General features: G+C 51.4%; 1 protein-coding gene, 22 non-coding genes and 1 pseudogene across 28 annotated transcripts in view; 2 read left to right on the top strand and 22 right to left on the bottom strand.

Moving 5' to 3' along the window:
- Nucleotides 1-2,662: 2,662 nt before the first annotated feature.
- Nucleotides 2,663-2,734, bottom strand: TRNAC-GCA (transfer RNA cysteine (anticodon GCA)). The gene has a single exon. It is a non-coding gene; the product is annotated as a tRNA-Cys (tRNA).
- A 3,643-nt stretch (nucleotides 2,735-6,377) lies between these two features.
- Nucleotides 6,378-6,449, bottom strand: TRNAC-GCA (transfer RNA cysteine (anticodon GCA)). Its single transcript has one exon. It is a non-coding gene; the product is annotated as a tRNA-Cys (tRNA).
- A 3,642-nt stretch (nucleotides 6,450-10,091) lies between these two features.
- TRNAC-GCA (transfer RNA cysteine (anticodon GCA)) lies at nucleotides 10,092-10,163 on the bottom strand. The gene has a single exon. It is a non-coding gene; the product is annotated as a tRNA-Cys (tRNA).
- A 3,643-nt stretch (nucleotides 10,164-13,806) lies between these two features.
- TRNAC-GCA (transfer RNA cysteine (anticodon GCA)) lies at nucleotides 13,807-13,878 on the bottom strand. Its single transcript has one exon. It is a non-coding gene; the product is annotated as a tRNA-Cys (tRNA).
- Nucleotides 13,879-17,520: 3,642 nt separating this feature from the next.
- On the bottom strand, nucleotides 17,521-17,592 carry TRNAC-GCA (transfer RNA cysteine (anticodon GCA)). Its single transcript has one exon. It is a non-coding gene; the product is annotated as a tRNA-Cys (tRNA).
- Nucleotides 17,593-21,234: 3,642 nt separating this feature from the next.
- TRNAC-GCA (transfer RNA cysteine (anticodon GCA)) lies at nucleotides 21,235-21,306 on the bottom strand. Its single transcript has one exon. It is a non-coding gene; the product is annotated as a tRNA-Cys (tRNA).
- A 3,643-nt stretch (nucleotides 21,307-24,949) lies between these two features.
- On the bottom strand, nucleotides 24,950-25,021 carry TRNAC-GCA (transfer RNA cysteine (anticodon GCA)). The gene has a single exon. It is a non-coding gene; the product is annotated as a tRNA-Cys (tRNA).
- Nucleotides 25,022-28,663: 3,642 nt separating this feature from the next.
- TRNAC-GCA (transfer RNA cysteine (anticodon GCA)) lies at nucleotides 28,664-28,735 on the bottom strand. Its single transcript has one exon. It is a non-coding gene; the product is annotated as a tRNA-Cys (tRNA).
- Nucleotides 28,736-32,377: 3,642 nt separating this feature from the next.
- Nucleotides 32,378-32,449, bottom strand: TRNAC-GCA (transfer RNA cysteine (anticodon GCA)). Its single transcript has one exon. It is a non-coding gene; the product is annotated as a tRNA-Cys (tRNA).
- Nucleotides 32,450-36,093: 3,644 nt separating this feature from the next.
- Nucleotides 36,094-36,165, bottom strand: TRNAC-GCA (transfer RNA cysteine (anticodon GCA)). The gene has a single exon. It is a non-coding gene; the product is annotated as a tRNA-Cys (tRNA).
- Nucleotides 36,166-39,807: 3,642 nt separating this feature from the next.
- On the bottom strand, nucleotides 39,808-39,879 carry TRNAC-GCA (transfer RNA cysteine (anticodon GCA)). The gene has a single exon. It is a non-coding gene; the product is annotated as a tRNA-Cys (tRNA).
- A 3,642-nt stretch (nucleotides 39,880-43,521) lies between these two features.
- Nucleotides 43,522-43,593, bottom strand: TRNAC-GCA (transfer RNA cysteine (anticodon GCA)). Its single transcript has one exon. It is a non-coding gene; the product is annotated as a tRNA-Cys (tRNA).
- Nucleotides 43,594-47,236: 3,643 nt separating this feature from the next.
- TRNAC-GCA (transfer RNA cysteine (anticodon GCA)) lies at nucleotides 47,237-47,308 on the bottom strand. Its single transcript has one exon. It is a non-coding gene; the product is annotated as a tRNA-Cys (tRNA).
- A 3,642-nt stretch (nucleotides 47,309-50,950) lies between these two features.
- TRNAC-GCA (transfer RNA cysteine (anticodon GCA)) lies at nucleotides 50,951-51,022 on the bottom strand. Its single transcript has one exon. It is a non-coding gene; the product is annotated as a tRNA-Cys (tRNA).
- A 3,644-nt stretch (nucleotides 51,023-54,666) lies between these two features.
- TRNAC-GCA (transfer RNA cysteine (anticodon GCA)) lies at nucleotides 54,667-54,738 on the bottom strand. The gene has a single exon. It is a non-coding gene; the product is annotated as a tRNA-Cys (tRNA).
- A 3,644-nt stretch (nucleotides 54,739-58,382) lies between these two features.
- On the bottom strand, nucleotides 58,383-58,454 carry TRNAC-GCA (transfer RNA cysteine (anticodon GCA)). The gene has a single exon. It is a non-coding gene; the product is annotated as a tRNA-Cys (tRNA).
- A 3,643-nt stretch (nucleotides 58,455-62,097) lies between these two features.
- Nucleotides 62,098-62,169, bottom strand: TRNAC-GCA (transfer RNA cysteine (anticodon GCA)). The gene has a single exon. It is a non-coding gene; the product is annotated as a tRNA-Cys (tRNA).
- A 3,643-nt stretch (nucleotides 62,170-65,812) lies between these two features.
- TRNAC-GCA (transfer RNA cysteine (anticodon GCA)) lies at nucleotides 65,813-65,884 on the bottom strand. The gene has a single exon. It is a non-coding gene; the product is annotated as a tRNA-Cys (tRNA).
- A 3,643-nt stretch (nucleotides 65,885-69,527) lies between these two features.
- Nucleotides 69,528-69,599, bottom strand: TRNAC-GCA (transfer RNA cysteine (anticodon GCA)). Its single transcript has one exon. It is a non-coding gene; the product is annotated as a tRNA-Cys (tRNA).
- Nucleotides 69,600-73,243: 3,644 nt separating this feature from the next.
- On the bottom strand, nucleotides 73,244-73,315 carry TRNAC-GCA (transfer RNA cysteine (anticodon GCA)). Its single transcript has one exon. It is a non-coding gene; the product is annotated as a tRNA-Cys (tRNA).
- Nucleotides 73,316-97,878: 24,563 nt separating this feature from the next.
- LOC134379881 (poly(rC)-binding protein 2-like) lies at nucleotides 97,879-99,279 on the bottom strand (annotated as a pseudogene).
- A 2,250-nt stretch (nucleotides 99,280-101,529) lies between these two features.
- TRNAC-GCA (transfer RNA cysteine (anticodon GCA)) lies at nucleotides 101,530-101,601 on the bottom strand. The gene has a single exon. It is a non-coding gene; the product is annotated as a tRNA-Cys (tRNA).
- A 16,057-nt stretch (nucleotides 101,602-117,658) lies between these two features.
- TRNAC-GCA (transfer RNA cysteine (anticodon GCA)) lies at nucleotides 117,659-117,730 on the top strand. The gene has a single exon. It is a non-coding gene; the product is annotated as a tRNA-Cys (tRNA).
- Nucleotides 117,731-123,882: 6,152 nt separating this feature from the next.
- Nucleotides 123,883-128,265, top strand: part of KRBA1 (KRAB-A domain containing 1) — a 22,366-nt gene continuing 17,983 nt past the window's right edge. For 5 of the 6 annotated variants that reach the window (XM_063099155.1, XM_063099154.1, XM_063099157.1 and 2 more), the window contains exon 1: nucleotides 124,126-124,253. In XM_063099155.1, the coding sequence (XP_062955225.1) occupies nucleotides 124,227-124,253 (27 nt within the window). In that variant the 5' untranslated portion in view covers nucleotides 124,126-124,226. Of the gene's footprint in view, nucleotides 123,902-124,125; nucleotides 124,254-128,265 lie in introns of those variants that run through there. The other variant, XM_063099153.1, reaches the window with a different exon arrangement.

Below are 128,265 nucleotides of genomic sequence, written 5' to 3'. Positions count from 1 at the left end.
ATTCTCCTTATCCAGAGACCTAGGAGCTCCAAAGACAAGATTCCTGCTCGTCCCACCACCCGGATCCGATCGTGCAGCAGAGGCTGGCTCGTTGCAATAGACATTTACATTCAAAGACTGGGCAAGGTGGGAAGCATGCGCAGTCACAGACACTGGCTGACAGAAATCCAAATGCTAAGTACAAGTGGCCATGTCCTTTGTTCCCTGTGGTGACAGCCGCAGGAGGCCCCTTCTAGATGGCCATTTCGGTGTCTGCCAGCCTGGGCTCAATAATGTTGTGCCATTAACAAACCACCACCAAGCTCCGAGTTCCCCAATAACAAGCATCCCCCAGGAGTAGAAATGATCCTTGATCAAGCCCTGGTTCTGCTCCTGACTGTGGCTCCCGGTCCCTGGTTCGACGGGACCCTTGGCTCCACCCTCCTTGATGTCTTCCTGTTCCATCGTCCCACTTCGCACTCTCTGCAGAGCCCATTGCAAAAGCCGAGCGTGTCCTTTCAGGTGGCTGAGCGGTCCCCTCGGCTTGCTTCCCTCCCCTAGCGTGTTAGAGGCCCAGAGGTCTCTTTACTGGAACAGTCCGTCGCAGTCTCTTTGCTCCAGGATGTTAATGCTGTCGCCAATACAGTGCTGCAGAGAAATCTGGGGGATTCCTATGTATTGTATTTTCCAAAGCCCGAGCCTGCCACATTCTTTTGACACAGGCTCTCCTGTCAGCACAGCTGCAAGTACCTGGGCACATCCCATTTCTCTGGGACCACGTCTCTCATCGGCCTAAGAACACTTTGATCCAACCGAGAGGACCTACGTGCCAGCACCTTCCATCTTCAGGTGCTCTTCATAAAGCACATTCCTGCCACACAGGTGACTTGTTCTGTCCCCCCATGCCACATCTATCCGGAACCTTCTGCCTTTTGCCTCCCTCCTAAACCGATGCAGTCGTGGCGTCGCCTTTGTCCTGGAGGGAACGGTCTCATTGCCCCAGCTATGCAATCTCTCGGCTACCTGTAACGCCCCTCTATTCTGTTTACGAACCAGCCCGTTCTTTTCTGGAGTCCTGTCGTTCTCGTAGTACCTTTCCAAAAGCAGCCTGTAAAGAACGGCTCATGTGCTCGACGTCTGACCTAGAAATGTCCTCCCCCAGGTCGACCACTTGAAGCGGACTTTCCGCCTTCAGCTTCTCTTCGGCCACCCTCGTGCATCCCCGTCACAATAGTTTCTTCAGCCTTTTCCCGGATGGCTTTCCCGGCTCGCCCGACCACGGCTGCTTCCTCGTGCCGCCACGCCGTGTGGTTGAGGCATTTGTTTCGTCAGGGCTCCCCATGGAGATATCGGTTTCGGTAAGTGGCAATATTACTCCTAGTAACAAGCCACCCCCCCAAACCAGTGACACAACCCTGAGCATTTGTTCTCGTGCCCGTGGCACTGTGTGTTGAACGTGAATCAGCTGAGATCGGCGGGGCCCGGCTGGATGGGTCGGCTTCAAGCTGCGGGCCCCGCTGGCCTTGGCACCTGGGACGAATTGGGCTCAGGGTCGGGCCACGCGTGTTCACTCTGGGGCCCGGGGTGAAAGGGCAGAGCTCTCAGGGTGCTCATCTCATAGCAGTGGCGGAAGTGCCTGAAGGCCCACCCGACCTCGCCAGCCGATCCGAAGCTCCCGCTTGCATCACATCCGCTGACGTCGCGTTGGTCAGGGCAAGTCACAACGTTTGCCGGTTATCCACCTGTTGGCTGTCACCTCCAGTTCCCCCTTCCTTCCGCACCTGCCGTGCGATGACGGAGCACGTTCTCCTGCTGTGGCTCCTTTCAGGGAGCACAGGGCTCCCGTTTCCAGTAGAGGGCGCTGGAGAGCTCACCCGGGGGAAAGGGGGCTCCTCGCCCTCCTCCACACCCCTGCTGTTTCTGCTCTTCCTCCCCACCCCTGGCTACGGTGTTGGTCAGTGGTGCCCTCACGTGGTGGTGCTCTGCCCCTGGCACACACCCACGGAATGAAGACCCTCGGCGACCTGGCAGACCCAACCAGGCCCGTGACCGCCCCCTGCCGACCAGCCTCAGCCCGCCTCCCTCCCGCAGCTCCAGACCTGCCGTTGCTGAGTGACTCGTCCGGGCAGCTTGCTTTCTGCTCACCTGACGGCTGTGACCAGGGGCGGTGGGGGAGACCAGTGGGTGGGCCGCACCCACGCCTTCCCTCTGAGGCTGGCACCGTTGCTCCGGGGAGGGTCTCTCCTTGGAAACTGGTGTTTGCTTGGGTCCCTCACTCCTAGGGCATCCTTCTGACCTCCCTTGGAAGCCTTGTGTGTACTCTCCTTCCATGGCATACTGATCCTTTCTACTAAACCTCCTGTGTTCAAAGTACTGTGTGGTTTCTGTCTCCCGACTGGTCCCGACTGATTGATCCGTGAGGCCGAGCCCAGAGCAAAGTGGGTTCGGGGCCCTCTCGCCTCTGGGGGGAGACCGAGAAGTCAGCGCAGAACAAGCAAGCATGGACACAGAGAGAGGTGAAGGATTGGGGCTGCAGAGTCAACCTACCCTTCCCTCCACACGCCTCAGGAGATGCCTGAAAAGTACCACGGTCCGGACACCACTGATGAGGAAGATATTTCCAGTCACAGCATGCGACGTCAAGAAATCCACTGTGCGTTTGGCAATAAAGGAATGTGCCAGCAGGGGGCACCCGGATTTGAACCGGGGACCTCTTGATCTGCAGTCAAATGCTCTACCCCTGAGCTATACCCCCTGGCCTGGTTGGGGATTGTCCTGACCATATGTCTCCTGGGTTGGCACGCCCTAGCATTTATAGACTTCCAGACGTGCTATTCATTCCCAGTCAGCCTATAAACACTGGCGACAACACCACAAACTGACTAGAGGCCACTCTTCGGGCTGTGACGACCCCCTTCCATTCCCCGGAGGCCCCTCGCTTGCTTGCCCAAGGCACTTTTCCACTCTCTGGACACAACCTAAGCTCCGCAATAAACTCGAGTCTCCCCCCCTCCCCTCACTCGGTACCTGATGCCGTGCTGTGAGCGTGGGTGGGTGGGTGGGGGACAGAAGAATCACGGCTGTATGAGTCGGGGAGTTCCACAATAATGCTTCACAACAAATCACCCCCAAGTTCAACGGCGTGCCCCGATAAGCGTTCCTTCTCATGCTCACGGGTCAGCAGCGTGGGTGCCAGTCAGCTGATCTCAGCAGGGCTTGAGCGGGTGGCTCTGCTTCAAGCCGTGGGTCCACCTGTGCTGGCTTTCTCTATGTATGGGGGGGGGCCGGGTCTGCCCCACAGATGTGAACGCCGGGGTCCAGGCCGGAGGAGGAGCAGCTGGCAGGGCACACTTTTCTCACGGCGATGGCAGAAATGCCAAAGGGAAGCCCCACTCTGCAAGCAGCTTTCAAGTCTGTGCTCCTGGCCCATGGGCTGGTACCTCACAGGTGAAAGCAAGTCACAGGTCTTAGCCCTATGTCAAGGGCAGGGATGCCCGCCCCACCGCTAACGGGACGACCTGAAAAGTCTCGTGGGAAAGGGCTCAGGTACAGGGATAAATGAAGTATGGTGGGGGGGGGGGCAAACCTGCCATCTCCCAGGGTCTGTGATCCTGCTCAGAGTTATTTCCATCTCTCCCACAGGCAAAATACATTCACCGCTGCCCCCAAGCCGCCCAAAGCCTCATTCAATCAGACAAAGTGCAGGGTCTTGGGATCCACATTAATCCAGGGGAGGATTCTCCTTATCCAGAGACCTAGGAGCTCCAAAGACAAGATTCCTGCTCGTCCCACCACCCGGATCCGATCGTGCAGCAGAGGCTGGCTCGTTGCAATAGACATTTACATTCAAAGACTGGGCAAGGTGGGAAGCATGCGCAGTCACAGACACTGGCTGACAGAAATCCAAATGCTAAGTACAAGTGGCCATGTCCTTTGTTCCCTGTGGTGACAGCCGCAGGAGGCCCCTTCTAGATGGCCATTTCGGTGTCTGCCAGCCTGGGCTCAATAATGTTGTGCCATTAACAAACCACCACCAAGCTCCGAGTTCCCCAATAACAAGCATCCCCCAGGAGTAGAAATGATCCTTGATCAAGCCCTGGTTCTGCTCCTGACTGTGGCTCCCGGTCCCTGGTTCGACGGGACCCTTGGCTCCACCCTCCTTGATGTCTTCCTGCTCCATCGTCCCACTTCGCACTCTCTGCAGAGCCCATTGCAAAAGCCGAGCGTGTCCTTTCAGGTGGCTGAGCGGTCCCCTCGGCTTGCTTCCCTCCCCTAGCGTGTTAGAGGCCCGGAGGTCTCTTTACTGGAACAGTCCGTCGCAGTCTCTTTGCTCCAGGATGTTAATGCTGTCGCCAATACAGTGCTGCAGAGAAATCTGGGGGATTCCTATGTATTGTATTTTCCAAAGCCCGAGCCTGCCACATTCTTTTGACACAGGCTCTCCTGTCAGCACAGCTGCAAGTACCTGGGCACATCCCATTTCTCTGGGACCACGTCTCTCATCGGCCTAAGAACACTTTGATCCAACCGAGAGGACCTACGTGCCAGCACCTTCCATCTTCAGGTGCTCTTCATAAAGCACATTCCTGCCACACAGGTGACTTGTTCTGTCCCCCCATGCCACATCTATCCGGAACCTTCTGCCTTTTGCCTCCCTCCTAAACCGATGCAGTCGTGGCGTCGCCTTTGTCCTGGAGGGAACGGTCTCATTGCCCCAGCTATGCAATCTCTCGGCTACCTGTAACGCCCCTCTATTCTGTTTACGAACCAGCCCGTTCTTTTCTGGAGTCCTGTCGTTCTCGTAGTACCTTTCCAAAAGCAGCCTGTAAAGAACGGCTCATGTGCTCGACGTCTGACCTAGAAATGTCCTCCCCCAGGTCGACCACTTGAAGCGGACTTTCCGCCTTCAGCTTCTCTTCGGCCACCCTCGTGCATCCCCGTCACAATAGTTTCTTCAGCCTTTTCCCGGATGGCTTTCCCGGCTCGCCCGACCACGGCTGCTTCCTCGTGCCGCCACGCCGTGTGGTTGAGGCATTTGTTTCGTCAGGGCTCCCCATGGAGATATCGGTTTCAGTAAGTGGCAATATTACTCCTAGTAACAAGCCACCCCCCCAAACCAGTGACACAACCCTGAGCATTTGTTCTCGTGCCCGTGGCACTGTGTGTTGAACGTGAATCAGCTGAGATCGGCGGGGCCCGGCTGGATGGGTCGGCTTCAAGCTGCGGGCCCCGCTGGCCTTGGCACCTGGGACGAATTGGGCTCAGGGTCGGGCCACGCGTGTTCACTCTGGGGCCCGGGGTGAAAGGGCAGAGCTCTCAGGGTGCTCATCTCATAGCAATGGCGGAAGTGCCTGAAGGCCCACCCGACCTCGCCAGCCGATCCGAAGCTCCCGCTTGCATCACATCCGCTGACGTCGCGTTGGTCAGGGCAAGTCACAACGTTTGCCGGTTATCCACCTGTTGGCTGTCACCTCCAGTTCCCCCTTCCTTCCGCACCTGCCGTGCCATGACGGAGCACGTTCTCCTGCTGTGGCTCCTTTCAGGGAGCACAGGGCTCCCGTTTCCAGTAGAGGGCGCTGGAGAGCTCACCCGGGGGAAAGGGGGCTCCTCGCCCTCCTCCACACCCCTGCTGTTTCTGCTCTTCCTCCCCACCCCTGGCTACGGTGTTGGTCAGTGGTGCCCTCACGTGGTGGTGCTCTGCCCCTGGCACACACCCACGGAATGAAGACCCTCGGCGACCTGGCAGACCCAACCAGGCCCGTGACCGCCCCCTGCCGACCAGCCTCAGCCCGCCTCCCTCCCGCAGCTCCAGACCTGCCGTTGCTGAGTGACTCGTCCGGGCAGCTTGCTTTCTGCTCACCTGACGGCTGTGACCAGGGGCGGTGGGGGAGACCAGTGGGTGGGCCGCACCCACGCCTTCCCTCTGAGGCTGGCACCGTTGCTCCGGGGAGGGTCTCTCCTTGGAAACTGGTGTTTGCTTGGGTCCCTCACTCCTAGGGCATCCTTCTGACCTCCCTTGGAAGCCTTGTGTGTACTCTCCTTCCATAGCATACTGATCCTTTCTACTAAACCTCCTGTGTTCAAAGTACTGTGTGGTTTCTGTCTCCCGACTGGTCCCGACTGATTGATCCGTGAGGCCGAGCCCAGAGCAAAGTGGGTTCGGGGCCCTCTCGCCTCTGGGGGGAGACCGAGAAGTCAGCGCAGAACAAGCAAGCATGGACACAGAGAGAGGTGAAGGATTGGGGCTGCAGAGTCAACCTACCCTTCCCTCCACACGCCTCAGGAGATGCCTGAAAAGTACCACGGTCCGGACACCACTGATGAGGAAGATATTTCCAGTCACAGCATGCGACGTCAAGAAATCCACTGTGCGTTTGGCAATAAAGGAATGTGCCAGCAGGGGGCACCCGGATTTGAACCGGGGACCTCTTGATCTGCAGTCAAATGCTCTACCCCTGAGCTATACCCCCTGGCCTGGTTGGGGATTGTCCTGACCATATGTCTCCTGGGTTGGCACGCCCTAGCATTTATAGACTTCCAGACGTGCTATTCATTCCCAGTCAGCCTATAAACACTGGCGACAACACCACAAACTGACTAGAGGCCACTCTTCGGGCTGTGACGACCCCCTTCCATTCCCCGGAGGCCCCTCGCTTGCTTGCCCAAGGCACTTTTCCACTCTCTGGACACAACCTAAGCTCCGCAATAAACTCGAGTCTCCCCCCCTCCCCTCACTCGGTACCTGATGCCGTGCTGTGAGCGTGGGTGGGTGGGTGGGGGATAGAAGAATCACGGCTGTATGAGTCGGGGAGTTCCACAATAATGCTTCACAACAAATCACCCCCAAGTTCAACGGCGTGCCCCGATAAGCGTTCCTTCTCATGCTCACGGGTCAGCAGCGTGGGTGCCAGTCAGCTGATCTCAGCAGGGCTTGAGCGGGTGGCTCTGCTTCAAGCCGTGGGTCCACCTGTGCTGGCTTTCTCTATGTATGGGGGGGGGGCCGGGTCTGCCCCACAGATGTGAACGCCGGGGTCCAGGCCGGAGGAGGAGCAGCTGGCAGGGCACACTTTTCTCACGGCGATGGCAGAAATGCCAAAGGGAAGCCCCACTCTGCAAGCAGCTTTCAAGTCTGTGCTCCTGGCCCATGGGCTGGTACCTCACAGGTGAAAGCAAGTCACAGGTCTTAGCCCTATGTCAAGGGCAGGGATGCCCGCCCCACCGCTAACGGGACGACCTGAAAAGTCTCGTGGGAAAGGGCTCAGGTACAGGGATAAATGAAGTATGGTGGGGGGGGGCAAACCTGCCATCTCCCAGGGTCTCTGATCCTGCTCAGAGTTATTTCCATCTCTCCCACAGGCAAAATACATTCACCGCTGCCCCCAAGCCGCCCAAAGCCTCATTCAATCAGACAAAGTGCAGGGTCTTGGGATCCACATTAATCCAGGGGAGGATTCTCCTTATCCAGAGACCTAGGAGCTCCAAAGACAAGATTCCTGCTCGTCCCACCACCCGGATCCGATCGTGCAGCAGAGGCTGGCTCGTTGCAATAGACATTTACATTCAAAGACTGGGCAAGGTGGGAAGCATGCGCAGTCACAGACACTGGCTGACAGAAATCCAAATGCTAAGTACAAGTGGCCATGTCCTTTGTTCCCTGTGGTGACAGCCGCAGGAGGCCCCTTCTAGATGGCCATTTCGGTGTCTGCCAGCCTGGGCTCAATAATGTTGTGCCATTAACAAACCACCACCAAGCTCCGAGTTCCCCAATAACAAGCATCCCCCAGGAGTAGAAATGATCCTTGATCAAGCCCTGGTTCTGCTCCTGACTGTGGCTCCCGGTCCCTGGTTCGACGGGACCCTTGGCTCCACCCTCCTTGATGTCTTCCTGCTCCATCGTCCCACTTCGCACTCTCTGCAGAGCCCATTGCAAAAGCCGAGCGTGTCCTTTCAGGTGGCTGAGCGGTCCCCTCGGCTTGCTTCCCTCCCCTAGCGTGTTAGAGGCCCAGAGGTCTCTTTACTGGAACAGTCCGTCGCAGTCTCTTTGCTCCAGGATGTTAATGCTGTCGCCAATACAGTGCTGCAGAGAAATCTGGGGGATTCCTATGTATTGTATTTTCCAAAGCCCGAGCCTGCCACATTCTTTTGACACAGGCTCTCCTGTCAGCACAGCTGCAAGTACCTGGGCACATCCCATTTCTCTGGGACCACGTCTCTCATCGGCCTAAGAACACTTTGATCCAACCGAGAGGACCTACGTGCCAGCACCTTCCATCTTCAGGTGCTCTTCATAAAGCACATTCCTGCCACACAGGTGACTTGTTCTGTCCCCCCATGCCACATCTATCCGGAACCTTCTGCCTTTTGCCTCCCTCCTAAACCGATGCAGTCGTGGCGTCGCCTTTGTCCTGGAGGGAACGGTCTCATTGCCCCAGCTATGCAATCTCTCGGCTACCTGTAACGCCCCTCTATTCTGTTTACGAACCAGCCCGTTCTTTTCTGGAGTCCTGTCGTTCTCGTAGTACCTTTCCAAAAGCAGCCTGTAAAGAACGGCTCATGTGCTCGACGTCTGACCTAGAAATGTCCTCCCCCAGGTCGACCACTTGAAGCGGACTTTCCGCCTTCAGCTTCTCTTCGGCCACCCTCGTGCATCCCCGTCACAATAGTTTCTTCAGCCTTTTCCCGGATGGCTTTCCCGGCTCGCCCGACCACGGCTGCTTCCTCGTGCCGCCACGCCGTGTGGTTGAGGCATTTGTTTCGTCAGGGCTCCCCATGGAGATATCGGTTTCGGTAAGTGGCAATATTACTCCTAGTAACAAGCCACCCCCCCAAACCAGTGACACAACCCTGAGCATTTGTTCTCGTGCCCGTGGCACTGTGTGTTGAACGTGAATCAGCTGAGATCGGCGGGGCCCGGCTGGATGGGTCGGCTTCAAGCTGCGGGCCCCGCTGGCCTTGGCACCTGGGACGAATTGGGCTCAGGGTCGGGCCACGCGTGTTCACTCTGGGGCCCGGGGTGAAAGGGCAGAGCTCTCAGGGTGCTCATCTCATAGCAGTGGCGGAAGTGCCTGAAGGCCCACCCGACCTCGCCAGCCGATCCGAAGCTCCCGCTTGCATCACATCCGCTGACGTCGCGTTGGTCAGGGCAAGTCACAACGTTTGCCGGTTATCCACCTGTTGGCTGTCACCTCCAGTTCCCCCTTCCTTCCGCACCTGCCGTGCGATGACGGAGCACGTTCTCCTGCTGTGGCTCCTTTCAGGGAGCACAGGGCTCCCGTTTCCAGTAGAGGGCGCTGGAGAGCTCACCCGGGGGAAAGGGGGCTCCTCGCCCTCCTCCACACCCCTGCTGTTTCTGCTCTTCCTCCCCACCCCTGGCTACGGTGTTGGTCAGTGGTGCCCTCACGTGGTGGTGCTCTGCCCCTGGCACACACCCACGGAATGAAGACCCTCGGCGACCTGGCAGACCCAACCAGGCCCGTGACCGCCCCCTGCCGACCAGCCTCAGCCCGCCTCCCTCCCGCAGCTCCAGACCTGCCGTTGCTGAGTGACTCGTCCGGGCAGCTTGCTTTCTGCTCACCTGACGGCTGTGACCAGGGGCGGTGGGGGAGACCAGTGGGTGGGCCGCACCCACGCCTTCCCTCTGAGGCTGGCACCGTTGCTCCGGGGAGGGTCTCTCCTTGGAAACTGGTGTTTGCTTGGGTCCCTCACTCCTAGGGCATCCTTCTGACCTCCCTTGGAAGCCTTGTGTGTACTCTCCTTCCATGGCATACTGATCCTTTCTACTAAACCTCCTGTGTTCAGACTACTGTGTGGTTTCTGTCTCCCGACTGGTCCCGACTGATTGATCCGTGAGGCCGAGCCCAGAGCAAAGTGGGTTCGGGGCCCTCTCGCCTCTGGGGGGAGACCGAGAAGTCAGCGCAGAACAAGCAAGCATGGACACAGAGAGAGGTGAAGGATTGGGGCTGCAGAGTCAACCTACCCTTCCCTCCACACGCCTCAGGAGATGCCTGAAAAGTACCACGGTCCGGACACCACTGATGAGGAAGATATTTCCAGTCACAGCATGCGACGTCAAGAAATCCACTGTGCGTTTGGCAATAAAGGAATGTGCCAGCAGGGGGCACCCGGATTTGAACCGGGGACCTCTTGATCTGCAGTCAAATGCTCTACCCCTGAGCTATACCCCCTGGCCTGGTTGGGGATTGTCCTGACCATATGTCTCCTGGGTTGGCACGCCCTAGCATTTATAGACTTCCAGACGTGCTATTCATTCCCAGTCAGCCTATAAACACTGGCGACAACACCACAAACTGACTAGAGGCCACTCTTCGGGCTGTGACGACCCCCTTCCATTCCCCGGAGGCCCCTCGCTTGCTTGCCCAAGGCACTTTTCCACTCTCTGGACACAACCTAAGCTCCGCAATAAACTCGAGTCTCCCCCCCTCCCCTCACTCGGTACCTGATGCCGTGCTGTGAGCGTGGGTGGGTGGGTGGGGGACAGAAGAATCACGGCTGTATGAGTCGGGGAGTTCCACAATAATGCTTCACAACAAATCACCCCCAAGTTCAACGGCGTGCCCCGATAAGCGTTCCTTCTCATGCTCACGGGTCAGCAGCGTGGGTGCCAGTCAGCTGATCTCAGCAGGGCTTGAGCGGGTGGCTCTGCTTCAAGCCGTGGGTCCACCTGTGCTGGCTTTCTCTATGTATGGGGGGGGGGCCGGGTCTGCCCCACAGATGTGAACGCCGGGGTCCAGGCCGGAGGAGGAGCAGCTGGCAGGGCACACTTTTCTCACGGCGATGGCAGAAATGCCAAAGGGAAGCCCCACTCTGCAAGCAGCTTTCAAGTCTGTGCTCCTGGCCCATGGGCTGGTACCTCACAGGTGAAAGCAAGTCACAGGTCTTAGCCCTATGTCAAGGGCAGGGATGCCCGCCCCACCGCTAACGGGACGACCTGAAAAGTCTCGTGGGAAAGGGCTCAGGTACAGGGATAAATGAAGTATGGTGGGGGGGGGGCAAACCTGCCATCTCCCAGGGTCTGTGATCCTGCTCAGAGTTATTTCCATCTCTCCCACAGGCAAAATACATTCACCGCTGCCCCCAAGCCGCCCAAAGCCTCATTCAATCAGACAAAGTGCAGGGTCTTGGGATCCACATTAATCCAGGGGAGGATTCTCCTTATCCAGAGACCTAGGAGCTCCAAAGACAAGATTCCTGCTCGTCCCACCACCCGGATCCGATCGTGCAGCAGAGGCTGGCTCGTTGCAATAGACATTTACATTCAAAGACTGGGCAAGGTGGGAAGCATGCGCAGTCACAGACACTGGCTGACAGAAATCCAAATGCTAAGTACAAGTGGCCATGTCCTTTGTTCCCTGTGGTGACAGCCGCAGGAGGCCCCTTCTAGATGGCCATTTCGGTGTCTGCCAGCCTGGGCTCAATAATGTTGTGCCATTAACAAACCACCACCAAGCTCCGAGTTCCCCAATAACAAGCATCCCCCAGGAGTAGAAATGATCCTTGATCAAGCCCTGGTTCTGCTCCTGACTGTGGCTCCCGGTCCCTGGTTCGACGGGACCCTTGGCTCCACCCTCCTTGATGTCTTCCTGTTCCATCGTCCCACTTCGCACTCTCTGCAGAGCCCATTGCAAAAGCCGAGCGTGTCCTTTCAGGTGGCTGAGCGGTCCCCTCGGCTTGCTTCCCTCCCCTAGCGTGTTAGAGGCCCGGAGGTCTCTTTACTGGAACAGTCCGTCGCAGTCTCTTTGCTCCAGGATGTTAATGCTGTCGCCAATACAGTGCTGCAGAGAAATCTGGGGGATTCCTATGTATTGTATTTTCCAAAGCCCGAGCCTGCCACATTCTTTTGACACAGGCTCTCCTGTCAGCACAGCTGCAAGTACCTGGGCACATCCCATTTCTCTGGGACCACGTCTCTCATCGGCCTAAGAACACTTTGATCCAACCGAGAGGACCTACGTGCCAGCACCTTCCATCTTCAGGTGCTCTTCATAAAGCACATTCCTGCCACACAGGTGACTTGTTCTGTCCCCCCATGCCACATCTATCCGGAACCTTCTGCCTTTTGCCTCCCTCCTAAACCGATGCAGTCGTGGCGTCGCCTTTGTCCTGGAGGGAACGGTCTCATTGCCCCAGCTATGCAATCTCTCGGCTACCTGTAACGCCCCTCTATTCTGTTTACGAACCAGCCCGTTCTTTTCTGGAGTCCTGTCGTTCTCGTAGTACCTTTCCAAAAGCAGCCTGTAAAGAACGGCTCATGTGCTCGACGTCTGACCTAGAAATGTCCTCCCCCAGGTCGACCACTTGAAGCGGACTTTCCGCCTTCAGCTTCTCTTCGGCCACCCTCGTGCATCCCCGTCACAATAGTTTCTTCAGCCTTTTCCCGGATGGCTTTCCCGGCTCGCCCGACCACGGCTGCTTCCTCGTGCCGCCACGCCGTGTGGTTGAGGCATTTGTTTCGTCAGGGCTCCCCATGGAGATATCGGTTTCAGTAAGTGGCAATATTACTCCTAGTAACAAGCCACCCCCCCAAACCAGTGACACAACCCTGAGCATTTGTTCTCGTGCCCGTGGCACTGTGTGTTGAACGTGAATCAGCTGAGATCGGCGGGGCCCGGCTGGATGGGTCGGCTTCAAGCTGCGGGCCCCGCTGGCCTTGGCACCTGGGACGAATTGGGCTCAGGGTCGGGCCACGCGTGTTCACTCTGGGGCCCGGGGTGAAAGGGCAGAGCTCTCAGGGTGCTCATCTCATAGCAATGGCGGAAGTGCCTGAAGGCCCACCCGACCTCGCCAGCCGATCCGAAGCTCCCGCTTGCATCACATCCGCTGACGTCGCGTTGGTCAGGGCAAGTCACAACGTTTGCCGGTTATCCACCTGTTGGCTGTCACCTCCAGTTCCCCCTTCCTTCCGCACCTGCCGTGCCATGACGGAGCACGTTCTCCTGCTGTGGCTCCTTTCAGGGAGCACAGGGCTCCCGTTTCCAGTAGAGGGCGCTGGAGAGCTCACCCGGGGGAAAGGGGGCTCCTCGCCCTCCTCCACACCCCTGCTGTTTCTGCTCTTCCTCCCCACCCCTGGCTACGGTGTTGGTCAGTGGTGCCCTCACGTGGTGGTGCTCTGCCCCTGGCACACACCCACGGAATGAAGACCCTCGGCGACCTGGCAGACCCAACCAGGCCCGTGACCGCCCCCTGCCGACCAGCCTCAGCCCGCCTCCCTCCCGCAGCTCCAGACCTGCCGTTGCTGAGTGACTCGTCCGGGCAGCTTGCTTTCTGCTCACCTGACGGCTGTGACCAGGGGCGGTGGGGGAGACCAGTGGGTGGGCCGCACCCACGCCTTCCCTCTGAGGCTGGCACCGTTGCTCCGGGGAGGGTCTCTCCTTGGAAACTGGTGTTTGCTTGGGTCCCTCACTCCTAGGGCATCCTTCTGACCTCCCTTGGAAGCCTTGTGTGTACTCTCCTTCCATGGCATACTGATCCTTTCTACTAAACCTCCTGTGTTCAAAGTACTGTGTGGTTTCTGTCTCCCGACTGGTCCCGACTGATTGATCCGTGAGGCCGAGCCCAGAGCAAAGTGGGTTCGGGGCCCTCTCGCCTCTGGGGGGAGACCGAGAAGTCAGCGCAGAACAAGCAAGCATGGACACAGAGAGAGGTGAAGGATTGGGGCTGCAGAGTCAACCTACCCTTCCCTCCACACGCCTCAGGAGATGCCTGAAAAGTACCACGGTCCGGACACCACTGATGAGGAAGATATTTCCAGTCACAGCATGCGACGTCAAGAAATCCACTGTGCGTTTGGCAATAAAGGAATGTGCCAGCAGGGGGCACCCGGATTTGAACCGGGGACCTCTTGATCTGCAGTCAAATGCTCTACCCCTGAGCTATACCCCCTGGCCTGGTTGGGGATTGTCCTGACCATATGTCTCCTGGGTTGGCACGCCCTAGCATTTATAGACTTCCAGACGTGCTATTCATTCCCAGTCAGCCTATAAACACTGGCGACAACACCACAAACTGACTAGAGGCCACTCTTCGGGCTGTGACGACCCCCTTCCATTCCCCGGAGGCCCCTCGCTTGCTTGCCCAAGGCACTTTTCCACTCTCTGGACACAACCTAAGCTCCGCAATAAACTCGAGTCTCCCCCCCTCCCCTCACTCGGTACCTGATGCCGTGCTGTGAGCGTGGGTGGGTGGGTGGGGGATAGAAGAATCACGGCTGTATGAGTCGGGGAGTTCCACAATAATGCTTCACAACAAATCACCCCCAAGTTCAACGGCGTGCCCCGATAAGCGTTCCTTCTCATGCTCACGGGTCAGCAGCGTGGGTGCCAGTCAGCTGATCTCAGCAGGGCTTGAGCGGGTGGCTCTGCTTCAAGCCGTGGGTCCACCTGTGCTGGCTTTCTCTATGTATGGGGGGGGGGCCGGGTCTGCCCCACAGATGTGAACGCCGGGGTCCAGGCCGGAGGAGGAGCAGCTGGCAGGGCACACTTTTCTCACGGCGATGGCAGAAATGCCAAAGGGAAGCCCCACTCTGCAAGCAGCTTTCAAGTCTGTGCTCCTGGCCCATGGGCTGGTACCTCACAGGTGAAAGCAAGTCACAGGTCTTAGCCCTATGTCAAGGGCAGGGATGCCCGCCCCACCGCTAACGGGACGACCTGAAAAGTCTCGTGGGAAAGGGCTCAGGTACAGGGATAAATGAAGTATGGTGGGGGGGGGCAAACCTGCCATCTCCCAGGGTCTCTGATCCTGCTCAGAGTTATTTCCATCTCTCCCACAGGCAAAATACATTCACCGCTGCCCCCAAGCCGCCCAAAGCCTCATTCAATCAGACAAAGTGCAGGGTCTTGGGATCCACATTAATCCAGGGGAGGATTCTCCTTATCCAGAGACCTAGGAGCTCCAAAGACAAGATTCCTGCTCGTCCCACCACCCGGATCCGATCGTGCAGCAGAGGCTGGCTCGTTGCAATAGACATTTACATTCAAAGACTGGGCAAGGTGGGAAGCATGCGCAGTCACAGACACTGGCTGACAGAAATCCAAATGCTAAGTACAAGTGGCCATGTCCTTTGTTCCCTGTGGTGACAGCCGCAGGAGGCCCCTTCTAGATGGCCATTTCGGTGTCTGCCAGCCTGGGCTCAATAATGTTGTGCCATTAACAAACCACCACCAAGCTCCGAGTTCCCCAATAACAAGCATCCCCCAGGAGTAGAAATGATCCTTGATCAAGCCCTGGTTCTGCTCCTGACTGTGGCTCCCGGTCCCTGGTTCGACGGGACCCTTGGCTCCACCCTCCTTGATGTCTTCCTGTTCCATCGTCCCACTTCGCACTCTCTGCAGAGCCCATTGCAAAAGCCGAGCGTGTCCTTTCAGGTGGCTGAGCGGTCCCCTCGGCTTGCTTCCCTCCCCTAGCGTGTTAGAGGCCCAGAGGTCTCTTTACTGGAACAGTCCGTCGCAGTCTCTTTGCTCCAGGATGTTAATGCTGTCGCCAATACAGTGCTGCAGAGAAATCTGGGGGATTCCTATGTATTGTATTTTCCAAAGCCCGAGCCTGCCACATTCTTTTGACACAGGCTCTCCTGTCAGCACAGCTGCAAGTACCTGGGCACATCCCATTTCTCTGGGACCACGTCTCTCATCGGCCTAAGAACACTTTGATCCAACCGAGAGGACCTACGTGCCAGCACCTTCCATCTTCAGGTGCTCTTCATAAAGCACATTCCTGCCACACAGGTGACTTGTTCTGTCCCCCCATGCCACATCTATCCGGAACCTTCTGCCTTTTGCCTCCCTCCTAAACCGATGCAGTCGTGGCGTCGCCTTTGTCCTGGAGGGAACGGTCTCATTGCCCCAGCTATGCAATCTCTCGGCTACCTGTAACGCCCCTCTATTCTGTTTACGAACCAGCCCGTTCTTTTCTGGAGTCCTGTCGTTCTCGTAGTACCTTTCCAAAAGCAGCCTGTAAAGAACGGCTCATGTGCTCGACGTCTGACCTAGAAATGTCCTCCCCCAGGTCGACCACTTGAAGCGGACTTTCCGCCTTCAGCTTCTCTTCGGCCACCCTCGTGCATCCCCGTCACAATAGTTTCTTCAGCCTTTTCCCGGATGGCTTTCCCGGCTCGCCCGACCACGGCTGCTTCCTCGTGCCGCCACGCCGTGTGGTTGAGGCATTTGTTTCGTCAGGGCTCCCCATGGAGATATCGGTTTCAGTAAGTGGCAATATTACTCCTAGTAACAAGCCACCCCCCCAAACCAGTGACACAACCCTGAGCATTTGTTCTCGTGCCCGTGGCACTGTGTGTTGAACGTGAATCAGCTGAGATCGGCGGGGCCCGGCTGGATGGGTCGGCTTCAAGCTGCGGGCCCCGCTGGCCTTGGCACCTGGGACGAATTGGGCTCAGGGTCGGGCCACGCGTGTTCACTCTGGGGCCCGGGGTGAAAGGGCAGAGCTCTCAGGGTGCTCATCTCATAGCAATGGCGGAAGTGCCTGAAGGCCCACCCGACCTCGCCAGCCGATCCGAAGCTCCCGCTTGCATCACATCCGCTGACGTCGCGTTGGTCAGGGCAAGTCACAACGTTTGCCGGTTATCCACCTGTTGGCTGTCACCTCCAGTTCCCCCTTCCTTCCGCACCTGCCGTGCGATGACGGAGCACGTTCTCCTGCTGTGGCTCCTTTCAGGGAGCACAGGGCTCCCGTTTCCAGTAGAGGGCGCTGGAGAGCTCACCCGGGGGAAAGGGGGCTCCTCGCCCTCCTCCACACCCCTGCTGTTTCTGCTCTTCCTCCCCACCCCTGGCTACGGTGTTGGTCAGTGGTGCCCTCACGTGGTGGTGCTCTGCCCCTGGCACACACCCACGGAATGAAGACCCTCGGCGACCTGGCAGACCCAACCAGGCCCGTGACCGCCCCCTGCCGACCAGCCTCAGCCCGCCTCCCTCCCGCAGCTCCAGACCTGCCGTTGCTGAGTGACTCGTCCGGGCAGCTTGCTTTCTGCTCACCTGACGGCTGTGACCAGGGGCGGTGGGGGAGACCAGTGGGTGGGCCGCACCCACGCCTTCCCTCTGAGGCTGGCACCGTTGCTCCGGGGAGGGTCTCTCCTTGGAAACTGGTGTTTGCTTGGGTCCCTCACTCCTAGGGCATCCTTCTGACCTCCCTTGGAAGCCTTGTGTGTACTCTCCTTCCATGGCATACTGATCCTTTCTACTAAACCTCCTGTGTTCAAAGTACTGTGTGGTTTCTGTCTCCCGACTGGTCCCGACTGATTGATCCGTGAGGCCGAGCCCAGAGCAAAGTGGGTTCGGGGCCCTCTCGCCTCTGGGGGGAGACCGAGAAGTCAGCGCAGAACAAGCAAGCATGGACACAGAGAGAGGTGAAGGATTGGGGCTGCAGAGTCAACCTACCCTTCCCTCCACACGCCTCAGGAGATGCCTGAAAAGTACCACGGTCCGGACACCACTGATGAGGAAGATATTTCCAGTCACAGCATGCGACGTCAAGAAATCCACTGTGCGTTTGGCAATAAAGGAATGTGCCAGCAGGGGGCACCCGGATTTGAACCGGGGACCTCTTGATCTGCAGTCAAATGCTCTACCCCTGAGCTATACCCCCTGGCCTGGTTGGGGATTGTCCTGACCATATGTCTCCTGGGTTGGCACGCCCTAGCATTTATAGACTTCCAGACGTGCTATTCATTCCCAGTCAGCCTATAAACACTGGCGACAACACCACAAACTGACTAGAGGCCACTCTTCGGGCTGTGACGACCCCCTTCCATTCCCCGGAGGCCCCTCGCTTGCTTGCCCAAGGCACTTTTCCACTCTCTGGACACAACCTAAGCTCCGCAATAAACTCGAGTCTCCCCCCCTCCCCTCACTCGGTACCTGATGCCGTGCTGTGAGCGTGGGTGGGTGGGTGGGGGATAGAAGAATCACGGCTGTATGAGTCGGGGAGTTCCACAATAATGCTTCACAACAAATCACCCCCAAGTTCAACGGCGTGCCCCGATAAGCGTTCCTTCTCATGCTCACGGGTCAGCAGCGTGGGTGCCAGTCAGCTGATCTCAGCAGGGCTTGAGCGGGTGGCTCTGCTTCAAGCCGTGGGTCCACCTGTGCTGGCTTTCTCTATGTATGGGGGGGGGGCCGGGTCTGCCCCACAGATGTGAACGCCGGGGTCCAGGCCGGAGGAGGAGCAGCTGGCAGGGCACACTTTTCTCACGGCGATGGCAGAAATGCCAAAGGGAAGCCCCACTCTGCAAGCAGCTTTCAAGTCTGTGCTCCTGGCCCATGGGCTGGTACCTCACAGGTGAAAGCAAGTCACAGGTCTTAGCCCTATGTCAAGGGCAGGGATGCCCGCCCCACCGCTAACGGGACGACCTGAAAAGTCTCGTGGGAAAGGGCTCAGGTACAGGGATAAATGAAGTATGGTGGGGGGGGGCAAACCTGCCATCTCCCAGGGTCTGTGATCCTGCTCAGAGTTATTTCCATCTCTCCCACAGGCAAAATACATTCACCGCTGCCCCCAAGCCGCCCAAAGCCTCATTCAATCAGACAAAGTGCAGGGTCTTGGGATCCACATTAATCCAGGGGAGGATTCTCCTTATCCAGAGACCTAGGAGCTCCAAAGACAAGATTCCTGCTCGTCCCACCACCCGGATCCGATCGTGCAGCAGAGGCTGGCTCGTTGCAATAGACATTTACATTCAAAGACTGGGCAAGGTGGGAAGCATGCGCAGTCACAGACACTGGCTGACAGAAATCCAAATGCTAAGTACAAGTGGCCATGTCCTTTGTTCCCTGTGGTGACAGCCGCAGGAGGCCCCTTCTAGATGGCCATTTCGGTGTCTGCCAGCCTGGGCTCAATAATGTTGTGCCATTAACAAACCACCACCAAGCTCCGAGTTCCCCAATAACAAGCATCCCCCAGGAGTAGAAATGATCCTTGATCAAGCCCTGGTTCTGCTCCTGACTGTGGCTCCCGGTCCCTGGTTCGACGGGACCCTTGGCTCCACCCTCCTTGATGTCTTCCTGTTCCATCGTCCCACTTTGCACTCTCTGCAGAGCCCATTGCAAAAGCCGAGCGTGTCCTTTCAGGTGGCTGAGCGGTCCCCTCGGCTTGCTTCCCTCCCCTAGCGTGTTAGAGGCCCAGAGGTCTCTTTACTGGAACAGTCCGTCGCAGTCTCTTTGCTCCAGGATGTTAATGCTGTCGCCAATACAGTGCTGCAGAGAAATCTGGGGGATTCCTATGTATTGTATTTTCCAAAGCCCGAGCCTGCCACATTCTTTTGACACAGGCTCTCCTGTCAGCACAGCTGCAAGTACCTGGGCACATCCCATTTCTCTGGGACCACGTCTCTCATCGGCCTAAGAACACTTTGATCCAACCGAGAGGACCTACGTGCCAGCACCTTCCATCTTCAGGTGCTCTTCATAAAGCACATTCCTGCCACACAGGTGACTTGTTCTGTCCCCCCATGCCACATCTATCCGGAACCTTCTGCCTTTTGCCTCCCTCCTAAACCGATGCAGTCGTGGCGTCGCCTTTGTCCTGGAGGGAACGGTCTCATTGCCCCAGCTATGCAATCTCTCGGCTACCTGTAACGCCCCTCTATTCTGTTTACGAACCAGCCCGTTCTTTTCTGGAGTCCTGTCGTTCTCGTAGTACCTTTCCAAAAGCAGCCTGTAAAGAACGGCTCATGTGCTCGACGTCTGACCTAGAAATGTCCTCCCCCAGGTCGACCACTTGAAGCGGACTTTCCGCCTTCAGCTTCTCTTCGGCCACCCTCGTGCATCCCCGTCACAATAGTTTCTTCAGCCTTTTCCCGGATGGCTTTCCCGGCTCGCCCGACCACGGCTGCTTCCTCGTGCCGCCACGCTGTGTGGTTGAGGCATTTGTTTCGTCAGGGCTCCCCATGGAGATATCGGTTTCAGTAAGTGGCAATATTACTCCTAGTAACAAGCCACCCCCCCAAACCAGTGACACAACCCTGAGCATTTGTTCTCGTGCCCGTGGCACTGTGTGTTGAACGTGAATCAGCTGAGATCGGCGGGGCCCGGCTGGATGGGTCGGCTTCAAGCTGCGGGCCCCGCTGGCCTTGGCACCTGGGACGAATTGGGCTCAGGGTCGGGCCACGCGTGTTCACTCTGGGGCCCGGGGTGAAAGGGCAGAGCTCTCAGGGTGCTCATCTCATAGCAATGGCGGAAGTGCCTGAAGGCCCACCCGACCTCGCCAGCCGATCCGAAGCTCCCGCTTGCATCACATCCGCTGACGTCGCGTTGGTCAGGGCAAGTCACAACGTTTGCCGGTTATCCACCTGTTGGCTGTCACCTCCAGTTCCCCCTTCCTTCCGCACCTGCCGTGCGATGACGGAGCACGTTCTCCTGCTGTGGCTCCTTTCAGGGAGCACAGGGCTCCCGTTTCCAGTAGAGGGCGCTGGAGAGCTCACCCGGGGGAAAGGGGGCTCCTCGCCCTCCTCCACACCCCTGCTGTTTCTGCTCTTCCTCCCCACCCCTGGCTACGGTGTTGGTCAGTGGTGCCCTCACGTGGTGGTGCTCTGCCCCTGGCACACACCCACGGAATGAAGACCCTCGGCGACCTGGCAGACCCAACCAGGCCCGTGACCGCCCCCTGCCGACCAGCCTCAGCCCGCCTCCCTCCCGCAGCTCCAGACCTGCCGTTGCTGAGTGACTCGTCCGGGCAGCTTGCTTTCTGCTCACCTGACGGCTGTGACCAGGGGCGGTGGGGGAGACCAGTGGGTGGGCCGCACCCACGCCTTCCCTCTGAGGCTGGCACCGTTGCTCCGGGGAGGGTCTCTCCTTGGAAACTGGTGTTTGCTTGGGTCCCTCACTCCTAGGGCATCCTTCTGACCTCCCTTGGAAGCCTTGTGTGTACTCTCCTTCCATGGCATACTGATCCTTTCTACTAAACCTCCTGTGTTCAAAGTACTGTGTGGTTTCTGTCTCCCGACTGGTCCCGACTGATTGATCCGTGAGGCCGAGCCCAGAGCAAAGTGGGTTCGGGGCCCTCTCGCCTCTGGGGGGAGACCGAGAAGTCAGCGCAGAACAAGCAAGCATGGACACAGAGAGAGGTGAAGGATTGGGGCTGCAGAGTCAACCTACCCTTCCCTCCACACGCCTCAGGAGATGCCTGAAAAGTACCACGGTCCGGACACCACTGATGAGGAAGATATTTCCAGTCACAGCATGCGACGTCAAGAAATCCACTGTGCGTTTGGCAATAAAGGAATGTGCCAGCAGGGGGCACCCGGATTTGAACCGGGGACCTCTTGATCTGCAGTCAAATGCTCTACCCCTGAGCTATACCCCCTGGCCTGGTTGGGGATTGTCCTGACCATATGTCTCCTGGGTTGGCACGCCCTAGCATTTATAGACTTCCAGACGTGCTATTCATTCCCAGTCAGCCTATAAACACTGGCGACAACACCACAAACTGACTAGAGGCCACTCTTCGGGCTGTGACGACCCCCTTCCATTCCCCGGAGGCCCCTCGCTTGCTTGCCCAAGGCACTTTTCCACTCTCTGGACACAACCTAAGCTCCGCAATAAACTCGAGTCTCCCCCCCTCCCCTCACTCGGTACCTGATGCCGTGCTGTGAGCGTGGGTGGGTGGGTGGGGGATAGAAGAATCACGGCTGTATGAGTCGGGGAGTTCCACAATAATGCTTCACAACAAATCACCCCCAAGTTCAACGGCGTGCCCCGATAAGCGTTCCTTCTCATGCTCACGGGTCAGCAGCGTGGGTGCCAGTCAGCTGATCTCAGCAGGGCTTGAGCGGGTGGCTCTGCTTCAAGCCGTGGGTCCACCTGTGCTGGCTTTCTCTATGTATGGGGGGGGGGGCCGGGTCTGCCCCACAGATGTGAACGCCGGGGTCCAGGCCGGAGGAGGAGCAGCTGGCAGGGCACACTTTTCTCACGGCGATGGCAGAAATGCCAAAGGGAAGCCCCACTCTGCAAGCAGCTTTCAAGTCTGTGCTCCTGGCCCATGGGCTGGTACCTCACAGGTGAAAGCAAGTCACAGGTCTTAGCCCTATGTCAAGGGCAGGGATGCCCGCCCCACCGCTAACGGGACGACCTGAAAAGTCTCGTGGGAAAGGGCTCAGGTACAGGGATAAATGAAGTATGGTGGGGGGGGGCAAACCTGCCATCTCCCAGGGTCTCTGATCCTGCTCAGAGTTATTTCCATCTCTCCCACAGGCAAAATACATTCACCGCTGCCCCCAAGCCGCCCAAAGCCTCATTCAATCAGACAAAGTGCAGGGTCTTGGGATCCACATTAATCCAGGGGAGGATTCTCCTTATCCAGAGACCTAGGAGCTCCAAAGACAAGATTCCTGCTCGTCCCACCACCCGGATCCGATCGTGCAGCAGAGGCTGGCTCGTTGCAATAGACATTTACATTCAAAGACTGGGCAAGGTGGGAAGCATGCGCAGTCACAGACACTGGCTGACAGAAATCCAAATGCTAAGTACAAGTGGCCATGTCCTTTGTTCCCTGTGGTGACAGCCGCAGGAGGCCCCTTCTAGATGGCCATTTCGGTGTCTGCCAGCCTGGGCTCAATAATGTTGTGCCATTAACAAACCACCACCAAGCTCCGAGTTCCCCAATAACAAGCATCCCCCAGGAGTAGAAATGATCCTTGATCAAGCCCTGGTTCTGCTCCTGACTGTGGCTCCCGGTCCCTGGTTCGACGGGACCCTTGGCTCCACCCTCCTTGATGTCTTCCTGTTCCATCGTCCCACTTCGCACTCTCTGCAGAGCCCATTGCAAAAGCCGAGCGTGTCCTTTCAGGTGGCTGAGCGGTCCCCTCGGCTTGCTTCCCTCCCCTAGCGTGTTAGAGGCCCAGAGGTCTCTTTACTGGAACAGTCCGTCGCAGTCTCTTTGCTCCAGGATGTTAATGCTGTCGCCAATACAGTGCTGCAGAGAAATCTGGGGGATTCCTATGTATTGTATTTTCCAAAGCCCGAGCCTGCCACATTCTTTTGACACAGGCTCTCCTGTCAGCACAGCTGCAAGTACCTGGGCACATCCCATTTCTCTGGGACCACGTCTCTCATCGGCCTAAGAACACTTTGATCCAACCGAGAGGACCTACGTGCCAGCACCTTCCATCTTCAGGTGCTCTTCATAAAGCACATTCCTGCCACACAGGTGACTTGTTCTGTCCCCCCATGCCACATCTATCCGGAACCTTCTGCCTTTTGCCTCCCTCCTAAACCGATGCAGTCGTGGCGTCGCCTTTGTCCTGGAGGGAACGGTCTCATTGCCCCAGCTATGCAATCTCTCGGCTACCTGTAACGCCCCTCTATTCTGTTTACGAACCAGCCCGTTCTTTTCTGGAGTCCTGTCGTTCTCGTAGTACCTTTCCAAAAGCAGCCTGTAAAGAACGGCTCATGTGCTCGACGTCTGACCTAGAAATGTCCTCCCCCAGGTCGACCACTTGAAGCGGACTTTCCGCCTTCAGCTTCTCTTCGGCCACCCTCGTGCATCCCCGTCACAATAGTTTCTTCAGCCTTTTCCCGGATGGCTTTCCCGGCTCGCCCGACCACGGCTGCTTCCTCGTGCCGCCACGCCGTGTGGTTGAGGCATTTGTTTCGTCAGGGCTCCCCATGGAGATATCGGTTTCAGTAAGTGGCAATATTACTCCTAGTAACAAGCCACCCCCCCAAACCAGTGACACAACCCTGAGCATTTGTTCTCGTGCCCGTGGCACTGTGTGTTGAACGTGAATCAGCTGAGATCGGCGGGGCCCGGCTGGATGGGTCGGCTTCAAGCTGCGGGCCCCGCTGGCCTTGGCACCTGGGACGAATTGGGCTCAGGGTCGGGCCACGCGTGTTCACTCTGGGGCCCGGGGTGAAAGGGCAGAGCTCTCAGGGTGCTCATCTCATAGCAATGGCGGAAGTGCCTGAAGGCCCACCCGACCTCGCCAGCCGATCCGAAGCTCCCGCTTGCATCACATCCGCTGACGTCGCGTTGGTCAGGGCAAGTCACAACGTTTGCCGGTTATCCACCTGTTGGCTGTCACCTCCAGTTCCCCCTTCCTTCCGCACCTGCCGTGCCATGACGGAGCACGTTCTCCTGCTGTGGCTCCTTTCAGGGAGCACAGGGCTCCCGTTTCCAGTAGAGGGCGCTGGAGAGCTCACCCGGGGGAAAGGGGGCTCCTCGCCCTCCTCCACACCCCTGCTGTTTCTGCTCTTCCTCCCCACCCCTGGCTACGGTGTTGGTCAGTGGTGCCCTCACGTGGTGGTGCTCTGCCCCTGGCACACACCCACGGAATGAAGACCCTCGGCGACCTGGCAGACCCAACCAGGCCCGTGACCGCCCCCTGCCGACCAGCCTCAGCCCGCCTCCCTCCCGCAGCTCCAGACCTGCCGTTGCTGAGTGACTCGTCCGGGCAGCTTGCTTTCTGCTCACCTGACGGCTGTGACCAGGGGCGGTGGGGGAGACCAGTGGGTGGGCCGCACCCACGCCTTCCCTCTGAGGCTGGCACCGTTGCTCCGGGGAGGGTCTCTCCTTGGAAACTGGTGTTTGCTTGGGTCCCTCACTCCTAGGGCATCCTTCTGACCTCCCTTGGAAGCCTTGTGTGTACTCTCCTTCCATGGCATACTGATCCTTTCTACTAAACCTCCTGTGTTCAAAGTACTGTGTGGTTTCTGTCTCCCGACTGGTCCCGACTGATTGATCCGTGAGGCCGAGCCCAGAGCAAAGTGGGTTCGGGGCCCTCTCGCCTCTGGGGGGAGACCGAGAAGTCAGCGCAGAACAAGCAAGCATGGACACAGAGAGAGGTGAAGGATTGGGGCTGCAGAGTCAACCTACCCTTCCCTCCACACGCCTCAGGAGATGCCTGAAAAGTACCACGGTCCGGACACCACTGATGAGGAAGATATTTCCAGTCACAGCATGCGACGTCAAGAAATCCACTGTGCGTTTGGCAATAAAGGAATGTGCCAGCAGGGGGCACCCGGATTTGAACCGGGGACCTCTTGATCTGCAGTCAAATGCTCTACCCCTGAGCTATACCCCCTGGCCTGGTTGGGGATTGTCCTGACCATATGTCTCCTGGGTTGGCACGCCCTAGCATTTATAGACTTCCAGACGTGCTATTCATTCCCAGTCAGCCTATAAACACTGGCGACAACACCACAAACTGACTAGAGGCCACTCTTCGGGCTGTGACGACCCCCTTCCATTCCCCGGAGGCCCCTCGCTTGCTTGCCCAAGGCACTTTTCCACTCTCTGGACACAACCTAAGCTCCGCAATAAACTCGAGTCTCCCCCCCTCCCCTCACTCGGTACCTGATGCCGTGCTGTGAGCGTGGGTGGGTGGGTGGGGGATAGAAGAATCACGGCTGTATGAGTCGGGGAGTTCCACAATAATGCTTCACAACAAATCACCCCCAAGTTCAACGGCGTGCCCCGATAAGCGTTCCTTCTCATGCTCACGGGTCAGCAGCGTGGGTGCCAGTCAGCTGATCTCAGCAGGGCTTGAGCGGGTGGCTCTGCTTCAAGCCGTGGGTCCACCTGTGCTGGCTTTCTCTATGTATGGGGGGGGGGCCGGGTCTGCCCCACAGATGTGAACGCCGGGGTCCAGGCCGGAGGAGGAGCAGCTGGCAGGGCACACTTTTCTCACGGCGATGGCAGAAATGCCAAAGGGAAGCCCCACTCTGCAAGCAGCTTTCAAGTCTGTGCTCCTGGCCCATGGGCTGGTACCTCACAGGTGAAAGCAAGTCACAGGTCTTAGCCCTATGTCAAGGGCAGGGATGCCCGCCCCACCGCTAACGGGACGACCTGAAAAGTCTCGTGGGAAAGGGCTCAGGTACAGGGATAAATGAAGTATGGTGGGGGGGGGCAAACCTGCCATCTCCCAGGGTCTCTGATCCTGCTCAGAGTTATTTCCATCTCTCCCACAGGCAAAATACATTCACCGCTGCCCCCAAGCCGCCCAAAGCCTCATTCAATCAGACAAAGTGCAGGGTCTTGGGATCCACATTAATCCAGGGGAGGATTCTCCTTATCCAGAGACCTAGGAGCTCCAAAGACAAGATTCCTGCTCGTCCCACCACCCGGATCCGATCGTGCAGCAGAGGCTGGCTCGTTGCAATAGACATTTACATTCAAAGACTGGGCAAGGTGGGAAGCATGCGCAGTCACAGACACTGGCTGACAGAAATCCAAATGCTAAGTACAAGTGGCCATGTCCTTTGTTCCCTGTGGTGACAGCCGCAGGAGGCCCCTTCTAGATGGCCATTTCGGTGTCTGCCAGCCTGGGCTCAATAATGTTGTGCCATTAACAAACCACCACCAAGCTCCGAGTTCCCCAATAACAAGCATCCCCCAGGAGTAGAAATGATCCTTGATCAAGCCCTGGTTCTGCTCCTGACTGTGGCTCCCGGTCCCTGGTTCGACGGGACCCTTGGCTCCACCCTCCTTGATGTCTTCCTGTTCCATCGTCCCACTTCGCACTCTCTGCAGAGCCCATTGCAAAAGCCGAGCGTGTCCTTTCAGGTGGCTGAGCGGTCCCCTCGGCTTGCTTCCCTCCCCTAGCGTGTTAGAGGCCCAGAGGTCTCTTTACTGGAACAGTCCGTCGCAGTCTCTTTGCTCCAGGATGTTAATGCTGTCGCCAATACAGTGCTGCAGAGAAATCTGGGGGATTCCTATGTATTGTATTTTCCAAAGCCCGAGCCTGCCACATTCTTTTGACACAGGCTCTCCTGTCAGCACAGCTGCAAGTACCTGGGCACATCCCATTTCTCTGGGACCACGTCTCTCATCGGCCTAAGAACACTTTGATCCAACCGAGAGGACCTACGTGCCAGCACCTTCCATCTTCAGGTGCTCTTCATAAAGCACATTCCTGCCACACAGGTGACTTGTTCTGTCCCCCCATGCCACATCTATCCGGAACCTTCTGCCTTTTGCCTCCCTCCTAAACCGATGCAGTCGTGGCGTCGCCTTTGTCCTGGAGGGAACGGTCTCATTGCCCCAGCTATGCAATCTCTCGGCTACCTGTAACGCCCCTCTATTCTGTTTACGAACCAGCCCGTTCTTTTCTGGAGTCCTGTCGTTCTCGTAGTACCTTTCCAAAAGCAGCCTGTAAAGAACGGCTCATGTGCTCGACGTCTGACCTAGAAATGTCCTCCCCCAGGTCGACCACTTGAAGCGGACTTTCCGCCTTCAGCTTCTCTTCGGCCACCCTCGTGCATCCCCGTCACAATAGTTTCTTCAGCCTTTTCCCGGATGGCTTTCCCGGCTCGCCCGACCACGGCTGCTTCCTCGTGCCGCCACGCCGTGTGGTTGAGGCATTTGTTTCGTCAGGGCTCCCCATGGAGATATCGGTTTCAGTAAGTGGCAATATTACTCCTAGTAACAAGCCACCCCCCCAAACCAGTGACACAACCCTGAGCATTTGTTCTCGTGCCCGTGGCACTGTGTGTTGAACGTGAATCAGCTGAGATCGGCGGGGCCCGGCTGGATGGGTCGGCTTCAAGCTGCGGGCCCCGCTGGCCTTGGCACCTGGGACGAATTGGGCTCAGGGTCGGGCCACGCGTGTTCACTCTGGGGCCCGGGGTGAAAGGGCAGAGCTCTCAGGGTGCTCATCTCATAGCAATGGCGGAAGTGCCTGAAGGCCCACCCGACCTCGCCAGCCGATCCGAAGCTCCCGCTTGCATCACATCCGCTGACGTCGCGTTGGTCAGGGCAAGTCACAACGTTTGCCGGTTATCCACCTGTTGGCTGTCACCTCCAGTTCCCCCTTCCTTCCGCACCTGCCGTGCGATGACGGAGCACGTTCTCCTGCTGTGGCTCCTTTCAGGGAGCACAGGGCTCCCGTTTCCAGTAGAGGGCGCTGGAGAGCTCACCCGGGGGAAAGGGGGCTCCTCGCCCTCCTCCACACCCCTGCTGTTTCTGCTCTTCCTCCCCACCCCTGGCTACGGTGTTGGTCAGTGGTGCCCTCACGTGGTGGTGCTCTGCCCCTGGCACACACCCACGGAATGAAGACCCTCGGCGACCTGGCAGACCCAACCAGGCCCGTGACCGCCCCCTGCCGACCAGCCTCAGCCCGCCTCCCTCCCGCAGCTCCAGACCTGCCGTTGCTGAGTGACTCGTCCGGGCAGCTTGCTTTCTGCTCACCTGACGGCTGTGACCAGGGGCGGTGGGGGAGACCAGTGGGTGGGCCGCACCCACGCCTTCCCTCTGAGGCTGGCACCGTTGCTCCGGGGAGGGTCTCTCCTTGGAAACTGGTGTTTGCTTGGGTCCCTCACTCCTAGGGCATCCTTCTGACCTCCCTTGGAAGCCTTGTGTGTACTCTCCTTCCATGGCATACTGATCCTTTCTACTAAACCTCCTGTGTTCAAAGTACTGTGTGGTTTCTGTCTCCCGACTGGTCCCGACTGATTGATCCGTGAGGCCGAGCCCAGAGCAAAGTGGGTTCGGGGCCCTCTCGCCTCTGGGGGGAGACCGAGAAGTCAGCGCAGAACAAGCAAGCATGGACACAGAGAGAGGTGAAGGATTGGGGCTGCAGAGTCAACCTACCCTTCCCTCCACACGCCTCAGGAGATGCCTGAAAAGTACCACGGTCCGGACACCACTGATGAGGAAGATATTTCCAGTCACAGCATGCGACGTCAAGAAATCCACTGTGCGTTTGGCAATAAAGGAATGTGCCAGCAGGGGGCACCCGGATTTGAACCGGGGACCTCTTGATCTGCAGTCAAATGCTCTACCCCTGAGCTATACCCCCTGGCCTGGTTGGGGATTGTCCTGACCATATGTCTCCTGGGTTGGCACGCCCTAGCATTTATAGACTTCCAGACGTGCTATTCATTCCCAGTCAGCCTATAAACACTGGCGACAACACCACAAACTGACTAGAGGCCACTCTTCGGGCTGTGACGACCCCCTTCCATTCCCCGGAGGCCCCTCGCTTGCTTGCCCAAGGCACTTTTCCACTCTCTGGACACAACCTAAGCTCCGCAATAAACTCGAGTCTCCCCCCCTCCCCTCACTCGGTACCTGATGCCGTGCTGTGAGCGTGGGTGGGTGGGTGGGGGATAGAAGAATCACGGCTGTATGAGTCGGGGAGTTCCACAATAATGCTTCACAACAAATCACCCCCAAGTTCAACGGCGTGCCCCGATAAGCGTTCCTTCTCATGCTCACGGGTCAGCAGCGTGGGTGCCAGTCAGCTGATCTCAGCAGGGCTTGAGCGGGTGGCTCTGCTTCAAGCCGTGGGTCCACCTGTGCTGGCTTTCTCTATGTATGGGGGGGGGGCCGGGTCTGCCCCACAGATGTGAACGCCGGGGTCCAGGCCGGAGGAGGAGCAGCTGGCAGGGCACACTTTTCTCACGGCGATGGCAGAAATGCCAAAGGGAAGCCCCACTCTGCAAGCAGCTTTCAAGTCTGTGCTCCTGGCCCATGGGCTGGTACCTCACAGGTGAAAGCAAGTCACAGGTCTTAGCCCTATGTCAAGGGCAGGGATGCCCGCCCCACCGCTAACGGGACGACCTGAAAAGTCTCGTGGGAAAGGGCTCAGGTACAGGGATAAATGAAGTATGGTGGGGGGGGGCAAACCTGCCATCTCCCAGGGTCTGTGATCCTGCTCAGAGTTATTTCCATCTCTCCCACAGGCAAAATACATTCACCGCTGCCCCCAAGCCGCCCAAAGCCTCATTCAATCAGACAAAGTGCAGGGTCTTGGGATCCACATTAATCCAGGGGAGGATTCTCCTTATCCAGAGACCTAGGAGCTCCAAAGACAAGATTCCTGCTCGTCCCACCACCCGGATCCGATCGTGCAGCAGAGGCTGGCTCGTTGCAATAGACATTTACATTCAAAGACTGGGCAAGGTGGGAAGCATGCGCAGTCACAGACACTGGCTGACAGAAATCCAAATGCTAAGTACAAGTGGCCATGTCCTTTGTTCCCTGTGGTGACAGCCGCAGGAGGCCCCTTCTAGATGGCCATTTCGGTGTCTGCCAGCCTGGGCTCAATAATGTTGTGCCATTAACAAACCACCACCAAGCTCCGAGTTCCCCAATAACAAGCATCCCCCAGGAGTAGAAATGATCCTTGATCAAGCCCTGGTTCTGCTCCTGACTGTGGCTCCCGGTCCCTGGTTCGACGGGACCCTTGGCTCCACCCTCCTTGATGTCTTCCTGTTCCATCGTCCCACTTTGCACTCTCTGCAGAGCCCATTGCAAAAGCCGAGCGTGTCCTTTCAGGTGGCTGAGCGGTCCCCTCGGCTTGCTTCCCTCCCCTAGCGTGTTAGAGGCCCAGAGGTCTCTTTACTGGAACAGTCCGTCGCAGTCTCTTTGCTCCAGGATGTTAATGCTGTCGCCAATACAGTGCTGCAGAGAAATCTGGGGGATTCCTATGTATTGTATTTTCCAAAGCCCGAGCCTGCCACATTCTTTTGACACAGGCTCTCCTGTCAGCACAGCTGCAAGTACCTGGGCACATCCCATTTCTCTGGGACCACGTCTCTCATCGGCCTAAGAACACTTTGATCCAACCGAGAGGACCTACGTGCCAGCACCTTCCATCTTCAGGTGCTCTTCATAAAGCACATTCCTGCCACACAGGTGACTTGTTCTGTCCCCCCATGCCACATCTATCCGGAACCTTCTGCCTTTTGCCTCCCTCCTAAACCGATGCAGTCGTGGCGTCGCCTTTGTCCTGGAGGGAACGGTCTCATTGCCCCAGCTATGCAATCTCTCGGCTACCTGTAACGCCCCTCTATTCTGTTTACGAACCAGCCCGTTCTTTTCTGGAGTCCTGTCGTTCTCGTAGTACCTTTCCAAAAGCAGCCTGTAAAGAACGGCTCATGTGCTCGACGTCTGACCTAGAAATGTCCTCCCCCAGGTCGACCACTTGAAGCGGACTTTCCGCCTTCAGCTTCTCTTCGGCCACCCTCGTGCATCCCCGTCACAATAGTTTCTTCAGCCTTTTCCCGGATGGCTTTCCCGGCTCGCCCGACCACGGCTGCTTCCTCGTGCCGCCACGCCGTGTGGTTGAGGCATTTGTTTCGTCAGGGCTCCCCATGGAGATATCGGTTTCAGTAAGTGGCAATATTACTCCTAGTAACAAGCCACCCCCCCAAACCAGTGACACAACCCTGAGCATTTGTTCTCGTGCCCGTGGCACTGTGTGTTGAACGTGAATCAGCTGAGATCGGCGGGGCCCGGCTGGATGGGTCGGCTTCAAGCTGCGGGCCCCGCTGGCCTTGGCACCTGGGACGAATTGGGCTCAGGGTCGGGCCACGCGTGTTCACTCTGGGGCCCGGGGTGAAAGGGCAGAGCTCTCAGGGTGCTCATCTCATAGCAATGGCGGAAGTGCCTGAAGGCCCACCCGACCTCGCCAGCCGATCCGAAGCTCCCGCTTGCATCACATCCGCTGACGTCGCGTTGGTCAGGGCAAGTCACAACGTTTGCCGGTTATCCACCTGTTGGCTGTCACCTCCAGTTCCCCCTTCCTTCCGCACCTGCCGTGCCATGACGGAGCACGTTCTCCTGCTGTGGCTCCTTTCAGGGAGCACAGGGCTCCCGTTTCCAGTAGAGGGCGCTGGAGAGCTCACCCGGGGGAAAGGGGGCTCCTCGCCCTCCTCCACACCCCTGCTGTTTCTGCTCTTCCTCCCCACCCCTGGCTACGGTGTTGGTCAGTGGTGCCCTCACGTGGTGGTGCTCTGCCCCTGGCACACACCCACGGAATGAAGACCCTCGGCGACCTGGCAGACCCAACCAGGCCCGTGACCGCCCCCTGCCGACCAGCCTCAGCCCGCCTCCCTCCCGCAGCTCCAGACCTGCCGTTGCTGAGTGACTCGTCCGGGCAGCTTGCTTTCTGCTCACCTGACGGCTGTGACCAGGGGCGGTGGGGGAGACCAGTGGGTGGGCCGCACCCACGCCTTCCCTCTGAGGCTGGCACCGTTGCTCCGGGGAGGGTCTCTCCTTGGAAACTGGTGTTTGCTTGGGTCCCTCACTCCTAGGGCATCCTTCTGACCTCCCTTGGAAGCCTTGTGTGTACTCTCCTTCCATGGCATACTGATCCTTTCTACTAAACCTCCTGTGTTCAAAGTACTGTGTGGTTTCTGTCTCCCGACTGGTCCCGACTGATTGATCCGTGAGGCCGAGCCCAGAGCAAAGTGGGTTCGGGGCCCTCTCGCCTCTGGGGGGAGACCGAGAAGTCAGCGCAGAACAAGCAAGCATGGACACAGAGAGAGGTGAAGGATTGGGGCTGCAGAGTCAACCTACCCTTCCCTCCACACGCCTCAGGAGATGCCTGAAAAGTACCACGGTCCGGACACCACTGATGAGGAAGATATTTCCAGTCACAGCATGCGACGTCAAGAAATCCACTGTGCGTTTGGCAATAAAGGAATGTGCCAGCAGGGGGCACCCGGATTTGAACCGGGGACCTCTTGATCTGCAGTCAAATGCTCTACCCCTGAGCTATACCCCCTGGCCTGGTTGGGGATTGTCCTGACCATATGTCTCCTGGGTTGGCACGCCCTAGCATTTATAGACTTCCAGACGTGCTATTCATTCCCAGTCAGCCTATAAACACTGGCGACAACACCACAAACTGACTAGAGGCCACTCTTCGGGCTGTGACGACCCCCTTCCATTCCCCGGAGGCCCCTCGCTTGCTTGCCCAAGGCACTTTTCCACTCTCTGGACACAACCTAAGCTCCGCAATAAACTCGAGTCTCCCCCCCTCCCCTCACTCGGTACCTGATGCCGTGCTGTGAGCGTGGGTGGGTGGGTGGGGGATAGAAGAATCACGGCTGTATGAGTCGGGGAGTTCCACAATAATGCTTCACAACAAATCACCCCCAAGTTCAACGGCGTGCCCCGATAAGCGTTCCTTCTCATGCTCACGGGTCAGCAGCGTGGGTGCCAGTCAGCTGATCTCAGCAGGGCTTGAGCGGGTGGCTCTGCTTCAAGCCGTGGGTCCACCTGTGCTGGCTTTCTCTATGTATGGGGGGGGGGGCCGGGTCTGCCCCACAGATGTGAACGCCGGGGTCCAGGCCGGAGGAGGAGCAGCTGGCAGGGCACACTTTTCTCACGGCGATGGCAGAAATGCCAAAGGGAAGCCCCACTCTGCAAGCAGCTTTCAAGTCTGTGCTCCTGGCCCATGGGCTGGTACCTCACAGGTGAAAGCAAGTCACAGGTCTTAGCCCTATGTCAAGGGCAGGGATGCCCGCCCCACCGCTAACGGGACGACCTGAAAAGTCTCGTGGGAAAGGGCTCAGGTACAGGGATAAATGAAGTATGGTGGGGGGGGGCAAACCTGCCATCTCCCAGGGTCTGTGATCCTGCTCAGAGTTATTTCCATCTCTCCCACAGGCAAAATACATTCACCGCTGCCCCCAAGCCGCCCAAAGCCTCATTCAATCAGACAAAGTGCAGGGTCTTGGGATCCACATTAATCCAGGGGAGGATTCTCCTTATCCAGAGACCTAGGAGCTCCAAAGACAAGATTCCTGCTCGTCCCACCACCCGGATCCGATCGTGCAGCAGAGGCTGGCTCGTTGCAATAGACATTTACATTCAAAGACTGGGCAAGGTGGGAAGCATGCGCAGTCACAGACACTGGCTGACAGAAATCCAAATGCTAAGTACAAGTGGCCATGTCCTTTGTTCCCTGTGGTGACAGCCGCAGGAGGCCCCTTCTAGATGGCCATTTCGGTGTCTGCCAGCCTGGGCTCAATAATGTTGTGCCATTAACAAACCACCACCAAGCTCCGAGTTCCCCAATAACAAGCATCCCCCAGGAGTAGAAATGATCCTTGATCAAGCCCTGGTTCTGCTCCTGACTGTGGCTCCCGGTCCCTGGTTCGACGGGACCCTTGGCTCCACCCTCCTTGATGTCTTCCTGTTCCATCGTCCCACTTTGCACTCTCTGCAGAGCCCATTGCAAAAGCCGAGCGTGTCCTTTCAGGTGGCTGAGCGGTCCCCTCGGCTTGCTTCCCTCCCCTAGCGTGTTAGAGGCCCAGAGGTCTCTTTACTGGAACAGTCCGTCGCAGTCTCTTTGCTCCAGGATGTTAATGCTGTCGCCAATACAGTGCTGCAGAGAAATCTGGGGGATTCCTATGTATTGTATTTTCCAAAGCCCGAGCCTGCCACATTCTTTTGACACAGGCTCTCCTGTCAGCACAGCTGCAAGTACCTGGGCACATCCCATTTCTCTGGGACCACGTCTCTCATCGGCCTAAGAACACTTTGATCCAACCGAGAGGACCTACGTGCCAGCACCTTCCATCTTCAGGTGCTCTTCATAAAGCACATTCCTGCCACACAGGTGACTTGTTCTGTCCCCCCCATGCCACATCTATCCGGAACCTTCTGCCTTTTGCCTCCCTCCTAAACCGATGCAGTCGTGGCGTCGCCTTTGTCCTGGAGGGAACGGTCTCATTGCCCCAGCTATGCAATCTCTCGGCTACCTGTAACGCCCCTCTATTCTGTTTACGAACCAGCCCGTTCTTTTCTGGAGTCCTGTCGTTCTCGTAGTACCTTTCCAAAAGCAGCCTGTAAAGAACGGCTCATGTGCTCGACGTCTGACCTAGAAATGTCCTCCCCCAGGTCGACCACTTGAAGCGGACTTTCCGCCTTCAGCTTCTCTTCGGCCACCCTCGTGCATCCCCGTCACAATAGTTTCTTCAGCCTTTTCCCGGATGGCTTTCCCGGCTCGCCCGACCACGGCTGCTTCCTCGTGCCGCCACGCCGTGTGGTTGAGGCATTTGTTTCGTCAGGGCTCCCCATGGAGATATCGGTTTCAGTAAGTGGCAATATTACTCCTAGTAACAAGCCACCCCCCCAAACCAGTGACACAACCCTGAGCATTTGTTCTCGTGCCCGTGGCACTGTGTGTTGAACGTGAATCAGCTGAGATCGGCGGGGCCCGGCTGGATGGGTCGGCTTCAAGCTGCGGGCCCCGCTGGCCTTGGCACCTGGGACGAATTGGGCTCAGGGTCGGGCCACGCGTGTTCACTCTGGGGCCCGGGGTGAAAGGGCAGAGCTCTCAGGGTGCTCATCTCATAGCAATGGCGGAAGTGCCTGAAGGCCCACCCGACCTCGCCAGCCGATCCGAAGCTCCCGCTTGCATCACATCCGCTGACGTCGCGTTGGTCAGGGCAAGTCACAACGTTTGCCGGTTATCCACCTGTTGGCTGTCACCTCCAGTTCCCCCTTCCTTCCGCACCTGCCGTGCGATGACGGAGCACGTTCTCCTGCTGTGGCTCCTTTCAGGGAGCACAGGGCTCCCGTTTCCAGTAGAGGGCGCTGGAGAGCTCACCCGGGGGAAAGGGGGCTCCTCGCCCTCCTCCACACCCCTGCTGTTTCTGCTCTTCCTCCCCACCCCTGGCTACGGTGTTGGTCAGTGGTGCCCTCACGTGGTGGTGCTCTGCCCCTGGCACACACCCACGGAATGAAGACCCTCGGCGACCTGGCAGACCCAACCAGGCCCGTGACCGCCCCCTGCCGACCAGCCTCAGCCCGCCTCCCTCCCGCAGCTCCAGACCTGCCGTTGCTGAGTGACTCGTCCGGGCAGCTTGCTTTCTGCTCACCTGACGGCTGTGACCAGGGGCGGTGGGGGAGACCAGTGGGTGGGCCGCACCCACGCCTTCCCTCTGAGGCTGGCACCGTTGCTCCGGGGAGGGTCTCTCCTTGGAAACTGGTGTTTGCTTGGGTCCCTCACTCCTAGGGCATCCTTCTGACCTCCCTTGGAAGCCTTGTGTGTACTCTCCTTCCATGGCATACTGATCCTTTCTACTAAACCTCCTGTGTTCAAAGTACTGTGTGGTTTCTGTCTCCCGACTGGTCCCGACTGATTGATCCGTGAGGCCGAGCCCAGAGCAAAGTGGGTTCGGGGCCCTCTCGCCTCTGGGGGGAGACCGAGAAGTCAGCGCAGAACAAGCAAGCATGGACACAGAGAGAGGTGAAGGATTGGGGCTGCAGAGTCAACCTACCCTTCCCTCCACACGCCTCAGGAGATGCCTGAAAAGTACCACGGTCCGGACACCACTGATGAGGAAGATATTTCCAGTCACAGCATGCGACGTCAAGAAATCCACTGTGCGTTTGGCAATAAAGGAATGTGCCAGCAGGGGGCACCCGGATTTGAACCGGGGACCTCTTGATCTGCAGTCAAATGCTCTACCCCTGAGCTATACCCCCTGGCCTGGTTGGGGATTGTCCTGACCATATGTCTCCTGGGTTGGCACGCCCTAGCATTTATAGACTTCCAGACGTGCTATTCATTCCCAGTCAGCCTATAAACACTGGCGACAACACCACAAACTGACTAGAGGCCACTCTTCGGGCTGTGACGACCCCCTTCCATTCCCCGGAGGCCCCTCGCTTGCTTGCCCAAGGCACTTTTCCACTCTCTGGACACAACCTAAGCTCCGCAATAAACTCGAGTCTCCCCCCCTCCCCTCACTCGGTACCTGATGCCGTGCTGTGAGCGTGGGTGGGTGGGTGGGGGATAGAAGAATCACGGCTGTATGAGTCGGGGAGTTCCACAATAATGCTTCACAACAAATCACCCCCAAGTTCAACGGCGTGCCCCGATAAGCGTTCCTTCTCATGCTCACGGGTCAGCAGCGTGGGTGCCAGTCAGCTGATCTCAGCAGGGCTTGAGCGGGTGGCTCTGCTTCAAGCCGTGGGTCCACCTGTGCTGGCTTTCTCTATGTATGGGGGGGGGGCCGGGTCTGCCCCACAGATGTGAACGCCGGGGTCCAGGCCGGAGGAGGAGCAGCTGGCAGGGCACACTTTTCTCACGGCGATGGCAGAAATGCCAAAGGGAAGCCCCACTCTGCAAGCAGCTTTCAAGTCTGTGCTCCTGGCCCATGGGCTGGTACCTCACAGGTGAAAGCAAGTCACAGGTCTTAGCCCTATGTCAAGGGCAGGGATGCCCGCCCCACCGCTAACGGGACGACCTGAAAAGTCTCGTGGGAAAGGGCTCAGGTACAGGGATAAATGAAGTATGGTGGGGGGGGGCAAACCTGCCATCTCCCAGGGTCTGTGATCCTGCTCAGAGTTATTTCCATCTCTCCCACAGGCAAAATACATTCACCGCTGCCCCCAAGCCGCCCAAAGCCTCATTCAATCAGACAAAGTGCAGGGTCTTGGGATCCACATTAATCCAGGGGAGGATTCTCCTTATCCAGAGACCTAGGAGCTCCAAAGACAAAATTCCTGCTCGTCCCACCACCCGGATCCGATCGTGCAGCAGAGGCTGGCTCGTTGCAATAGACATTTACATTCAAAGACTGGGCAAGGTGGGAAGCATGCGCAGTCACAGACACTGGCTGACAGAAATCCAAATGCTAAGTACAAGTGGCCATGTCCTTTGTTCCCTGTGGTGACAGCCGCAGGAGGCCCCTTCTAGATGGCCATTTCGGTGTCTGCCAGCCTGGGCTCAATAATGTTGTGCCATTAACAAACCACCACCAAGCTCCGAGTTCCCCAATAACAAGCATCCCCCAGGAGTAGAAATGATCCTTGATCAAGCCCTGGTTCTGCTCCTGACTGTGGCTCCCGGTCCCTGGTTCGACGGGACCCTTGGCTCCACCCTCCTTGATGTCTTCCTGTTCCATCGTCCCACTTTGCACTCTCTGCAGAGCCCATTGCAAAAGCCGAGCGTGTCCTTTCAGGTGGCTGAGCGGTCCCCTCGGCTTGCTTCCCTCCCCTAGCGTGTTAGAGGCCCAGAGGTCTCTTTACTGGAACAGTCCGTCGCAGTCTCTTTGCTCCAGGATGTTAATGCTGTCGCCAATACAGTGCTGCAGAGAAATCTGGGGGATTCCTATGTATTGTATTTTCCAAAGCCCGAGCCTGCCACATTCTTTTGACACAGGCTCTCCTGTCAGCACAGCTGCAAGTACCTGGGCACATCCCATTTCTCTGGGACCACGTCTCTCATCGGCCTAAGAACACTTTGATCCAACCGAGAGGACCTACGTGCCAGCACCTTCCATCTTCAGGTGCTCTTCATAAAGCACATTCCTGCCACACAGGTGACTTGTTCTGTCCCCCCATGCCACATCTATCCGGAACCTTCTGCCTTTTGCCTCCCTCCTAAACCGATGCAGTCGTGGCGTCGCCTTTGTCCTGGAGGGAACGGTCTCATTGCCCCAGCTATGCAATCTCTCGGCTACCTGTAACGCCCCTCTATTCTGTTTACGAACCAGCCCGTTCTTTTCTGGAGTCCTGTCGTTCTCGTAGTACCTTTCCAAAAGCAGCCTGTAAAGAACGGCTCATGTGCTCGACGTCTGACCTAGAAATGTCCTCCCCCAGGTCGACCACTTGAAGCGGACTTTCCGCCTTCAGCTTCTCTTCGGCCACCCTCGTGCATCCCCGTCACAATAGTTTCTTCAGCCTTTTCCCGGATGGCTTTCCCGGCTCGCCCGACCACGGCTGCTTCCTCGTGCCGCCACGCCGTGTGGTTGAGGCATTTGTTTCGTCAGGGCTCCCCATGGAGATATCGGTTTCAGTAAGTGGCAATATTACTCCTAGTAACAAGCCACCCCCCCAAACCAGTGACACAACCCTGAGCATTTGTTCTCGTGCCCGTGGCACTGTGTGTTGAACGTGAATCAGCTGAGATCGGCGGGGCCCGGCTGGATGGGTCGGCTTCAAGCTGCGGGCCCCGCTGGCCTTGGCACCTGGGACGAATTGGGCTCAGGGTCGGGCCACGCGTGTTCACTCTGGGGCCCGGGGTGAAAGGGCAGAGCTCTCAGGGTGCTCATCTCATAGCAATGGCGGAAGTGCCTGAAGGCCCACCCGACCTCGCCAGCCGATCCGAAGCTCCCGCTTGCATCACATCCGCTGACGTCGCGTTGGTCAGGGCAAGTCACAACGTTTGCCGGTTATCCACCTGTTGGCTGTCACCTCCAGTTCCCCCTTCCTTCCGCACCTGCCGTGCGATGACGGAGCACGTTCTCCTGCTGTGGCTCCTTTCAGGGAGCACAGGGCTCCCGTTTCCAGTAGAGGGCGCTGGAGAGCTCACCCGGGGGAAAGGGGGCTCCTCGCCCTCCTCCACACCCCTGCTGTTTCTGCTCTTCCTCCCCACCCCTGGCTACGGTGTTGGTCAGTGGTGCCCTCACGTGGTGGTGCTCTGCCCCTGGCACACACCCACGGAATGAAGACCCTCGGCGACCTGGCAGACCCAACCAGGCCCGTGACCGCCCCCTGCCGACCAGCCTCAGCCCGCCTCCCTCCCGCAGCTCCAGACCTGCCGTTGCTGAGTGACTCGTCCGGGCAGCTTGCTTTCTGCTCACCTGACGGCTGTGACCAGGGGCGGTGGGGGAGACCAGTGGGTGGGCCGCACCCACGCCTTCCCTCTGAGGCTGGCACCGTTGCTCCGGGGAGGGTCTCTCCTTGGAAACTGGTGTTTGCTTGGGTCCCTCACTCCTAGGGCATCCTTCTGACCTCCCTTGGAAGCCTTGTGTGTACTCTCCTTCCATGGCATACTGATCCTTTCTACTAAACCTCCTGTGTTCAAAGTACTGTGTGGTTTCTGTCTCCCGACTGGTCCCGACTGATTGATCCGTGAGGCCGAGCCCAGAGCAAAGTGGGTTCGGGGCCCTCTCGCCTCTGGGGGGAGACCGAGAAGTCAGCGCAGAACAAGCAAGCATGGACACAGAGAGAGGTGAAGGATTGGGGCTGCAGAGTCAACCTACCCTTCCCTCCACACGCCTCAGGAGATGCCTGAAAAGTACCACGGTCCGGACACCACTGATGAGGAAGATATTTCCAGTCACAGCATGCGACGTCAAGAAATCCACTGTGCGTTTGGCAATAAAGGAATGTGCCAGCAGGGGGCACCCGGATTTGAACCGGGGACCTCTTGATCTGCAGTCAAATGCTCTACCCCTGAGCTATACCCCCTGGCCTGGTTGGGGATTGTCCTGACCATATGTCTCCTGGGTTGGCACGCCCTAGCATTTATAGACTTCCAGACGTGCTATTCATTCCCAGTCAGCCTATAAACACTGGCGACAACACCACAAACTGACTAGAGGCCACTCTTCGGGCTGTGACGACCCCCTTCCATTCCCCGGAGGCCCCTCGCTTGCTTGCCCAAGGCACTTTTCCACTCTCTGGACACAACCTAAGCTCCGCAATAAACTCGAGTCTCCCCCCCTCCCCTCACTCGGTACCTGATGCCGTGCTGTGAGCGTGGGTGGGTGGGTGGGGGATAGAAGAATCACGGCTGTATGAGTCGGGGAGTTCCACAATAATGCTTCACAACAAATCACCCCCAAGTTCAACGGCGTGCCCCGATAAGCGTTCCTTCTCATGCTCACGGGTCAGCAGCGTGGGTGCCAGTCAGCTGATCTCAGCAGGGCTTGAGCGGGTGGCTCTGCTTCAAGCCGTGGGTCCACCTGTGCTGGCTTTCTCTATGTATGGGGGGGGGGCCGGGTCTGCCCCACAGATGTGAACGCCGGGGTCCAGGCCGGAGGAGGAGCAGCTGGCAGGGCACACTTTTCTCACGGCGATGGCAGAAATGCCAAAGGGAAGCCCCACTCTGCAAGCAGCTTTCAAGTCTGTGCTCCTGGCCCATGGGCTGGTACCTCACAGGTGAAAGCAAGTCACAGGTCTTAGCCCTATGTCAAGGGCAGGGATGCCCGCCCCACCGCTAACGGGACGACCTGAAAAGTCTCGTGGGAAAGGGCTCAGGTACAGGGATAAATGAAGTATGGTGGGGGGCGGCAAACCTGCCATCTCCCAGGGTCTGTGATCCTGCTCAGAGTTATTTCCATCTCTCCCACAGGCAAAATACATTCACCGCTGCCCCCAAGCCGCCCAAAGCCTCATTCAATCAGACAAAGTGCAGGGTCTTGGGATCCACATTAATCCAGGGGAGGATTCTCCTTATCCAGAGACCTAGGAGCTCCAAAGACAAGATTCCTGCTCGTCCCACCACCCGGATCCGATCGTGCAGCAGAGGCTGGCTCGTTGCAATAGACATTTACATTCAAAGACTGGGCAAGGTGGGAAGCATGCGCAGTCACAGACACTGGCTGACAGAAATCCAAATGCTAAGTACAAGTGGCCATGTCCTTTGTTCCCTGTGGTGACAGCCGCAGGAGGCCCCTTCTAGATGGCCATTTCGGTGTCTGCCAGCCTGGGCTCAATAATGTTGTGCCATTAACAAACCACCACCAAGCTCCGAGTTCCCCAATAACAAGCATCCCCCAGGAGTAGAAATGATCCTTGATCAAGCCCTGGTTCTGCTCCTGACTGTGGCTCCCGGTCCCTGGTTCGACGGGACCCTTGGCTCCACCCTCCTTGATGTCTTCCTGTTCCATCGTCCCACTTTGCACTCTCTGCAGAGCCCATTGCAAAAGCCGAGCGTGTCCTTTCAGGTGGCTGAGCGGTCCCCTCGGCTTGCTTCCCTCCCCTAGCGTGTTAGAGGCCCAGAGGTCTCTTTACTGGAACAGTCCGTCGCAGTCTCTTTGCTCCAGGATGTTAATGCTGTCGCCAATACAGTGCTGCAGAGAAATCTGGGGGATTCCTATGTATTGTATTTTCCAAAGCCCGAGCCTGCCACATTCTTTTGACACAGGCTCTCCTGTCAGCACAGCTGCAAGTACCTGGGCACATCCCATTTCTCTGGGACCACGTCTCTCATCGGCCTAAGAACACTTTGATCCAACCGAGAGGACCTACGTGCCAGCACCTTCCATCTTCAGGTGCTCTTCATAAAGCACATTCCTGCCACACAGGTGACTTGTTCTGTCCCCCCATGCCACATCTATCCGGAACCTTCTGCCTTTTGCCTCCCTCCTAAACCGATGCAGTCGTGGCGTCGCCTTTGTCCTGGAGGGAACGGTCTCATTGCCCCAGCTATGCAATCTCTCGGCTACCTGTAACGCCCCTCTATTCTGTTTACGAACCAGCCCGTTCTTTTCTGGAGTCCTGTCGTTCTCGTAGTACCTTTCCAAAAGCAGCCTGTAAAGAACGGCTCATGTGCTCGACGTCTGACCTAGAAATGTCCTCCCCCAGGTCGACCACTTGAAGCGGACTTTCCGCCTTCAGCTTCTCTTCGGCCACCCTCGTGCATCCCCGTCACAATAGTTTCTTCAGCCTTTTCCCGGATGGCTTTCCCGGCTCGCCCGACCACGGCTGCTTCCTCGTGCCGCCACGCCGTGTGGTTGAGGCATTTGTTTCGTCAGGGCTCCCCATGGAGATATCGGTTTCAGTAAGTGGCAATATTACTCCTAGTAACAAGCCACCCCCCCAAACCAGTGACACAACCCTGAGCATTTGTTCTCGTGCCCGTGGCACTGTGTGTTGAACGTGAATCAGCTGAGATCGGCGGGGCCCGGCTGGATGGGTCGGCTTCAAGCTGCGGGCCCCGCTGGCCTTGGCACCTGGGACGAATTGGGCTCAGGGTCGGGCCACGCGTGTTCACTCTGGGGCCCGGGGTGAAAGGGCAGAGCTCTCAGGGTGCTCATCTCATAGCAATGGCGGAAGTGCCTGAAGGCCCACCCGACCTCGCCAGCCGATCCGAAGCTCCCGCTTGCATCACATCCGCTGACGTCGCGTTGGTCAGGGCAAGTCACAACGTTTGCCGGTTATCCACCTGTTGGCTGTCACCTCCAGTTCCCCCTTCCTTCCGCACCTGCCGTGCGATGACGGAGCACGTTCTCCTGCTGTGGCTCCTTTCAGGGAGCACAGGGCTCCCGTTTCCAGTAGAGGGCGCTGGAGAGCTCACCCGGGGGAAAGGGGGCTCCTCGCCCTCCTCCACACCCCTGCTGTTTCTGCTCTTCCTCCCCACCCCTGGCTACGGTGTTGGTCAGTGGTGCCCTCACGTGGTGGTGCTCTGCCCCTGGCACACACCCACGGAATGAAGACCCTCGGCGACCTGGCAGACCCAACCAGGCCCGTGACCGCCCCCTGCCGACCAGCCTCAGCCCGCCTCCCTCCCGCAGCTCCAGACCTGCCGTTGCTGAGTGACTCGTCCGGGCAGCTTGCTTTCTGCTCACCTGACGGCTGTGACCAGGGGCGGTGGGGGAGACCAGTGGGTGGGCCGCACCCACGCCTTCCCTCTGAGGCTGGCACCGTTGCTCCGGGGAGGGTCTCTCCTTGGAAACTGGTGTTTGCTTGGGTCCCTCACTCCTAGGGCATCCTTCTGACCTCCCTTGGAAGCCTTGTGTGTACTCTCCTTCCATGGCATACTGATCCTTTCTACTAAACCTCCTGTGTTCAAAGTACTGTGTGGTTTCTGTCTCCCGACTGGTCCCGACTGATTGATCCGTGAGGCCGAGCCCAGAGCAAAGTGGGTTCGGGGCCCTCTCGCCTCTGGGGGGAGACCGAGAAGTCAGCGCAGAACAAGCAAGCATGGACACAGAGAGAGGTGAAGGATTGGGGCTGCAGAGTCAACCTACCCTTCCCTCCACACGCCTCAGGAGATGCCTGAAAAGTACCACGGTCCGGACACCACTGATGAGGAAGATATTTCCAGTCACAGCATGCGACGTCAAGAAATCCACTGTGCGTTTGGCAATAAAGGAATGTGCCAGCAGGGGGCACCCGGATTTGAACCGGGGACCTCTTGATCTGCAGTCAAATGCTCTACCCCTGAGCTATACCCCCTGGCCTGGTTGGGGATTGTCCTGACCATATGTCTCCTGGGTTGGCACGACCTAGCATTTATAGACTTCCAGACGTGCTATTCATTCCCAGTCAGCCTATAAACACTGGCGACAACACCACAAACTGACTAGAGGCCACTCTTCGGGCTGTGACGACCCCCTTCCATTCCCCGGAGGCCCCTCGCTTGCTTGCCCAAGGCACTTTTCCACTCTCTGGACACAACCTAAGCTCCGCAATAAACTCGAGTCTCCCCCCCTCCCCTCACTCGGTACCTGATGCCGTGCTGTGAGCGTGGGTGGGTGGGTGGGGGATAGAAGAATCACGGCTGTATGAGTCGGGGAGTTCCACAATAATGCTTCACAACAAATCACCCCCAAGTTCAACGGCGTGCCCCGATAAGCGTTCCTTCTCATGCTCACGGGTCAGCAGCGTGGGTGCCAGTCAGCTGATCTCAGCAGGGCTTGAGCGGGTGGCTCTGCTTCAAGCCGTGGGTCCACCTGTGCTGGCTTTCTCTATGTATGGGGGGGGGGCCGGGTCTGCCCCACAGATGTGAACGCCGGGGTCCAGGCCGGAGGAGGAGCAGCTGGCAGGGCACACTTTTCTCACGGCGATGGCAGAAATGCCAAAGGGAAGCCCCACTCTGCAAGCAGCTTTCAAGTCTGTGCTCCTGGCCCATGGGCTGGTACCTCACAGGTGAAAGCAAGTCACAGGTCTTAGCCCTATGTCAAGGGCAGGGATGCCCGCCCCACCGCTAACGGGACGACCTGAAAAGTCTCGTGGGAAAGGGCTCAGGTACAGGGATAAATGAAGTATGGTGGGGGGGGGGCAAACCTGCCATCTCCCAGGGTCTGTGATCCTGCTCAGAGTTATTTCCATCTCTCCCACAGGCAAAATACATTCACCGCTGCCCCCAAGCCGCCCAAAGCCTCATTCAATCAGACAAAGTGCAGGGTCTTGGGATCCACATTAATCCAGGGGAGGATTCTCCTTATCCAGAGACCTAGGAGCTCCAAAGACAAGATTCCTGCTCGTCCCACCACCCGGATCCGATCGTGCAGCAGAGGCTGGCTCGTTGCAATAGACATTTACATTCAAAGACTGGGCAAGGTGGGAAGCATGCGCAGTCACAGACACTGGCTGACAGAAATCCAAATGCTAAGTACAAGTGGCCATGTCCTTTGTTCCCTGTGGTGACAGCCGCAGGAGGCCCCTTCTAGATGGCCATTTCGGTGTCTGCCAGCCTGGGCTCAATAATGTTGTGCCATTAACAAACCACCACCAAGCTCCGAGTTCCCCAATAACAAGCATCCCCCAGGAGTAGAAATGATCCTTGATCAAGCCCTGGTTCTGCTCCTGACTGTGGCTCCCGGTCCCTGGTTCGACGGGACCCTTGGCTCCACCCTCCTTGATGTCTTCCTGTTCCATCGTCCCACTTTGCACTCTCTGCAGAGCCCATTGCAAAAGCCGAGCGTGTCCTTTCAGGTGGCTGAGCGGTCCCCTCGGCTTGCTTCCCTCCCCTAGCGTGTTAGAGGCCCAGAGGTCTCTTTACTGGAACAGTCCGTCGCAGTCTCTTTGCTCCAGGATGTTAATGCTGTCGCCAATACAGTGCTGCAGAGAAATCTGGGGGATTCCTATGTATTGTATTTTCCAAAGCCCGAGCCTGCCACATTCTTTTGACACAGGCTCTCCTGTCAGCACAGCTGCAAGTACCTGGGCACATCCCATTTCTCTGGGACCACGTCTCTCATCGGCCTAAGAACACTTTGATCCAACCGAGAGGACCTACGTGCCAGCACCTTCCATCTTCAGGTGCTCTTCATAAAGCACATTCCTGCCACACAGGTGACTTGTTCTGTCCCCCCATGCCACATCTATCCAGAACCTTCTGCCTTTTGCCTCCCTCCTAAACCGATGCAGTCGTGGCGTCGCCTTTGTCCTGGAGGGAACGGTCTCATTGCCCCAGCTATGCAATCTCTCGGCTACCTGTAACGCCCCTCTATTCTGTTTACGAACCAGCCCGTTCTTTTCTGGAGTCCTGTCGTTCTCGTAGTACCTTTCCAAAAGCAGCCTGTAAAGAACGGCTCATGTGCTCGACGTCTGACCTAGAAATGTCCTCCCCCAGGTCGACCACTTGAAGCGGACTTTCCGCCTTCAGCTTCTCTTCGGCCACCCTCGTGCATCCCCGTCACAATAGTTTCTTCAGCCTTTTCCCGGATGGCTTTCCCGGCTCGCCCGACCACGGCTGCTTCCTCGTGCCGCCACGCCGTGTGGTTGAGGCATTTGTTTCGTCAGGGCTCCCCATGGAGATATCGGTTTCAGTAAGTGGCAATATTACTCCTAGTAACAAGCCACCCCCCCAAACCAGTGACACAACCCTGAGCATTTGTTCTCGTGCCCGTGGCACTGTGTGTTGAACGTGAATCAGCTGAGATCGGCGGGGCCCGGCTGGATGGGTCGGCTTCAAGCTGCGGGCCCCGCTGGCCTTGGCACCTGGGACGAATTGGGCTCAGGGTCGGGCCACGCGTGTTCACTCTGGGGCCCGGGGTGAAAGGGCAGAGCTCTCAGGGTGCTCATCTCATAGCAATGGCGGAAGTGCCTGAAGGCCCACCCGACCTCGCCAGCCGATCCGAAGCTCCCGCTTGCATCACATCCGCTGACGTCGCGTTGGTCAGGGCAAGTCACAACGTTTGCCGGTTATCCACCTGTTGGCTGTCACCTCCAGTTCCCCCTTCCTTCCGCACCTGCCGTGCGATGACGGAGCACGTTCTCCTGCTGTGGCTCCTTTCAGGGAGCACAGGGCTCCCGTTTCCAGTAGAGGGCGCTGGAGAGCTCACCCGGGGGAAAGGGGGCTCCTCGCCCTCCTCCACACCCCTGCTGTTTCTGCTCTTCCTCCCCACCCCTGGCTACGGTGTTGGTCAGTGGTGCCCTCACGTGGTGGTGCTCTGCCCCTGGCACACACCCACGGAATGAAGACCCTCGGCGACCTGGCAGACCCAACCAGGCCCGTGACCGCCCCCTGCCGACCAGCCTCAGCCCGCCTCCCTCCCGCAGCTCCCGACCTGCCGTTGCTGAGTGACTCGTCCGGGCAGCTTGCTTTCTGCTCACCTGACGGCTGTGACCAGGGGCGGTGGGGGAGACCAGTGGGTGGGCCGCACCCACGCCTTCCCTCTGAGGCTGGCACCGTTGCTCCGGGGAGGGTCTCTCCTTGGAAACTGGTGTTTGCTTGGGTCCCTCACTCCTAGGGCATCCTTCTGACCTCCCTTGGAAGCCTTGTGTGTACTCTCCTTCCATGGCATACTGATCCTTTCTACTAAACCTCCTGTGTTCAAAGTACTGTGTGGTTTCTGTCTCCCGACTGGTCCCGACTGATTGATCCGTGAGGCCGAGCCCAGAGCAAAGTGGGTTCGGGGCCCTCTCGCCTCTGGGGGGAGACCGAGAAGTCAGCGCAGAACAAGCAAGCATGGACACAGAGAGAGGTGAAGGATTGGGGCTGCAGAGTCAACCTACCCTTCCCTCCACACGCCTCAGGAGATGCCTGAAAAGTACCACGGTCCGGACACCACTGATGAGGAAGATATTTCCAGTCACAGCATGCGACGTCAAGAAATCCACTGTGCGTTTGGCAATAAAGGAATGTGCCAGCAGGGGGCACCCGGATTTGAACCGGGGACCTCTTGATCTGCAGTCAAATGCTCTACCCCTGAGCTATACCCCCTGGCCTGGTTGGGGATTGTCCTGACCATATGTCTCCTGGGTTGGCACGCCCTAGCATTTATAGACTTCCAGACGTGCTATTCATTCCCAGTCAGCCTATAAACACTGGCGACAACACCACAAACTGACTAGAGGCCACTCTTCGGGCTGTGACGACCCCCTTCCATTCCCCGGAGGCCCCTCGCTTGCTTGCCCAAGGCACTTTTCCACTCTCTGGACACAACCTAAGCTCCGCAATAAACTCGAGTCTCCCCCTCTCCCCTCACTCGGTACCTGATGCCGTGCTGTGAGCGTGGGTGGGTGGGTGGGGGATAGAAGAATCACGGCTGTATGAGTCGGGGAGTTCCACAATAATGCTTCACAACAAATCACCCCCAAGTTCAACGGCGTGCCCCGATAAGCGTTCCTTCTCATGCTCACGGGTCAGCAGCGTGGGTGCCAGTCAGCTGATCTCAGCAGGGCTTGAGCGGGTGGCTCTGCTTCAAGCCGTGGGTCCACCTGTGCTGGCTTTCTCTATGTATGGGGGGGGGGCCGGGTCTGCCCCACAGATGTGAACGCCGGGGTCCAGGCCGGAGGAGGAGCAGCTGGCAGGGCACACTTTTCTCACGGCGATGGCAGAAATGCCAAAGGGAAGCCCCACTCTGCAAGCAGCTTTCAAGTCTGTGCTCCTGGCCCATGGGCTGGTACCTCACAGGTGAAAGCAAGTCACAGGTCTTAGCCCTATGTCAAGGGCAGGGATGCCCGCCCCACCGCTAACGGGACGACCTGAAAAGTCTCGTGGGAAAGGGCTCAGGTACAGGGATAAATGAAGTATGGTGGGGGGGGGCAAACCTGCCATCTCCCAGGGTCTGTGATCCTGCTCAGAGTTATTTCCATCTCTCCCACAGGCAAAATACATTCACCGCTGCCCCCAAGCCGCCCAAAGCCTCATTCAATCAGACAAAGTGCAGGGTCTTGGGATCCACATTAATCCAGGGGAGGATTCTCCTTATCCAGAGACCTAGGAGCTCCAAAGACAAGATTCCTGCTCGTCCCACCACCCGGATCCGATCGTGCAGCAGAGGCTGGCTCGTTGCAATAGACATTTACATTCAAAGACTGGGCAAGGTGGGAAGCATGCGCAGTCACAGACACTGGCTGACAGAAATCCAAATGCTAAGTACAAGTGGCCATGTCCTTTGTTCCCTGTGGTGACAGCCGCAGGAGGCCCCTTCTAGATGGCCATTTCGGTGTCTGCCAGCCTGGGCTCAATAATGTTGTGCCATTAACAAACCACCACCAAGCTCCGAGTTCCCCAATAACAAGCATCCCCCAGGAGTAGAAATGATCCTTGATCAAGCCCTGGTTCTGCTCCTGACTGTGGCTCCCGGTCCCTGGTTCGACGGGACCCTTGGCTCCACCCTCCTTGATGTCTTCCTGTTCCATCGTCCCACTTTGCACTCTCTGCAGAGCCCATTGCAAAAGCCGAGCGTGTCCTTTCAGGTGGCTGAGCGGTCCCCTCGGCTTGCTTCCCTCCCCTAGCGTGTTAGAGGCCCAGAGGTCTCTTTACTGGAACAGTCCGTCGCAGTCTCTTTGCTCCAGGATGTTAATGCTGTCGCCAATACAGTGCTGCAGAGAAATCTGGGGGATTCCTATGTATTGTATTTTCCAAAGCCCGAGCCTGCCACATTCTTTTGACACAGGCTCTCCTGTCAGCACAGCTGCAAGTACCTGGGCACATCCCATTTCTCTGGGACCACGTCTCTCATCGGCCTAAGAACACTTTGATCCAACCGAGAGGACCTACGTGCCAGCACCTTCCATCTTCAGGTGCTCTTCATAAAGCACATTCCTGCCACACAGGTGACTTGTTCTGTCCCCCCATGCCACATCTATCCAGAACCTTCTGCCTTTTGCCTCCCTCCTAAACCGATGCAGTCGTGGCGTCGCCTTTGTCCTGGAGGGAACGGTCTCATTGCCCCAGCTATGCAATCTCTCGGCTACCTGTAACGCCCCTCTATTCTGTTTACGAACCAGCCCGTTCTTTTCTGGAGTCCTGTCGTTCTCGTAGTACCTTTCCAAAAGCAGCCTGTAAAGAACGGCTCATGTGCTCGACGTCTGACCTAGAAATGTCCTCCCCCAGGTCGACCACTTGAAGCGGACTTTCCGCCTTCAGCTTCTCTTCGGCCACCCTCGTGCATCCCCGTCACAATAGTTTCTTCAGCCTTTTCCCGGATGGCTTTCCCGGCTCGCCCGACCACGGCTGCTTCCTCGTGCCGCCACGCCGTGTGGTTGAGGCATTTGTTTCGTCAGGGCTCCCCATGGAGATATCGGTTTCAGTAAGTGGCAATATTACTCCTAGTAACAAGCCACCCCCCCAAACCAGTGACACAACCCTGAGCATTTGTTCTCGTGCCCGTGGCACTGTGTGTTGAACGTGAATCAGCTGAGATCGGCGGGGCCCGGCTGGATGGGTCGGCTTCAAGCTGCGGGCCCCGCTGGCCTTGGCACCTGGGACGAATTGGGCTCAGGGTCGGGCCACGCGTGTTCACTCTGGGGCCCGGGGTGAAAGGGCAGAGCTCTCAGGGTGCTCATCTCATAGCAATGGCGGAAGTGCCTGAAGGCCCACCCGACCTCGCCAGCCGATCCGAAGCTCCCGCTTGCATCACATCCGCTGACGTCGCGTTGGTCAGGGCAAGTCACAACGTTTGCCGGTTATCCACCTGTTGGCTGTCACCTCCAGTTCCCCCTTCCTTCCGCACCTGCCGTGCGATGACGGAGCACGTTCTCCTGCTGTGGCTCCTTTCAGGGAGCACAGGGCTCCCGTTTCCAGTAGAGGGCGCTGGAGAGCTCACCCGGGGGAAAGGGGGCTCCTCGCCCTCCTCCACACCCCTGCTGTTTCTGCTCTTCCTCCCCACCCCTGGCTACGGTGTTGGTCAGTGGTGCCCTCACGTGGTGGTGCTCTGCCCCTGGCACACACCCACGGAATGAAGACCCTCGGCGACCTGGCAGACCCAACCAGGCCCGTGACCGCCCCCTGCCGACCAGCCTCAGCCCGCCTCCCTCCCGCAGCTCCAGACCTGCCGTTGCTGAGTGACTCGTCCGGGCAGCTTGCTTTCTGCTCACCTGACGGCTGTGACCAGGGGCGGTGGGGGAGACCAGTGGGTGGGCCGCACCCACGCCTTCCCTCTGAGGCTGGCACCGTTGCTCCGGGGAGGGTCTCTCCTTGGAAACTGGTGTTTGCTTGGGTCCCTCACTCCTAGGGCATCCTTCTGACCTCCCTTGGAAGCCTTGTGTGTACTCTCCTTCCATGGCATACTGATCCTTTCTACTAAACCTCCTGTGTTCAAAGTACTGTGTGGTTTCTGTCTCCCGACTGGTCCCGACTGATTGATCCGTGAGGCCGAGCCCAGAGCAAAGTGGGTTCGGGGCCCTCTCGCCTCTGGGGGGAGACCGAGAAGTCAGCGCAGAACAAGCAAGCATGGACACAGAGAGAGGTGAAGGATTGGGGCTGCAGAGTCAACCTACCCTTCCCTCCACACGCCTCAGGAGATGCCTGAAAAGTACCACGGTCCGGACACCACTGATGAGGAAGATATTTCCAGTCACAGCATGCGACGTCAAGAAATCCACTGTGCGTTTGGCAATAAAGGAATGTGCCAGCAGGGGGCACCCGGATTTGAACCGGGGACCTCTTGATCTGCAGTCAAATGCTCTACCCCTGAGCTATACCCCCTGGCCTGGTTGGGGATTGTCCTGACCATATGTCTCCTGGGTTGGCACGCCCTAGCATTTATAGACTTCCAGACGTGCTATTCATTCCCAGTCAGCCTATAAACACTGGCGACAACACCACAAACTGACTAGAGGCCACTCTTCGGGCTGTGACGACCCCCTTCCATTCCCCGGAGGCCCCTCGCTTGCTTGCCCAAGGCACTTTTCCACTCTCTGGACACAACCTAAGCTCCGCAATAAACTCGAGTCTCCCCCCCTCCCCTCACTCGGTACCTGATGCCGTGCTGTGAGCGTGGGTGGGTGGGTGGGGGATAGAAGAATCACGGCTGTATGAGTCGGGGAGTTCCACAATAATGCTTCACAACAAATCACCCCCAAGTTCAACGGCGTGCCCCGATAAGCGTTCCTTCTCATGCTCACGGGTCAGCAGCGTGGGTGCCAGTCAGCTGATCTCAGCAGGGCTTGAGCGGGTGGCTCTGCTTCAAGCCGTGGGTCCACCTGTGCTGGCTTTCTCTATGTATGGGGGGGGGGCCGGGTCTGCCCCACAGATGTGAACGCCGGGGTCCAGGCCGGAGGAGGAGCAGCTGGCAGGGCACACTTTTCTCACGGCGATGGCAGAAATGCCAAAGGGAAGCCCCACTCTGCAAGCAGCTTTCAAGTCTGTGCTCCTGGCCCATGGGCTGGTACCTCACAGGTGAAAGCAAGTCACAGGTCTTAGCCCTATGTCAAGGGCAGGGATGCCCGCCCCACCGCTAACGGGACGACCTGAAAAGTCTCGTGGGAAAGGGCTCAGGTACAGGGATAAATGAAGTATGGTGGGGGGGGGGGCAAACCTGCCATCTCCCAGGGTCTGTGATCCTGCTCAGAGTTATTTCCATCTCTCCCACAGGCAAAATACATTCACCGCTGCCCCCAAGCCGCCCAAAGCCTCATTCAATCAGACAAAGTGCAGGGTCTTGGGATCCACATTAATCCAGGGGAGGATTCTCCTTATCCAGAGACCTAGGAGCTCCAAAGACAAGATTCCTGCTCGTCCCACCACCCGGATCCGATCGTGCAGCAGAGGCTGGCTCGTTGCAATAGACATTTACATTCAAAGACTGGGCAAGGTGGGAAGCATGCGCAGTCACAGACACTGGCTGACAGAAATCCAAATGCTAAGTACAAGTGGCCATGTCCTTTGTTCCCTGTGGTGACAGCCGCAGGAGGCCCCTTCTAGATGGCCATTTCGGTGTCTGCCAGCCTGGGCTCAATAATGTTGTGCCATTAACAAACCACCACCAAGCTCCGAGTTCCCCAATAACAAGCATCCCCCAGGAGTAGAAATGATCCTTGATCAAGCCCTGGTTCTGCTCCTGACTGTGGCTCCCGGTCCCTGGTTCGACGGGACCCTTGGCTCCACCCTCCTTGATGTCTTCCTGTTCCATCGTCCCACTTTGCACTCTCTGCAGAGCCCATTGCAAAAGCCGAGCGTGTCCTTTCAGGTGGCTGAGCGGTCCCCTCGGCTTGCTTCCCTCCCCTAGCGTGTTAGAGGCCCAGAGGTCTCTTTACTGGAACAGTCCGTCGCAGTCTCTTTGCTCCAGGATGTTAATGCTGTCGCCAATACAGTGCTGCAGAGAAATCTGGGGGATTCCTATGTATTGTATTTTCCAAAGCCCGAGCCTGCCACATTCTTTTGACACAGGCTCTCCTGTCAGCACAGCTGCAAGTACCTGGGCACATCCCATTTCTCTGGGACCACGTCTCTCATCGGCCTAAGAACACTTTGATCCAACCGAGAGGACCTACGTGCCAGCACCTTCCATCTTCAGGTGCTCTTCATAAAGCACATTCCTGCCACACAGGTGACTTGTTCTGTCCCCCCATGCCACATCTATCCAGAACCTTCTGCCTTTTGCCTCCCTCCTAAACCGATGCAGTCGTGGCGTCGCCTTTGTCCTGGAGGGAACGGTCTCATTGCCCCAGCTATGCAATCTCTCGGCTACCTGTAACGCCCCTCTATTCTGTTTACGAACCAGCCCGTTCTTTTCTGGAGTCCTGTCGTTCTCGTAGTACCTTTCCAAAAGCAGCCTGTAAAGAACGGCTCATGTGCTCGACGTCTGACCTAGAAATGTCCTCCCCCAGGTCGACCACTTGAAGCGGACTTTCCGCCTTCAGCTTCTCTTCGGCCACCCTCGTGCATCCCCGTCACAATAGTTTCTTCAGCCTTTTCCCGGATGGCTTTCCCGGCTCGCCCGACCACGGCTGCTTCCTCGTGCCGCCACGCCGTGTGGTTGAGGCATTTGTTTCGTCAGGGCTCCCCATGGAGATATCGGTTTCAGTAAGTGGCAATATTACTCCTAGTAACAAGCCACCCCCCCAAACCAGTGACACAACCCTGAGCATTTGTTCTCGTGCCCGTGGCACTGTGTGTTGAACGTGAATCAGCTGAGATCGGCGGGGCCCGGCTGGATGGGTCGGCTTCAAGCTGCGGGCCCCGCTGGCCTTGGCACCTGGGACGAATTGGGCTCAGGGTCGGGCCACGCGTGTTCACTCTGGGGCCCGGGGTGAAAGGGCAGAGCTCTCAGGGTGCTCATCTCATAGCAATGGCGGAAGTGCCTGAAGGCCCACCCGACCTCGCCAGCCGATCCGAAGCTCCCGCTTGCATCACATCCGCTGACGTCGCGTTGGTCAGGGCAAGTCACAACGTTTGCCGGTTATCCACCTGTTGGCTGTCACCTCCAGTTCCCCCTTCCTTCCGCACCTGCCGTGCGATGACGGAGCACGTTCTCCTGCTGTGGCTCCTTTCAGGGAGCACAGGGCTCCCGTTTCCAGTAGAGGGCGCTGGAGAGCTCACCCGGGGGAAAGGGGGCTCCTCGCCCTCCTCCACACCCCTGCTGTTTCTGCTCTTCCTCCCCACCCCTGGCTACGGTGTTGGTCAGTGGTGCCCTCACGTGGTGGTGCTCTGCCCCTGGCACACACCCACGGAATGAAGACCCTCGGCGACCTGGCAGACCCAACCAGGCCCGTGACCGCCCCCTGCCGACCAGCCTCAGCCCGCCTCCCTCCCGCAGCTCCAGACCTGCCGTTGCTGAGTGACTCGTCCGGGCAGCTTGCTTTCTGCTCACCTGACGGCTGTGACCAGGGGCGGTGGGGGAGACCAGTGGGTGGGCCGCACCCACGCCTTCCCTCTGAGGCTGGCACCGTTGCTCCGGGGAGGGTCTCTCCTTGGAAACTGGTGTTTGCTTGGGTCCCTCACTCCTAGGGCATCCTTCTGACCTCCCTTGGAAGCCTTGTGTGTACTCTCCTTCCATGGCATACTGATCCTTTCTACTAAACCTCCTGTGTTCAAAGTACTGTGTGGTTTCTGTCTCCCGACTGGTCCCGACTGATTGATCCGTGAGGCCGAGCCCAGAGCAAAGTGGGTTCGGGGCCCTCTCGCCTCTGGGGGGAGACCGAGAAGTCAGCGCAGAACAAGCAAGCATGGACACAGAGAGAGGTGAAGGATTGGGGCTGCAGAGTCAACCTACCCTTCCCTCCACACGCCTCAGGAGATGCCTGAAAAGTACCACGGTCCGGACACCACTGATGAGGAAGATATTTCCAGTCACAGCATGCGACGTCAAGAAATCCACTGTGCGTTTGGCAATAAAGGAATGTGCCAGCAGGGGGCACCCGGATTTGAACCGGGGACCTCTTGATCTGCAGTCAAATGCTCTACCCCTGAGCTATACCCCCTGGCCTGGTTGGGGATTGTCCTGACCATATGTCTCCTGGGTTGGCACGCCCTAGCATTTATAGACTTCCAGACGTGCTATTCATTCCCAGTCAGCCTATAAACACTGGCGACAACACCACAAACTGACTAGAGGCCACTCTTCGGGCTGTGACGACCCCCTTCCATTCCCCGGAGGCCCCTCGCTTGCTTGCCCAAGGCACTTTTCCACTCTCTGGACACAACCTAAGCTCCGCAATAAACTCGAGTCTCCCCCCCTCCCCTCACTCGGTACCTGATGCCGTGCTGTGAGCGTGGGTGGGTGGGTGGGGGATAGAAGAATCACGGCTGTATGAGTCGGGGAGTTCCACAATAATGCTTCACAACAAATCACCCCCAAGTTCAACGGCGTGCCCCGATAAGCGTTCCTTCTCATGCTCACGGGTCAGCAGCGTGGGTGCCAGTCAGCTGATCTCAGCAGGGCTTGAGCGGGTGGCTCTGCTTCAAGCCGTGGGTCCACCTGTGCTGGCTTTCTCTATGTATGGGGGGGGGGGCCGGGTCTGCCCCACAGATGTGAACGCCGGGGTCCAGGCCGGAGGAGGAGCAGCTGGCAGGGCACACTTTTCTCACGGCGATGGCAGAAATGCCAAAGGGAAGCCCCACTCTGCAAGCAGCTTTCAAGTCTGTGCTCCTGGCCCATGGGCTGGTACCTCACAGGTGAAAGCAAGTCACAGGTCTTAGCCCTATGTCAAGGGCAGGGATGCCCGCCCCACCGCTAACGGGACGACCTGAAAAGTCTCGTGGGAAAGGGCTCAGGTACAGGGATAAATGAAGTATGGTGGGGGGGGGCAAACCTGCCATCTCCCAGGGTCTGTGATCCTGCTCAGAGTTATTTCCATCTCTCCCACAGGCAAAATACATTCACCGCTGCCCCCAAGCCGCCCAAAGCCTCATTCAATCAGACAAAGTGCAGGGTCTTGGGATCCACATTAATCCAGGGGAGGATTCTCCTTATCCAGAGACCTAGGAGCTCCAAAGACAAGATTCCTGCTCGTCCCACCACCCGGATCCGATCGTGCAGCAGAGGCTGGCTCGTTGCAATAGACATTTACATTCAAAGACTGGGCAAGGTGGGAAGCATGCGCAGTCACAGACACTGGCTGACAGAAATCCAAATGCTAAGTACAAGTGGCCATGTCCTTTGTTCCCTGTGGTGACAGCCGCAGGAGGCCCCTTCTAGATGGCCATTTCGGTGTCTGCCAGCCTGGGCTCAATAATGTTGTGCCATTAACAAACCACCACCAAGCTCCGAGTTCCCCAATAACAAGCATCCCCCAGGAGTAGAAATGATCCTTGATCAAGCCCTGGTTCTGCTCCTGACTGTGGCTCCCGGTCCCTGGTTCGACGGGACCCTTGGCTCCACCCTCCTTGATGTCTTCCTGTTCCATCGTCCCACTTTGCACTCTCTGCAGAGCCCATTGCAAAAGCCGAGCGTGTCCTTTCAGGTGGCTGAGCGGTCCCCTCGGCTTGCTTCCCTCCCCTAGCGTGTTAGAGGCCCAGAGGTCTCTTTACTGGAACAGTCCGTCGCAGTCTCTTTGCTCCAGGATGTTAATGCTGTCGCCAATACAGTGCTGCAGAGAAATCTGGGGGATTCCTATGTATTGTATTTTCCAAAGCCCGAGCCTGCCACATTCTTTTGACACAGGCTCTCCTGTCAGCACAGCTGCAAGTACCTGGGCACATCCCATTTCTCTGGGACCACGTCTCTCATCGGCCTAAGAACACTTTGATCCAACCGAGAGGACCTACGTGCCAGCACCTTCCATCTTCAGGTGCTCTTCATAAAGCACATTCCTGCCACACAGGTGACTTGTTCTGGTCCCCCCATGCCACATCTATCCAGAACCTTCTGCCTTTTGCCTCCCTCCTAAACCGATGCAGTCGTGGCGTCGCCTTTGTCCTGGAGGGAACGGTCTCATTGCCCCAGCTATGCAATCTCTCGGCTACCTGTAACGCCCCTCTATTCTGTTTACGAACCAGCCCGTTCTTTTCTGGAGTCCTGTCGTTCTCGTAGTACCTTTCCAAAAGCAGCCTGTAAAGAACGGCTCATGTGCTCGACGTCTGACCTAGAAATGTCCTCCCCCAGGTCGACCACTTGAAGCGGACTTTCCGCCTTCAGCTTCTCTTCGGCCACCCTCGTGCATCCCCGTCACAATAGTTTCTTCAGCCTTTTCCCGGATGGCTTTCCCGGCTCGCCCGACCACGGCTGCTTCCTCGTGCCGCCACGCCGTGTGGTTGAGGCATTTGTTTCGTCAGGGCTCCCCATGGAGATATCGGTTTCAGTAAGTGGCAATATTACTCCTAGTAACAAGCCACCCCCCCAAACCAGTGACACAACCCTGAGCATTTGTTCTCGTGCCCGTGGCACTGTGTGTTGAACGTGAATCAGCTGAGATCGGCGGGGCCCGGCTGGATGGGTCGGCTTCAAGCTGCGGGCCCCGCTGGCCTTGGCACCTGGGACGAATTGGGCTCAGGGTCGGGCCACGCGTGTTCACTCTGGGGCCCGGGGTGAAAGGGCAGAGCTCTCAGGGTGCTCATCTCATAGCAATGGCGGAAGTGCCTGAAGGCCCACCCGACCTCGCCAGCCGATCCGAAGCTCCCGCTTGCATCACATCCGCTGACGTCGCGTTGGTCAGGGCAAGTCACAACGTTTGCCGGTTATCCACCTGTTGGCTGTCACCTCCAGTTCCCCCTTCCTTCCGCACCTGCCGTGCGATGACGGAGCACGTTCTCCTGCTGTGGCTCCTTTCAGGGAGCACAGGGCTCCCGTTTCCAGTAGAGGGCGCTGGAGAGCTCACCCGGGGGAAAGGGGGCTCCTCGCCCTCCTCCACACCCCTGCTGTTTCTGCTCTTCCTCCCCACCCCTGGCTACGGTGTTGGTCAGTGGTGCCCTCACGTGGTGGTGCTCTGCCCCTGGCACACACCCACGGAATGAAGACCCTCGGCGACCTGGCAGACCCAACCAGGCCCGTGACCGCCCCCTGCCGACCAGCCTCAGCCCGCCTCCCTCCCGCAGCTCCAGACCTGCCGTTGCTGAGTGACTCGTCCGGGCAGCTTGCTTTCTGCTCACCTGACGGCTGTGACCAGGGGCGGTGGGGGAGACCAGTGGGTGGGCCGCACCCACGCCTTCCCTCTGAGGCTGGCACCGTTGCTCCGGGGAGGGTCTCTCCTTGGAAACTGGTGTTTGCTTGGGTCCCTCACTCCTAGGGCATCCTTCTGACCTCCCTTGGAAGCCTTGTGTGTACTCTCCTTCCATGGCATACTGATCCTTTCTACTAAACCTCCTGTGTTCAAAGTACTGTGTGGTTTCTGTCTCCCGACTGGTCCCGACTGATTGATCCGTGAGGCCGAGCCCAGAGCAAAGTGGGTTCGGGGCCCTCTCGCCTCTGGGGGGAGACCGAGAAGTCAGCGCAGAACAAGCAAGCATGGACACAGAGAGAGGTGAAGGATTGGGGCTGCAGAGTCAACCTACCCTTCCCTCCACACGCCTCAGGAGATGCCTGAAAAGTACCACGGTCCGGACACCACTGATGAGGAAGATATTTCCAGTCACAGCATGCGACGTCAAGAAATCCACTGTGCGTTTGGCAATAAAGGAATGTGCCAGCAGGGGGCACCCGGATTTGAACCGGGGACCTCTTGATCTGCAGTCAAATGCTCTACCCCTGAGCTATACCCCCTGGCCTGGTTGGGGATTGTCCTGACCATATGTCTCCTGGGTTGGCACGCCCTAGCATTTATAGACTTCCAGACGTGCTATTCATTCCCAGTCAGCCTATAAACACTGGCGACAACACCACAAACTGACTAGAGGCCACTCTTCGGGCTGTGACGACCCCCTTCCATTCCCCGGAGGCCCCTCGCTTGCTTGCCCAAGGCACTTTTCCACTCTCTGGACACAACCTAAGCTCCGCAATAAACTCGAGTCTCCCCCCCTCCCCTCACTCGGTACCTGATGCCGTGCTGTGAGCGTGGGTGGGTGGGTGGGGGATAGAAGAATCACGGCTGTATGAGTCGGGGAGTTCCACAATAATGCTTCACAACAAATCACCCCCAAGTTCAACGGCGTGCCCCGATAAGCGTTCCTTCTCATGCTCACGGGTCAGCAGCGTGGGTGCCAGTCAGCTGATCTCAGCAGGGCTTGAGCGGGTGGCTCTGCTTCAAGCCGTGGGTCCACCTGTGCTGGCTTTCTCTATGTATGGGGGGGGGGGCCGGGTCTGCCCCACAGATGTGAACGCCGGGGTCCAGGCCGGAGGAGGAGCAGCTGGCAGGGCACACTTTTCTCACGGCGATGGCAGAAATGCCAAAGGGAAGCCCCACTCTGCAAGCAGCTTTCAAGTCTGTGCTCCTGGCCCATGGGCTGGTACCTCACAGGTGAAAGCAAGTCACAGGTCTTAGCCCTATGTCAAGGGCAGGGATGCCCGCCCCACCGCTAACGGGACGACCTGAAAAGTCTCGTGGGAAAGGGCTCAGGTACAGGGATAAATGAAGTATGGTGGGGGGGGCAAACCTGCCATCTCCCAGGGTCTGTGATCCTGCTCAGAGTTATTTCCATCTCTCCCACAGGCAAAATACATTCACCGCTGCCCCCAAGCCGCCCAAAGCCTCATTCAATCAGACAAAGTGCAGGGTCTTGGGATCCACATTAATCCAGGGGAGGATTCTCCTTATCCAGAGACCTAGGAGCTCCAAAGACAAGATTCCTGCTCGTCCCACCACCCGGATCCGATCGTGCAGCAGAGGCTGGCTCGTTGCAATAGACATTTACATTCAAAGACTGGGCAAGGTGGGAAGCATGCGCAGTCACAGACACTGGCTGACAGAAATCCAAATGCTAAGTACAAGTGGCCATGTCCTTTGTTCCCTGTGGTGACAGCCGCAGGAGGCCCCTTCTAGATGGCCATTTCGGTGTCTGCCAGCCTGGGCTCAATAATGTTGTGCCATTAACAAACCACCACCAAGCTCCGAGTTCCCCAATAACAAGCATCCCCCAGGAGTAGAAATGATCCTTGATCAAGCCCTGGTTCTGCTCCTGACTGTGGCTCCCGGTCCCTGGTTCGACGGGACCCTTGGCTCCACCCTCCTTGATGTCTTCCTGTTCCATCGTCCCACTTTGCACTCTCTGCAGAGCCCATTGCAAAAGCCGAGCGTGTCCTTTCAGGTGGCTGAGCGGTCCCCTCGGCTTGCTTCCCTCCCCTAGCGTGTTAGAGGCCCAGAGGTCTCTTTACTGGAACAGTCCGTCGCAGTCTCTTTGCTCCAGGATGTTAATGCTGTCGCCAATACAGTGCTGCAGAGAAATCTGGGGGATTCCTATGTATTGTATTTTCCAAAGCCCGAGCCTGCCACATTCTTTTGACACAGGCTCTCCTGTCAGCACAGCTGCAAGTACCTGGGCACATCCCATTTCTCTGGGACCACGTCTCTCATCGGCCTAAGAACACTTTGATCCAACCGAGAGGACCTACGTGCCAGCACCTTCCATCTTCAGGTGCTCTTCATAAAGCACATTCCTGCCACACAGGTGACTTGTTCTGGTCCCCCCATGCCACATCTATCCAGAACCTTCTGCCTTTTGCCTCCCTCCTAAACCGATGCAGTCGTGGCGTCGCCTTTGTCCTGGAGGGAACGGTCTCATTGCCCCAGCTATGCAATCTCTCGGCTACCTGTAACGCCCCTCTATTCTGTTTACGAACCAGCCCGTTCTTTTCTGGAGTCCTGTCGTTCTCGTAGTACCTTTCCAAAAGCAGCCTGTAAAGAACGGCTCATGTACTCGACGTCTGACCTAGAAATGTCCTCCCCCAGGTCGACCACTTGAAGCGGACTTTCCGCCTTCAGCTTCTCTTCGGCCACCCTCGTGCATCCCCGTCACAATAGTTTCTTCAGCCTTTTCCCGGATGGCTTTCCCGGCTCGCCCGACCACGGCTGCTTCCTCGTGCCGCCACGCCGTGTGGTTGAGGCATTTGTTTCGTCAGGGCTCCCCATGGAGATATCGGTTTCAGTAAGTGGCAATATTACTCCTAGTAACAAGCCACCCCCCCAAACCAGTGACACAACCCTGAGCATTTGTTCTCGTGCCCGTGGCACTGTGTGTTGAACGTGAATCAGCTGAGATCGGCGGGGCCCGGCTGGATGGGTCGGCTTCAAGCTGCGGGCCCCGCTGGCCTTGGCACCTGGGACGAATTGGGCTCAGGGTCGGGCCACGCGTGTTCACTCTGGGGCCCGGGGTGAAAGGGCAGAGCTCTCAGGGTGCTCATCTCATAGCAATGGCGGAAGTGCCTGAAGGCCCACCCGACCTCGCCAGCCGATCCGAAGCTCCCGCTTGCATCACATCCGCTGACGTCGCGTTGGTCAGGGCAAGTCACAACGTTTGCCGGTTATCCACCTGTTGGCTGTCACCTCCAGTTCCCCCTTCCTTCCGCACCTGCCGTGCGATGACGGAGCACGTTCTCCTGCTGTGGCTCCTTTCAGGGAGCACAGGGCTCCCGTTTCCAGTAGAGGGCGCTGGAGAGCTCACCCGGGGGAAAGGGGGCTCCTCGCCCTCCTCCACACCCCTGCTGTTTCTGCTCTTCCTCCCCACCCCTGGCTACGGTGTTGGTCAGTGGTGCCCTCACGTGGTGGTGCTCTGCCCCTGGCACACACCCACGGAATGAAGACCCTCGGCGACCTGGCAGACCCAACCAGGCCCGTGACCGCCCCCTGCCGACCAGCCTCAGCCCGCCTCCCTCCCGCAGCTCCAGACCTGCCGTTGCTGAGTGACTCGTCCGGGCAGCTTGCTTTCTGCTCACCTGACGGCTGTGACCAGGGGCGGTGGGGGAGACCAGTGGGTGGGCCGCACCCACGCCTTCCCTCTGAGGCTGGCACCGTTGCTCCGGGGAGGGTCTCTCCTTGGAAACTGGTGTTTGCTTGGGTCCCTCACTCCTAGGGCATCCTTCTGACCTCCCTTGGAAGCCTTGTGTGTACTCTCCTTCCATGGCATACTGATCCTTTCTACTAAACCTCCTGTGTTCAAAGTACTGTGTGGTTTCTGTCTCCCGACTGGTCCCGACTGATTGATCCGTGAGGCCGAGCCCAGAGCAAAGTGGGTTCGGGGCCCTCTCGCCTCTGGGGGGAGACCGAGAAGTCAGCGCAGAACAAGCAAGCATGGACACAGAGAGAGGTGAAGGATTGGGGCTGCAGAGTCAACCTACCCTTCCCTCCACACGCCTCAGGAGATGCCTGAAAAGTACCACGGTCCGGACACCACTGATGAGGAAGATATTTCCAGTCACAGCATGCGACGTCAAGAAATCCACTGTGCGTTTGGCAATAAAGGAATGTGCCAGCAGGGGGCACCCGGATTTGAACCGGGGACCTCTTGATCTGCAGTCAAATGCTCTACCCCTGAGCTATACCCCCTGGCCTGGTTGGGGATTGTCCTGACCATATGTCTCCTGGGTTGGCACGACCTAGCATTTATAGACTTCCAGACGTGCTATTCATTCCCAGTCAGCCTATAAACACTGGCGACAACACCACAAACTGACTAGAGGCCACTCTTCGGGCTGTGACGACCCCCTTCCATTCCCCGGAGGCCCCTCGCTTGCTTGCCCAAGGCACTTTTCCACTCTCTGGACACAACCTAAGCTCCGCAATAAACTCGAGTCTCCCCCCCTCCCCTCACTCGGTACCTGATGCCGTGCTGTGAGCGTGGGTGGGTGGGTGGGGGATAGAAGAATCACGGCTGTATGAGTCGGGGAGTTCCACAATAATGCTTCACAACAAATCACCCCCAAGTTCAACGGCGTGCCCCGATAAGCGTTCCTTCTCATGCTCACGGGTCAGCAGCGTGGGTGCCAGTCAGCTGATCTCAGCAGGGCTTGAGCGGGTGGCTCTGCTTCAAGCCGTGGGTCCACCTGTGCTGGCTTTCTCTATGTATGGGGGGGGGGGCCGGGTCTGCCCCACAGATGTGAACGCCGGGGTCCAGGCCGGAGGAGGAGCAGCTGGCAGGGCACACTTTTCTCACGGCGATGGCAGAAATGCCAAAGGGAAGCCCCACTCTGCAAGCAGCTTTCAAGTCTGTGCTCCTGGCCCATGGGCTGGTACCTCACAGGTGAAAGCAAGTCACAGGTCTTAGCCCTATGTCAAGGGCAGGGATGCCCGCCCCACCGCTAACGGGACGACCTGAAAAGTCTCGTGGGAAAGGGCTCAGGTACAGGGATAAATGAAGTATGGTGGGGGGGGGCAAACCTGCCATCTCCCAGGGTCTGTGATCCTGCTCAGAGTTATTTCCATCTCTCCCACAGGCAAAATACATTCACCGCTGCCCCCAAGCCGCCCAAAGCCTCATTCAATCAGACAAAGTGCAGGGTCTTGGGATCCACATTAATCCAGGGGAGGATTCTCCTTATCCAGAGACCTAGGAGCTCCAAAGACAAGATTCCTGCTCGTCCCACCACCCGGATCCGATCGTGCAGCAGAGGCTGGCTCGTTGCAATAGACATTTACATTCAAAGACTGGGCAAGGTGGGAAGCATGCGCAGTCACAGACACTGGCTGACAGAAATCCAAATGCTAAGTACAAGTGGCCATGTCCTTTGTTCCCTGTGGTGACAGCCGCAGGAGGCCCCTTCTAGATGGCCATTTCGGTGTCTGCCAGCCTGGGCTCAATAATGTTGTGCCATTAACAAACCACCACCAAGCTCCGAGTTCCCCAATAACAAGCATCCCCCAGGAGTAGAAATGATCCTTGATCAAGCCCTGGTTCTGCTCCTGACTGTGGCTCCCGGTCCCTGGTTCGACGGGACCCTTGGCTCCACCCTCCTTGATGTCTTCCTGTTCCATCGTCCCACTTTGCACTCTCTGCAGAGCCCATTGCAAAAGCCGAGCGTGTCCTTTCAGGTGGCTGAGCGGTCCCCTCGGCTTGCTTCCCTCCCCTAGCGTGTTAGAGGCCCAGAGGTCTCTTTACTGGAACAGTCCGTCGCAGTCTCTTTGCTCCAGGATGTTAATGCTGTCGCCAATACAGTGCTGCAGAGAAATCTGGGGGATTCCTATGTATTGTATTTTCCAAAGCCCGAGCCTGCCACATTCTTTTGACACAGGCTCTCCTGTCAGCACAGCTGCAAGTACCTGGGCACATCCCATTTCTCTGGGACCACGTCTCTCATCGGCCTAAGAACACTTTGATCCAACCGAGAGGACCTACGTGCCAGCACCTTCCATCTTCAGGTGCTCTTCATAAAGCACATTCCTGCCACACAGGTGACTTGTTCTGTCCCCCCATGCCACATCTATCCAGAACCTTCTGCCTTTTGCCTCCCTCCTAAACCGATGCAGTCGTGGCGTCGCCTTTGTCCTGGAGGGAACGGTCTCATTGCCCCAGCTATGCAATCTCTCGGCTACCTGTAACGCCCCTCTATTCTGTTTACGAACCAGCCCGTTCTTTTCTGGAGTCCTGTCGTTCTCGTAGTACCTTTCCAAAAGCAGCCTGTAAAGAACGGCTCATGTGCTCGACGTCTGACCTAGAAATGTCCTCCCCCAGGTCGACCACTTGAAGCGGACTTTCCGCCTTCAGCTTCTCTTCGGCCACCCTCGTGCATCCCCGTCACAATAGTTTCTTCAGCCTTTTCCCGGATGGCTTTCCCGGCTCGCCCGACCACGGCTGCTTCCTCGTGCCGCCACGCCGTGTGGTTGAGGCATTTGTTTCGTCAGGGCTCCCCATGGAGATATCGGTTTCAGTAAGTGGCAATATTACTCCTAGTAACAAGCCACCCCCCCAAACCAGTGACACAACCCTGAGCATTTGTTCTCGTGCCCGTGGCACTGTGTGTTGAACGTGAATCAGCTGAGATCGGCGGGGCCCGGCTGGATGGGTCGGCTTCAAGCTGCGGGCCCCGCTGGCCTTGGCACCTGGGACGAATTGGGCTCAGGGTCGGGCCACGCGTGTTCACTCTGGGGCCCGGGGTGAAAGGGCAGAGCTCTCAGGGTGCTCATCTCATAGCAATGGCGGAAGTGCCTGAAGGCCCACCCGACCTCGCCAGCCGATCCGAAGCTCCCGCTTGCATCACATCCGCTGACGTCGCGTTGGTCAGGGCAAGTCACAACGTTTGCCGGTTATCTACCTGTTGGCTGTCACCTCCAGTTCCCCCTTCCTTCCGCACCTGCCGTGCGATGACGGAGCACGTTCTCCTGCTGTGGCTCCTTTCAGGGAGCACAGGGCTCCCGTTTCCAGTAGAGGGCGCTGGAGAGCTCACCCGGGGGAAAGGGGGCTCCTCGCCCTCCTCCACACCCCTGCTGTTTCTGCTCTTCCTCCCCACCCCTGGCTACGGTGTTGGTCAGTGGTGCCCTCACGTGGTGGTGCTCTGCCCCTGGCACACACCCACGGAATGAAGACCCTCGGCGACCTGGCAGACCCAACCAGGCCCGTGACCGCCCCCTGCCGACCAGCCTCAGCCCGCCTCCCTCCCGCAGCTCCAGACCTGCCGTTGCTGAGTGACTCGTCCGGGCAGCTTGCTTTCTGCTCACCTGACGGCTGTGACCAGGGGCGGTGGGGGAGACCAGTGGGTGGGCCGCACCCACGCCTTCCCTCTGAGGCTGGCACCGTTGCTCCGGGGAGGGTCTCTCCTTGGAAACTGGTGTTTGCTTGGGTCCCTCACTCCTAGGGCATCCTTCTGACCTCCCTTGGAAGCCTTGTGTGTACTCTCCTTCCATGGCATACTGATCCTTTCTACTAAACCTCCTGTGTTCAAAGTACTGTGTGGTTTCTGTCTCCCGACTGGTCCCGACTGATTGATCCGTGAGGCCGAGCCCAGAGCAAAGTGGGTTCGGGGCCCTCTCGCCTCTGGGGGGAGACCGAGAAGTCAGCGCAGAACAAGCAAGCATGGACACAGAGAGAGGTGAAGGATTGGGGCTGCAGAGTCAACCTACCCTTCCCTCCACACGCCTCAGGAGATGCCTGAAAAGTACCACGGTCCGGACACCACTGATGAGGAAGATATTTCCAGTCACAGCATGCGACGTCAAGAAATCCACTGTGCGTTTGGCAATAAAGGAATGTGCCAGCAGGGGGCACCCGGATTTGAACCGGGGACCTCTTGATCTGCAGTCAAATGCTCTACCCCTGAGCTATACCCCCTGGCCTGGTTGGGGATTGTCCTGACCATATGTCTCCTGGGTTGGCACGCCCTAGCATTTATAGACTTCCAGACGTGCTATTCATTCCCAGTCAGCCTATAAACACTGGCGACAACACCACAAACTGACTAGAGGCCACTCTTCGGGCTGTGACGACCCCCTTCCATTCCCCGGAGGCCCCTCGCTTGCTTGCCCAAGGCACTTTTCCACTCTCTGGACACAACCTAAGCTCCGCAATAAACTCGAGTCTCCCCCCCTCCCCTCACTCGGTACCTGATGCCGTGCTGTGAGCGTGGGTGGGTGGGTGGGGGATAGAAGAATCACGGCTGTATGAGTCGGGGAGTTCCACAATAATGCTTCACAACAAATCACCCCCAAGTTCAACGGCGTGCCCCGATAAGCATTCCTTCTCATGCTCACGGGTCAGCAGCGTGGGTGCCAGTCAGCTGATCTCAGCAGGGCTTGAGCGGGTGGCTCTGCTTCAAGCCGTGGGTCCACCTGTGCTGGCTTTCTCTATGTATGGGGGGGGGGCCGGGTCTGCCCCACAGATGTGAACGCCGGGGTCCAGGCCGGAGGAGGAGCAGCTGGCAGGGCACACTTTTCTCACGGCGATGGCAGAAATGCCAAAGGGAAGCCCCACTCTGCAAGCAGCTTTCAAGTCTGTGCTCCTGGCCCATGGGCTGGTACCTCACAGGTGAAAGCAAGTCACAGGTCTTAGCCCTATGTCAAGGGCAGGGATGCCCGCCCCACCGCTAACGGGACGACCTGAAAAGTCTCGTGGGAAAGGGCTCAGGTACAGGGATAAATGAAGTATGGTGGGGGGGGGCAAACCTGCCATCTCCCAGGGTCTGTGATCCTGCTCAGAGTTATTTCCATCTCTCCCACAGGCAAAATACATTCACCGCTGCCCCCAAGCCGCCCAAAGCCTCATTCAATCAGACAAAGTGCAGGGTCTTGGGATCCACATTAATCCAGGGGAGGATTCTCCTTATCCAGAGACCTAGGAGCTCCAAAGACAAGATTCCTGCTCGTCCCACCACCCGGATCCGATCGTGCAGCAGAGGCTGGCTCGTTGCAATAGACATTTACATTCAAAGACTGGGCAAGGTGGGAAGCATGCGCAGTCACAGACACTGGCTGACAGAAATCCAAATGCTAAGTACAAGTGGCCATGTCCTTTGTTCCCTGTGGTGACAGCCGCAGGAGGCCCCTTCTAGATGGCCATTTCGGTGTCTGCCAGCCTGGGCTCAATAATGTTGTGCCATTAACAAACCACCACCAAGCTCCGAGTTCCCCAATAACAAGCATCCCCCAGGAGTAGAAATGATCCTTGATCAAGCCCTGGTTCTGCTCCTGACTGTGGCTCCCGGTCCCTGGTTCGACGGGACCCTTGGCTCCACCCTCCTTGATGTCTTCCTGTTCCATCGTCCCACTTTGCACTCTCTGCAGAGCCCATTGCAAAAGCCGAGCGTGTCCTTTCAGGTGGCTGAGCGGTCCCCTCGGCTTGCTTCCCTCCCCTAGCGTGTTAGAGGCCCAGAGGTCTCTTTACTGGAACAGTCCGTCGCAGTCTCTTTGCTCCAGGATGTTAATGCTGTCGCCAATACAGTGCTGCAGAGAAATCTGGGGGATTCCTATGTATTGTATTTTCCAAAGCCCGAGCCTGCCACATTCTTTTGACACAGGCTCTCCTGTCAGCACAGCTGCAAGTACCTGGGCACATCCCATTTCTCTGGGACCACGTCTCTCATCGGCCTAAGAACACTTTGATCCAACCGAGAGGACCTACGTGCCAGCACCTTCCATCTTCAGGTGCTCTTCATAAAGCACATTCCTGCCACACAGGTGACTTGTTCTGGTCCCCCCATGCCACATCTATCCAGAACCTTCTGCCTTTTGCCTCCCTCCTAAACCGATGCAGTCGTGGCGTCGCCTTTGTCCTGGAGGGAACGGTCTCATTGCCCCAGCTATGCAATCTCTCGGCTACCTGTAACGCCCCTCTATTCTGTTTACGAACCAGCCCGTTCTTTTCTGGAGTCCTGTCGTTCTCGTAGTACCTTTCCAAAAGCAGCCTGTAAAGAACGGCTCATGTGCTCGACGTCTGACCTAGAAATGTCCTCCCCCAGGTCGACCACTTGAAGCGGACTTTCCGCCTTCAGCTTCTCTTCGGCCACCCTCGTGCATCCCCGTCACAATAGTTTCTTCAGCCTTTTCCCGGATGGCTTTCCCGGCTCGCCCGACCACGGCTGCTTCCTCGTGCCGCCACGCCGTGTGGTTGAGGCATTTGTTTCGTCAGGGCTCCCCATGGAGATATCGGTTTCAGTAAGTGGCAATATTACTCCTAGTAACAAGCCACCCCCCCAAACCAGTGACACAACCCTGAGCATTTGTTCTCGTGCCCGTGGCACTGTGTGTTGAACGTGAATCAGCTGAGATCGGCGGGGCCCGGCTGGATGGGTCGGCTTCAAGCTGCGGGCCCCGCTGGCCTTGGCACCTGGGACGAATTGGGCTCAGGGTCGGGCCACGCGTGTTCACTCTGGGGCCCGGGGTGAAAGGGCAGAGCTCTCAGGGTGCTCATCTCATAGCAATGGCGGAAGTGCCTGAAGGCCCACCCGACCTCGCCAGCCGATCCGAAGCTCCCGCTTGCATCACATCCGCTGACGTCGCGTTGGTCAGGGCAAGTCACAACGTTTGCCGGTTATCCACCTGTTGGCTGTCACCTCCAGTTCCCCCTTCCTTCCGCACCTGCCGTGCGATGACGGAGCACGTTCTCCTGCTGTGGCTCCTTTCAGGGAGCACAGGGCTCCCGTTTCCAGTAGAGGGCGCTGGAGAGCTCACCCGGGGGAAAGGGGGCTCCTCGCCCTCCTCCACACCCCTGCTGTTTCTGCTCTTCCTCCCCACCCCTGGCTACGGTGTTGGTCAGTGGTGCCCTCACGTGGTGGTGCTCTGCCCCTGGCACACACCCACGGAATGAAGACCCTCGGCGACCTGGCAGACCCAACCAGGCCCGTGACCGCCCCCTGCCGACCAGCCTCAGCCCGCCTCCCTCCCGCAGCTCCAGACCTGCCGTTGCTGAGTGACTCGTCCGGGCAGCTTGCTTTCTGCTCACCTGACGGCTGTGACCAGGGGCGGTGGGGGAGACCAGTGGGTGGGCCGCACCCACGCCTTCCCTCTGAGGCTGGCACCGTTGCTCCGGGGAGGGTCTCTCCTTGGAAACTGGTGTTTGCTTGGGTCCCTCACTCCTAGGGCATCCTTCTGACCTCCCTTGGAAGCCTTGTGTGTACTCTCCTTCCATGGCATACTGATCCTTTCTACTAAACCTCCTGTGTTCAAAGTACTGTGTGGTTTCTGTCTCCCGACTGGTCCCGACTGATTGATCCGTGAGGCCGAGCCCAGAGCAAAGTGGGTTCGGGGCCCTCTCGCCTCTGGGGGGAGACCGAGAAGTCAGCGCAGAACAAGCAAGCATGGACACAGAGAGAGGTGAAGGATTGGGGCTGCAGAGTCAACCTACCCTTCCCTCCACACGCCTCAGGAGATGCCTGAAAAGTACCACGGTCCGGACACCACTGATGAGGAAGATATTTCCAGTCACAGCATGCGACGTCAAGAAATCCACTGTGCGTTTGGCAATAAAGGAATGTGCCAGCAGGGGGCACCCGGATTTGAACCGGGGACCTCTTGATCTGCAGTCAAATGCTCTACCCCTGAGCTATACCCCCTGGCCTGGTTGGGGATTGTCCTGACCATATGTCTCCTGGGTTGGCACGCCCTAGCATTTATAGACTTCCAGACGTGCTATTCATTCCCAGTCAGCCTATAAACACTGGCGACAACACCACAAACTGACTAGAGGCCACTCTTCGGGCTGTGACGACCCCCTTCCATTCCCCGGAGGCCCCTCGCTTGCTTGCCCAAGGCACTTTTCCACTCTCTGGACACAACCTAAGCTCCGCAATAAACTCGAGTCTCCCCCCCTCCCCTCACTCGGTACCTGATGCCGTGCTGTGAGCGTGGGTGGGTGGGTGGGGGATAGAAGAATCACGGCTGTATGAGTCGGGGAGTTCCACAATAATGCTTCACAACAAATCACCCCCAAGTTCAACGGCGTGCCCCGATAAGCGTTCCTTCTCATGCTCACGGGTCAGCAGCGTGGGTGCCAGTCAGCTGATCTCAGCAGGGCTTGAGCGGGTGGCTCTGCTTCAAGCCGTGGGTCCACCTGTGCTGGCTTTCTCTATGTATGGGGGGGGGGGCCGGGTCTGCCCCACAGATGTGAACGCCGGGGTCCAGGCCGGAGGAGGAGCAGCTGGCAGGGCACACTTTTCTCACGGCGATGGCAGAAATGCCAAAGGGAAGCCCCACTCTGCAAGCAGCTTTCAAGTCTGTGCTCCTGGCCCATGGGCTGGTACCTCACAGGTGAAAGCAAGTCACAGGTCTTAGCCCTATGTCAAGGGCAGGGATGCCCGCCCCACCGCTAACGGGACGACCTGAAAAGTCTCGTGGGAAAGGGCTCAGGTACAGGGATAAATGAAGTATGGTGGGGGGGGGCAAACCTGCCATCTCCCAGGGTCTGTGATCCTGCTCAGAGTTATTTCCATCTCTCCCACAGGCAAAATACATTCACCGCTGCCCCCAAGCCGCCCAAAGCCTCATTCAATCAGACAAAGTGCAGGGTCTTGGGATCCACATTAATCCAGGGGAGGATTCTCCTTATCCAGAGACCTAGGAGCTCCAAAGACAAGATTCCTGCTCGTCCCACCACCCGGATCCGATCGTGCAGCAGAGGCTGGCTCGTTGCAATAGACATTTACATTCAAAGACTGGGCAAGGTGGGAAGCATGCGCAGTCACAGACACTGGCTGACAGAAATCCAAATGCTAAGTACAAGTGGCCATGTCCTTTGTTCCCTGTGGTGACAGCCGCAGGAGGCCCCTTCTAGATGGCCATTTCGGTGTCTGCCAGCCTGGGCTCAATAATGTTGTGCCATTAACAAACCACCACCAAGCTCCGAGTTCCCCAATAACAAGCATCCCCCAGGAGTAGAAATGATCCTTGATCAAGCCCTGGTTCTGCTCCTGACTGTGGCTCCCGGTCCCTGGTTCGACGGGACCCTTGGCTCCACCCTCCTTGATGTCTTCCTGTTCCATCGTCCCACTTTGCACTCTCTGCAGAGCCCATTGCAAAAGCCGAGCGTGTCCTTTCAGGTGGCTGAGCGGTCCCCTCGGCTTGCTTCCCTCCCCTAGCGTGTTAGAGGCCCAGAGGTCTCTTTACTGGAACAGTCCGTCGCAGTCTCTTTGCTCCAGGATGTTAATGCTGTCGCCAATACAGTGCTGCAGAGAAATCTGGGGGATTCCTATGTATTGTATTTTCCAAAGCCCGAGCCTGCCACATTCTTTTGACACAGGCTCTCCTGTCAGCACAGCTGCAAGTACCTGGGCACATCCCATTTCTCTGGGACCACGTCTCTCATCGGCCTAAGAACACTTTGATCCAACCGAGAGGACCTACGTGCCAGCACCTTCCATCTTCAGGTGCTCTTCATAAAGCACATTCCTGCCACACAGGTGACTTGTTCTGGTCCCCCCATGCCACATCTATCCAGAACCTTCTGCCTTTTGCCTCCCTCCTAAACCGATGCAGTCGTGGCGTCGCCTTTGTCCTGGAGGGAACGGTCTCATTGCCCCAGCTATGCAATCTCTCGGCTACCTGTAACGCCCCTCTATTCTGTTTACGAACCAGCCCGTTCTTTTCTGGAGTCCTGTCGTTCTCGTAGTACCTTTCCAAAAGCAGCCTGTAAAGAACGGCTCATGTACTCGACGTCTGACCTAGAAATGTCCTCCCCCAGGTCGACCACTTGAAGCGGACTTTCCGCCTTCAGCTTCTCTTCGGCCACCCTCGTGCATCCCCGTCACAATAGTTTCTTCAGCCTTTTCCCGGATGGCTTTCCCGGCTCGCCCGACCACGGCTGCTTCCTCGTGCCGCCACGCCGTGTGGTTGAGGCATTTGTTTCGTCAGGGCTCCCCATGGAGATATCGGTTTCAGTAAGTGGCAATATTACTCCTAGTAACAAGCCACCCCCCCAAACCAGTGACACAACCCTGAGCATTTGTTCTCGTGCCCGTGGCACTGTGTGTTGAACGTGAATCAGCTGAGATCGGCGGGGCCCGGCTGGATGGGTCGGCTTCAAGCTGCGGGCCCCGCTGGCCTTGGCACCTGGGACGAATTGGGCTCAGGGTCGGGCCACGCGTGTTCACTCTGGGGCCCGGGGTGAAAGGGCAGAGCTCTCAGGGTGCTCATCTCATAGCAATGGCGGAAGTGCCTGAAGGCCCACCCGACCTCGCCAGCCGATCCGAAGCTCCCGCTTGCATCACATCCGCTGACGTCGCGTTGGTCAGGGCAAGTCACAACGTTTGCCGGTTATCCACCTGTTGGCTGTCACCTCCAGTTCCCCCTTCCTTCCGCACCTGCCGTGCGATGACGGAGCACGTTCTCCTGCTGTGGCTCCTTTCAGGGAGCACAGGGCTCCCGTTTCCAGTAGAGGGCGCTGGAGAGCTCACCCGGGGGAAAGGGGGCTCCTCGCCCTCCTCCACACCCCTGCTGTTTCTGCTCTTCCTCCCCACCCCTGGCTACGGTGTTGGTCAGTGGTGCCCTCACGTGGTGGTGCTCTGCCCCTGGCACACACCCACGGAATGAAGACCCTCGGCGACCTGGCAGACCCAACCAGGCCCGTGACCGCCCCCTGCCGACCAGCCTCAGCCCGCCTCCCTCCCGCAGCTCCAGACCTGCCGTTGCTGAGTGACTCGTCCGGGCAGCTTGCTTTCTGCTCACCTGACGGCTGTGACCAGGGGCGGTGGGGGAGACCAGTGGGTGGGCCGCACCCACGCCTTCCCTCTGAGGCTGGCACCGTTGCTCCGGGGAGGGTCTCTCCTTGGAAACTGGTGTTTGCTTGGGTCCCTCACTCCTAGGGCATCCTTCTGACCTCCCTTGGAAGCCTTGTGTGTACTCTCCTTCCATGGCATACTGATCCTTTCTACTAAACCTCCTGTGTTCAAAGTACTGTGTGGTTTCTGTCTCCCGACTGGTCCCGACTGATTGATCCGTGAGGCCGAGCCCAGAGCAAAGTGGGTTCGGGGCCCTCTCGCCTCTGGGGGGAGACCGAGAAGTCAGCGCAGAACAAGCAAGCATGGACACAGAGAGAGGTGAAGGATTGGGGCTGCAGAGTCAACCTACCCTTCCCTCCACACGCCTCAGGAGATGCCTGAAAAGTACCACGGTCCGGACACCACTGATGAGGAAGATATTTCCAGTCACAGCATGCGACGTCAAGAAATCCACTGTGCGTTTGGCAATAAAGGAATGTGCCAGCAGGGGGCACCCGGATTTGAACCGGGGACCTCTTGATCTGCAGTCAAATGCTCTACCCCTGAGCTATACCCCCTGGCCTGGTTGGGGATTGTCCTGACCATATGTCTCCTGGGTTGGCACGCCCTAGCATTTATAGACTTCCAGACGTGCTATTCATTCCCAGTCAGCCTATAAACACTGGCGACAACACCACAAACTGACTAGAGGCCACTCTTCGGGCTGTGACGACCCCCTTCCATTCCCCGGAGGCCCCTCGCTTGCTTGCCCAAGGCACTTTTCCACTCTCTGGACACAACCTAAGCTCCGCAATAAACTCGAGTCTCCCCCCCTCCCCTCACTCGGTACCTGATGCCGTGCTGTGAGCGTGGGTGGGTGGGTGGGGGATAGAAGAATCACGGCTGTATGAGTCGGGGAGTTCCACAATAATGCTTCACAACAAATCACCCCCAAGTTCAACGGCGTGCCCCGATAAGCGTTCCTTCTCATGCTCACGGGTCAGCAGCGTGGGTGCCAGTCAGCTGATCTCAGCAGGGCTTGAGCGGGTGGCTCTGCTTCAAGCCGTGGGTCCACCTGTGCTGGCTTTCTCTATGTATGGGGGGGGGGGGGCGGGTCTGCCCCACAGATGTGAACGCCGGGGTCCAGGCCGGAGGAGGAGCAGCTGGCAGGGCACACTTTTCTCACGGCGATGGCAGAAATACCAAAGGGAAGCCCCACTCTGCAAGCAGCTTTCAAGTCTGTGCTCCTGGCCCATGGGCTGGTACCTCACAGGTGAAAGCAAGTCACAGGTCTTAGCCCTATGTCAAGGGCAGGGATGCCCGCCCCACCGCTAACGGGACGACCTGAAAAGTCTCGTGGGAAAGGGCTCAGGTACAGGGATAAATGAAGTATGGGGGGGGGGGGCAAACCTGCCATCTCCCAGGGTCTGTGATCCTGCTCAGAGTTATTTCCATCTCTCCCACAGGCAAAATACATTCACCGCTGCCCCCAAGCCACCCAAAGCCTCCTTCAATCAGACAAAGTGCAGGGTCTTGGGATCCACATTAATCCAGGGGAGGATTCTCCTTATCCAGAGACCTAGGAGCTCCAAAGACAAGATTCCTGCTCGTCCCACCACCCGGATCCGATCGTGCAGCAGAGGCTGGCTCGTTGCAATAGGCATTTACATTCAAAGACTGGGCAAGATGTCTAGTACTTGTCAGCACACTAATTGTCTGACAGTCATGTCCATGCTAGCCTGAAGTTTCCATATCCTTTAGTAGCTGTTCTTCCTCTCAGATGAACCCCATCTTGGTTAATCTTTTAACATTTTCCAGACTCCTTACGACTTTTTGCAGAATAAACCACAACAAGTTTCATTTTCATACAATACTAAGTATCACAGTAGCAGGTTTTTATCCTTGATTTTGATTCTGTTCTTTGCCAGTGATTTACAGTTTCTTATTCTGCTTGATGTTTGGCTCACTCCTCTGAGATGTTTTCATTTCCCTCGACCTCCTTTGTATGTTCTGCTTGTGATTTTGGGAAATACGTGTGTGTTCTTTTTGGTGGCTGAGCATTGTCATTTTGCTTCCCATCTGTAGTATGTTGGAGTACTGGAGGTGTTTTTCTTAAACAGTTTCAGTCTTTAAATCCTGGTTGTTAATGCATTTGTCAGTAAAACAATGTAGGTATTTTTAGGTTCTCTGTGTTTTCTGTTTTCCAAATCCATGGTCACAATTCTTTTGACATATGTTCTACTTGCAACTACTTTATAAGTATTTGTGCACATCCCATTTCTCTGTGACCACATCTTTGATGTTTCTAGGAACAGTTTAACTTAACTGAGAGGGTCTATGTGGCAACTCCTTCATTCTTCTATTTCTCTATTAATGGTCCTGAAATACCCCATCATCCCATAATGCTGTGGATTTTGTCTTCATCATAAAGTGATGTATTATTGGCCTCACTTTTGTTTGGAAAAGAATGGTTTAATTTATCCAGTTATGCAATTTGTGCTCTGTCTATAATGCCTCTGTATTGTATTTACAAACCAGTTCATTCTTTTCTGAACTCTGATCATTCTTGTAGTGCTTTTAGAAAAGTAGCCTGAGACAAGTAGCTCATTAATTCAATATTTGCCCTGAAAACTTCCTCCCCCAACTCTACAAGTTCGAGTGCATTTTCTGCATGCCTGGTTATCCTGAGCCATTACACTTCCTGCCCTCAGTAATAGTTTCCTCATCATTTGTAATTGTTTCCTTGTCCTTTTACAGATGACTATAACAGCTTCCTTGCCGCCCAGGGATTTGTCAGGAATCCATGCCATGTATTTTAGTTTGGACACTGAGGGAGGTAAACAGTTGGGGCCAAGAAGTCAATCTACCCTTCCTCAATATGTCGCAGGAGACACCTGAAAGTCACTAGAGTCTGGGGAGAAGTGATGAGGAGGAGGACTGAAGACATTTGGAGTCATAGCAGGCTAAGTCAGGAAATCCTCTGTGCATTTGGCAATAAAGAAATGTGCCAGCAGGGGGCACCTGGATTTGAACCGGGGACCTCTTGATCTGCAGTCAAATGCAGTAACCCCGAGCTATACACCCTCACTTTATGGGGGAGCCTTTTTAGCATATATCACCTGTGTAGCAACACCCAAGTTGTCGGTGGTGTATTGTACATCCTACTCATTCCTGGTTAGCCCATGCAAACTGTCAACCCCACCACAAACCGACCTGGATTCAGCCTCAGGCCACGAGTTCACACTTCTGTTCCCCCGGGGGCCCTCACTTGTCTAATACACACTTTTATTTCTTTTATTTTTGTTTTTTTTGGGGGGGGGTGCGCTGGCCAGTACATCAAATAGACACTTTTGCACTTTGTAGTGACACCCTGAACTTCAGTGTCCCTTCCCTCACTCACAGTAGGTGGTATGGAGCCACCAGGCTTGAGAATAATAGTTCATGCTGGAGACCCTGTAGCATTCTTCCTTCCCTTCTCCCCCAACTCCACCTGCTCTCCCCTGTCCTCCCACCCTTGCCACCTGGCTTCCTCTCACATCTCATTCTCTCCTTTCCCCTTTTCCTGGCCTAGTCCTTGCTTAGGCAGTCTCCTAGGGACTTATTGGGACCCAGGGGAAATAGCAAGAGAGATGCTGAGATGGAGCAGGTAACCCTCTTAAAGCTCCTCAAAAGTTTAGATGAAAATGGATTTAAGCTTAGGCCCTGGGAACTAGGCTCTCCAATTAAACAGTTGGAATTTACAGATAGCAATTAAGGGAGGATCCTGCAGGCAGCTGGGCACATGGGATGTAACACAGGCGATAGAGGGAGCCATAAACTAGGGCCTAGACTCTAAGGATCAAAGGCACTATTTTGATGTGTATCCTTGAGTTGATTTTCACAGGGACAGAGGCCTTACTTTCCCAGCTAATGGAATGTGTTGACCAGGTGTGGACTCCAGACTGATTGGAGCAAAAAGATGATAAGCAAAGTCCCAGAGAATTTCCTTTGTTTTAAGAGATTCAATCAACCAGAAACATCCACAGGCTGCCCACACAGCCTCAACCCCCTCCCCATCCAGTCTGCCTTTACAAATCTTTGCTTAGAAGTTCTCAAGGTGCCCCAGGGTTTTTCCAGCATTAGCTACCCTGGGTCTTTTTATTTGGCCTTACAATAAATATCTGCTTTGTATTTCTGCAATACAGGTCCTGGTATATTGGAATAAGGAAACCAATTGTGGTCTGGTGATAGCTGCTGCCTCTAAATCTTTTAGACAGCACAACCAAGGAAGCTAGGACCAGGCACAAAGCCTGCTGTTTGGGGCCCACAGCCCAGGATCAAAGGGGCCCTGGTGTGTGATCAGATTGCTTTCCCTGGGCCCCGCAGTGGGAGAACAGGCACTGTGCGTGCCCATTTCCCTTAGCCTAGGTTTATAGGTTCATTCTCATGGTGAGGACACATACTAGTCCTTCCTAACAGGCAACAGTCCCTAAGGATACCAAGAATTTGGGGAAAGAACAGTAACCTAAAGGGTGTGTTACCTTCATATTTGAGACCATCGAACTGCACAGTGCTTTGCAATGGAGGATGAGGGCAAGGGGGGATATTCTTTTCTCATTCCTGTGCAGTTTGCTTACATAATTACTGTTGCTTTGCTTCCCATGGATTTGTCACCCCTTTCCCCCTGGATGATGGAGCCACCAAATATTACTCAAAGCCCATCTCTTCTGAGCAGTGAGAAGCCCCCAAAAGGGGTTAATCTCCCGGAACCCTCAAGAAAGAGGCATTCCTTCCATTTGGGAAATTAACCATGAACTGTACAGGGAGAGGACATAGGTGGGGGTTTTGCTAAGTATAGTTTAACAAGTTTAACAATAGAAGCTGGTAACATTCAGTAAGACAAGCAAGGTGACATTCTATAATGCAGCTAAGTCAATCCACTAACAAAAGCTTGATTTTAGCAAACATTCTCTTCTTACAGCAATTTCCCAGTATCTTTACATATCAATCAGTAACCTGTCTGTCTTTGAGCCAGCAACCTTGCTGTGTTACAATTCTTTATCTTACAACAGAGACTATAGCCTGGGGAAATTTTCCTGTCTTTTGCAAGGTGAATATTTGAAACTGCAAAGCTTTGGAAAACCAGGCCCTGTGAAGTACATTTGCTTTATGCATACTCCACAAGTTACCTTATCACGCGTAAAATACTTCACTTTAAAAATAGAATCTAAATTCAAAATAACCACTTATTCCAGTGAGAACAAATCATTGTTCTCTCCATGACATTTCCACCATAATCAACCTGCTACCATGTTGCCAGCTGCTTGCTCCAAGCTATAAAATACCATCTTTTTATTAGGAGATGCAATTAGAAAGTTGGGTACCCTCACTTGGCAATAGCCAAAAAACACTTGGGGAGGCAGAGTCCACTTGGTGGACCCCATTCTTAGCCTGCATGACTGAAGTTACAGCCCCGTGTTCCTGAGTCCATTGGATAAGCTCTGGGTGGATACAAAGAGGGTTCATAAGCTGCCCAAGTGTAGGCTAAACACCTGCTCATTAAACCCTTCCTGTGGGTGGGAACTGTATGCCTGGCTAGAATTTGCAGTACAATGTTAATAAAAATAGTAAGAGCAGACATCCTTGTCTTATTCCTGATTTTAGGGGAAAAGCATTTTTCACCATTAAGTGTGATGTTAGCTGTGGGTTTTTCAAAGATGCCCTTTATCAGGTTGAGGAAGTTTTCTTCTACTCCTATTTTTTGGAATGCTTTTTACCATGAAAGGCTTTTGGATTTTGTTAAATATTTTTTTTGCATCTATTGAGATGATCCTGTGATTTTGGTTTTTTGTTCTATTAATATGACATATTTCATTAATTGATTTTCAGTTGTTAAACCAGCTTTACATTCCTGGGATAAATCCTAGTTGGCCACAATTCTTTTTATGTGTTTTAAAATATGTTATTTTAATTGTTTAAATAAATGCTTTTTTTAAAAAAAAGTTTCTAAATTTAGTTTGGTAGTATTTTGTTGAGGAATTTTTGAATCTATATTCATAAGAGATATTGGTCTACAGTTTTCTATTCTTGTGATGGCTTTGGTATCAGATCGATACTGGCCTCATAAAATGAATTGGGAAGTGTTCCCTCTTCTTGTTCTATTTTTTAGAAATTAGTAAGGAATTGATACTAATTCTTTAACTGTTTGGTAGAATTCAATGGTGAAGCCATTTGGTCCTGGCCTTTTCTTTGTGGGTAGTTTTTATTATTATTATTATCACAAATTTAATCTCTTTACTTGTTATAGGTCTATTCAGATTATCTATTTGTTCTTGAGTTTATTTTGATAGTTATCTTTCTTGGAATTCATCGATTTTATCTAGTTTACCTAATTTATTGGCATTCGTTTGTTCATAGTATTCCTTTATAATTCTTTTTATTTCTGTAATTTCCCTCTTTTATTTCCAAATCTAATAATTTGAGTCTTCCCTTTTTTTCTTCTTGGTCAATGTAGTTAAAATTCTGTCAATTTTGTGGATCTTTTTTTTTTTTTTTTTTTTTGTCTTTTTGTCTTTTTGTGACTGGCCGCACTGCGCTCAGCCAGTGAGCAGCGCACCGGCCATCCTTATATAGGATCCGAACCCGCGGGCGGAGCACTGCTGCGCTCCCAGCGCTGCACTCTCCCAAGTGCGCCACGGGGTCGGCCCAATTTTGTGGATCTTTTGAAGGAACCAGCTTTTGCTTTTATTGATTTTCTCTATTGTTTTTCTATTCTTTATTTCATTAATTTCTGCACTCTGTTATTTGCTTCCTTTTGCTTGCTGTAAGCTTACTTTGTTCTTCTCTATCCAGTATGTTATGGTGGAAAGTTAGGTGATTTATTTAAGGTCTGTCTTCTTCCTTAAAGCTATAAATTTCCTTCCAAGCACTGTTTTAACTATGTCTGATAAGTTTAAGTGTGTGTTGTCTTCATCTCAATTCATCTGAAAGTATTACCTGATTTTCCTTTTGATTTCTTCTTTGATCCATTTGCTATTTAAGAGTGTGGTGTTTTGGGCCAACCTGTGGCTCACTAGGAGAGTGTGGCACTGACAACACCAAGTCAAGGGTTAAGATCCCCTTACCAGTCATCTTTTTAAAAAAAGACTGCATTGTTCAATTTTCACATATTTGTGAGTTTCCAGTTTGCTCATTCCACTATGGTTGGAGAACTTTGTATTAGTTTTGTTTTTTTAAAATTTATTGATGTTTATTTTATGGCCTACATATGGTCTATCCTAAAGAATATTCATGTGCATTTGAAAAGAATGCATATTCTGCTATTGGTGGGTGGAGAGTTCTTTAGATGTCTGTTAGGCCTAGTTGGTTTATAGTGCTGCTCAAGTCTTCTATTGCCTTGTTTATCTTCTTTCTAGTTGTTCTATCCATTATTGAAACCAGGGTATTGAAGTCTCCAACTATTATTGTTGAATTGTTTATTTCTCCCTTTATTTCCTTCAGATTTTGTTTCAGGTATTCTGGTGTTGTTATTAGGTTCATATGTGTTTATAATTGTTATACCTTCCTTATTGGTTGACCCTTTTGTCATTATGAAATGTCCCTCTTTAATGTTTTTGGTAAAAAAATTTTGTTTTAAAGTCAGTTTCTTCTCATATTAATATAGCCACTCCACTTTATTGTGGTTGCTGTTTGCATAATATCTTTTTTCCATCCTTTTACTTTCAATCCACTTGTATCTTTCAATCTAAAGTGTGTTTCTGTAGACAGGATGTAGTTACATCTTGTTTTTTCTATCCAGTCTGACAATCTCTACCTTTTCATTGGGTTGTTTAGTCAATTCACATTTAATGTTATTATTGATATAGTTAGATTTATGTCTGACATTTTACCTCTTATTTTTTGGTACAATCTCATGTCTTTTGTGTTTCTCTATTCACCCTTAAATGCTTTCTTTTGCATTAAGTAAATATTTTCTAATACAGGATTTTAGTTCCTTTAATGAGTTTTTCACTACTTTTTAAGTTTTTTTTTTTTCTTCTTTGTGGTTGTTCTAGGGCTTACCATATATATCTTAACTAATCAGAATCAGCTTCAGATTTATGCTACCTTAATTCCAGTGAAATATAGAAATGTTACTCCTATATACCTCTATTTCCCTCCCACCCTTTGGTAGTATTATTGCTCTATGTATTATATCTATTAATGTTGCAAGCTTGACAATACATTATTGTAATTATTACTTTGTCACATGTATTCCTTTCTTCAGTATAATACAGCTTTGCTGTTATTGGCAAATATATTATATATGTAATAGGTCCAGCAATACATTATATACATATTATGTTACACAATTGCTTTTTAAATCAGTTAAGAGAAGAAAGAAGAAGGATATGCATTTACACTGTCTTTTACAATTACATAATTACCTTTCCCTATGTTCCTTGTTTTGCCTTGTGGATTTGAGTCATCATTTAGGGTCACTTGCTTACAGCCCAAAGAAATTCCTTTAACATTTCTTGTAAAATGAGTCTGCTAGCAACAAATTTTCTCAGTTTTTTTTTGCCTGGGAATGTCTTTATTTCACCTTCATATTTGCTGGGTATAAATTCTTGGTTGACAGATTTTTTTCTTTTAGCACTTTCAATATGTTATTTTACTGTGTTCTGGTCTCCATTGTTTCTGCTGAGAAATAAACTTAATCTTATTAGGTTTCCTCATAAGGAGTGAGCTATTTATCTCTTGCTGCTTAGAATATTTTCTCCATGGGGGGCCAGCCCGTGGCTCACTTGGGAGAGTGTGGTGCTGATAACATCAGGTCAAGGGTTAAGATCCCCTTACTGGTCATCTTTAAATATATATCTTTAAATATATATATATATTAAATATATATATATATTTTCTCCTTATCTTTTGACTTTCAGCATTTTTACTATGATGTGTCTATTTGTGAATCTCTATGTTTATTTTACTTGGAGTTCATTGAGCTTCCTGGATGTGTAATTGTATTTTTCAATATATTTAGGATATTTTCAGGCATTATTTAAAAAAAATTTTTTTTGCTCTTTTCTCTTTGTCCTATCCTTCTGGCACACCCATTGTGTGTATGTTGGTGTGCATAATAGTGTCCCAAATTTCTCTGAGTTTGTTCATTTTTCTTCATTTTTTTCTCTCTGTACTTCAGATTGCATAATCTCTATCTACTATAGACTGAATGTTTGTTTCCCACAAAAATGCATATGTTAAAGCCTATTTTAATGTGATGGTATTTGGAGTTGGGGCCTTTGGGGGGTAATTAGGTCACGAGGGTATCACCTCATGATGGAATTAGTGACCTTATAAAAGAGGTCCCAGTAGCTCTCTCTCTGCTTCCACCATGTAAAGACACAGCAAGAGGTAGTCATCTATGAACCAGCAATGGGCACGCACAACACACCAAATCTGCCAGTACCTTCATCTTGGACTTTCCAAGCTTCAGAACTGTGAGAAATTGTTCTCCATAGTTTATAAGCCAACAACTCAATGGTAGCTTAAATGGACTGAAGCACTGTCTTTAAGTTTGTTAATTCTTTCTTCTGCCAGTTAAAATCTACTCTTGGACCCAGGTAGTGAATTTTCATTTTAGTTATTACATTTTTAACTCCAGAATTTCCATTCGGTTCTTTCTTATACTTTCTCTTTATCAATATCCTCTATTTAATGTAATATTGTCATCATACCAGTTTTTGTTTTTGTTTTACTTCTTTAATTATAATTTCTTTTCACTTTTTGGACATATTTATAATGGCTACTTTGCAGTCTTTTTCTGTTAAACCCAGCATCTGACTCTTCTTACACACAGTTTCTATTGTCTGGTTTTTATATCAGTATATGGGTCATACTTTCCTCTCTCTTTGCATGTCTCATAATTTTTTGTTGGACACTGGACATTTTAGATAACATATTGTAACAATTCTGGGTGCTGCTCACCCCCACCCCACTTCCAGAGCTTTGTTGTTTGCCTGTTTATTTAGCTAGCAACTGGCTGGATTATTTTAGTGAAGTCCATTTCCCCACTGCTATGTTAAACCTCTGCTGCTCCATACCCATGGTCACCCTGGTTGACTGGTTTTGGTGTTTCTTTTCCTGAACACACCTGGCTGTTAAGCTCCACTAGGTGCCAGCTGATTGCTCTCTTGTTTTCAACAATGCCCTGACTACAGACTAATCAGCTCCATAGAAGAAATATCTCTGGAGGTCTGTGTTTGATATTTGTTCTAAACCCAGGCTTCACCCCCGGTTGTCTCTTTCACTAGTTCTCTCCTGCAAACTAGCCAGCCTACAGTTTAGCCTTCATCTTCACTGAGTCTACAATTCTCCCCGCAATTGTCTTTCACTACACATTTTAGTGCAGGCTTAGGCTTCACGTTCTCCATGCTCTACTACAAATGAAGTCATTCCTTCAAGAAGAGATTAGGATCTTATCTGTTTTATGGTCTGCTTTTCCCCCCAGGCAAAATCTTTGAGCCAGAACTCAGGGAGGGACAATGGCATGCTTCTTTTAAATAAAAATTAAAGGAGGCCATTGTATTGCAGGCACTTAGTTCCTGGCTAGGCCCCCAAATACCAAACTAAAAACAAAAATTTCCATGTCACTTATGTTGTGATCTGACCTTCACAGAAATCAGGAGAAAGAGATAACAGCCAACTTCCCAAACAGGCCTGTTTAATCCTGACACAAAATAGTCTGAAGTAACCTTATGTTAACTAAACAGTTATTTTTCTATTGTTCTGTCTCCCTGTCCCCACCTTACAAGGAAAGTAACTTTAAAATGACCAATCTGCTTTTCGTTCTTTGTTTCTGCTTTCTTTGGCCTTTTTCTGTCTCTAAAACCTTTGTTATTTGGGAGCACTTCTCTGACAGATGGTGTTTACCAGGCCAATCCTCACATTTGGCTCACAATAAACTTTACAAAATTATTTCTGCCTCAATAGCCTTAGTTTCAATTGACACTTCTCTCTGACACCCCTAATTTAGAAACTAACTGCTCAGTGCAGGGGGGAGGGGACAGTAACCGAGGTCTCAGCATGCCTCTCCTGGCATGGAACTGCAGCCTTACAGCCTAGGACAAGGGTGATTGGGGTCCCAGTATTCTCGGCAGTGCTGCACCTGAGATAGAATTTCCATTCCATGGGTGGAGGCTGGGTGGAAGAAGCGAACCCCAGCCTCATGACCACAGTTGCAAGGGATCTAGACTCAGCAACTGGTAGCTGGGGGCAGGATGAGACATGCTGACATACTGCTCCTCCTGAGAAGCCCTCTTACTGGGGGCTGGCAGGAGAGGGAGCCCTGTGTTCTTGGCTGCACTGGTCTGGAGTGGAGTTTCCACTTTGCTGATCTGGGAGGGGGGAGGGAGGTAGTGGTCTTCATTCAAATACCCCAGATCCTTGCATTTCTTACAAACTTTTTATAGATTTTCTTATAAAGATGCTTCTTCATTTGCTATATTCCCCTAATGGTTTCCAGAGGTGATGGATGCTGTGTTTTGTTTTCTTTTTAAAATAATTTTCACCAGTTTTACTGGGGGCAGGTCAGTAGCCCTCCTCATGTTACCAACTTGAGAGGGGTCTATCATCCAATGCCCAAATGTCTAAACAATCTCTCATGCCAAAGTTTGCAGTGTTAAAGATTAGCATTTAGGGCCGGCCTGTGGCTCACTTGGGAGAGTGTGGTGCTGATAATACCAAGGCTATGGGTTCGGATCCCATATAGGGATGGTCGGTTAGCTCACTGGGTGAGTGTGGTGCTGACAACACCAAGTCAAGGGTTAAGATCCCCATACCGGTCATCTTAAAAAAAAAAAGATTAGCATTTATTTGGATGGCCATTCAAAGGAGACCATGGTAGCTAAAGGAGATTTTAAGACCCTGGACTCCCCAATAGCTTAGAATTGCAAGAATTTTATAGAGCAAAATCATGAGTGGCTGTCCCAGGAGTCAGGTGTGAATGTGATTAGTCAGCGGTGAAGTCAGTGTAATTATTTCTGGCATCTTGGCCAAGGTCCTTGGCTCCCTAGGGTTGAGAGACATACAAACTTCAAAATGGGCTTGTAGTTGTCTGTTATCTGCAAGGACAACTTGAAATTGACAGATGTTATGCTAAGCCACGACACATTTATTTAAGGAACAAACATCCTGACTTCTAAATCAAGTCTTAGCTTCAGGAAATCATTCTGACCTCCAGATCAAGTCTTAGTCTAAGGAAGTTTGTATTCAATCAACTCTTATCTTATTATCAACTGAATTTGTTACTCCTAGGAATCCAGCCCATCCTGCTTGGTCAAGCAGATATTCTTTAGCTACCCACCTCCCACCTCACCCCACCAGCCAACGCCTGCTTTGACTGCAGTCAGAGGAATACCTAAGAGAGATTGTGGTCTATCCCCCAGTTCCACTCACACCATCATGTAAGATGTTAATCTCCTATAAATGACATTATATGGGAACAACCAAATCAGTTTATTTATGTGTTGTCTACGGCTGTTTTCACAGTGCAATGGCAGAGCTAAGAAGTTGCAACATAGGCTGCATGGCCTGCAAAGCCAAAAATATTTACTATCAGTCCCTTTACAGAAAAAGTTTGCTGACCCCTGGTATAGATGATATCAGTTCATTTTGGAAAGCTCAGATAACATGGTAACCTGGTTCTAATTTCAGGTGTTCCAGATCTAGTCCAATTTCAAGACAAGAACTCCTTTTCAAAGGAAGAATGGTTACTTGGTGAAGACATTGCTTTACACCAAGAACGTGCGGTCCTCTGTGGTGACTGTGATGGCTTGTCAAAGGTTCATTTTAGTATTGTTTTTCTTAAAAAAAATTATTTATTTTTTAATTGGCACATATTTATTGTATGTATTTGTGGTGTACAGAGTTATAGTTCAATACACAAATATAGTATGTGATGATCAAATCAGGGTAATTGGGGCTGGCCCGTGGCTCACTCGGGAGAGTGCAGTTCTGATAACACCAAGGCCATGGGTTTGGATCCCATGTAGGGATGGCCGGTTCACTCACTGGCTGAGTGTGGTACTGACAACACCAAGCCAAGGGTTAAGATCCCCTTACTGGTCATCTTTATAAAAGAAAATCAGGGTAATTGGCATATTCGTCATTGTAAAAATCTATCTTTTCTTTGTGGTAAGAACATTTGAGCTCCTCTCTTCTAGTCATTTGTTGGGAAAAAAGAAAAATTTAATCAGGCCCTCTCACCTTAGGTCAGGTTGGGGGTGGTGCAGCATTCTTTGTAAGCAAGTTATGTGTGGGTGGAGTTAGTGCACATGCACAGTGCCTCGGGTGGCCACCACACCAAGCAGCCATGCCTTTCCAACCTACAGCTTCCAAGGACTTGTTTGCTTGTTACCTAGCTCATAGACCTACATGTAAGGGGTCTGGTGACCCAGCCTGGCATGTGAGGGGTCTGGTGACCCAGCCTGGTATGTGAAGGGCTTGTGACCCAGTCTATGAATGGGCTTGAGGGGTCTGGGAGTGTCAGACCCAGCCCTAGCTCAACATTTGGCCCAGCAGGCAGGATTACGGGCAGGTAAAAAGATCACAACAACTGATGTAGTCATGTAGCTTTACAATTGGCAACGTTGGCAGGATTCTGACATTAGCCATAGTGTCACAATTGGCATAGTCTGTGACAGGATTCTGAGCAGGTACAGGAGGTGAAATCTCTTGGAAGAAGGAGGAAATGTGGCTACTTTTGAATACGCTATGCCCTATGGCCACTTTCTTGTTGACCAGGATCTGGTTGCTGCACACTCTACTGCAAGGCAGCATAGACCAGGTACTACAATGCAAAACCCCTTGGGATGGGGAGGAAATGTGGCTATCCTTGAGCATGTGGTACCCAGTGGCCACTTTTCTGTTGACCGGAGCCTGACTGCTGTTCACTACACTGCAAACTGGTCAAGATTTGTGGCAGAAAGCAGAGTTGCTGGAAGCACAAATGATTATCCTGGAGGATGATATGCAGTGACTGGCCACTCCTGCCCCTCACACCAGGGAAGACAACCAATGCAGTTGTGAGTTGGAGGAAACTGTTGTGCATGAGAAATTGAGACAGTAAAGCAGCAGAAACAGGGAGAGCCCCTGGCTGCTGCAACTATTGGACCTAGGGGTGGATGGTGTAACTTGCTTTAGAGATGATATAGTAAATGCATGTTCCATTTGTCTGAAGGCAAAAGGCTCAGAGGGTGCCACTTAAACCCGATGGCCAGCTGGGTGCCGTATAAACCCGAGAAAAGAGTGCCACACACAGATGGGCAGATGACCCAAGGATGGGTGCCCCTGTAGAATTTCAAGTACGTTTTCACCTGGTGGAAAGGTGGAAAAGTTAGTCTCCATTACTACACACCTGTCTCAGTGGCAGCAGTTACAATAGAGCCACAGATATGCACAAGGGTGAGGTAGCCATTCCTTGATGGACTGGTGAAAGCAGCTGTTTGAACTGTGTGGGCAAGTGCTACAGAACTGCCTGAGACTGAGTGAATAGCCGGTATAAGCTGAGTTGATTGAGGTAATTCAAAAGCCAGAGAAAAATGCAAGGGTGAAGCAGATAAACTGTTTGCTAAAGACTTTATCTTGATGGTGAGGCAGCCAGATGCTAAAAACCAGGACAATGGGGAAAGTGCCCTAAAGGCATTTGAGAAGTCTGGAAGGGTGCCCCACCCATCACAGGCCCTGAGGGCCTTTGAGAAGTTTGGGAGAGTGCCCTTTCCATCCTAGAAGGACTGAGTTGTCCCAGAGGACAGACCTGAGGAGTCATTGCCCTCAGCAAACTGCTCCTGCATCCCAGCCATTCTGGTTGGAGTAATCTTGCCTCAGCACCTCCAAAGAAAAAAAGCCAAAACCTTGGTGGTGTTCACATTGTGTTAAGTTTGCAGGCCAGCAGTATGTGAGAGCAGTGGAGGCGTGGCAGCCTCCACTTAGATTTCAGAGGATGTATGAAAAAGCTGGGGGACTCAGGCAGAGACCTGCTGCAGGGGTGGAGCCACTGTGGAGGTCATCTACAGAGCGACGTGGAACAGAAAAGTGGGGTCAGAGCCCCCACAGAGAATCCCCACTGAGGAAATGTCTAGTGGAACCAGGATGGTGGGACTGCCACCAGGAGCCCAGAACTGTGGGGCTGATGGCAATGTGCAGTGCCAGCCCAAAAGCCACAGGCACCAAAGCAGCTCAATGGGCTGCACCTGGCAGAGCTGTAGGAGCGAGTTTACCCAACACTTTGGGGATCCAAGTGCCCCAGTGTACTTAATGTTTGCCCTGTTTGGGTTTTGGATTTGTTTGGGGACTGTGTTTCCTTTCTATTTCTCCCTTCTGGAATGGGAACGTGTACCCAATGTCTGTCCCACTGTATCTTGGAAGTAGATAAACTTGTTTTTGACTCTTTACAGGTTCATGGCTGGAAGGACTTTTGCTTTTGGTCTCAGAGGAGACTTTGGAATTTGGGATTTTGAGTTGGTGCTGCAACAAGCTAAAGACTTTTGGGACTGGGATGGAATGTGTAATGTGTGAATGTAAGGGTAATTTATCCTCACTAAAGGAACATTGTGGAAGATTCTGAATGCGTAGATTGTGTGGCAAGAGACCCTGAAGGGGTGGATTGTTAGGAAAATAGAATAATTTAATCAGGCCCTCTCACCTTAGGTCGGGTTGGGGGTGGTGCAGCATTCTTTGTAAGCAAGTTATGTGTGGGTGGAGTTAGTGCACATGCATGGTGCCGCCACCTTGGCTGGATTTTACTGCCTTGGGCAGCGGCTGCACCAAGCAGCCATGCCTTTCCAACCTGTGGCTTCCAAGGACCTGTTTGCTGGTTACCTAGCTCAGAGACCTGCATGTGAGGGGTCTGGTGACCCAGCCTGGCATGTGAAGAGTTTGTGACACAGTCTGTGAACGGGCTTGAGGAGTCTGTGAGCTCCAGACTCAGCCCTAGCTCGACAATTGGCATCACAAACCTGATTAAGAGAGCTACAATTGGCGATGTCAGCAGGATTCCAACATTAGCCCAAGAGCACAACACCATTTGAGAACATACAATACATTATTGTTAATTATAGATGCCTAGCACTACCATAGACCACTACAACTTATTTTATCTATCTAGCTGTAATTTTGTATTTGTTAACCAACCTCTCCTGATGGAGTTTGGATGTGTTGTCCCCTCCAAAACTCATGTGGAAATTTGATCTCCAACGTGGCAGTGTTGGAAACTGAGTCGTGAGGTGGATCCCTCATGAATGGATTAACACTCTCCCTAGGGAAGGGGGGATTAATGAGTGAGTTCTCACTCTATTAGTTCCCAGCGAGAGCTTGTTGTTTATAGGACCCTGGCACCTCCTCTCTGTCTTTCTTGCTTCCTCTTTTGCTTCTCTCTCTTGATTCCTCTCTCACCATGTGATCTGCTTGTACTCGCTGGCTGCCTGTCGCTTTTCCACCATGAGTAGAAGCAGCCTGAGGCCCGTGCCAGATGCAGCTGTCCCAGAATCATAAGCCAAATAAACCTCTTTTCCTTATAAATTACCCAGTTTCAGGTATTTCTGTTAAAGCAACACAAAACGAACTAAAACATCTCCCTATCCCCCCTCCTTCCTCCCCTTCCTAGCCTCTCGTAACCACAATTGTATTCTCTACTTCTATAAGCTCAACTTATTTTTAGTTCCCACCTGTAGGTGAGGACATGCAATATTTATCTTTCTGTGCCTGATATTTCACTTAACATAATGTCTTCCAGGCTCATCCATGTTGCCACAAATAACAGGAGTTCATTCTTGTTTATGGCTGAGTAGTATTCCATCACATATATATACCACATCGTCTTTATCCATTCATATGTCAATGAACACCTACATTGATTCCATATCTTGACTATTGTGAATAATGCTGCAATGAACATGTGGGTGCAGATATCTCTTCAGTACACTAATTTCCTTTCCTTTGGATAAATACCCAGCTGTGAGATTGGCTGGGTCATATGGTAGTTCTATTTTTAGTTTTTTAAGGAACCTTCCTACTGTTTTTCATAATGGGCTGTACTAATTTACACTGGCTACAGACATTGAACACCTGAGATCTATTGGGCATTAGAGTCAAGTGGCAGAACTGGACCAGCTGGAGAGTCTCCCCCTGTTCTTGGCCCCACTCAATTCTGGCAGCCCTTTGGTCACCTGTAAAGGGACTGAAAGAGTACAAACAAATGCAGTATAGGCAACCCCCAAAAGCAAAGAGGCTTACCAAATGTTATGTCTTTTTCTTAGTGCTAGTGATGACTGTGCAGAGGGTAGGGCAAGGTTCACCAATTCGTCGTTTATGAGAGAGAAGTAACCTAATAATCCCCAAACCACAGGACACCCTGAAACCTCACTGAGGTGTCAGGTACCTTTATTTTGTGCAGTTTTCTCCCACTCCTTGGCACATTTGTGTCTTATCAAGGCATCTAGACTACTTTCTATTTGGTGTTTTCCAGATCTTAGCAGCATGCTATCAATATGGAGTCATGCTGTGGTGCCCTATGGGATGATGGCTAAATTCTCTAGGACTAAGTTCTGGCACTAAGCTAGAGTCAAAGTAACTCAAGGGCAAGACAGTGAAGATGTACCTAACAAGGAAAAGCAAATTGCTTCTGATGTCTCCTGCTTACTAGTACTGAGACATGAACAATTAAATCTGGTAGCTAGAACTGAAGCACTTGGTTACTAATTATAATCCCTTGCCATTCTCTAAGGCCCATCTATTTTCCTTACTAAGTTGGTGGACACTTAAACTGACATATGGTTGGGGTACCCATTCTTCTTTCCCAAGTCTTTAATAGTAGCTCCCATTTCTGAGACTTCTTTAGGAATGTGGCATTGATTTTCTTTTTCAATTTTTTAAAGTTGGGGAAAATACACATAAAATTTGCCATCATAACCGTTTTAAAGTGTACAGTTCAGTGGTATTAAATACATTCATAATGTTGTACAACCATCATCACCATACATCTCCATGACTCTTTTCATCTTGTAAAACTGAAACTCCATACCCATTAAACAACAACTCTCCATTTCTCCCTCACTCCAGCCCCTGGAAACTACCATTCTATTTTCTTTTTATATGACATTGACTACTCTAAGTATCTCATATATGTGGAATCATAAAGTATTTGTCTTTTCATGACTGGTTTATTTCACTTAGCATAATGTCCTCACAGTTTGTCCATGTGGTAGCATTTGTCAGAATTTCCTTCCTTTTTAAGGCTGAATAATATTCCATTGAATTCTATACCACATTTTGCTTATACATTCATATGTCAATAGACACTTGGGTTGCTTCCAAATCTTAACTACTGTGAATAATGCTGCTATGAACACGGGTGCACAAATATCTCTTCAAGACCCTGCTCTCAGTACTTTTAGGTGTATACTCAGAACTGGAATGGCTGGATAATATGGTAATTCTATTTTTAATTTTTTTTGGAACCACCCATACTGTTTTGCACAGTGGCTGCATCATTTTACTTTCCCAACAATAGTAGACAAATGTTCCAATTTTTCCACATCCTCGCCAGCACTTCTTTCTTTCTGTGATGGCATTTATCCTAATGAGTATGAAGTGTATCTCATTGTAGTTTTGATTTACATTTTCCTCATGACTAGTGATGTTGAGCATATTTTCATGTGCTTATTGGCCATTAATATATGTTCTCTGGAGAAATGTCTGTTCAAGTCTTTTACTCATTTTTGAACTGAATTATTTTGTTGTTGTTGAATTTTAGGCATTGTCTATATATTCTGGATAGTAATCCCTTATCAAATATTGCAGATATTTTCTCCCATTTTTATGCAGTCCAATTCATCTATTTTTTCTTTTGTTGCCTGTATCTTTGGTGTTCAATTCAAGAAATTATTGCCAAATCCAATGTTGTGATATTTTTGCTGTATGTTTTCTTCTAAGAGTTGTATTGTTTTGGGGCCGAGCCCATGGCGCACTTGGTAGAGTGCTGCGCTGGCAGCGCAGCCGCAGGAGCGTCGCCACGCTGCCAGCGCAGCACTCTACCAAGTGCGCCACGGGCTCGGATCCTATATAGGACTGACCGGTACACTCACTGGCTGAGTGCCGGTCACGAAAAAACGACAAAAAAAAAAAAAAAAAAAAAATTAAGAGTTGTATTGTTTTGTGCCTTGCATTTAGGGCTTAGACCCACTTTGAATTGATTTTTGTATATGATGTTAGGTAAGGGTTCAACTTCATTATTTTGCATGAGGATATCCAGTTTTCCCAGCACCATTTGTTGAAAAGACTGTCCTTTCCCTATTGAATGGTCTTGGCACCCTTGTCAAAAATCATTTGACCATATATGCAAGAGTTTATTTCTAGTACAGTCATCCCTCAGTATCTGCAGAGCATTGGTTCCAGGACCACACTTGGATATGAAAATCTGAGGATGCTCAAGTCCCTTATATAGAATGGTATAGTATTTGCATATAACCTACATACATCCTCTCACATACTGTAAATCATCTCTACATCATTTATACCTAATATGATGTAAATGCTACATAAACAGCTATTATATTGTATTTTTAAAGTTGTATTATTTTTACTGCTGTATATGTGTGTGTGTGTATATATATATATATATATATATACACACACACATATTTATATATACATTTTCAGTCCACAGTTGGTTGAATCTGTGGATATGGAACCTATGAATACAGAGGGCTGATTTTATTTCTATTCTATTGGTCTGTACATCTGTCTTTATGCCAGCCCTACACTGTTTTGGTTACCATAGCTTTGTTGTAAGTTTTATCAGGAAGTGTGAGTTCTCCAGCTTTGTTCTTTTTCAATATTTGGCTATTTGTGGTCTCTTGAAATTCCATAGGAATTTTAGATGGGTTTTTCTATTTCAGCGAAAAACATTTCTGGGATTTTGCTAGAGATTTCACTAAATTTTGGATGATATTGACATCTTAACAATATTAAGTCTTCCAATCCATAAACATGGAATGTGTTTCCATTTTACTTACATTTTCTTTAATTTCTTTTAGCAATATTTTGTAGTTTTTATTGTACCAGTCTTTTATCTCCTTGGTTAAATTAATTTCTAAGTGTTTTATTCTTTTTGTTACTATTGTAAGAGGAATTGTTTTCATAATTTTCTTCTCAGATTTTTCATTGTCATTGTATAGAAATGCACCTGATTATTGTGTGTTGAATCAGTATCCTACTACTTCGCTTAATTCATTTTTTTAGTTCTAACAGTTTTTATGTGGAATCCTTAGGGTTTGCTATGTGTAAGATCATATGATCTGTGAACAAATATAATTTTATTTCATCCTTTCCAACTTGGATGCTTTTTTTTTTCTTGCCTAATTGTTCTGGCTGTAACTTTCAGGACTATGTTGAATAGAAGTAGTGGAAGTGAGAATTCTTGTTTTGTTCCTGACCTTAGAGGAAAAGCTTTTAGTCTTTTACCGTTGAGTATGATGCTTGCTATGGGTTTTTCACTTATGGCTTTTAAAGTGTTGAATTCATTTCCTTCTATTCCTAGTTTGATGAGTATTTTTTTTTTAATCATGAAAGGATGTTGAATTTTGTCAAATTTTTTTGCATCATTTGAGATGATCATGTGGGGTTTTTTTTTCCTTCATTCTGTTAATGTGGTGCATTGATCAGTTTTTGTATGTTGAACCATTTTTGCACTCCAAAAATAAATCCCATTTGATTGTGGTATGTAATCCTTTTTATGTACTGCTGAATTTGGTTTGTTAGTATTTTGTTGATGATGCTTGCATTAGTATTCATAAAGGATATAGGTGTGTAGTTGTTATATTGTGAAAATGTATATTTGGTCTTCCTCCTCATCTCCTGACATACAACTCCTAAAGTCCTTAGAATTTCCGAAGTGATAAGAGTCTTTTGTATGCTAATGAGTTGACTGATGGCTGGCAGCGCCTAGGTAGCTTCAGGTTGAAGTCTGGTCACAGGAAAGACCAAAATGGGACTTTTTGTGCCACCCTGAAACCTCTGGGGAGGGTAGAGGGACTGAAGGTTAAGTTGATCACCAGTGGCCAATGATTTAATCAATCAAGTCTGTCTCATGAAGCTTCCATAAAAGCCCAAGAGGCTGGGTTTCAGAGAGCTTGCAGATAGCTGAAGGCATGAGTGTTTCTGGAGGGTGGTAACCCAGGTAGGGCATGGAAGCTCTGTGCCCTTCCTGCACCCCACCCTCTTCATCTCTTCATCTGTATCCTTTGTGATACCCTTTGTAATAAATTGGTAAAAATGAGTATGTGCTTCCCTGAGTTCTGAAAGCTGCTCATGCAAACTAATTGAACCCAAGGAAGGGGTAATGGGAACCCTGATTTATAGCTGGTTGGTCAGAAGTTCCAGAGCCCTGGGCTTGTGACTGGCATCTGAAGTGGGGGCAGTGTTGGAGACTGAGCCCTCACCCTGTATGACCTGATGCTATATCCAGGTGGATAGTGTCAGAGTTAAATTGGAGGACATCCAGCTGGTGTCTGCTGAAGAACTGCTGACTTGCTTGCCAGTAAGGAGAAATCCCCACACATTTGGTCACAGAAGTCAGAAGTTGGTCTTCTGTGTTGATAATTGTGCTGTGAGAGAAAAGGAAATACAGTGTGTTTTTCCTACTTACTCACTTGATCAGTAGATTTCTTTTCTTTTTTTTTTCTTTTTTTTTTTTTAAAAAAGATGACTGGTAAGGGGATCTTAACCCTTGACTTGGTGTTGTCAGCACCACGCTCAGCCAGTGAGCGAACCGGCCATCCGTATATGGGATCCGAACCCGGGGCCTTGGTGTTCTCAGCACCGCACTCTCCCGAGTGAGCCACGGGCCGGCCCAGTAGTTTTCTTTTCTAAGAGTGTTGTTTTCTGACTTTCATATCAGGATAATGCTGGCCTCATAGAATGAGTTAGGAAGTGTTCACTTCTCTTCACTTTTTTGGAAAAGTTTAAGGAGGATTGGTATTAGTTCTTCTTAAATGTTTGGTAGAATTCACCCATGAACTCATAAGATCCAGGGCTTTTCCTTATTGGTTGATTTTTTATTACTGAGTCAATCTCCTTACTAGTTACAGATCTATTTAGATTTTCTATTTCTTTGTGATTTGGTCTTAGTAGGTTTTGTGTTTCTGTGGCATTGGTTTCTATTTACTCATTTGGTAAGGAGGGAGCATCTAACCTACCACAACAATCCTTACTCCATGGGCCAGGGGGCTGACATGAAAGTTGTGTCATGTTCTAAATCTTTCCATTTTGAACAAGTACTCAAAATATGTGAAACAGCCATCAGATGGGTTTGGGGATACACTGGGCTAATGAGGCAGATGAAATACCATTTATCATTTGTTCCATAAGCCCTCTGTTCTCACTAGTAGACCTCTGTGGCATTCTGGGTGGTCAGAAATTTTTGTAAATTCAGACCCAATATCTAAAATAACACTAAAAGCTGTGAGTATTACTCTTTCCATGCTGAAGAGATTTCCAGGTAAGTTGTGCAGGTGCTTTAGGGGAGGCTAGAGGGAAGATTCACATAACACATTTATAATATAATGAAAAGGTACATGTACTGAATGTTTGTGTCCTCACAAAATTCATAAGTTAAAACCCCAACCCCTAATGGGATGGTATTAGGTAGTGGGGTCTTTGGGAGGTAATTGAGTTTAGGTGGGTCATGAGAGTAGAGCCCCCATGATGAGATTAGTGTCTTTGAATAATAGCAGCAGAAACAAGAAAACAGGCTGTTTTCTCCCACTCTATTCTCAACACTCAATACTTCTCTTCTGACACCACATGTGTGGAAGTTTTTCCCCACACCCCAAGCAGTTCTCCAGTGGACACCAACTTAGTGTTCTATAATTCAATTATTCAGTTCAATTCTGATACTTTCTACCTGAAGATAGTGTCAGATCCCACAGATCCCTCTGTCCCAGAAGACTGACCCCATGTCATATGCTAATAGTGAGACAGAATAGGGCTGGGCCTGTGAACCAAACTGACTCCATTTTCCCTGCAGAGGAAACTTTGTTACTTTTCCTTTCCTCAGTTCTGAGACCCCACCCACACCCCTGCGCCATGGTGCCTGATTACTCCATGGCCTGCCCTGATAAAATAAACCGAGATAAGAGGAGAACAGATATTTACTGAGTTGCAAAACAAACCCTTCCCCAAGGCTTGTTAAAATACAACTATTAACTTCATTTAAAACTTATTATCATCTACCCATTCTTTCCTTTCTCATAATTGTAAAAATTAAGTTATAGATTAACCTTAAGACCACATTAGGAGTTCCTGCATGTGCACAAAGCTTCAAGTGACCACTACCATGACCCTCCTGGGGTGACAATAATAAACACCACCACCATCTTGGACCTACTGAGCAGGTGCAAGGACCAAAGCCCTAACTGAGCCTGCACCCATGACACAACCAGGAAGAACAGAATGGACCACCTCCAGATGTGCAGTATGATGACGTTGGCCTGCACCCCTCACCCCCTTTCCCTTTAAAGCACCCTGAAGAGCTCCCCTGGGGTGGGGGGGGTGGCTTCTCTGTAGCTACCTCCCTTATGCATAAGTCTACCTTCTCTTTTAATAAAGCACTGTGTGCTTTCCTGCTGGGTGTGTTGTTCATTTCTTTGACTTTGGGAGCCAAGAGTCTAGTTTGGTAACAATTGTAAGTCCCAGGTTGTGACCTGTGCTTCTGACCACTGGCTATAAATTGGGATTCCCACAACCCCCTTCTTAGATTTAACAATTTGCTAGGATGACTCAGAACTCAGGGAAGCACTTTACCCATTTATTTTACATTTATCTGTTTGTTTTAAAGGATGCAACTCAGGAATAGCTAAATGGAAGATATGTGCAAGGCAAGGTATAGGAGAAAGTGTCTGCCACCCTCCAGAGACCTTTACATGTTCATAAGCTCTCTTAACCTTGTCCTTTTGAGTTTTTAGACACGCTTCATTATGTAGTCAGGACTGATTAAATCATTGGCTGTTGGTGATCAACTCAAACTTCAACTGTTGATCTTGGACTTCCCAGCCTTCAGAACTGTGAGGAATAAATTTCTATTATTTAAGCCACCTGGGCTATGGATTTTTGTTATAGCACCCTGAACTAAAACACAAAGCCTCCCTCAAGTTTCCCCAGGATTCCAATTATTCTAGAATTCACTGTGGGAATGGACTCAGTTCATGCAATTTGATAAGAGGCAAAGACACTCTACCTTGCTGGCTCTTGTCAATCTCTATTCACTAGATTTGGGATTACATATAAATAGGATCTTAGTGGCAGGGCCATGACTAGGGGTACCCCAGGTGACCATGTGGGTTCCCATTCTGTTTCACTTCTAAGGATGCCATGATTAATTAGCTGTAGTCAAAGATCCATGAAACACAAGTAATTCTATTTACTTCTCTGGCACTGCTACCTATGATGGTAATGAAATCACTGCCATCATGAATCCTTTGCTACTGATCCCTAATTAAATCTGAGGGCACATTTCAACTGTAGTATCTCCCATCAAAATCCATGGTCTACAGAAAGTAGGCAATAACGATATTTCAAATATGCTATACCTCCCTTCACCAATGCATTTCTCAGGAGTATAACATAGGGAAAGTTTTCTGAGCTCTCTTTGGATCATAGCCATGCGTTATATGGGCAGGTCTCACAGGAAAATCCACTTGAGCATTCCTAGGTACTAAAGTGTTTGTATTCCTTCTTCATTTCACCACCTTTATCTTTCTTCCCAGTCCATCCTTTAATTTTTTGAAAAGTTCCTGACATTACAGAATTAACTGAAATGTATTAATATTCCACTCTTACATTTCCATGACAAACAGAAAAATTTATGAGCCAAAAAATAAAAACCAGAACAAAACAAAACAAAAAACAGAGAGAAGCTTATAAAATTAAATATGGATCTCAGCATTAACAGCTGAACAGAGAAAGGAATTAAAACGCTTTAATTAAAAAATCACGAGTGGATGATAAAGTGTGTAGAAACTAAAAATTTACAAACTATTTAAAACCTGGAATTGCTGACTGTTCAGAAACTGCACAGATGGATCATGGGTGATGGTGAACAGCAGAGAGGGATCATGGATGGACTTCATTGTTCTAGCTCCTCCCCATGCCACCCGTCTCCGAGGAAAGCCTGACATTGATTAGATATTGAGCCAGGCTAATGCTGGCAGCAGATCCAGTGATGATAATCTGCCTATCAGTAGATCCTTCCACTAGGCTCGCAATTTTGATCTGTGCCCCAGACATCTGACAGATCTCATTGATTTTGGAGCCTTGATGCCCGACTATGCAGCCAATCAAATTGTGGAGCTCTTTTACCTGACTGTAGTCCTGCACCGACTGGGACAATTACTGAGCTAGGGCTAGGTCTGGAGCTCACAAATCCCTCAAGCCCATTCCAGACTGGGTCACAAACCCTTCATACGCTAGGCTGGGTCACCAGACCCCTCACATGCAGGTCTATGAGCTAGGTAACTGGCAAATAGGTCCTTGGAAGTCACAGGCTGGAAAGCATGGTCGCGCTGGGCAGACACCCACCTGCCTGCTTCACTAAAACTATTCTCTGAAGAACACAAGAATAGCAACAAAACTAAAAAGATACATTGGTGCACATGCACACTAAGTCCATACACACACATACACACACACACACACTATTTGCTTACAAAGGATGTGCAGAACCACACTAAACCAGACCCGAAGTGAGGGTCCTGACCAAACTATTCTATTTTCCCAACACAAATCATTTGGAATGGTGAGTTCATGAGAAATAGTCTGAGCAGATGCATCCAAACCTGCACTGAATCCGGTGTTGCCATGTGTCATGGGAAAATGAAACTGTTGTTTCGCCAACGGGGCAGCTTGGTCAAATCTGGCTGTGGAATAGCATACTGTCCTTGAATGGTCTAGGCCTGACCACCTGCAAAGATGACTGGAGAACTGGACAGCTTGGACTGGTAGGGAATGGTCATGTCCTTCGGGGGTGGAGGGACTGGGAGAGAGTCTCCAACATGACCAGGCAGATCTGTTTGACACAGTCAGTGATGGATTGAGGAATGCCAGCAATAGTGATGGCTCGCTCAGTTGAGTTGGGAGCATATCCCCTGCCTCCTGGACCTGAGCCGCTTTACTCTCGTATTTCCTTGAACTTGCAACCACCTTTTCCAATGAGAGAGCCACACTGATGGGCAGGAACCACCAGCCTCAGGGTGACTGGGGGTCTACTGGCCACTGTGCTGTTGGCCATAGAGCTGCTCATGTCCTCTTCCAGTTTGCCAATGATCATAGCAAAGGCTTTGAAGATGGCATTTTTGGGTCCAGCCAAAGTGATGATTCTCTCAGGACAATTCCCTTCTGAAATGTCGATACCTGCACCACTCTCCTCACGCATCTTCTTCTTTCCAATGATACTGCCAACTTCCTTTCCATGCGTGAGTAGCCGGATGGTGAGAATGGCATTTAATCCACCTTCAATCACACCGGTGTCCATGTCGAGCAGTGTTTTGGGGAGCTGCACTTTGAGTGGTAAAGTCTTTGGTCACTGCTGGGGGTGAAAGCCAAAAACTGCAGATGCAAGGCGACTGAGGGGGTAAAGGGGAGCAGGTGGGAAGGGGAAGGGTGAGAGGCCGGGAGCAGAACATGGCGAGGGGGACCCCGCTGGTGGGCGGAGAGGGAACAGGTCGGGGGTGCATGGAGGAGGGGGGCAGGAGGAGGAGGAGGAAGGGGGAAAGAGACCACCTTTAGATTAACCAATCATCTTTGACGCCAATGATGAGACAATCAATTGAGTAATTGGAATGTATCCCAGCTACGGCAACAGGAACACGAATCCAGAATCTTATTAACCTAACAGATAAAAGTACATTCATTCTAATTAAAATGATCTTCTCTCTTTGGTCAGGGGCTCTCAAAATCCCCTTCCATACCTCAGACTTTAAGCCTGTTTGATATGGAAGCCTTCTCTTCCCAGACATGATGACCTTGTAATTGACCCAGCCCCACAGCATGCTGAAATCTTAGTCTAGTTACGTATCTTCTCCCCACGTCTGGTGTGGGTGAGGTAAAAGGATTGGCTTGATCTTTCAAGGTAACTCCCTCAAGCAAGGCAGAAACAGTTTCATCAAAGAGAGGGGAAGGCTGGCTGGGGGTACACTGGATCCCCAAAATATGCTGATATATCCCTTTTGAAAATCTTGGACTTCATTCTTTTTTGATCAGTGTCCTACCTTTCACATCTTCTTTAATAAGAAGACTATTAAATAAACTGACGTTACTGTAGTTCAGCAACCTACATGATCAAACACTACGTTTGGTTTGGGGCTTTTTCAGTCATTCAATGGCAAGAGATAAGACTCTCTACACTTGGCCTTGCCTAGAGTAGAGGATTTAGACATTTGGGCTTCCTCATCTTTCTGTGAGGTCCAGTATTGTCTTAGTTCGTTTTGTGCTGCTATAAAAAAATACCACAGACTAGGTAACTTACAAAGAACAGACATTTATTTCTCACAGTTCTGGAGGCTGGGAAGTCCAAGCTCAAGGCACTGGCATCTGGTAAGGGTCTTTTTGCTGTGTCCTTACATGGCAGAAGAGCAGAAGAGAGCAAACCCACACCTACAAGCCCTTTTTATAGCAGGATTAATCCACTTTTAGGGGTGGAGCCCTCATGACCTAAACAATTCCCATCAGGCCCCATCTCTAAACACTATTGCATTGGGGATTACGTTTCTAACACATGAATTTTGGGGGCACATTTAGCCCATAGAAAATACAAGCAGAACTATCCACTCTACTGTACAATGCTTTGTGCTATTCTAAGGTAATTTACTGCACCAAAGTCAGGCCCTCACTGAGCACTTCATTCCAGGTGACCCTTGTGTATTCAATTCACCTGTTTTGTTGCTGTGTATCAATGACTGCCAGGTTACAATTCCTAAATAACTAGCCAGATGTTTGTTGATTTTAGACTCAACAAAACTAGATAATCAATGACACGTTTTCCTCATTTCCTGTACCCCACTGCCGGTACCAGTTTTCACACTGTCAGCACTCTGTCTCAAAAATAGAAACTGACAATGGCTAATTGAAACAAATAAGCCAATTATTGGTAGGATGTCAAAAAACTCACAACAGTAAAGGAAACCTAGAGATCTACACTCAGAAAACGAGTAGGACTAAATGGACACCTTTCCCACCAAGTCTCCTTCCCGTCCTCTGCCCACCTGGTAGCCTTCTCTTCCTGGCACCCTCAGTCGCACACACGGGGCACCAGCTTGGATAAATCACGCAGGTTTAGGTGAAATGTCCTTTAGAATTATCTAATATTGTCTTCCCCCAAATGTATCTGTCAGAATCATCTAGTGCATGTTGAGTGGGAGGAGTAGGAGGAAGAGTAGAGGTATGTGTTGTTTTTAAAATGGAAATATGTACTGCCCTCCTCAGACCTACATATCAGAGTTTGGGGCTGAAGTAACTATGACTGCTTCCTGCCTATGTTCCTCTGTGTAAATGACAGTTGACCAAACATACAAACTCATCACACGTCCTGATGAAAGCCTCAAACTATTCCCCAGGTGAGAATATGACCTTAGAACCTTTTTCTCCCCTTTCTTTTCCTCGCTCCCCTTCCAGTCCACTGAGGTCCTCCAGATGAAATTAGCCATATTGAAAACCCACCTATAATCTGTGGGTTGAGTCCCTGACTGGCATCTGAGGATGTGTGCTTTGGGGGAAGAAAACCAGTAGGGGGCACCCGGATTTGAACCGGGGACCTCTTGATCTGCAGTCAAATGCTCTACCCCTGAGCTATACCCCCAAGACTGACATAAACTTCCAGATAGCATCATTTCACTCTGTTGCAATACCCAGGTATCCTACAGGGCATTGCAATCGCCATTCATTTTCAGTGAGCCTGTGAGAACCCCCAGAGCTAGATCCCTCAGACTGATGTCCTCTGGCCACCAACCTCCCTTTTCTTTCCCACAGAACTGATTACTTCTTGTTGGACGAGTCCTCTATAGACTATAATTCCCTTGGGGTTTTTCTTTTCTTCTTCTGTATAGAATTGCAGGAGTTTGGATGTGTTGTCCCCTCCAAAACTCATGTGGAAATTTTTTTTTTTTTTTTTTTTTTTTGTCGTTTTTTCGTGACCAGCACTCAGCCAGTGAGTGCACCGGTCAGTCCTATATAGGATCCGAACCCGCGGCGGGAGCGTCGCCGTGCTGCCAGCGCAGCACTCTACCAAGTGCGCCACGGGCTCGGCCCTCATGTGGAAATTTAATCCCCAATGTGGCAGTGTTGGAAACTGATTGGGTCATGGGGGTGGATCCCTCATGAATGGATTAATTCTCGCCCTGGGGGATGCGGGGAATAATGAGTGAGTTCTTGCTCTATTAGTTCCATGAGAGCTGGTTGTTTATAGGACTCTGGCACCTCCTCTCTCTCTCTCTGTCTCTCTCTCTCTGTCTCTCTCTCTCTTGCTTCCTCTCACCATATGATCTGCTTTTACCTGCCAACTGCCTGTCATTTTCAGCCATGAGTAGAAGCAGCCTGAGGCCTGTACCAGGTACAGCTGTCCCAGAATCGTAAGCCAAATAAACCTCTGTTCTTTATAAATTACTCAGTCTCAGGTACTTCTGTTATAGCAACACAAAATGGACTAAGACACTCACCCATCTGCTTTTGTCCTGTGGGTTTATACCTTTTTTTTAAATTGATTTATTTTAATCAGGAAAACACTCCTATTTTTAAAAGTTAGATATTTAAATAAAATTATTTTCATGAACAATATAATATAAAGTAAAATAAAATAGTACTAACAGACCTTTATTTTAGTTGGTGTTGGGGAAATAGAATAGTTTGGTCAGGGCCCTCGCCTCAGGTCCCATTGGGTGTGGTTCAGCATCCTTTGAAAGCAAATTGTGTGTGTGTGTGGAGTCAGTGCGCATGGACACCAATGTATCTTTTTAGGTTTGTTGCTATTCTTGTGTTCTTTTAGAGGGAGAGAGAGACAGAGAGAGAGAGGGAGAAGGAGAGGGAGAGAGAGGAGTTTTACTGAAGCATGTGGGTGGGTGTCTGCCTCGAGCATCCGCCCAGCACAGCCATACTTTCCAACCTATGGCTCCAAGGACCTTTCGGCCAGTTACCTAGCTCATACACCTGCGTGAAGGGGTCTGGTGACCCAGCCTGGTATGTGAAGGGTTTGCGACCCAGTCTGTGAGTGGGCTTGAGGGGTCTGGGAGCTCCAGACCCAGCCTTAGCTCAACAATCGGCCCAGTCGGTGCAGGATTACGGGAAAGTAAAAGAGCCCAACAACTGGCATGGTCAAGTAGCTTTACAATTGGTGTCATGAACAGGATTAAGAGATAGACAATTGGCACTGTGAGCAGGACTCCAGACATTAGCAGCAGACTGTCACAATTGGCGTAGTCAGGCAGGGTTACACCACAATTTGGCATAGTCTGTGACAGGATTCTGAGCAGGCACAGGAACTGAAAGCCCTTGGAAGAAGGAGGTAATGTGGCTGTCCTTGAACATGTGGTGCCTGGTGGCCAATTTTCTGCTGACCAGAGACTGGCTGTTGCTCACAATTCTGCAAACTGATCAAGATTTGCGGCAGAAAGCAGAGTTGTTGGAAGCACAGATAAATGTCCTGGAGGACGATGCGCAGCAACTGGCCACTCCTGCTTCTCACACCAGGGAAGACAACCGACCCAGCTGGTTGAAAACCATGCATCTCCAGGCACAACCTGTTGTGCACAAGAAACTGAGACAGTAAAGCAGCAGAAACAGGGAGAGCCCCTGGCGGCTGCAACTATGAGACCTAGGGGGGGATGGTGTAACATGCTCTAGAGACCATGTACTAAATGCATGTTGTGTTTGTCTGAAGGCAAAAGGCTCAGAAGGTGCCAGTTAAATCCAATGGCCTGTTGGTGCCATAAAACCTGAGGACGAGTGCCACTGCAGAATTTCAAGTATGTTTTCACCTGGTGAAAAGCTGGAAAAGTTAGTCTCTGTTACTACGTGCCAGTCTCTGAGGCAGTGGCTGCAGAAATAGCTGCAGATGTGCACAGGGGCAGGGCAGCTTGATGAACTGGGCGAATGAATGCAGCTATTTGAACTGTGTGGGTTAATGCTGCTGAACTGCCTGAGACTGAATGAGTAGCTGGTGTAAGCCAAGCTGACTGAAATAATTCAAAAGCCAGAATGTAAAAGCAGAGTGTAAAGATTTGGAAAATTTGCAGCCTGGCTGTGCGGTAGCAAATGCAAGGGTGAAGCAGATAAACTGTTTGCTAAAGACATTATCTTGGCGGTGAGGCAGCCAGATGCTAAAAAGCTAAGACAATGAGGAAAAAATATCCTAAAGGCATTTGAGAAGTCTGGAAGGGTGCCCCACCCATCACAGGCCCTGAGGGTGTTTGAGAAGTTTGGGAGAGCACCCCTCCCATCCTAGAAGGACTGAGTTTCTCCAAAGAGCAGACCTGAGGTGTCATTGCCCTCATCAAACTGCTCACTGCATCCCAGCCATTCTGGCTAGAGCAACCCTGCCTCAGCACCTCCAAAGAGCAAAAGCCAAAAACCTTGGTGGCATTCATGTTGTGTTAAGCTTGCAGGCCAGCAGTGTGTGATAGCAGTGGAGGTGCAGCAGCCTCCACCTAGATTTTGGAAGATGTATGAAAAAGCTGCAGGACTCAGGCAGAGACCTGCTGCAGGGGTGGAGCCACTGCAGAGGTCATCTATGGAGCAATGTGGAACAGAAAAGTGGGGTCAGAGCCCCCCCAGAGAACCCCCACTGAGGAAATGTCTAGTGGAACCAGGATGGTGGGACTGCCACCAGGAGACCAGAACCATGGGGCTGCTGGCAGTGTGCAGCACTGGCCTGGAAAAGCTGCAGGTACCAGGGCAGCTCAATGGGCTGCACCTGGCAGAGCTGTAGGAGTGAGATTGCCCAATGCTTTGGGGATCCAAGTGCCCCAGTGTGCTTAACGTTTGCCCTGTTTGGATTTCAGATTTGTTTGGGGACTGTTTTTCCTTTCTATTCCTCCCTTCTGGAATGGGAACATGTACCCAATGTCTGTCCCACTGTATCTTGGAAGTAGATAAACTTGTTTTTGACTCTTTACAGGTTCACAGCTGGAAGGACTTTTGCTTTTGGTCTCAGAGGAGACTTTGGACTTTGGACTTTTGAGTTGGTGCTGCAACAAGCTAAAGACTTTTGGGACTGGGATGGAATGTGTAATGTGTGAATGTAAGGGTAATTTATCCTCGCTAAGGGAAACTTGAAGATGGTTCTGAACATGTAGATTGTACAGTGAGGACCCTGAATGGGTGGATTGCTGGGAAAATAGAATAGTTTGGTCAGAGCCCTCAATTCTGTCCCGTTGAGTGTGGTTCAGCATCCTTTGTAAGCAAATTGTGTGTTTGTGTGTGTGTGTGTGTGTGTGGAGTTAGTGCGCATGCACGCCAATGTATCTTTTTAGTTTTGTTGCTATTCTTGTGTTCTTTTAGAGGGAGAGAGAGAGAGAGAGAAAGAGAGGGAGAGGGAGAGAGAAGAGTTTTAGTGAAGCAGGTGCGTGGGCATCTGCCTCGAGCATTCGCCTGGCACAGCCATGCCTTCCAACCTATGGCTCCAAGGACCTTTTGGCCAGTTACCTAGCTCATAGACCTGTGTGTGGGGTCTGGTGACCCAGCCTAGTGTGTGAAGGGTTTGTGACCCAGTCTGTGAGTGGGCTTGAGGGGTCTGGGAGCTCCAGACCCAGCCTTAGCTCAACAATCAGCCCAGTTGGTGCAGGATTACCAGCAGGTAAAAGAGCCCGACAACTGGCATGATCGAGTAGCTTTACAATTGGCGTCACGAACAGGATTAAGAACTAGACAATTGGCACTGTGAGCAGGATTCCGGACGTTAGCAGCAGACTGTCACATATGGAATTTTTTTTTTCCCTCAGAAGTGAAATACCCTAACCACATCTCAAATTTTCACAGCCTCATATCTACTATATGCTGTCAAACATATAGAGTTTATCATTTAAAATAAATAAATAAATAAATATTCTCAGATTAAATCCAGGAGGGTCATAATTACTAAGCATTGTTTGGAATGTATATTTTCTCATTGCTTTTAAATTATGCAATTCTCTCCTTTACTATTCATGTGTTATTTAAAAAAATAATAACTTGTAGCTGAGAAGTATAGTCCAAAATATTAAGCCCTGGTATACATGTCTTTTTGGCTGTATAGGTCCTTGAACCATGTCATTTCAAAATTTAAAAATTGTTTGATGCTTTGATGAGATAAAAAATTGAATAATAAAGTTGTCTTTGCTGACATTGTATACTGTTATAAAATATTTTTCAACTGCTGAAGAAAAATAACTTCCATCTTAGAATTTTGAACTGAGGTAAACTAATATTCGAGCATGAGAGGGGAAAAAGACATATCTAGAAGTACAAAACCTAAGAGCATCTATTAGAGCAGAACCTCCCCAGATGAACGTGTGAAGGACAGAGAAGGGAAAACGGGCGCCCTCCGGGGAGACCCCTGCGCCGCTCCTGCAGCCTTGCCTGCCTCCTGGGCTCCAGGCTCCCACCTGGTACCTGCATTTAGAATCTAGCAGGCATCTCAAACCAACACGGACACCCCTAACCTACTCCCCCTGGTGTTGCCACCTAAGTAAATGGCACGATTCTCCCAGTGACTCAGGCCAAAAACCCTGCCAGTCGTTGTCACCGCATCCCTTTCTCTGACATCCCAATCCAGCAGCAAATCCTGCTGGCCCCCCATGAAGGCGTGTCTAAACTTCTCAGCTCCACACCTATCAACAGAGGTCAAGCCGCCACCTCTCCCGCCCAAACCCCTGATGTACTCTCCTGACAGGTCCCCAGCTCCCCCATTCCTGTCCCCACATCTCTTTGCCACTGGAGCACCAAAACGATCTTTTAAAACATTAGTCAGATTATCTTCCCCCCTTGGTTCAGTAGCTTCCTGCTCCACTTAGAACTAGATCCAAGTCCTGGATGGAGCCCTGGCTCCTTCTACCTCCTACCCTCCTTCCTTCCTTCCCCCCAGTCCCTCCGCTGTTCCTAACAAGTGTCACCCACACTCCCACCTGGGAGCCCCATGCCCTCTCCCCTGACACAGGCTGGCTCACACCTCGCCTCCCTCAGAGCTCTGCTCAGGTGTGGCTCACCAGGAGGCCTCTCTGGCTGCTGTACCTAGTACCCTCACTTTTCATCCCCTGGCTCTGTTTTCAGCTTCCCTGTTGCATCTGCATTACAGTCCGACAGATGTTTGTTAAGTATCTTCTCCTCACCACGATGGCAGCACCTGACCATAGCGCTTCATCTACTTTGTTCTGTGTGCCTGTGCTTAGTGAGCTCTTGAAAATACCTGTTGAATAAATGGACAAATAAACATTAAACAAAAAATCCCAGATAAACATGTAGACAAACACATTTAAACACAGATGTTAAATATTAATAATTACTAGCTTCTTTGAGTTTAAAAATATGTGGTGAGGAAGAGGTCTAAAGTACTAGGTGATGCAAGAAATATGAAAGAGGAGAATTCTTTTTTTTAAAAAAAATTTATTTGTACGTATTTGTGGGGTGCAGCTTGCTGTTTCAATACATGGATTCACTTAGGGTAGACGGCATAGCTTTGCACCTGTTAATCCAACACTTCCCTTCCCCGCCTCTGCTAACCATTAGTCTATTCTGTCCTGAAAGAGGAGAGTTTTGAGAGAAGATAAAATTCTTCAAATTCCCTATCTTATTCAGAACAGAGAAAATATATTATCAGACACTAAGTATACATGTTAAAAAGGACTGGGTAACCACTAAAAAAATGATTTATAATTTTCAAATCGGTGGGAGAAAAGTAGGGGTGGAAATGGATTTAAAAAAGGAAGCAACCCAAGAGAAAATAGTAAGAAGGATAAAAAAAAAAAAAAGAAAAGAAAAAAGAAAAAAGTAGGTATAGGTGGAGGAAAAAGAAAAAAAAGTAAATGGGAAAAGTAAAATGATAGGAATAAGTTCAAATCTATCAGTAATCACAATAAATATTAATGACTTAAACCCAAATATATCCACAGCTAGTTGTTCATAAGAGATATTCTCAAAACATAAAAATAAAAAAAGGTTAAAAATAAATGACTGAAAATGACCTACCCCCAAAAAAGATACCAGAAGAAATGTTTATATCAGAAAAAAAAAAAAATATTTAAGGCAAAAAATCATTAACAAAATAATGAAGAATTTTACATTATAATAACAGAAAAAAATTTCAAGGTGTAACAATCAATGCTAAGCCTTGAAATATCTAAAACAAAAATTGACAAAATTACTAGAAGAAATTATAAATCCATAATCATTCAGAGATTTTTGTATATCTCTGTCAGAAATGGACAGATCAAGGTGAAAAGACTAGTAAGGCTAAAGGATATTTTAAAAATTAAATAGCAAAATTACCAAAAATATATACTATAAACGTGTAAATATGTAAAACTCTCTCTAGAGCACACTAGAAATAGAGAGAGAGAGAGAGAGAAAGAGAAAGGAATACAACAAAAAAGCAAACATTCTTTTAAAGCACTCACAAAATACAAACACTGGTCAAGCATGCGGACAGAAAAGGAGTTTTAAAAAAATTCTAAAGGATTATTACCAAACTGACCGCCACGTAATAACATCAGGAAACTCTAATAAAAAAAAAAGTACAAACATCACATACGTTTCGAAACACAATACCAAATAACTCATAGGTTAAAGGGAAAAAAATCACATTGGAAATGACCACATAATTAGAAGTAAACACAACAAAACACTGTATATGAAAGGTTCCTCTAAAGCAGTATTCAAATTGATGTGCTTGAAGACAAGAAAGAAAAGTAATGAGCTGATCGTTCAACTTAAGATTACAGAAAAATAACAATAAAGGCTAAAAATACTAGGAAGGAAATAAAAATGGTAACAGGAGAAAATAATAAAACGGAAATCAAGAAAACAACAAATTCAAAAGTTAGTTTCTTGAAACAACTCATAAATTAGACAAAGCTGTGGCAAAACTCATCAAGAAAAAAAGGTAGAACACACAAACAAGAAGATGAAAAAGGGATATAAATACAGATACTGTAGAGATGTAAAAAAATCAGGAAATACCATAAACAAGTTTCTAACAATAATTATGAAATATGTATGAATAATTATGAAATAAACTATGAAGTAAAATTTTATGTAATTATGTACTAAGATAAAATGTGTATCTTTTAAATAAATTGAATAAATGATTTAAAAAAATGTCACCCAAAAAAAGAAAAAGACCAAGATGGCTTTATAGGTGACTTCTACAAAACTTTCTTCAAAAATCTTTCTACAAAAATAGAAATAGATCATTCCAGAAGATAAAAAAGGAACTAATCAATATATTGCTTAAGACTAGTATAACATCATTTCCAAAGTCAGACAATAAATCAAGAAAAGAAAATACAGATGAATTCCACTTACGAAAACTAATGCAAAAATCTTAAATAAGTATTAGCAAATTAAACCTAATGTTGTTCTTACAAAATGACTTATTACTCAGGAGGGTTTATTCTAGGAACATAAGAATGGTTCCTCACTGGAAAACTGATTAACCTACTAAATAAATTAATGTAATATATCACAGAATAATCATATGATCTCAACAGGTAAGGGTAAAATTTTACAAAATCCAATATCTATTCATGATTTTGTTTTTAAAAAGCCTCATAACAAATTAAGAATAGAAACAAATTCCTTAACTTGATAAGCAGAATCTACCATAAACTTACAGCAAATATAACACATGAGAAGCAGTACTGTTAAATTCAGAAACAAGGATGCCCATTATTACCCTTACTATTTAACATTGTACCAGAGAGCCTAACCTCTACAACAAAACATGAAAAAGAGTTCAAAGAATTACAAGAAGACCAACTGTCCTTATTTGCAGATATTAAGATAGGCAACACTGAAAAAAGAGACAAATTATTAGAACTGACAAGATAGTTCTAATAATTTAAGGTCACTGAGTGCAAAATTGACCTACAACAATGAATACCATTCCTTACATGTCAGCAGTAATCAACTAGATAACAAAGTAGGGTAAAAATCCTATTCATAACAAAAACAAAAACCATAAGGTAACCAGAAATAAAGTAACAATGTAATAGAAAATGTGTCCCATGCATATGTGGGAACTTGGTATCTGAAAAGGGTAACTATATGTCCTGACTTACTTAGGAGGGTGCCAGTTCATGCTTGTTTTCCTAGCATAAGCATAAGCATCCCATTTCACTCTCAAAAGTCTTCTGGTTGGATGATAAATGCATGGTACCCCATACATGATGAAAGTGGAATTAGAAACTTGTGAGGAAAGTACCAAATTGTTCAACAAATGGTACTGAAATAATTGTTTTTCCATATTAAAAAACAAAACAAAACAACTCTTAGAATCTTCACCATACAAAAAGGTAGATTCCAGATGTGTTAAAGACCTAAATGTGAAAAAAAAACATCTAAAAAATTAAACAACACAAAAGGCACAAACTATTTTTAAAAAGATAAATCAACTTGTCTTCATCAGAATAAAAAGTAAAGCATGATATTTAAAAAAGAATAATATTTGTTTCTCAATGGTGAGAGGCATATCATTTGCAGTCTTTCAGTCTTTCATTTTCTGGCTTAATGACAGCTAGATTGAACAATAGGTCAGATATCCAAATTTCATATTCTTTTTCTTTTTGGCAGCTGGCCAGTACAGAGATCATGGTGTTATCAGCATCATGCTGTAACCAAGGAGCTAACTGGCCAGCCCCTCCAACATGATTCTTTAGATAACTATTTCTTTTTAAAAATAATTTGGAGGCCGGCCTGTGGCTCACTTGGGAGAGTGCGGTGCTGATAACACCAAGGCCATGGGTTCGGATCCCATATAGGGATGGCCGGTTAGCTCACTGAGTGAGCATGATGCTGGCAACACCAAGTCAAGGGTTAAGATCCCCTTATCAGTCATCTTTAAAAAAATAATAATAATAATAATAATTTGTTCATTTCTATGTAATCAGAGTTTAACATTTTAGATTTTTTATATCATATAAATTAGAGCCTCATGAGACAGCATTAAAGATGTCACTTAAATATTTATGATCTTTACTACATTTTTAAAAAATTTGGTAAACCATTGCTTATTTTTTCTAGCCTTATTTAGATAAAATTGACAAATAAAATTATATATATTTATGGGGTACAATCTGATGCTTTGATATATGTCCACATTATGGAATTTTTATTTTTTATTTTATTTATTAATTTTTTTAAAGATGACCAGTAAGGGGATCTTAACCCTTGACTTGGTGTTGTCAGCACCACGCTCAGCCAGTGAGCTAACCGGCCATCCCTATATAGGATCCGAACCTGTGGCCTTGGTGTTATCAGCACCACACTCTCCTGAGTGAGCCAGGGACCAGCCCCTACATTATGAAATTTTTAAATCAAGCTAATTAGGGGCCGAGCCCGTGGCGCACTCGGGAGAGTGTGGCGCTGGGAGCACAGCGACGCTCCCGCTGCAGGTTCGGATCCTATATAGGAATGGCCGGTGCACTCACTGGCTGAGTACCGGTCACGAAAAAGACAAAAAAAAAAAAAAAAAATCAAGCTAATTAGGATATTCATTTCACACACTTACTTTTTTGTGGTGAGAACAATTAAGATTTACTCTCAGCAATTTTCAAGTATATGATACATTATTATTAACTATAGTTACCATGCTATACACACGTTCTGTTACAAGTGGCAGGATTTCCTTATTTTACATGGCTAAATAATATTCCGTTATGTATATAATATACCACAAGGCAGAGAAAGAGCTCATTTCATATTCTTTATTTCTGCTATGCCTAAGAATTAAAACTTAATGGTCATAAGTATTTGGTGACTCTGGCAAATATTTATGGGTATTCATATTAAATGAACCCAGTCGGTCTGGTCAAGGCACCCAAAATGGAGTCAGGAGGCCACTTCAGCTCGAGCTTCAGGCATGTCTCATCTGAAGACACCCTGAACTTTTGAACTTTTGCAATCAATCACAAAGGTCACAACCTCCTGGAAGAATAATAGTCAATACATCTGTCAACCATCTGTTGACTGTTAATTCACATACCTCCCGTCAAACTGAAAGATTTCTATCTGAGGACTGTCTTACAGACGGTTATAACCAATGCTTACTGCCAAGACTACTTTAAGACACTAGCACCAATTGTAATGTTTGACAAACAACGTTTGTAACCACCTCCCCTTCCGATTGGTCTTTATTCCTTTATAAGCCCAAACTTCTTGTTTCTCTAGAGCACCTCCCAGAGTAACCTGGAGTGTGTCCAGGGCTGCAGCACTCATATTTTGCTCAAATAAACTCTTTGTTGTTTAAGCCATGTCTCAGTTTCTCTCCAGGTCCACAACTGCTTTCAGTATTCACTCAGATACTAAGTTGAAAAGTCCTTCAATCTGGAGAGCTGAGCATTCCAACATGGGATGTGAATGAATTTCTAATACACTCTTAGGCTCTGGGAAGTATTTCATTAGATTCCTTTGTAGCACTTAGATGTGGTTTTAAAATATGCCCAGTAACACACCATTGGTGCCTTTCTGTACCATGAATGTAGAGAGCCATCAAGCATAGAGAATAAGCTAAACGCTAAACCACAGAATTATGTGTGCCACAGACAGGTCTTCTCAACCAACCAACCAAACAAACAAAAAACCATGATATTGAAGCCCTGAAGTGATAGATTCTAGATATTCAAAATATATGTACACCTGAGATATTCCTCTTGAGCCACGCCCTTTATGTCATAGACAGTCTTATCAGCATTTTGAAGAAACGTTTTTATCTCCTCTCTCATTTCAAAAACTCATGCACGCACTCTGAACAGCCAATATAGTTGGTGTGAAAATACAGAATCATGTACCCACTCCCCATTTCTTTGACCAGGTTACTAAAACGATGTATATTTAGTGGCCACCATTCTATCAGTGACAATTTTCACTATTTCCTTCCACAGTGATGAAGAAACATTTCTTCCCCCAGATGAAGCGGTGGGGTAGGTGAGCATCCACGAGCAAGCTCCTGTGAGCGGTACGGCCCTTCCTCGGGGCACACAGCCAGGCGAGGCAGAACTGAGCCCAGCACGCCCTTTCTAACATCTACACGGCTCATAGCAGAAACGTTACTCAGAGGGAAAGTATCCTCTCCAGGGGCACAGGCAGTCAGTGACAAGTAGAAAGAAGAGTTGAGAGGCATGTTCCCTGCATCTGCACCATATATGCCAAAGGCTGATTCAAACTCTGCTCCTCGATAATTTACTCAGAATTAAGCAAAGTATCTGTCAATCCACACATAGGAGGGTACTTCAAAAAGTTCGTGGACAAATAGCATTAGAAGCTAAAACGATACCGGCCAGCCACAAAAATACATAAATAAATGAATAAAAGTCATACGAATCTTTCCATGAACATTTTGAAGTATCCTCGTATATATGATAGTAATCGCTCTGCCATACTGTACATCTGAAATGCAACAACCAACAGTTTGCTCTGTTTTTCTCTCTCAACTTAGTATCTGTCATTAACTTCACACCTGATTTGCTATCTTCTAGTGAAAAAAGTGTGATTGATAGTAAAGTTTGCTATTCCTGGAATACAGTAGCATCTACTGTAGGCCCCTTCCAGTCCATTCTCGGCACTGTAGTCAGAGAAATCTGAGGCTGTGTTTCTGCCCCAAAGCTCCATGAGATATCACCGGTTACGATAATAAATTCTCCCTTTTTGCTTCTGCTACTCCCAGGTTGTTTTAGTTACTTGCCATCTGGTTCATGCCTTCAGTGAGATCAATATGCCTTCGCGTGCGTCTATGGGGAGGGAGAGGCTGAGGAAGAGGCGAGAGCTGGGAGGAGGTTTGGGGTGCTGAAGTGGGGAGGGGCTGTGAATGCAAGCAACTGCATACCGGAGGGGTTATCTTTAAGAAAGAAAGCACAATAGAGCAGAGGGAGAAATGGAGTGTGGATGGGTAAAGACATGGAAACCCTGGGGAATGTGGGGCACGCGGGAGCTGAGGCCAAGCACAAGGTTTAATTTGTTCACTGCTCTATCCCGGCATCTAGCACAGGGTCTGGTGCATAATAGATACTTGAATGTTAAACAAACGAATGAGGTAAGGTCAATAGGCTCTCTTTTCTCTGAGACAGAAGGCAAAGTCAGGTGCTGCTTCTGTGCAAGAGTGAGGATAAAGAGGGAAGGAAGAGGGTGCGTGTGAGCCTGGAGGCTGCGTGGCATCACTGGAGATCTCTCCCTGCCCTATTATAACCTTCCATCTGCACTGACTGAACATCTGGGTCCCCCAATAAAGGATCTCCTCCTAGATCAATTCTAGAAAAACATTGGTGACTTTCACTTTTCTACAGGAACATGGAAAAGACATAGACAGAAACCAGTTTTTATGAGGCAATACTACATGCCAGATGTGTGACTGGACACTTTAATAATTTCCCACTTAATTCCCATCACAGCTCAGTGAATCAGGTGTTAGCATGCTCATCTGGAAATAGACAAGTGAGGTTCAAATAGGTTAAGTGACCTGTCCAAGTACCAGAACTCATTCAGGTTTGACCTCAGGTTTTGCATTCTTGAAACCACACCATGTTCCCTCATTAAAATCTACATGCACAACCCAACTCATTTCTTAGGTGCATCATAGATGCGTCTTATTAGCTCAGTGGGTTTTCACTCTTTCTTCCTTGGAGGTCAACTTCTCTTCAAATTCTTCGAGATAACTTCCTGCAGTTTCATTTGCCCTAAAAAGAATGAAAAGGATTCCAGACCCAAATCTGAGATGTAGAACTAACAACCAGCCTGGGTTCTAGTAGCAGCATGGCTCTGGCAATCCGCTCCATTTCTTTTGCCAAGTGAGAAGGCCTAGTGGACTCCTAAAGTCTCTACCCACTATAAAGGAAAGTGGCTCTCCCTGCAGGGTCCCCGCCTCAAGCCAGGGGAGTGTGGCATTTGAGGAAAGAGGAAGGAGGTCCTGGTAGGAAAAGAGGTCATGTCATCTAATCAAAAGGTGAAACAACTAATTCCTAGGGCTGCAAGAACAAATGACCACAAATTGGGTGGCTAAGAACAACAGGAATTTATCCTTTCACAGCTCTGGAAGCTAGAAGTCTGAAATCGAGGCATTGATAGGGCCACGCTCTCTCTGAAGTCTCTAGGGAAGAGTCCTTCCTTGCCACTTCTAGCTGCCGGTGGTTGCCAGTGATCTTTAGCCCTCCTTGTGTTGCAGACCATCACTCCAGTCTCTGCCTCCACCTTCACATGGCATTCTTCCCTGTGTGTGTCTCTGTGTCCCTTCTCCTCTTCTTATAAAGACACTACTCATATTGCATTAGGGCTCTTGCTAATCCAGTATGACTCATCTTAACTTGATTATATCTGCAAAGACCTTAATTCTAAATAGGTCACATCCCTGGTCATCTAGTGGTTAAGAAAAAAATAATAAGTAATAAGTAAGTGAGTAAATAAGTCACTTTCACAGCTACTGGGAGTAGGACTTCAATACATCTTCTTGGGAAACACAATTCACCCCTCCTGAAGGCCTGCCCACTCCCTGATGTGCAGAAGCCGTGATGAGTCCTGGATGTGGTGCCAAGAGTTAGAAGGTGCCAATTAAGAGACGTTACTATAGCTCGGGGTAGCATTCAGCTGCAGATCAAGAGGTCCCTGGTTCAAAGTCACTTCTACCTTGTTTACTTTCTATTTTTCTTCACAAAACATGGCTGAAAAAGTAAAAATATGCTCCGATAACATCAAGCAGGAACAAATCTAGCTGTAAAATTAACAGTAAAGACTATTGCTTCCAGGACACACTGAAGCTCTACAATGTCATAAGAAACAATCCCCTTCCTTGAGAGACTACTATTACTTTTTTTTTTTTTTTTTTTTAGCTTAAACAACTCAGAGTTATTCTCTTATAGTTTTAGAGGCCTAAAGTCCAAAATCAGTTTTGCTGGGCCAAAATCAAGTTGTCAACAAGGCCACACTCCAGGGGAAAATGCATTTCTCTGCCTTTTCCAACTTCTAGAGCTGAAACAGCCCACTTTTGCCTAGAGGATCCAAGTCACTTTGACAAAGAGAGGCAGCCTCAACTTCCATCCCATTTGAAAAACTTCAGATAAGGGGTTTCTGGACTCAGCATTCCATATTGATTTTAAGTTGGCAGTGTCCAGGGAAACAGAAGCCTGGGCCCATGTGCAGCCCAGACCTGAGCCACGGCCTTGCTTTGCTTTGAGCTGGTCAAAATGCTGCTTCCTGAAATTTCCCCCAGCCTCCACCCTTCCTCCCAATCCTATCTATTCTTTGGTTTGATGCAGCACTCCAGGGTTCTCTGGTGTGCAGTCTCCTTCGCTGCAGTGAGTTAGTGAACCTGACTGTTCAGCACGATGCTGAATCTTCCTGTGTGAGAGGAAGAGAGAGAGGACAGAGCCCCACATGATCTGTTCCCAACCACTGTGCTCCCAGCGAGGGTTCTGGGGGCCTCGCCCCACTCAGCCTTTTACTGGGATTTAACTTTTTGTGGTTTGTTTCTCTTTCTCTCAAACACACCCACATCCTCCCTCTAACCTGTGCCTCTTTCCCTCTCCCTTTCCTAGGCACTCCTCATGAAGGTGGGCCTGGTCTCAGAAGTCCGCAAACAACAGCCCAGGGGCCAAGTCCTACCTGCTTCCTGCTTCTGGAAATAAAGTCTTACCAGCACACACGTGCTCACTTACTTACTGCCTGTGTCTGCTTCCACACAACAGCTGAGCCGAGGAGTTGCCACGAGGACTGTCTGGGCCGCGAAGCTCAAAATGCTTCCTATCCAGCACTTTACAGAACACGTTTGCTGACCCTGCTCTGTCTTCACAACTGTTTTGTCAATCCCATTCATTCCTCAATTCAGGGCAGGCTAGCTTCCGCCCCCGTACCAACCTATCTAAACCACCTTCCAATGACAATAATCAGTTGCCAATAAATATCTATAAACACTTGGACCAATACCTGGCACAGAGGATGCATATGGCAGCCGAGTATGTATCTCCCTCCAGCCAAGGAGGCCTCACAGGCACCTCACACTCAGGAAGGCCACACTCTAACTCTTCCCCCTCTCCTGCCATGGCCTCAACCACGCCCCACCTCCTTCCTCCTTCTCCCACCCTATTTCCTTCCCCTTTCCCCTCCCCCCTCCTCCCAACTGCTCTGCAACATCTTAGGATGTAAAAAATATATATATTAATAAATAAATAAACAATAATTTAAAAAACTTTTCCCCCTCTTCCCCCTATGTTCTCTGTGTCAGTGACTGGCACTGCCAACTCTCCAAATCCCCAAGCCAGACACCTGGGAGGGAACCCAGCCCACCCTCCGCTCTCACATCTCACCAGTCACCCCAGGTCTGGGCTGGCCTGTATGCTGCCTGCAGATGGAGTGGGCAGCACCCCTAGCACCAGGAAGAGTGGATTCAGGTCCTAAACCTGTTGGAAAGGAGCTGGGTGTACTTGGGAAAAACATTAATCTTGAATCTCTTTTGTCAGATGCTTACGGTGAAGGTCACAGACTGGTGACTCTGAAGGCCCTTCCAGCTATAAATGTCAGTGTCGATACTTTTCCAGAAAGGCAAAGGGAGAGGAATGCGTAAAATTGTAGTAAAGCAGGCTTGGCAGCTTCCAGGAGGCCCAGACTGAATGAATATCTGTAGCAAAATTTTATAGGAATGTTGGGCATGGCTGCACAGGTAAAAGGTATTACTTAGGCCCACACCTGCAACAGGGGGTATAGCTCAGGGGTAGAGCATTTGACTGCAGATCAAGAGGTCCCTGGTTCAAATCCAGGTGCCCCCTGCTTTCCTTCAGTTTTGCTCACTGGAGCTGGAGTGGAAGATTCAGCTCCCCTCTCTAATCCTAAATATTAGACTACTGAGCCTCCCAAAATCTGGGGAAAAGTCAGGGGTAACTTAAAACCCCATCACGGAGCACCACAGTCCCAGAGTAGTAAGTTTCTTCAATTCTGGCTTTTTATTCACATACCAAGGGTTTTGTTCTACACAGCCTAGTTTAGTTTCACTTTTTCTACATGTTTTCATGACCCCAAATCAGTGGTGTTCTAATAAATGTTTAACCACCAACTTGTAGGCATGATGAGGGACAGGGAGAGGTATGATTTGTAATGAATTTTTCCAATTTCACAGTGTAAATAATTCTACCCATGGCCAATTTCAAGTTTCAAATATGAGATTGCTGAAAATGGAGTTGGGAAGATATGCTACCAAGTGACTCTCTGCTGGAAGCCAGCTTGAGCACACCACAGTCCCTCATCCATCTCCCCTACAGAGGCATAAGCTCTTTGACCCTGCTCTATCTTCACAATGTTTACTTACATCAGAGCAGTGGCTCTCACCCATCCATTTATCCATGGAATCATTCGTTCATTCAAGAATTATTTGATTCTTACTCAATGCCAGACACAGGAAAGACAGAGCTAAGCAAGAACTGTCTATGTTAAGCAAAACAGTCAAATGAAGAAATGAACAAGCAATGGTGGAGTGGATTGAATTATGTCCCCCCAAAACTCCCTGAAGCTTGAATTGTGTCCCGCATGTTTATGTATTAGAAACTTAGCCCCACTGTGACTGTTAAGAGGGTGGGAAATCCTATTACAGTAATTGAAAGGTAGAGCCTTGAAAAAGTGATTGGATTATAGGACCCAGCCATAGTGAATGGATTAATAATGGTGGTCAGGGGTGTGGTTCTGAGGGCTTTCAAAGAAGAGAGTCTGTCTCTCTCTTGCTCTCTCTGCTTTCACCATCTTGCAATGTAAGACCCCTGGGTCACTGTCACCACCACCAGATGGACTTTGGACTTCCTAGCCTCAGAAACTGTAAATAATAAATTTTGGTTTTTTTTTTTTTTTTTTTTTTATAAATCACCCAGTTTCAAGTATTTTGTCACAAGCAACACAAATGGACTAACACAAATGGTAAGGCTAACTGAACAAAAGAGGAAAGGATGCTATTTTTAAATGAAATGATTTCTGTTACCAACAATATGCTGGACTAGGTAATCTAAAACACCTTCAAACAACCAGATATCCAAGATAAAAATATAGCAAATATGTATTCATAGGTATAGCCAAGCTCTTATAACAGTAGAGGATATCTCTGGGGTGGGGGTTGGGAAATGAACTAAAACTCTGAGAGGTAAATTTAAGCTGACCCTGGTGGTTGTGATGGGATAACCTAAGTACTTGAGTTTTCATAGCCATGTGGTTACAGGAGATTAGGCCTTGGACCTGGAGTCCCCCTCCTCTCATATAAAGTCAGACTCTTAGCCGTATCATTAGTAAAAAGGTGGGCAAAAACATCCACCCACCAGCACAGGAAAACAAGAGCCCTTTCTCTTCCCAGGGGCAGAGGGGATCTCCCCTGAGAATTCATAACCATACATCTACCTTCGTATGTGTTAGGCCTTTGAATTTACACAACCTACATGGTTCAGAAACTCCCCAACCTAAAAGTTAACATAAAAAGTGTTCAGGATAACAATAATTCTGGAGTGCCCAGAAGAAGCAAACAAAAACTCTGAAGGGCATGCTCTCAAACCAGGCTGCATACGATTCACCCTAATAAAAATTGTCTTAAGATGGGCTCACAATTCAAAGTTAAAAATATACAAGGAACCAGTCTACTATGAGTGAAAACCATCAAACAAAATAGTGTCAGGTAGTAGAATATCAGAAAGATACTATAAAATAAGGATGACTAAAATTATTAAAGATATAGGGAATTGAAAGCATAACATATGATTTTTTAAAGAGAAAAAGCAGATTCATCTAAAATGAAAAATACAATCATTAAAATTTGTCATTAATTAACAGATTAAATATAGATTAGACAAGGCTGAAGACAGATTTGGGAGTAAAATAGAATACAAGTCTTAAAAAATGACCAAGAATGACAAAGGTCTAAAAAAATGAAAAATATAAAAGACTAGCTAAGAGAGATGGAGAACAAAGTGGCCCAACATATGTCAAATACAAATTCCACAAGGAGAAAATATAATGAGTGAGAGGCAATATTAAAAGATATAATGGCTGAGAATTTTCCAGACTTGTACAAAGATGTGATATCTCAGATTTAGGACTCATGATTTCCAAGAAAGATAAATAAAAGATCCATATCTAGGCACATTGCAGTGAAACCTCATAATACCATAGACAAAGGGATGATCTTAAAAGCAGCCAGAGAGAAAAGACAAACCATGTACAAAGAATGGTTAGACTGACAGTAGACTTTTCAGCAGCAACAATGAAAGTCAGAAGACAATAGAATAAAATATTAAAAGTGTGAAAGTAAATAACTGTAACCTAGAATTCTCTACTTAGCTAAACTACCATCTAGAAATGAGGTAAAAAATAAGACATTTTCATATAACTGAAAGCATTTCCTTCTAACATATCCTTGCTGAAAGAACTTTTAAAAGTTGTACTTCAGGAAGAACACTGAACCCAGAAGAAAGGAGAAGAGGCAAGAAACAAAAAATAGTAAACAAAGATACTGGTGAGCACATTGGTAAATCTAAACAGCATAGATTGTGTAAAACCAAAAGAATGACTTTCAATGGGGAAGGGGAGCTTAAAAAGAAGATGTAACTAAAAAGAAAAACAATTACAAATAAGACAGAAGGGAAATGGTGTGCTTAAGCTAGTATGTAAAAGGCTTTCTATTGTTTGGAAGGACAGTGGCAATAGTAATTAATATTAGACTATATTAAACCAAATGTTTGTGTAAAATTGTAAAGAGTAACCCTGAAAAGAATAGAAAAGGAAGGCATAACTTTCGAATCAGTAGAAAGAAAAAAGTGAATACAGACAATCGATTAACCCAAAGATTAACGAGAAAGAATGAAAAAAAAAGTATTTTAAAAAATCAGAATAAGTAGAAAACAAAAAAGATGGTAGAAATGAATACAATACATTAATAATCACAATAAATGCAAACGGACTATTTGCCAGTTAAGATAGAGACTGTCATATTGGATTCAACAACAACAAAATCTAGCTACATGCTCTCATATGACACACATCTGAAACCTAAATTTACGTAAGGTTTGAAAGTAAAAGGACAGAAAAAGATATATCAAACAAATCCTAGCTAAAATAATGTTAGCATAGCTATATCAGTATTAGACAAAATGAATTATAGACAAAAAGTATTATTAGGGATAAAGAGTGTTACTTCATAATGATAAAATAAACAATTCTCCAGAAAAATACTACAATTCTAAATTTGCATGCACATAGCCTCCAAACATATAAAGCAAAAATTGCCACATATACAGGGAGAAATTGACAAATGCATAACCTTGACACGAGATTTTAACACATCTCTTTCAGTAACTTATAGTTTGAAAAGACAAAAAGATGATAAGCTATAGAAGACACAAATATTGATTTAATAGCTTTAACTAGGCCCTTACAAGCAATGTTAGGATATGCATATTTTTTTGACACAAACATGAAACATTTTCAAACCTTTATTGTATACTTAGTCACAAAGCATGTCTCAGAAAATTCTGAAAAGTCAGCATCACATACTACATTCTCTGACTATAAGGCAAAATTCAAAAACAAAATGATAACTTCCAAAAAAGACTCACATTTGGAAATCAAAAAGTACTTTTAAATAATTCTTTTTTCCATAGTTGGAAAAAGAAATCATAATGAAAATCAGAAAAGATGTTTAAATTGCGGCCATTTTCACATGGAGGAGCGGACAGCACAATTTCCCTTTGCTGGAAGCTGGCTGATTCATTTGGGAAAACTAGCTGGCTAGTTCCCAAAAGCCAGTTCATAGAATGACCAGATAGCCAAAAGCCAAATAAAAGCTAACCCCCTGAATATCAATTTGCTGAACAACTAACTTCAATTATTTAGAATTTTTTTTAAAAAATGTGTTCTATCTCCACTCCCACCTTTGTTCATGTTCAGAGCCACCAAATAAACTGTTGTGGACAGCTCTGCATCACCACTGTGTACCACAGGTACAGGGGCTGGGGTAGATGCAGCCCCTAAAAAAAGGGGCAACTAACACTTTGGGGATAGGAGGTGGCAGGTTTCTCCATAACTTGGAGAACTGGCCATTCAGCAAATTTGATGCTGGTGAACTGCTTTAGTGACTGATGACCCAGGCTCTACAAATGGCACAGGAAGCCTGTTCAGGAAGGGAGTCGAGGTGCCAAGACGTTGTGCATAAGACAAAGGTGCGTCTTTTTAGATGAAGATATTCCTTTTTTTAGTTTTTAAGTTTAAGGAATTTTAAAGTTTAGGGGTCCTGTGACCGAGGATGGGGTGTGGGAAGATGCTGGGAGAAGGGACCCGCTACTGGGAGGGAGCCAACCACAGCAAGAGGATGAAATGCCAGGCCTAGAGCACAGTCAAGGGACTTACCATGAGGCGCTATGGCCTCTAGGGATCTTGAGATGAGACGCTGAACTCTTAAGTTTCCCTTCTCTGTGTCCTGAAACTCTTGTGATATCTGCAAATCCTTGTTCAGTAGGCTCCACACACGCCGGTCCTGTATCAAAGGTGTCTCCGAGTATGAAGGTGGAGGCTTTGCCCAGGTGTGGGCTGGGCAGTGACGGAGAGTGGTCCCCCTCACGCCTTTCCTTGGGGGTCAGGCCAACGAGTGTCAGTATCGTATCCCAGAGCTCTGGGAGGTGACCAGCCGCTAAGTCAGCAGAGACCATGGCAGGCCAGCGCTGCTACGGAGACCAACACGGGGGGAAGGGCGCGGGGGAGAGCCTGGCTGGCTGAAAAATTCCCTTTTCTCAAATATTGCAGAGGGAGAGGGCTGTCTGGGCAGCAGGCGTCCGGGCTGAGGTTCCAAGGTCAGGACAGCGTCTTCTCTTCGCGGGACCCCTGCTTCCTCTGCCCCTCCGAGCTTCTGTCCCGCAGAGCAGGTTTATCCCCGTAGGCCCCCCTTCTGTGAGCTGTTCTGACAGTGGGTCCTGATCCGGACAGGGAAACAGGGCTTATCGTGCTCAGCGGGGACCTTCCCGACCCCGCCTCCAGGACCCCACTCTCCAGCCGCGTCCTGCCGGACCAGGCAAGCGAATCCGGGAGGCGCAGGGGGAGTCGGAGAACGGAGGGGCGCACGCTTCGTTCATGCATCACCCATTTATCTGAGGCCTACTACGTGCCAGGAACTACTGGGGTTGCCACAATCAACAAAACAGACCAGCAAGTAGCCACAAAATATAACGACACACAGGTCAGTGCTGTGGCGAGCGAGGCTGTGGGCGGGGTGACAGATGAGGACGCGCCGGGGTCTGGCAGCCGCTCCGGCCCACCCACGCCCGGCCCCGCACGTGCTGCCTGCAGTCCTGGGACCCTCCCACTCCGGGCCGGGTTTACGTGACTGCGGCCTTGGGGAGCGACGGGTCCCTTTTCATCCCATCATCCTGGCACCTGCATAGGATGCATTCAGTAAATGTCAGATGCCAGAAGGAACGAACGGATGCACGGATGCGCACAGGCGGGCGTGCACACCCGCAAGCCGGACGGGCGGTTCCGGGGGCCCAGACCCTGCAAGCCGCTTGGGCGGGTCGGGGGCGGAGCGGGTGGGGAGGGCTTGGCAACAAGCCAGCAGCCGGACCCGCCCCGCCTCCCGGGCCTGCGCCGCGGCGCCTTCTGGGAAGTGTAGTCCACGCCTGCGCCGGCCGTGCCCACGAGGCCGGGGGCTCCGGGCGGAAGCGGGGCCACCCCTCCAGGGCTGCGAGGCGCCGGGGGCGGAGTCGGCGAGGCGCAGGGCAGGCCCGGGCGCGCCCACTCACGCCCCTCCCCCGCGGCCGGGGGCCCCGGCTCCGCCTCCTGCCGCGCAGAGCTGCGCCGCCGCAGCCGCCGAGGGTCTCGGCGCACCGTGCGGGCGGGGAGCGGGCGCCGGCGCCGGGGGCAGAGCCGGAAGCCGGGCCGGCCGAGGAGTGGCGGGGAGGCCGAGCCCCGGGATGGCGCGCCAGGTAAGACGAGCCGGGGCGGACGCGCGGACGTCTCGGCAGGTCTGCTCTGCGCAGGTCGGCCCCCGGGGGTGGCGGGGGCGGGGAGGAGCCGGGACCCGCCAACTTTGGGATGGGGCGGCTCGGTGCTCAGGGTCTCCTGCCGGGAAGCCCAGGTCCTCGGACGACCCCCTGCGCCACTCCCTGTTTCCGCAGGACACACGGACTTGGAGTCCCTCCCAACCTGCTGAAATGCGTTCCTTCGGGTTAAGCGGGGATCGCCCTCCCTCTGCGTGGCTTGTTTCATACAAGTTATCCTGGGAGTGGCGGGCGTGAAGGCCTCAGAGGAATGAGTAAATCAGTACTTTTATTCTTGGTGAGATCCTGGATTCCGAGGGGTGGGTTCGTGGAAGTGGGGAAAAACAGAAAATAGAACAGGTCCCAAGTTTTATTCCGGGCAGCCTCTGGGTAAGGTGTGTAGATCTGGGAGCTGGAGGAAGAGCCCCATCTGCTGTCATAGCCTGGGCACATTTTGGGCCGAGTTGTGCGTGGGCTGCACGTTCTTATGGGTGGGCACCTTGTGGTGGCTCATGAGCTTTGGCCAGCCTCGGCAGCCATGATTGGGGGGCCGTGTGTTGGGATAGTGGCACGGACAGTGTGTGACCAGGCAGAGCAGACACTGTTCCGGGACCTTGGTATTATTAGTGCCCCACGAGCATCTTCAGAGAAGGGAGAAGCCAGGGAAATTGGATGTTGTTGGGCAGCTCTGGCTGTGCACCTAGCAGTCCAAGGATACCCTTCCTCAGATATGCCCACTGGTCGCATCCTAGGGCTTCCTCATTCCAAAATTTCCTGTTCTGTAAAATGAGGGAGTTGGGCCACTAATTTTTCAGATCAGATGTTTGGAGAATGGAGTATTCTCACACCATGTAGAAGGTGGCCAGGAGTGGTCTTGGGGGGTGACAGGTGACAGTCAGAGGAGAGGAGCAGGGAGGGCCTCCAGTCTTCAAGTTCCCTGTGACTCTTAAAAGCCCAGGGTGTGTGGGCAGTGACTGGCAGCTGGTCTGATCTGGTGTGCTGGGAGAACAGGTCGAGGCGGGGAAGGACCGTAAAGGGTGAACAGGTCTGTGGGCACTGAAGCTGTGGTTTTCGTGCTGGACTAGTGACACAGTGGGGGGTGGGGGGGACTAGTGTGGCAGTAGGGAGCTAGGAGGCTGCTCAGTTACAACAATCCCGGATCAGCCCAGAAAGCTTTTCTCCTGTTGGTTGGGGGAGAGTGATGAAGCAGGACCTGAGGAAGATGGTGCATCCAGATGGCAAGCCAGTGGTGGCTTTGCTCCTCCTGAAGATGAGCGTTTGTGGGTCGAGTGTTTGCACACTCATGCTTGCTCACTCGCTCACACACACCCTTCACTCTTCCTGCACTTTTTCTGGGCAGAGGGAGGTCACTGACGGAAGCTCCTACCCTGGCCACAGTCCATTTCCATTCGCATTTTATGAGAGCTTTGTCACAGAAGGGTTTGTCTGGAGGCGGAGAGGGGAGAGGCCTGGAAGGCATCTCTTTCAGATATCTGAAAGAGCTGGGTATATTTAGCCTGGAGAGAAAGAGGCACTGGAGGTCAGGAGCAGTGCATGTGGAAGAGCTCTAGGTTGCAGGCTGTGACCTGCACACTTCGTGGTGGATGGATGGTAGGCAGACAGATTTGGCTGCAGTAATACTAATCACAACACTTAATACGTCCCAGCATTTGTTCCGGGCAGTTTTCCTATAATAATTCTTTTCATCTTCACAATGTCCCAGTGAGGTTGGTTGTTATGGTCCCAATGTTAGGCAGTTAATTCGTCATGAGCAGGTTGAGGGAAATGGAAAATTAAACTTCTCCATTATTACACCCAGCTCTGTCCCCTTTGGGTAGCTTAGCGGAAACTCCACCCAGAATCCACCCCTTTTGTGGGCAACTTGGAGAAAAAGCCTCAATTGGACCACAAGGGCCTGCTAGAGACTTTCCGGGTGTAAGAACATGCGCAGAAGGGACAACGTGAGACCTTAGGTGACCTTTGAATATGCTGATGCTCATTAGGTGCTTATAAATATACAATCCATAAATACATATCATTACAACAGACTGAATTATGGGTGAGGACATGCACAGTAGGAAAAAGGTTATATAACCGTGACCTGTCAATCAAAATGTCAAGTTATCTAATGCATATGCAATATTAGTAAGATAAAAAAACCCTAAACTTGTGTGTAAGGGCCATTCTCTGCTCAGGGAATTGGCCTGCTTCCCCCTTGAAGTGTACCTACCTTTGTGCTCATTGAAGCTTTGCTGTTGCTTTTGACTTGGGTGTCTGATTCTTCATTGACTTGGGGAAAGAACCAAGGCAGACGGGACCCTTGTCCCGGTAACACCAATATAGATCAGTTTGCTGAGGCCCAAATGAGTTAAGTAGTTTCGCTGAGGTCCCATGACTAATTCGAAGTAAAGCAGGGATTGAAATTCCAGCAGCCTGGCTCCTGAGGTTAAGCCCTAGCTACCATGCTCTGCCCCATCTGTGTGTCCAGAACTTCTTAACTGCCATCTCAGGCCAGCAGTGGAACCAGTGGTGCGGGTGGTATAAGCATGTTCTTGCCTGGAGCTGGGGCCCACCTTGCCAGCTCTGTTTTGAGCTACAAAAACATAGAGAAAAAAATGAGCCTGCAAGGCCATCCCAACTTCTCACTTCCTCCTGGCCTACTCGGCTCTGTGTTTTGGGTGGAACTCTTATTTTGTAAATGCAGAGCCTGATATTGGACAGTACACCCCATAGGTTAACATTCTTAGGAGAATGGACATACACTAACCAGACTCACAAAGAACAGGTAAATAAATCAGGAAATGCCAATTTTTTTACTTTACCATGAAAAACAAAGCAGACAATCAAACTGGACATATGTGGTGACTGATTAGGTCTTTGACAACCTAAAGTGGAATCTGCATGGGAGCCCAAATGTTAATGGAAACTTGCCTGGTGAGCAAGGTTGCTTGGATGAGCTCGACAGCTGGCATCGTGAGATGACCGGAAGCATCTGTCTCAGTTAAGGGAGAGCCTGCAATGCACAGCCAAGCACTCATATTGCCCAGTCAAGGCTGGGGACACCAACATGAATTCTTGCTCTCTCTGGACTTGGTTTCAACAGTGCCATCTGTGGGCACTGTCTCTTTGGGCAGGATGTGGTGCTGTTGACCACGTTCTGGCTTTTCAGGCTCTCTCTAGCCACCCCAATAGGTCAGCTGGACACTGCGGGCTCTGTTGTACGTTTCTGTGCTGTCACTCTGGTCATTCTTTCAGGTGGCTGATCATTTCCACAGGGGTTGGTTTGACTAGTTTCCTTCCAGGTTCTGAAGGCACATTATTTTGTCCCAGTGTATTAGTTTAATAAATATTTGTTGTGTGGCTAAAATAAAAGACAGTGAAGTAATTGTAACATGTTGATCCTTTCCTACTGCTCTCTGCTTTTCCTCGGCAATAATGGTGAGAGTTGGACAATAAATGGGGAGTTCCCACCTTTTTGAGTCCGTGACCCCCCTTCTTAAGGTTAAAAGCTTTCCCGAGCCCCACATAGTTGTATACTTAGTGTATTAGGTTGTGGTTTTGTCATGCACTGTATTTTAAAATAGCCTCCATATTACCTTTAAAGGACATGCGTGTGGTTCATCACAGCAGCGTCTATACACATTTAAATGTGCAGTCCATAGGCAGCATGTGTGCCCATTCTGATCCTGGGTCTGTTGTGACAAGTCTGAACCTCCTGGGGGTTGGCAGCCCACAGATGGGGACTCACTGTCTCTTCCTTCTCTTCCAGTCCCTGTGGATCCCAAGCCTTGGCTGGTGGGTAGGACTCTAGAAGGGAAAGAAAGAAGAGGATGCAGTGGGGAGGAGCAGAGAGGATATGAGGACAGAGCAAGGCAGGAGGGGCCGTGGTACAGGGGGAGGGATGGGTGAGTGACCGGCTGGATGAAGTAGCAGATGAGATAGCAGAGCTAGAGCAAGACTGGGCCTTGAGGCCTCCCTGCCAGAGGTGCCAGGAGGGGCACGCCCTGAGCCCTCACATTGCTGGTGCCTTGTCAGGAAGTGTAATGGGACCCTGCATTGGGGTCCCCAAGACCATCCAGTTCAGGGATTCACTAGGAGGACTCACAGGACCCAGCATACACAGTGTTGTACTCATGGCTAAGGTCTGTTACAACGAGGGGACGCAAAGCAAAACCAGCTGAGGGAAAAGGCGCGTGGGGCACAGTCTATGGGAGCCAGAGTCAGGCCCCCAAGTTCTCTCCAAGTGCAGTCACATGGGATGCATGGAAGTGTGACAGCACGTGTGAGCTGTGGTCTTCCAGGGAAGCTCA

The sequence above is a fragment of the Cynocephalus volans genome, chromosome 6 (genome assembly GCF_027409185.1).
Source record: "Cynocephalus volans isolate mCynVol1 chromosome 6, mCynVol1.pri, whole genome shotgun sequence".
Taxonomy (NCBI): Eukaryota; Metazoa; Chordata; class Mammalia; order Dermoptera; family Cynocephalidae; genus Cynocephalus; species Cynocephalus volans.
The sequence above is the reverse complement of the archived record's forward strand: the minus strand, read 5'-3'. Positions and strand labels throughout refer to the sequence as shown.